The sequence below is a fragment of the Pogona vitticeps genome, chromosome 1 (assembly GCF_051106095.1).
Source record: "Pogona vitticeps strain Pit_001003342236 chromosome 1, PviZW2.1, whole genome shotgun sequence".
Taxonomy (NCBI): Eukaryota; Metazoa; Chordata; class Lepidosauria; order Squamata; family Agamidae; genus Pogona; species Pogona vitticeps.
The window spans coordinates 279,450,120-279,583,786 of NC_135783.1; the positions used below are offsets into that span (position 1 = coordinate 279,450,120).

Consider the following 133,667-nt stretch of genomic DNA (forward strand, 5'->3'; position numbering starts at 1 on the left):
TTTATTTTGATTGAACCATTTTTACAGTAATAAGTAACAGGTGCATAAAGCAGAATCACATCTATCCTGACTTGCTCCAGGCAAGAATAAAGTACAGTACTAGTAATTCATAAGAAGTTGTACTCTTTAAAAATTACATTTATTGTATCTCAATAAATGTAAACTGTCATTTGGCAAGATGAGCATAGTTATGGTTGCAATATTGCACGACAATCTTGGGCACAACTCTGGCCTTCCAGCATTCTGTCAGCCTGCTCATCTCTTTGCACAGTGCTGCTACTGTTCCTCTGCCTACTTTTTGCCAGTGCTTGAAAAATTATTTGAAAGTTATTTGAAAACAGTAATTAATTGTAGTTCTGAGTCCCCTAATGTAGTTAATTATTGTTATAGTTCTAATTTTTAAAAAGTAATTCATGTCCGATTTCTTAGAGCTAACTAAAATTGCTGATTTTGGTTGCTTTTCATGAAAAACATACAAATGCTACCCTCCTATGGTACAAAATGCACCCTCCTTCTGTACACCTCAACAACCACAACAGTATATAAGGGAGCAATATGAGACACAGCGTGAGACAGCACTTGAACTGTGTGGTAATCCTCCTCCAACATTTAGTGTGGTCCCACGTCTGTAACTACAACAGTGTCTTAAAGTTACAGTTACATCACAAGAGGAATGAAATTACATTATTCCCTGCTAAATAACAGTTGTAATAGAATGTGATAATACTTTTCTTATTGTGGGCCTTGGGCTGAGCATGCCTGGACTCCAGATCTGTGAATAACAACACACTGACACACTTCTGGAAAGAAAAGAACACAATTTTATTGGTTACAGCAGCAGATTTTCTGGCCCAGCATTGTGGGTGAATCCAGTGCACCTAGAGACCCAACTGCCTATAGGTGCTGTCACTACCTATAAAGAATTAATCTCAAGGAATTTGCTAATAGTAACTACTCGCTTATGAAGAATGCTCTTCTCTCTGCCAGTTTTCTAGTTTCTACATGATGCAGCACTGGCAGTAGAGTACACATCATGATACATCATGGAGGTGTATTGTGATATGGTTGGACAAAGAATATGGAGTAAGACAAGCCAATACAGTATAGCAGTGGTCCCCAACCTTGGGCCTCCAGATGTTCTTGGACTTCAACTCCCAGAAATCCTGGCCAGCAGAGGTGGTGGTGAAGGCTTCTGGAAGTTGTAGTCCAAGAACATCTGGAGCCCCAAGGTTGGGGACCACTGCGGTATAGGACAAGGTATGGCAGTCATGGGCATAATATGTGGACTAAAATTGAATTATTTATGGCTATGTTCCATTGAAGCCAGTGGACCAAGTAAACCATGCCTAAATGAAATCTCCTTGCTTTTGGAGGGCCTTCGTTTAGATTAGGTGGATCAAGGCCAAAAGTTTTTGCTTGCTGCTCAATGTGCAGTAAGATGCCACCTGTTTAGGCAGCAGAAAGATCTGAAGTGAGCAATTGTTGAGTTATGCTAGCAGAGTTGAAAGACTACAACACAACCTGGAAAATATGCCTTTTTGGAATACTATTCCCAGAGTCCCACAGCTAATATGGCCAACATCTAATTGTAGTCTCTCTCCCCCCCCCAAAAAAACTTCTCTGCCCTAGCTCTACACAGCCCAGCCTCACAGATACCATATTTTTGAGATTTAATGGGTCTACTAAAGATATGACGTGATAGCCAATGTGGTGTTGTGCCTACAGCATCAGATGGAGAATCAGGGCACCTGAGTTCCGATCCTTGCTTGGCCAGTAAAGCTCATTGCGGTGGGGTGGTCACTTTTACACATCACGAAAAAGAGCACAGCTCTTTAACTGGAGAATCATCCTCCCTATATTTTAATGAATTTTAACCACCCAAGTTTCACCCATAGGCTAGGGTGAAAGAAATGGATTGGCCCAAGGTCCCCCAGTGTGCTTCACAGCCTAGTGGAAATTTGAATCTGGGTTTTCTGAGCCTTTCTTTGATATAGTGACTATTACATCATGCTGGCTGATGAGACAGTCGGACTGTCAAACAATGGGGGGGGGCTTGTGTTAATGCACAGTGACATACCTAATGCCAGAATAAAAAAAAAAAGTCAGTATTACCTCCCCTAGCTCTAAACTTAAGTTTTTCAGTCAAGCCAGAGGTTCTTTTGCAAGTGATTGAATATGCAGGAACCAGGTGGTCAATGCCTGACAATTTAAGGGATTATTCATCTATGTGGTTTACTGTACCTACAGAGTTGTATGAGAATTCTGTTCTGCTATGATGCAGTTGTAGCCAGAATTATTGCTTAGCCAGCGTGGAGACCAGGTTATCTGAGTGCAGGTGAGTTCTGAGAGCTGTAGACCAGGGAAGTAACATTTTCAAGCTCTGCTAAGATAGAGTTGTTCACCCCTCTCACACAATTATTTTGCAAGCAATGAAACCACTCTAAGAAACAGGCTGGATCATCTGAATAACTGGATAGGGTGACATACATGCTTCTTAAGCTTCTGCTAATAAAACTGCCATCTGCCTAATACTGAAAATGTTTTCATCATGTTCCCTCATGCCATTATAACAAAACTGACTTTCTGATTGAGTAAATACTATCCAATTCCGGGAGGCAGTGGAAGACAGGAAGGCCTGGCGTGCTCTGGTCCATGGGGTCACAAAGAGTCGGACACGACTGAACAACACCAACAAATCACTGAACAGAGAAGACGTTTCTGGAAATGGAAACAAACAAACAAAGAATGTATGAACATTCTATTATCTGAGATGCTGAGAATGTTTTCATAGTGTTTACAAACACTGCATTACTTACCTGCACTGGGGAGAGCAGAGCAATCTCATAAAAGGGAAGAGCCATAGGCTGGACAGGGTGAAAAGGTTGCCCATAACCAGACTTTTGTTCCCGGGACAACTTGGATCATTACTGAGCAACAGACAACAAGTGAATAGATGGTGGGCATCTTTTGCTTTGTTGGGGCTCTCGGGTTTAAAGATACTCTTGTCCTCCTTCTGCCCTGTCTGTATTTGACAAGTTTGCTTTCAGCAGATATGACAGGCACTGGCGGGGGTCACTGGCCCAATTCCACATTTCCACACTTGGCTTGCTCCGGGTTCACTGGCCTGAACTAATATCTCCAAAGGAGGTCGTACTACTGAACACGATGAGTTTTTACACATTAAACATGCATTGATGGTTCCCCTCTGCTTATCTGACAGCTGTAGAAAAATAAAGAAAATTCAGTTTGAACTTCTTCCTTAAAACAACAACAAGAACAGGGGCTTAATTTATGTTCCACACTTTTGTTCCCGGGTTTCTTTTTCATTTGCCAATCGGAAGGCTCCAGGGAGAAGTTGTTACTTTTCGCTTCCACGTGCCTTCCTGCACCCGTGTTTCAGTGGCTGAGCCAAATTCACAATGAAGGGCAGAGTTTTCAGATGGAAATTGGACTAAACAATGCAATCATCTGTCTCACAATCTGTTTTCTATATATATATGTATGCCTGTATAAAGAAAGTATTTTTTCTTCCAAAGGAACTTTTCTTTCAAAGGGTTTTGTATGAAAAGGCAGACCTCATGAATACTGAGAGGAAGGGCTGGGCACCTCCCCCCCCTTTTTGTTATTTCTATGTAGCGATGACAAACTACTTTAATAAAATCAGAAAACACAGATGTTGCTGAAGCATATTTGATGTCTTTTCGGAATAGCTGGGAACAATTACTTTTTCAAATCAACAATAGGAACTCTTGACAGACAAATTTAGCTGCTTGTGAGAGAGCCAAAACTTCTCCTTCCTCCCAGTCTGTCATGATTGTTCAGGTTCTTTGGGTGGTAAAAGCCATTTCTGAGGGAAACTGCAGCCAGAAGCTGCAAATCTGTCCTCACCCCCCCCCTCTCTGTCTGACTCAATCCGACTGCCTGCAAATGGAGAAAATGAAGTAAATAAAACTAAATATATTTGGCATGGTCGTGATTTGGTCCAGCAATTAAGAATCCACTGAGTTCAAAAGGAGAGTCACAGCCTAACTGTGTATCATACAGAGCTGAAATGCTCTGCAGTGGTTCAAGCCTTGGGCTAGCATTTGCAAAGTTCAGGTTCAAGGACACCCTCAGCCATAAAACTCTCTGGGTGACCTTGGGCCAGTAATTCTCTTTCTTTCAGCCTAATCAACCTCTCAAGATCATTGTAAGGATGAAATGAGGAAGGACAGAGCTGCAGAGGTCACTTTGAGAACACTGTAGAAAATATAGATTATAAATATAACAAATAAAATAATAAACACCTGCAGTATGAAGCTTCAATGTATTCAGTGGAATTTATTCTCATGTGTAGGATTGCTGCCTTCACCACACAACAATTTATAGCAAAAGGTGGGCTTATGAAGGTAGGAATAAATTCTGTAACTTATGAAATGCAGCACCTGTGGAAGGACTTGCCTATAGTCAAGGGACAAGTTCTGTTTTTCAAACAATCTGTAGTCACAATGTTCTTCCATGCACGATTCAGTTTCCCAAAGTCGATTGTTTTTCCAAGCTTGTTCACTAAAAGCAGCACCATTTCAGGCATATTTCATACCTGTCTATGTGATTAGCTGTGTGTTCTGGCTTCTTCCCTCCATTAAAACCCATTCTGTTTTAAGAGTGTGCCTGCATGCTTGCAGATGTACTAAATATGTCTCATGCATTTGTAGTGGTATTTTGTAGTAGCTTTCAACCACTTCTGAGTTCATAGTTACTGTATTCCCTATGGCACGTATCACGTATATGTCTTTGTTGGTGTTTTTGATTTATGAAACAGAAACACTGCCCATGATATAATTAATCCATGTTAGTATTGAAACTGTTGGACACTTGCCATGGGACATGCCCCTGCGTGGGTTAGTCTGACACTCTTTCCAGAGTCTGCTTCCCCTTCTTGATGCCATTGCCTGCTTGAGTAACAGCACGATTTGAGAAGGTAGGATAGAGGCAACCAGCATGCACGCCTGCACACGGACACACACACAGACACACACAGACACACAGACACACAGACACAGACACAGACACAGACACAGACACAGACACAGACACAGACACAGACACAGACACAGACACACACACACACAGAGAGAGAGAGAGAGAGAGAGAGAGAGAGAGAGAGAGAGAGAGAGAGAGAGAGAGAGAGAGAGAGAGAGAGAGTCCTCTACTCTGGATTCATTCATTCATTTTGCAACTCAGCTGAGGAATATATATTAAAAAAGTAAGAAATTTTCCCTTCATTGCCTGCAGTCAAAGCTGGTCCATTGGCTCACCTACTCACATTAATTCCCTTTTAATCTCTCCAGTGCATAATGTGTGGGTGAAATGAGGAGTTTAGCACCAGGAGAAGACATCCTGTCATCCTGTCGTGATGTATGGAAGTGAGAGCTGGACCATAAAGAAAGCAGACCGCCGAAGAATTGATGCCTTTGAATTGTGGTGCTGGAGGAGACTCTTGAGAATCCCCTGGACTGCAAGGAGAACAAACCTATCAATTCTAAAGGAAATCAACCCTGAGTGCTCACTGGAAGGACAGATCCTGAAGCTGAGGCTCCAGTACTTTGGCCATCTAATGAGAAGAAAAGACTCCCTGGAAAAGACCCTGATGTTGGGAAAGTGTGATGGCAAGAGGAGAAGGGGACGACCGAGGATGAGATGGCTGGACAGTGTCTGCGAAGCAACCAACATGAATTTGACACAACTCCGGGAGGCAGTAGAAGATAGGAGGGCCCTGCGTGCTCTGGTCCATGGGGTCACGAAGAGTCGGACACGACTAAACGACTAAAGGACGATGAAGACGCAGAAGGCCCTGACTTATTGCTTCAAGAGGACAGGCAGGTGGAAGTCGGGTGGCTTGGGGTAGCATGAGCCCAAAGCTTGGGAAGATTATTTTTTTTAACTACTGCTCCCAGAATCCCCCTGCAAGTCTGGGGAATTTTGAGAAACGTAGTCCAAAAATATCATGAACCTTCCTTATTGTGCCCAAAGGAGTTCAGATGAAGGGGAAGGTGTGTGCCGATACTTAGTCTTCTGTTCTCCTCATTGCTGCTCAGAGACTGATCAGAAAGTGTTTCTATAAGCACAGTAAGCCTGCTATCTGCCACGTACAGGTGAAGTGTATTTGACATAGAGAAGGGAAATATACTTTTAGAGTCTTATGGAACTTTTATGCAAAAGCTAGAGGGTGCCTGTAGGCACTCACTCATTGATGGTCCTCAGATTGTGCGTCCCAACACAGCTGTCCTTAACTCACAAGCAAATGGACAGTTTAACACACAGCAGGTTTTCTCCAGCTTTTGTGTCCCGGTGCTTTTTCTGTCGTCCAAAGGCTACTTCTCCAGGGCCACCTGTTCAGTCCTGTAGTCTCCTCCTCCCCTCCCTTTGCAACACAAAAGGGTTTCAGAGCCATAGCTGAATAACAAAAGGTAATCAATCCACTCAGCTGCTTTAATGACTCTCTGGGTGCCACTAATGTGAAGCGTCTTTACTTCCCTCTGGGGGTGGTTCACCCTGAGTGTTTGCATCAGTGACCCCATTGCATTCATGGGCAGCCCATTACTTTATTATCATTTATTCATTAGGCTGGTATGATCTAAAGCTTAAATTCTAGAGCAACAGTTAGGCAGAAATGGTCCTTTTGGAAGAACTTGAAACTGCCCAGCATAATTTACTCACTAAAAGTAAAAATATTGGCAGAGACAAATGATCAGGGGGGTCGGAAAAGTTCCTTTTCTGTGTTAGCACTGCAATGCTCAGCATGCTTGAGCCAGGGGGCTTGCTGACTGCAACACCCTGGGCATTTTAGTACAGTGGTGCCTCGCTAAACAGTTACCCTGCATGACAGTTTTTTCGCTAGACATTGACTTTTTGCAATCGCTATAGTGATTCACAAAACAGTGATTCCTATAGGGGAATTTCACTGGACAATGTTTGGTCCTTGCTTCGCAAACCGATTTTCGCTAGACGACAGTTTTGACAGCTCCCTCCGCACTCGCAAAACAGGTATTTTCGGGACGTAAGCTTCGCAAGACAGCGATTTAAACAGCTGATCGGCAATTCGCAAAGCGGCTTTCCTATGGCCAGTCTTTGCTAAACAATAATGATTCTTCCCCACTGGAACGATTAAACAGGTTTCAATGCATTCCAATGGGCAAATGCTTTTCACTAGACAATGATTTTGCTAAACAGCGTTTTCAGTGGAATGGATTATCATCGTCTAGCGAGGCACCACTGTACAAAACACTAACTTTTCTAAGCTCTGAAAGTAACATACTGTATACTACATTGTACATAATTTAATAAGAAGTGGGTGCTGCAGCAAAATGTTCACATTCTGCTCCCTACCCTCAGTGTGTCTGTCTTTCCATTCAGCAGTAGGTCCCCTTGGATATCAGCTTCACTTTGACATCAAGGTGAAATATGTCTCTTCACCAAAGGCTTTGGAGCCTAAGGGCTTTGACTTGATGGATGGTGCAGTTCTAGGCACATTCTCACTTTGTAAGAATTTTATATGTTTGAAACAGTTTTAAAATGCTCTGGAACCATTTAAAACCCTTTAAAGTTATTTAAAATTGCTTCCTTTTTTGCATCTTACTCCTCTGGGCTTTGCAATATAGGATAGGCCTAATCACCATCGCTGCCACCACTGCTAGCAGCATCAATTAAATATTTCATTGCAAAATGGGTTTTAACATTCTCACTTCTCAAATGATTTATGTTAGCCAAGCTAACAAATATTTTGTATCATTAACTGAGAAGACAGGTCAACTCCTGTACAGATTGTATCTCTACAAACACATTTATAGCGTTTTGATGCCATGGTTCCATCCAACAGAATCCCTGGGTCTGCGGTTTATGAGGTACTTACAATTACCTGCTAGAGACCTCTAGTGCACTGCCTAGAACTACACCAAAGAATTATTTTTAGGCATGTTATCAAACAAAATATCCCAGGACTCCATAAGACAGAGCTATGAAAGATACAGTGGGATCAAACTGATATCGATGTGTTGAGTGAGTGCACTCATAATTAAAAACTGCTAATTGTCAAGGGGCGGATATGTATTTATTATTTAAAAACTAGCTACCACAGCCTTAACTCACAATTTTGGCAGCTGGGGCAAGCGGCATGGTCTCCCACCCACTCTGCCTTGAGGCTTGTGCATGAGCCTCCATAGAAACGGAGGAAGAGAATGCCGCAAAAGAAAGTGAATGTTTATGCTCTTATAAAAAGGAAAGTAATAAGGGCCAGGATGTGTTGCTTTATATCTTCCTCACACTATCCAGTGGACTTCTCTTTAGATTTCAGAACCCTCTACATTTTGATGCCCTCAGACAAAATCCTGGTTGCTCCATCCTAGTTACGCTTCTGCTAGCTGGAGTTAGAATTTTTCATTTCCTCCTGGTTCTACATGTGGATGCATCAAGAAAGACAATTATTTCCATGCACAACACGGGGAGAAACATTCCTGTTTGTATGTAAGGATTAGGCAGGGTGGTCATTTAGATTTATGGAAACAAAACTCTTACAGCAAAACCCTCAGAGTCTTGTATCTTAAAAACTGGTACAGTTTATTTTGCTGACAGTTTTATGGATTGCAGCCCACTTCAGCAGATGCATCAAATTATTACACCATGCTTAACTCTGGGGTATCAGATTATTATATGAAAAAAATGCTACAATCAGCTGTGCAAGCACAAATGGAGCAGAAGCACCTTAGTTACAAAACTTTTTTTCTTGCTGTAGCAACTGTTGTTTTCATGGTAATGTCAGAATTAACAAAGAAATTGGGGCAGCCATTCTTGATGGTATACTGTTTTTGATGGCAAAGTGAATGGGAAATCATGTGATGAAGTGGAATCAACAGATGGGAAAATCAGGGAATTGTTAAAGGGTGAACAAACAAAACAGAAAACAAACAAACTTTGGGAAGAAACAGGTTTTGAAAGACATTTGCCAAATAAGCACAGTTTCCTTTTTCTTGGTGAGACATATGCAATCTGTTTTTCTGTCCTTTTTGGGCAGTAATAAGTGAACACATGCTGGGCATTAATAAATCTTATTGCTGGCACAATGGGCAATTATCAGACTTGTTGTACAATTGTCTAGTTGTTTGAAATTCCCTATTTTGGCCTCTCTTTTAATGCTCTACAATAAATGTTGAGTGGACAATTATTAGCATACAGTTAGGGAATGGTTCCCAGGAACAAAACACAGCTCATGGATACAAGGCAAGATTTTATTGCTACCCATTTCTTCTGCAGCTCCCGAAAGTCTGCTTTGGAGGAACCTTCGGAATGTTCTGGAATATGGTGGATTGACTTTGACTCACTCAACTGATTCCTGGAGGTCTACTGTGGAGCAAGAGGTTGGGGGTTTGATTCCCCCCATGCCTCTTTGACAGGGGAAGGACTTGATGATCCATAGAGTCCCTTCCAGCTTTGTAGTTCTAAGATTATTAAAATATTATTATTACCTTAAATTTGGCTGACTCTCGATCCAGACAAAGTAGGTCCCCAAAGGAATATGTTACAAGTACAGTGGTGCCTCACTTAATGATGATAATCCATTCCAATAAAATTGCCATTAAGTGAAAACACCGTAAAGCGAAAAAACCCATTGAAACGCATTGAAACCCATTCAGTGCATTCCAATGGGGTAAAAACTCACAGTCCAGCGAAGATCCTCCATAAGGCGACCATTTTTGCTGCCTGTATAGCGAGGAATCTTTCCCTAAACACAGCGGGGAGCCATTTTAATTACCCGGTGGCCATTTTGAAACCGCCGATCAGCTGTTAGAAAAACGTTGTTTTGTGAAGAATCAGTTCCCAAAGCAGGGAACCGATCATCGCAAAGTGAAATTCCCTCATTTAGACCATCGTTTTGCGATCGCAAAAAGATCGTCGTTAAGCAGATTTATTGTAATGTGGGGCAATCGTAAAGCGAGGCACCACTGTAACGTCTCTTTGTAATGTACTGCTTACAAACTCTTCAAGACTGGCCGTAACAGAAGAGAACCTGACGCGGTTGCATCCAGTGGCAGTTTCTTAGAGGATCCCCAGAGCAGTCTCTCAGCCATTCTTCTTGGTCAGCCCAGTCATTCCCTTTGATTAAAGGGCAGAGCAATGTGGGTCACATGATCAGTCCTACGTTTCCCTGCTTTGGATGCTGTAAAATACACTGTTCCAGTTACCAGTGTTGAAATACAATTCAACTGCCACACAAGTTTAAAACTCTGTTTGGAACTAAGGGGCGTTTGATCCTTTTCTCCAGGCATCAAAGTATCTCGTGTCAACTTGTGTCCATCCCGTCTGGCCTATTTTTCTCAAAGTGGCTCATCAGAAGCCTCCGGAAACTCAGAAACAGAGAAAGATATTAATAGCCATCTTCTCTTCTTTGCTTTCAGTATCTTCTATTCAGAACCAACTGGATAGTGGCGTGACTCCTAATCTGTGACAAACAACGCAAGAAATCAAAAGACTCATGATCACTTTGTTCACGTGACAGAGTTATGGGCAGTTTCCCCAAAAGATGATGTTTCCCAAAAGATGATGTTGCTGCTCTTGCTCCATAGAGGATCCTAGCTCTTCCACTACTACATAACCAATGCTCAAGAGAATCTACTTCCATGAATCCACCAAGATTGGAGCATGGGATTGGGGGAAACCAAAAAATAATTCCAAGTAGGCACACTGGCACAGGAAGGTTAAACAAAAGAGGGAATAATGAAACAAACACAAACTGTTCATGCCTCCCTCTTTCATATGAATACTTCATGTCTTATAACTCTATTTTTGGTAACTGATGAAAGACTATAAAAACAAAAGAGAGCCTCTGTTGTGTTTTTTCTTTCTTTTGTTAAAATGTGAAAGTGCCATCCCTAGAGGTTACATTCTCCATAACAGAACTCAGAAAAATCAAAGGAACAGAGTCGGAGATGGCATAGAGATCTGTATGATACAAAGACAGGAAGTCTTGAATGGCCATGAACATTATAATGACAAACTAAATCATATTGATGCCAATTAGAAGCAGCTTTGAGCTGACCTGACATTCCCTTGCAACTTCCTGAATCTGCCAAGCTGCTGGGATATACCTCAACCAAGTAATGATTTCAGTTACAAACCATTCAGCGAACTTCCCATTGTCCAGTCATTTTTTAAAAAGTCATGCAGCATGATAAATTGCTAATTTGTACATTTAAGGGTACAGAACGAAAACAATAACACCATGGAAAATGTGGAAGGTATCCAGGGGACTGAGTTTATATTTAAATTTGGCACTCTCTGGAACCAGACACTAAGAACAAGGGTGGAAACACTTCTGAAGAATTCTGTGCTGAAGTTGAAGTCCTCAGCGGTGTCTTAGATCTATAGTCATCCTTTAGATTAAAAATAAATAACACTTCCCGGTTTTGAGACATCCACATTTCTAAACTGCCTATGTATGCATTTATTTGATTTCTAGATTTTCATGTGTGTTTAGAAAGATAATGCATTACTGAGAGTAAAAAACTAGGTTTGTAGACTATGAAACCTTGAATTTACAGTTATTAGAGTCTAGAAGCAAACCACTTTAATGTTTCACCAAATCATCTGAAGTAGTTTTTTTGCACTCCCTTGGACTGCAAAGAGAACAAACCTATCCATTTTGAAAGAAATCAACCCTGAGTAATCACTGGAAGGACAGATCCTGAAGCTGAGGCTCCAATACTTTGGCCATCTGATGAGAAGAGAAGACTCCCTGGAAAAGACCCTGATGTTGGGAAAGTGTGAAGGGGATGACAGAGGACAAGATGGTTGGACAGTGTCACCGAAGCAACCAACATGAATTTGACCCAATTCCGGGAGGCAATGGAAGACAGGAGGGCCTGGCGTGCTCTGGTCCATGGGGTCACGAAGAGTTGGACACGACTTAATGATTAAACAACAACAACAAAAATCATCTGAAGTAGCTTTGAACAGCTGATGTACATTCAGATGGGCAATGGCCCCAATAATTGAAGGAAGGGTGAAGAGAGAGAAAGGGACCAGAGGTGAGGAAGCAGCATTAATAAAGGCTGAATAATTAAAGTCCTATCAACTATCAACCTATTCAGTGTGAAAATGTTGCCAACTACCTAAAAAGGTTAGTACTTTTCTTACCTGCTACTGAGAGACAGAGATTCATAATTTTAGCCCTTCCAGTCACTGACTCTTTGCTCATCTATAGTTTTTTACAAATTATTCCCTTTACAGAATAATTTGTTGCCTCAGAAAAACCAGGGGCAAAGACAGGTTCTTCACCATACTTGATCTTAAAGTTTGGAAACTTACTTCTACATCCAAATTGTTTATAGCTGCAATGTCCAAAATGTAGTTAATGATATAGTTCATCCTCCTTTTTTTTTTTTGAAAGGATATATTTCTTTATCATTTCTCAAAATGAAAAAATAGTTATGTTGGTTTGCTTTAAAAAAATCACAGTGAAAACGTCACATGACATCACTGAGACAATGGGCAGGCTGGATTTTATCTAGGGAAAAGTAACGCTTTATTTCATGTTCAGAAAAAAGTCAATGAGCAGTAAACAATAAAAAAAAGTCCTCCACAAATCTGTCTGGAAACCATGCTTGTTATGCTGTCAGCCATGTGATGTGACGGTCTTCTAGTTCACTAATTCTATCTCTCAGCTTGCTTATTCCAACTGTACAGCTACATGAACCAAGAAGAAGAGGGAGAGGGAGAGAAACCTTCTTGCTTTTAATTTAAACATCTTTCAGTGACTTTGAGTGGTTAATACCTGTGAGTCATCAGCACCACATGCATCATAGATTACCTTTCTTTGGATATTAATGCTTTTCAACCTTTCCAGGCATGTCGCAAGGCGGTAACATGAAGAACATTTTCTTTCTGTTTACATTATCACACAGTAGCATGAATAAATCTGTTGTCATGACAAGAACATCAGTGTAGGCAGGACTTAGAGCAGGAGTGGGTAATGTGATGCCTGTGTTCATAAAGCAGCTTCCAGGGGCATTTCTGTGGCTAGTTCCTTAGGCTTTCTGGGAGCCTGCCATTACAAGTCTTATTTCCATTTCTGAAGGTCTCCAGAATCTTTGGGGATTCATTAATATGCCCCAAACATGCCCCCACAAACTGGATGTGACTGTCTTGCTTTTTTTCTTCTTCTCAAAAACAGATCAAAAAGAGGAGGGAGGAATCCTCCATTTCTGGTATTAGTGAGGCCCACAGTAGGAGCAAACATTTCCCCTCTCAGCCCATTGTGATTTCCCTGTCCTGAATTTGAGTATTGGACTGGGAGTTATTAATAATAATTTTAGAACTGCAGAGTTGCAAGGGACCCTATGCTTCATTCAGTTCAGCTACTGTCTGGAAGGCACAGTGGGGAATTGAACTCTCAACCTATGAGCTATCCAGCAGACTGCAGGCATTTTTGGTAATTATGTTAGCAACAAGCTAGTGAGATTCATTGTCCTTGTCCTTGTCGTCGTCATCATAATCATCTTAGAACTGCAAAGCTGGAAGGATTAGCTTCTTGCCTCTGGGGAACAGTCACTCAGGATGCTCATGGTAAAGAAAGAAGACATCTTACATGCAGTATATTGTTTTAAGCAATTCATTCAGGGCAAAACAAGAGAAAATCTAAATCTGAGTATGTATGTAGCCTGCTGAAGGCCAATATATAAATACTCCTGTGGCCAGCCTCCCATTGCAGCAGCAGAACGAAGTACAAAGTTTCCTTGAAGAACTCTGTATGTGGGGATCCAGCTAAGGAGAAAGTGACAAAAGGTAGATAAGATACTCCAAAACCACCATATACTGACCTACTTCACAGAGTTGTTGGGAGATAAAAATGGAGAGGAACAGAGAACATATGGTGTCTTGAGATTCATTGGAGGAAAGGAACGGTATAAATAAATTGAATACAAAGTAATTGCATGTGCCAACAAATACCTTTTGGGTGGAGACTTAATCTTTCTCCTTCTCCTAAAGGGTCATATTAGATGGCAATAACAGTTCAAACATGTCTAAACAATGGGTGTGGAAATCCACGAGCCTTACTTTTGTTGAGCTTCTACATTTTCAGCCAAAACCAACAAGAAGTCTAGTGCTATCTTAAAGATTAAAAAGTTTCATTTATCTCAGCTTTTGTCCTATTAGCATTCTCCCTCTATACTGGGGTACAAGGTTCTTCCCCACTCCACAGTATTCTGTGCATATATTCTGTGTGTTTTTTCAAAGTGTACATGATTGTATGTCCTGTTCTTTTTATGCACTTCTTTACATTAATGGAAACAAGTGCATACACATTCTTCAAATGCACAGTCTATTTAGCTGTGAGCATTTTTCTCATAGGTTTGTGTGCTCTATTTTCCCCACTAAAACTCATCACAAGTTTTCCAAACGGATGTTTTCCAGCCATAGGGAAATATGGAAATTCTCTTCACGCTTTTGCAAGATCCTCAGTTGGTATTTCCAGTCAGGGGTGTAAATCCAACAAATCTCTCAGTTTTAAGCCGTCCCATTGCTGTTTCACATTCCTATTTTTATATGAATTGTCTCATCATATAAAAAGAGGATCAGGAAGTAGGAAATTTGCAAGCAATACTTCTCCTTCGGCTTTCCTAGCTACAACATAGGAAAAGATATTTAAATTCTGAAATATGGCTTACAAGTCTTTTAAACACCCCCTCCCAACTTAGTTTTCCTGAGAATTCTGCTGCCCAGTCAAGCATCAGTTCTGAAAGTGGCCTCTGCTTAATGAAAAAGAGGGGGGAAAGTGGAAGAAGGTAGAAGAAGAACCTTCATCCAGGCTTCCCTTTTAATATCAGACCTTCAGCCTCTCTTTTTTTGATGAGCAGGACATGCTGGAACCCCCTCCTCCTCATTGCTTGTCTTTGGTATCCTTATTACTTTTGAAAGAGCTACTTGGGGCAGGCTAGATCAATCTCCTTGCTCTACCCATGAGAACACTGGCAACTGAGTTCCACCTGCTATTTTGGATAATGTAGATTATCTTAGTCCAGCATATACACTAAATTTTGCTGATGTAAGAGTCCTATTCAGGTGTTCAGGATACAGTTGACCTGAATGCATGCACAGAGAAAGAAGGCTACATAGGCTTCCATTTCTTCATGTTGAATAGAATTGTCTGAAAAGGAGTTACTTCTCTTTGTAGAGGCTCTACACATTATCTAAATCCCTGAAAAATCAGGGGGGCTGATTGTGTGGAGAGACAGCATGCATAAAGGATAGTTCCCTCAGTTAACCACTTCCCACTCAAATACAAAGCAACTGTCATGGCTGGTTTCTTGACAAGCGTGAGTGGTAGTAAGGACAAGCGGGTATCTTGTAGACAAGCCATTTTCAATGTGTCACATAGCCCCCTGGGAGGCTGTGGCACAGTTGAAAGGGGCATAGACTGAAAAATGTGAGAAGGATATTTTCTATTAATCTGTTTGTGTTGTATCCTTGTTTGACAGAGGCCTCTGGAACCTAAGAACTGCTCCTAAAAGGGTTGTGGTCATAAAAAGGTTGAGCATGCCTGCTGTAGAACATTGGTGTGGTCAACATTCAGGCTGCCCTTTGGTATGTAAAGCCTCAGATTGTTTTTCCTGTTGGCTATGTGGGCACAATATTTTGCAGCAATATTTGGCCATTTCCTGGTGTTTTGAATTGTGGATAGAGAAGCACAATATCCCACATTCATAGTTGGTTTTTTTTGTTTTTGAAGAACTGAATTTCCTGACTTATTAAAATGGAACTTTATGTTTACATACACTACACACACATTCCAACAGAAACTTCCATCATGTAGAATTATCCACTGGTAGAACACTGTATCCCAGAACATAAGCACTTGATCTGTACTATGGTTGCTGAGAGAGGACAGAAGCAAGGACAGCTGGGATGTGGCTGTAGTCCCCCATGCCAAAATATTTTAAAGGGCTGTTTTGGACACAATGAAATGGTGAAGCAAAGGTGCGAGTAAGTTCACCTTACACATACAACGGAGAAACATACACACCCTTTAACCTCTCAGGTAAACTGATGTTGCCATGCCTGCTCAGCAGAACACAGACTAAAAAGCTATATTACAAGAGTCAGCTAATTGGGCCCTGACTGACAAGTTCAAAAGTTCAGATTGCCCTGACCTCGAGCTGATTTTTCCCATGAAGACTTGTGTCAGGAGCCTGGTCTCAGAAAGCCTGAGAGAATGTTTACTTAAAACAGTCAGGGCTGGGACAAACAAAATTCTCTATGATTTTCTAATGCACAAATACTTTGAACATGCTTTACAAAATTGTAGGCTGATTCCCCTTAGATACATGGCAAAACACCCCCCTTTCTGGAGGACAGTCAGTCCATTATTTGGCTTAAAGACTGAGAAAGGACATAGAGCTCACTATTCCAGGAAACAAGTTTCTGAAAAGACAGGGGAATGTGGAGGAAAATTGGTCCAAGAATATTCATATGGGAATGTTATGTGAGGAAAAAAGAGTAAAATAAAGGAGTGAAGTCTGAGCTGTATCTTTTTCCCTACCCTGTGTTTTGAGAATAAAAATAAAGGACCACAGCAAACTATGGCAAATTCTTAAAGAAATGGGAGTGCCTGACCATTTATCTATCTCCTGAGAAATCTATATGTGGGACAGGAAGCAACAGTTAGAACATTTGATTGGTTCAAAACTGGGAAAGGAGTACGACAAGGCTGTATATTGTCCTCCTGCTTATTTAACTTATATGCAGAATACATCATGAGAAAGGCTGGACTGGATGAAACCCAAACCAGAATTAAGATTGCCGGAAGAAATATCAACAAACTCAGATATGCAGATGATACCATTCTGATGGCAGAAAGTAAGGAGGAATTAAATAACTTCTTAAGGAGAGTGAAAGAGGAGAGTGCAAAAATGGTTTGAAGCTCAACATAAAAAAAAAACGAAGATCATGGCCACTGGCCCCATCAACTCCTGGCAAATAGAAAGGGAAGATATGGAGGCAGTGACAGATTTTACTTTCTTGGGCTCCATGATCACTGCAGATAGTGAAAGCAGCCACAAAATTAAAAGATGCCTGCTTCTTGGGAAGAAAGTGATGACAAACCTAGACAGCATGTTAAAAAGCAGAGACATCACCTTGCCGACAAAGATCCACATAGTCAAAGCTATGGTTTTTCCAATAGCGATGTATGGAGGTGAGAGCTGGACCATAAAGAAGGCTGACCGCCAAATAACTGATGCTTTTGAACTGTGGTGCTGGAGGAGACTCTTGAGAGTCCCCTGGACTGCAAGGAGAACAAACCTATCCATTCTGAAGAAGATGAACCCTGAGTGCTCACTGGAAGGACAGATCCTGAAGCTGAGGCTCCAATACTTTGGCCATCTCATGAGAAGAGAAGACTCCCTGGAAAAGACCCTGATGTTGAGAAAGTGTGAAGGCAAGAGGAGAGGGGGACGACAGAGGACGAGATGGTTGGACAGTGTCATCGAAGCTACCAACGTGAATTTGACCAAACTCTGGGAGGCAGTGGAAGACAGGAGGGCCTGGTGTGCTCTGGTCCCTGGGGTCATGAAGAGTCAGACATGACTTAACGATGAAACAACAAGGGACTTTTAGGAAATCAAATTCATTCAGAGCTGTTAATGGACTAAGATCCTACACCCCCAACAACTTGTTGTTCTTGTTATGTGCTGTCAAGTTGCTTTCAACTTATGGTGACCCTATGAATGAGCAATCTCCAAAATGTCCTGTCCTCAACTGTCCTGTCTTGTAAACTCAAGCACATCGTTTTCTTTAGGGAATCAGTTCATCTTGTGTTTGGTCTTCTTCTCCTGCTGCCTTCCAAGTTTCTCAGTATTATTGTCTTTTTCCAGAGAATCCTGCCTTCTCATGATGTGCCCAAAGTAGGACAACCTCAGTAGGACAACCTTGATTTGCTCTAGACCCACTTGTTCATCCTCCTGGCAGTCCAGGATATCAACAAAATTCTCTTCCAGCACATTATTTCAAACAAATCATTTTTTTGGTCTCAGTTTTCTTTACTGTCCAGTGTTCACTCTCATACATGGTGACTGGAAATACGAGAGTGTGGATGGTCTTGGTATTGTCTCCAGTGACACATCCTTAAACTTGCTCGTGATTCCCCCCCCCCCCAATTCCTTCATTGCCTGGCCTTCCTAGTCTCAGTCTTCTTCTGATTTCTTGGCTGAAACCTCAGTTTGGATTGATGATTGAACCAAGGTATACAAAATCTCTAATTGCATCTAAATACATTGTCATCATTAAAATTGTCTAGTTCTTCTGTAGTCATGATTTTGGTGTCCTTAATGTTCAACTGCAGTACTGCTCTGGCACTTTCTTCTTTTACTTTCACTAAAAGTCATTTCAAGTCATTGCTTCTTTCTGTCAGTAATAAGGAATTATCTCCATATCCTAAATTATGGATGTTTCTTCCACCAATTGTTCACTCATCCCAGGTTAAAACCATAAAGAAAAATTCTGTTTAGGAAGGTGTAGAAACTCCCAGAAGAATCAACCTAATCCATTGCAAAAATTAAAACTTCCCTCAAAATAAAGATAAACTTAGGTAAACCAAGGCCCAAGTGCCCCAAAACAACCAAAATTTGCAAAAAGGAAAAAAAAAGGTGAGAAACATTAGGGGAAAGTATACCTCTGTCAAGGCACAAAAGCTTTTGGTTCCCCTGGCAAATACAGATTTCCTGCATCCTTGCTGGCGTCTTTCCCTCAAGTCAGCAGAAAAAGTGCACAGCACTACCTTTTTCTTTTTTCTTTTTTTAACTACCCAGAAAGTAAGACATCCCTTTGTCTAGAAGCAAGCCTAATTATATTAGCATCATATCAGGATGCTTCCTGGGCATTGAGCCATTGAAAGTATCACAGTCTGTAGCTTGTCTGTACTGTTCAATTTCATTATCTTCTAACTTGGCTTAGGTCTTGACACTGCAGCAATCACATATCTATTTTTTGTGTGCATTCCAGGCTGGGACAAATCCTATGCAATTTATCCAAGTGCAAAAAAATAAAATAAAAAAAATCACACTGTTTATGAAAGAAACCAAAGATTTCCTTTTCCCCATTAAACAGGCAAGCCCTTCAGTTTCACTTGTCCATCTTCTGTTCCATAGGCTATATATCTTTAGTTCTGTTCCCCTGACTATAAGGCTTATGCTCAGTGAACATTTGAGCCCTAACAGTTGGATTTAATTGACAGCTTCACCCCTGATAATCTCACTCTCTGTCATCTCTATGCCCAGTTTCAGTGGGCATCAGCCAGTAAAAAAATTAGAGTAGCTGTGGCTCAGATACCTGTCGGTGCACCAAGCATCTTATATCCCCTGACAAATGGAACAATAGGATCCACTAACACAGAGAACGTGGAGAAGATTCTGAATTCAGGTGAAGATTTTAACGTGGTGATAAGTGCATAGTACTGAGACAGGAATTTATTTATTTATTTATTTATTTATTTATTTATTTATTTATTTATTTATTTATTTATTTATACATACATACATACATACATACATACATACATACATACATACATACATACATACATACATACACACACACACACACACACACACACACCGCCTATCTGGTCATTGCGACCACTCTAGGCAGCTTACATAAGCATAATATAAGAAAAGAATTATTACACAGGCAGGATGATAGTTGATGGTGCTCTGGCCTGCCCTGAGCATATGCTTGAAAATGTACATTTCCTCTTTGTACATATGCCCTTTAGCATACCAACTAATGGTGTGCTTGTGATCAGTTGGACCCAGACTAAGGCTGAGACTATAGTGACAAAGATGCAGGAAACGCTATGGGGTTGGGCTGATCTGATTAGCTTTTTTTATTGACCAAACAACATAAAAGCAAATGAGAATTAAGCCAGAATCTCTCTCTCTTTCCCCCCACTCCAAATGTGTAGCTTTTTTCTTCTGCTTCTGGGGCTTTTACCTTTTTTCCACAGCGGATACATTTTCATTGGTTGAAGTATTGTGATTGCTTGAATTGATGCAGAAAAGTGTGTATTGTGCACAAGGATTAAAAATGCAATGGCAATATGACTTGGATAAAATATGGGATCAGAAAATTATGAAGAACATGTGAGTAAGGATAAAAGAAAATTGTTACAAAGTAAAATGGAGATGGTATTTAATGCCGGTTAAAATGAATATAATAAATAAAAGGGTGTCAACATTATGTTGGAGGTGTAAAAAAAAGAGAAGGGGACGTATCTACATATGTGATGGTTATGTGAAATAAGAAAAAAAGAATGGAATTTAATTTTTAAAGAAATATCCAAAATAATTGGATTGAACATTCAAATGTCTCTGTTAATGGCTTTACTGAATGTGATTCAGAAGGATCAATTGTTGAAAGAAAATAAGGATAGTAATAGTAAGAATGATTACGGCTGCAAGATTAATTTTTGCAAGAAACTGGAGAAATGATAATCAATTTAGTTTAGAGGAATGGTATGGAGAATTATGGGATATGACAATTAATGATAAACTGACATGTGATATGAAAATAAGAAAAGGCCAATTGAAAAATAATGATTTTAAGAAAATATGGAATGTATTTTTGGAATATGTATTTCGGAGAGAGAAGGGGTATACACCGAGGGAAGAAACAATGAAATTTTGAAGTGAAAATGGACGGAATGAAGTTTAATGCTAGTCCTGGACGTGATGGGGGCACTTGTGAAATTGTATCTTATTGTTTTTTTTATTGTGTGTTATAGTTTTTTGTGTGGTAGTAGGTTTATGTTGTATTAATAAAAAAAAATTAAAAAGAGAAAAGTGTGTATTGTGATTTACATAATGGCATGGTGGCTGGGGGAAGGGGCAAAGATCCAGCTCAGGAGGGCTGGATCTTTGCAAATAATGCCATTTCTTTTTTTAAAAAAAAATAGGTTGGTGCCAGCACTGTTCCACTAGGGTGTGTGCGCACGCGCGCGCACACACACACACGCACACAAATAAGAAAAAAGAGAAAAAAGAGGGAAGGAAGTGAGAAGAGGAAATTGCCACTAAGCCCTTGTTTATAGCTTATTAAGATAGTTCTCTTTAACCACGCTTCTTGCAGGGCTACAGAAGATCCACATCAACAAGCTGTGAACAAGGCTGTTTAGTCAATTTCCTCCTCCCTGACTGGCCAATCGACATGAAAAGACCTAGGGAAACCCGAATTGCAGGTGCAACCTCACAGTGAGTGAATTCACATTTCTCTTGCTGGAGAAGATTCTGAATTCTGAATTCAGTCTCACTCCAAAAATGCAGGCATAGTCATGTCTATTCAGAAATGAGTCCCACTAACTTTATGTGAACTTGGTTCCATGTAAATGTATATGATTGCAGTTAATAATCTCTTGCACTTTACTGCTGAGAATAAATCTCCTTGAACTCATATTGGTTTCTAGTGTATCGTCGTCGTTGTCGTTTAGTCATTTAGTTGTGTCCGACTATTTGTGACCCCATGGACCAGAGCACGCCATGCCCTCCTATCTTCCACTGCCTCCTGGAGTTGTGTCAAATTCATGTTGGTTGCTTCGCAGACACTGTCTAGCCATCTCATCCTCTGTCGTCCCCTTCTCCTCTTGCCCTCACACTTTCCCAACATCAAGGTCTTTTCCAAGGAGTCTTCTCTTCTCATGAGATGGCCAAAGTACTGGAGCCTCAGCTTCAGGATCTGTCCTTCCAGTGAGCACTCAGGGTTGATTTCCTTTAGAATGGATAGGTTTGTTCTCCTTGCAGTCCAGGGGACTCTCAAGAACCTCCTCCAGCACCACAATTCAAAGGCATCAATTCTTCAGCGGTCTGCTTTCTTTATGGTCCAGCTCTCACTTCCATACATCACAACAGGAAAAACCATAGCTTTGACTATTCAGACTTTTGTTGGCAAGGTGATGTCTCTGCTTTTTAAGATGCTGTCAAGGTTTGTCATCGCTTTCCTCCCAAGAAGCAGGCGTCTTTTAATTTCGTGGCTGCTGTCTCCATCTGCAGTGATCATGGAGCCCAAGAAAGTAAAATCTGTCACTGCCTCCATATCTTCCCCTTCTATTTCTCAGGAGGTAATGGGACCAGTGGCCACGATCTTAGTTTTTTTGATGTTGAGTTTCAAGCTGTTTCTTGCACTCTCCTCTTTCACTCTCCTTAAGAAGTTCTTTAATTCCTCCTCACTTTCTGACATCAGAGTGGTATCATCTGCATATTGGAGGTTGTTGATATTTCTTCCAGCAGTCTTAATTCTGGTTTGGGATTCATCCAGTCCAGCCTTTCTCATTATGTATTCTGCATATAAGTTAAATAAGCAGGGGGACAATATACAGCCTTGTCGTACTCCTTTCCCAATTTTGAACCAATCAGTTGTTCCATATCCAGTTCTAACTGTTGCTTCCTGTCCCATATATAGGTTTCTCAGGAGATAGATAGAGGTCAGGCACTCCCATTTCTTTAAGGACTTGCCATAGTTTGCTGTGGTCCATGCAGTCAAAGGCTTTTGCATAGTCAATGAAGCAGAAGTAGATGTTTTTCTGGAACTCTCTGACTTTCTCCATAATCCAGCGCATGTTAGCAATTTGGTCCCTAGTTCCTCTGCCCCTTTGGAATCCAGCTTGTACTTCTGGGAGTTCTCGGTCCACATATTGCTGAAGCCTACCTTGTAGGATTTTGAGCATAACCTTGCTAGCGTGTGAAATGAGTGCAATTGTACAGTAGTTGGAGCATTCTTTGGCACTGCCAAAGTGTATAGGATTACACTAATTTTAGCAGGATTAAACAGTGAGTAATTGAGACTGGATCCAATCCACAGTCAGATAAAACAAGGAGTAGCTCTGATGAGCATGCAATGTGGCTGTTAAGGTGTCATTCTGACTCTTGCTAATTTATTATTTGGATATTTTAGTACTTTGTTCCATTCTTTCACTCCATAAACCCTTTCACACGGAAAACTCTTTTTTACGTTTTTGTCTCCTGTACTGGATTCTTTAGCCAAAACAGCTATCAGCTATAACAGAGGAAAAGGATGATAGCCTGTCCTTGACCAATGCATTTGGGGAGTTGAGTGGAGAGGCAAGGGAAGGAAACAATCTCCTCATACTTTGTTCTGCATCTAGCTGCTAAAAATGAGCAACCCAAAGGATCAGCAGCTGAATCAAACTCCACTTTGCTAAAGCAGAGTGTCTTGCCACAGTTCCTTTTTAAAAAATCATTGTTACTTCCTTCAGAATAAAGTAAAAAATGACATGACCTCTTGTAGTTAATTCAATGGACAGGATTAGCACCAGAGATGTCCTTAAAGCTCCAGCAAAGAATAAGTACTTCATTAAAAGGAAAAGAGATGATTGAATGATTTCTAAGAGAGGGCCCATAGTAGCTATCTTTAAAGCATTTATTCAGGAGTAGTTCTATTTTGGTATTGTTTATACGCCATGCACTCTGTTAGCTATTACATCACTGCTTGAGTTGCATCACTTCAGTCTTCTTTCTGTTAGGCAAGGCTGACCCAACCATTTGGCAGGGTGAAGTGATCACCATGACTACAACAAGAGGGGAAACAGTGGGACTTTGCCCTAGGGCAGTGGTTCTCAAACTTGGGTCTCCAGATGTTCTTGGACTGTAACTCCCAGAAATCCTGGCCTGCACAGCAAGCAGTGAAGGTTTCTGGGAATTGCAGTCCAAGAACATCTGAGAACCTCAGTTTGAGAACCACCGGCCTAGGGTACCAACATTTGGACAGCACCAAAGATTAACCAATCATCCCATTGCCTTTGTTACATGGAATGGAAGGATGTGCTATCTTGTATTCACCTCAGGTGTTGAAAAAGTTTTGATGCTACACAGGTGATCTTGTTCTGTTAGAAGTCATCATGTTAGTCTGTGCTAGCATATCAGGTCAAAAAAAATAGTAAGAACAGACATCTGAGGAAAGTTCATATTAAAAGATAGAAGTTAGCCTTTAAGGTGCCACAAAGTTTTTATCTTCTTCTTCTTCTTCTAAATATTTTTGGCCTGGTATGCTTGTTGTTCTATTTTTTTTCTTTCTTCCTGTAATAGTTTATATTGCAGCTGATGCTTGTGTATTGTTTATCATCTTCCAAGCACCTGGGACTGAGGGTGCATGATATAACTTGGTTTTCTTTCCTTCCTTTTTATTTACATCCCACCACTTCCGAAAAAAGGGAGTAAAGACAGCTTTCAAAACTGCCAACCAAATATAAACAACAACAAAAAAACACACAACCAAATATAAACTATTTAAAACAATTTAAAAGCACATTCAGCATTTAAGAAGTACTTAATTTACCATGAAACCTTCTTGGTAGCCAATCATTTGTCGAAAAACTACCCAAGGAGAAAAATCTATGCCTGTTGGCAGGAGCCAGCTTGGCCTTTCTTGGGAGGGCATTCCACAGTTTGGCAGGAACCTCCATGAAAGGCTTTCTCTTGTGCCCTCAGCAGGTGTGCCTCTGAGGGTGGTGGGAGAAAGGGAAGGGCCTGTCCTGAAGAACCTAAAATGTGGATCGGCCTGTAATGGAGTGGGCCAAATTTGACTGTCCGGGTCTTCTTGTTGGACTGCAACTCCAAGCATTCCAGATCATTGATTAGGTTGTGTAGGCCTGATGTGATTGCCAGACCAACAACATCTGGGGTGTTGTACATTTTCTATCCCAAATTAAAAACAAACAATTTTTTAAAAACTCATGGTGGAGATATTAGAGGTTAGTAAACAATTGCTGATAGTTAATGTAAATGCTGGTGTATACACACCAGTTGACGTTAAATTTCATCTGGACTGAACAGATGCGAAGATAACTTGCAGATAATGAATGGAATATTTTCTTGACATGCATTAAATCCACTAGGAATTAAACTCTTGTGTCCACTGATTGTGATTAACACAGGCTGTTTTATCACTGACAACTTTATGGAATTAGAGCCCCAGTATTTCTTCTACAGACCTACACCAGCTCTCATATGCTAGATTTTTGTTTTGTTTTACAATGGGTGAGATGTATCTAATTTATTGTAGGAAACTTTTAAAGAAGCAGGATCTTTTAAGAGCCCTTTACAATAGACGTGAAGCACTTATTTAATCCCATTGAATGGAAGCTAGATTTACTGGCTGAGCCAGACATGATTTCTGTTCAGGAGTCATCCTGCAGTACATCGAAGTTTAAAGAGCTTTATAGAGAAACTGAGGCGAAACAAAAGAAGTAAATTTTGAGAATGGACTTTGTCAAGGAGGTTCAGATGTTAAATAGAGATAAAAAAGCACGGTGGCTTGACTAAAATGAATGTTGGGTTTTGCCAATTGCTGCCGATCCTGCAAGAGATGCTAATGAAGCACTTTAAATGCAGGGTTGATGTACAGAAAAAAGGGAGGGGGCAATTTTGTACAAAAGTGCAACAAGTTTAGGGAATCAAAGAAGGTGGGTGCACTTCAGATCCGCAAAATTCGACAATGGTCCATTGTAAGGTCTTTTCTTTTTTTCTTTGAACATGTTATAAGTGCACTGTTTCCTAACTTATACAACCAAGATTGTGCATTGATTAAGAATTTATGACCAGAAACAAGCCTGGTGGGTGAAAGTGTGTGTGTGTGTGTGTGTGTGTGTGTGTGTGTGTGTGTGTGTGTGTGTGTGAGAGAGAGAGAGAGAGAGAGAGAGAGAGCAAAAGCTGAGTCGTCCCCCTACAGTAATTCTTAGGGTTTGAATGAACGGGGTAGTGCACAATATGTTTTTTAAGCTCAGGGGCCTGGCACTTGAGTTCAAATGGTTCAAATAGAATCTCGTCTTTCAGTAACAATTAAAACCTATGTGTGGGGGGAGATTGCACACCATCTGTGACCCATCAACTTGCCACAATGCGGACTGTTTCTAGGTTTAATTTATCCACTTAATTCTCTAGATTGTGCCCCAATTGACCTTTCAGATCATGCACTTCTTGATTCCTCACCCTTCCCACTCAAAACTGGAATTCACCAAACTATACACTGGTGATGAGTGTCTTAGACACAGGCTTGCGGAATTTGCTGCAGATCAAAATTGGTTCTGCTGGCAAAGGTGTGAATAGTAATCATTGCCCAAGGGATACAGTTCAGCCAAGACTGGCTTTGGTTGGTACTGTTCCACTGATGTTGCCATTCTTGTTTTGTATGAAGGAATAATTGAAGTTAAAGATAGTATGAGAGAATTCTCATTTGCCATGCTCTGCCACTTCTTTTCTTGCTTAAAACCCCACCAAATCCTAGGGGTAGAACTGGATTCTGCTGCACAGTTTCAGTGGGCTTATAGGCATAATGCTATCACTGTGAGACCCTGCCCTAGGCTTGCAAATATGCCCTTTGATGTTTTGTTCCAGTTTTTGTTGTTGTTACCTTTAATATTACCATGAATGAGTTGCATTGATCTCCTTCCCTGCCAGGAGCTCAAGGGGCCTAGCCTGTACATGAATTCTCTCCTCTACTTTATCCTCACAACAATCCAGTGAGGTAACTGAGGCTGCTGTTGGTTCCAGGTCACTCTCTTTACCATTCTGTATTCTAGTCAAAAGGCATATCCTTCTATTTCATTTGGTTTTGAACCCTGTCCTCCTTCCTCGACAGTGACAGAAGCAAGTTCTCTATTGCGGTGGTCCCAAACCTTGGGCCTCCAGATGTTCTTGGACTCCAGCTCCCAGAAATCCTGGTCAGCAGAGGTGGTGGTGAAGTCTTCTGGGAGTTGTAGCCCAAGAACATCTGGAAGTCCAAGGTTGGGGACCACTGCTCTTTTGAATAGGGTTGCTGGGCCATCAGCATCCCATTCCCTGAGAGTTTGCATCCAAAGCTGGAAACCTAGAGAATGGTGTGGCGATCCCCTCTGAAGCCCCTATTCCCCTCAGGCCTTCACGAGGTTCTTGCCCTTCTTCTTTCTTCGCTGCCACCAGGTATTGCTGTCTCAATACCATTCACTCAAGGAGACATGTGTACTTTTAAAACTTAAGTTATTTATTAAATCAGGGAAGTTAATACAGTGGTGCCCCGCATAGCGACATTAATCCATTCCGCATTAATCGTCGCTATGCAGAAACATTGCTAAACAGAACCGAAAAAGCCATAGGAATGCATTAAACTTTGTTTAATGCGTTCCTATGGCTACCAAACTCACAGTTGAGCAAAGTTCCTCCATAGCGCCGCCATTTTCGCACCCTCGGTAAGCGAGGGCAGGGCACGAAAACACTTGTGGTGGCCATTTTAGGCACCCGGTGGCCATTTTGGAGCCGCCGATCAGCTGTTTAAAAAAACATCACAATGCGATCGCATTACCAAACCAAAAAAATTAGATCGCTATGCGGATTTGTAGTTAAACAATGCACTCGTTATGCGAGGCACCACTGTATAATTATGATTAATATTCAATAGGTAAATCACAGGTTAATAAACCTGGTGGGTGAAAGTGTGTGTTTGAATCAAATCTGTTATAACTTTAAACCTCTTTTAACTCTCTATTCTTTTCAATGTTCTCATAGATCTCTAACTCACTCTTAGTTCACTCTTAAGTTTCACACTGTCTCTCACTACCAGAATCTCACCTCATACTCCATACACCAGCCTTTATATCCAGCCCCCTCCCCCCTTGGCTCCACCTTCCGTCCTCTCATTGGCTCCTTCTCCACTGCTCAGCTGTGACGGACAGGTGGGGGCAGGGCTGTTCGCTACAAATGGTTCCACACACTTGGATCTCTGAGCCAGAACCTGAAACCTGGCTACCCTGTTTACAAAGGTATGTACAGGGAAGCAGATGGATTTAAAAATGGAGGCCACACTGAATGATGCCACAGAAAACCTCCACAGAGACACAGATTCACACTACTGTATTAGCCAGCTTGGGAGGGCTAAGGTAATGGCTTATTAGCTTTTATTCTTAAGTGGCAACATCAGCTAGTGGTTTCTGGGAGACGTAGTCCAGAAAATCAGCTCCTTGAAGCTTTTGGGAAAGAAATGTCCTACCTAGACAGCAACTTTTCAGCTTAATGCAACCTGACCTGCTGCGAGGCTATGGGTTTTCCAGGCTGCCTGCTTCCATGCATTGCTTCTTGATGGGCAGCACCATGAGCTTACCTTCAAACAGAGCTGTAGCTAGGGGTGGGGGCAAGCTTTGACCGAGAGAACTAAAAATTTGAGGGCCAATAATGTGATACTGGGAGTTGGTATTTGCTGCTGGGATAGCATTTATTTGCTTGTCCTCAGTGTGTACATTACCTCCAGCTGATCCTCCTGGACAGAAGGAAACGGGCAATAGATAGGCTCAGCACAGAACCAATATGGTGTGTGTGTCAAGACCTACCCCTTTCTCCCTATGCATCTGTTCCATCATCACATATGTAACTAAAGCTCAATCAACAGGGCAGCAAAGCTCTGGGCACTAAAACTGCTAGTTACAACTTGGCCCTCGAACCATCAACTCAGATACATCCCAGCCCATGACAAGTGAACATGCATAGCTTTCTACAAAATGCCTGAGTTATGAGAAGGATCTGGTTTGGCCCAAATAGGTGTAAGTTCCAGATCTGTGATTTTAACTTTGGGTTTCCTTTGTGCAAATGCTTCATTCAGCTGCATTTTCTGCTGTTGGCTCTCAAGTTGGCCTATAGCTTCTTTATTATGTCAGGTATTATCCCTTAAAAGTGTTTATGATGACACGTGTTTGTTCTGTTTATACATGTTACGGAATGTATATGGTATGTGGCTAAAATTAACTTTCTGAAGCAATATATCTTATTAGGTCAGGGAAATAGCAATATCTCTGAGATTCAAAACAAAGAACTGGAAACTAGATGGCAGTATAAACTAGTCATTAAAGTTTCTCTGTAATCAGACTTGTGATGACTCACATTCTCTGGAGGAATTCTGAAGCACATATAACTTTGCATAAGTTTTGCATGAGGATCAGAACACGTATTATGATTTTTTTAAAAGACAACTCACAGGACCAAAAGTTCATGTAGATTTATTTACTTAGACAAAACATGACAATGTGTTTCTCCTTCAACAAACAGTAGAGAGGGATAATAGGATTGGAAATGCAAATCTCAGGAGAATTAACAAACACAACTAGGCTGCTTTAAAAAAATCACTCTTAGAACCACAGTGCTTTATTGTTAGGAAAGAGAGAGAGAGAGAGAGAGAGAGAGAGAGAATGAGAGAATGGCCCAAGCAAAGAAAGAAAGAAAGAAAAACTTTTTTCTTTTGGTTAATTGTACAAGTCTTGTGTTACTATTGTGGTAATTATACTGTACTTCTCCTAGTCTCTAAACGCTCACTTTTTGTTTGGGGACTGTTTTGAAAATACTTTCTTCTGCAACCCCCTGTCACTTCAGCGAAGATGTTTTCTGAGGTGTTTCAGTTACAAGAACATATTGTGGCACCTTGGAGACTAACAACTTTATTTGAGAGTGAACTTTTATGGATCTCTTGGAAATGTTCTTGTTTGTATTAAGGGAAAAGGAGGAGGACTAAGCTTAGTCCTTCCTTCATATCAATTCCAGAGAGAGAAGCCTCCTCTCATGCTTTCTAGCTCTTGTCTACCAAATCCTAAAATTATGTTTTATTTCATTGAATGTGGCAAGACACATGCAGTAGTGACAGATGCTATGCGCATGAATTATGCTAGTAAAGCAATTTTACTTCTGGTAACTAGGTGGAGCCTGTCTGAATAAAAAGCTAAACTAGGCTTTTGGTCTACTCCATCAAGACTCTTCTTATATTGTCATGTAGTGGTAAAATTTAAAAATGCATGAGATTGTCATCACAATTTAAGGACAAGTCATAGACTATCTCTTGATATACTTATTGTCCAGTTCTCTATATATTACCTGCTTACAAAGAAAGTCTTGAATTTGGGGAACTTTCTATTTTTTTTAATAAATGAAATTATTGCTTTATCGCTATCCAGAAGAATATTATTTGTTTTTCCATCTTAGATGCTAAAGCTGAGATGAGGTTGCAGACCTAATTCAGTGCTAGAAATACAGTAGAATATACAAGGATTCAAAGGCTGAGTACTAAGTAGTACTCAAAACCCAGAGCTTGAAGAAGTTACTTTTTTTAAAAAAAAATTTTAGTTCCTTTGATTTAGCCAGTATGGCCACTGTTAGTGCTGTGGAAATTGTAGTAAAACTAAACACAAAAACAAACTTTTCCAGGCTCTGCCAAAATCTTTTGCTTGGTGAATCTATCTGTTTTGCTTTCCCCAAATCTTATCCCCCTCAACAAACTGTAATCTTTTTGTCCCTATTTATGAATAAATGTACAAATTTTAGTGAGTCAAAATATGAACCAAACAAAATTGTTACCCATCCTTACCACTTGTAGTACTCTTTTTCTAAAATCAATCTAACTTTTAATCAAGTTAGATTGCTTTTTTTTTAAAAAAAGAGCCAATACTGTAGGCTCCGTCTCATTAAAATTCATTGTTAATTTTAATCAATCACAGAATAGATCCTGTTTGCAAAGTGGTTTCATGCCCTATAAATTCATGGCTGCATTTTTGCACAGACTTTTCTTTCCTATGCATTTATTATTGTAACTATTTTATAAAAGTATGTACTGATAAAGCCTAGATTGATGCTGCGCATTACCAATAAGGAACTATCTTTAAACCCTGAGATATGCTGGCAATAATCAATTTATATTGTTTAATGGTAGGTACAATTTCAAGGCACTCTACACTTTATGACATGATCTTAATCTCCTTCACATCCTGTGTTTCTGGTTTCACTTTGAAACAATTACAAGGTCACATACACTCATTACAATCTTGCTGTCAAATTCTTCCATCCTGGAAGTCAAAGCCTACTTTGGCCATTGCCACAAAGAGGCCATTTGATAAAATAACCACAGCATTTCATACAGTTGATGACAGCCAACTAATGAAATTTTTTCAGCTGTCTGCTTTTTAAAATCAATTGATCAGCTGATTAATTCATTGCAATTAAAACAAATTCAGTTCACAGAGTATCCTTTTAAAACACACACCAAGAAATGCAACAATCTTTTTTTTAAAATGGAAAACATTATTTTCAGTTTAAAAAACCTGGAGTGCCTGTTTCTTACAGTGCTTACATGATTTATCAAAGCTTTGTTGTTGTGTAGTTATTAAATTGTGTCCGACTCTTTGTGACCCCATGGACCACAGCACGCCAGGCCCTCCTGTCTTCCACTGCCTCCCAGAGTTTGGTCAAATTCATGTTGGTAGCTTCGGTGACACTGTCCAACCATCTCATCCTCTGTCGTCCCCTTCTCCTCTTGCCTTCACACTTTCCCAACATCAGGGTCTTTTCCAGGGAGTCTTCTCTTCTTATGAGATGGCCAAAGTATTGGAGCCTCAGCTTCAGGATCTGTCCTTCCAGTGAGGACTCAGGGTAGATTTCCTTCAGAATAGATAAGTTTGTTCTCTTTGCAGTCCAGGGGACTCTCAAGAGTCTCCTCCAGCACCACAATTCAAAAGCATCAATTCTTTGTATATGTGCATGTTCATCTCTCTCTCTCTCTCTCTCTCTGTGTGTGTGTGTGTACACACACACACAGACACACACACACACGTTTGTATATATAAGACACAAGTACATATATATTTGAGTAATTAACTAAGCCTTATGTGATGAAGTATGAATAAAATAAAATAAAAACAGATTAAATGCAAAACTGTTTTTAAAGGTGAGGGGATGGAATCTCTCCACTGCCTTCTAACTTGGCTAGTAGAATCCCAGACAATTTCAAAGTGGAAATTCCTGTGCTACACTGTGCCCCTCCACACCTCCATTTTCATAGAACTTCTCTCTGTATGTCATATTGATTTCAAATGCTGAAATTAAACACATACTTCAGTCTTTTCAATGAAATAAAAATGAATGAATTGGTTTTAATATACAATAATTGATTTTTCAAAATTGATTTTTAAGATCAGAGTCTGTGTTGAAAAAGCAGAATGTTACACTATCCAAACAATTCTAAGCATTATTACATTTTGGAGTAGGTATCACTCGTAAGTGTGTTTCCATTAGAGCTCTGATTCATAGACAAATTTACAGGCTTTGTCAGTGGTCTGTATTGCATGGTATTTAATATCATAGGCTGAAAGCCTGAAACCTCTTATTTTCTGCTGGTATGTTGAAATTTGAAGCCATAATTTTAAAGCAGGAAGCTTTCCTTAAAGAATAAAGAAAGCGAGTTGCACTTGTTGAACTTTAGATTTTCTTATTTTTGTGCTTTCCCTAGTTAGTTTTGCTCTGTTTTATAAAATGTCATAATTGAAGAAGACATATGCCTATGCAAAATGCACATATTTACAAGTCTTATACATTTGGAAGACATTTTATCTTGACAAACCTTCTGTCTGATGAATGGTGAAGCAACCTAGTCTGCTTAAGTGGGAGGATAGAATATCAACTCAAAGAAAACTATATTATTACTCAATAAGGGATTGGCTTGGGCCCATCTGGAGTGATTTGGTGCAATCCCAATGGAAAAAATATGGCATAAGACCTTTCAAATCCTTTGAGACAAGTGGTCAGGGTCCAATTGCAATCCCCTCTCTGCCTTTCTTCTTTTAAAGGCCTTAACCTTTGAAAAGCTTCTGTGGTGGCAGAAATGTAGAGGTGGGCAGAAGCAGGACTGGTGCTACCATTAGACAGAGTGCAGCATTATGGAAACAAAGAGTGACACCACCTAGAATGCTACTATGGTTTCTGGAAGCCCAAAAGGTGACTTTTTGAAGCCCTGACTGAAATGGCAGAAACCTGTAAAGCGTTGTAATTTTTTACTTTGTAACTATATTTTTACAGCCAAGGACAGGGAGATGTCATTATGAGATTTTTTTTTCTTTCTTTCTTCATGTGCTACAGTCAACCTGCCTGGCTTGTGTATATGCACCTTGGCTGTGGACACTATTGGCTGCTCTGCCTCAGCCAGAAAAATATTTTGGACTTCTGGGTATACAGGTAAATTGCTGGGTGATCTACAGAGCTGGAAGGGACCCTGCTGATAATCAAGTCCAGCCCCTGTCAAGGAGGTCCAGTGGGGAAACGAATCCCCTATCTCTGGCTCCACAGCCTGATGCCTAAACCGCTGAGTTATCCAGCAAGGTGACAGAAATCATCTGCCATGGCTATCCTTGTGCTGATTGCCTCTCTCACGACCTCAATGCGCCTAATTAGTTACTCTTGATCAGAGCTTAGAAAGTAACTTTCAAGAAATGACAGAATGATGCTGTGGGTCTCAGCACCTAGCATCATCCTATGTCATTGTCAAATCAAGACGTTGAACTGAAGTTGTTAAGCCTAAAGGTTGGCATTTATTTTAAAAAAGTGCAACTATCCACCTATATTATAAAATGAATCCTGTATACAGATTTGCGTTATCATTTTCTTTCATTAACAATGTCTTCTTTTTAAAGGGTGGCTAATTGACCCCCCTAGATTCTTATCTGTCTTTTCCAGGTCTCCTCTTGAGCAGGAACAGGGAGGAGTTTGATGGTAAGCCCCATTCCACACATGCTCAAACAAATGTATACAGATCCTGTATATCGTACTCCACTATTCCTCAGAAAACATATACAGTAGACACGGACTTACGTATCACAGCTATCCTGACAAAGACTCTGTTTTCCTCACTGAGAACAGCAGTAAGGAAATAATGGTCTGTTTGAGGGTCAGTGGGATGCCGAGTGTGGTGTAATGGACTGGGGCTCAGGAGGCTTGGGTTAGAATCCCTGCTTAGCCATGGAAATTCACTAGGGTATGGAACTGGTAAAAGCACACGGGAAATATCTCGTTTACCTTGAAAGCCATATTAGGGTCAGCATAAGCTGGTTCTGGCTTGAAGGCATATAGCAACAACAATGAAGGTCAGTTGAGGATGGACCAAAGAGCATTTATCAGCTGTAAGACCATTAGGAGAGGGATGAAGCATTCCTTGGGAGCAGGTTGAAGGTCTTGGGGAGGGCTTCATGTAGCCCCTAGCTCACATGGCTTGACATTTTCTATATAGATATATAAACTGTGCCTAGAAATTGAATATATCTGTGTGTCTCAATGCACATCATACATAGACTAATGGGTTATGATGCCACACTTCAAGAGCACCCATGTGCAACTGTTGTATCATGTTCTATTTGGTGCCAGTTCAGAAACCTGTTTATTTGCCCCATAAACAGGTTTATTTTAACTGGCTGATATATTAGTTGTGTTTGTTGTCTGGATTTCCTACCTTTTATGGCAGTAGTTGATGATGTTGCTTTATTGTTTTTGCTTTTTGGAGAGTAGTAACATACTTTGTTTCAGCAACAACAACAACAACAAACCAGCCATCTTTCTATCCTCGGGACTGCCAGGATATTAAAGTTGTCAATACTTTGGATGTTCACTACTTGTGATTATAATGCCAACTTGTGAGCCCATTACCAGGTGTTAAGATGCAATTGTCATGCTATTTGGTTCCATACCCCCTCTCTTCCCTACACTTGCTCCCATCTCTGTCCTTCCACCACAAACACTGTGACCCATATATTGTGCTCCATGTGGATAGCAATTCACAAACACTCATGTGGGAATACATTTGTTAGTATTAAATGAGCAACCATTCTTTTGGTTGTGCTGTTGGCTATATTTAGACTAAAGCTTTTCCTAAAATTTCTCCTTTGCCATTGTTTTTTCTTAAAGCTTAACTATATCTTTGAAGTCTGAAAAAAAACTATACAATTCTAATTTGAGAACAGTATAAAGTATGTGGCTGAGTTTGTGGGAACCTAAGCCTCCATTACAACCGCCTGGTTGTAAAGCAATTTCCATCTGAGCTGTTGGGATCCAGGAAGTTTTTGCTGAGATCTGATGTTTGCATCCAAATTGAACCTCCAAAACCCTTCTTTGGAAAATAGGTGAGAAGTTTCCTTTAACTTCAAATGAAGAAACTATGTCTGCGTCTCTATTCTTTTCCTGAAGCTCAAGCATTCCAACAAAACTGCAGATGCATGCATTTGAAGCACATTAAAGATATGGAAGAGTACATAATCAGTTCACCCCCTGAATGGATAGTTTCAGAATTGCTTCAGGGTCATGTACATTTTATTGAAAAGCTTACAGGGGCTGCCTCTCCCATTATTTGTCCTCTAATTATGGCATTATTCTCACCGGACTCTCTCTCTCTCTCTCTCTCTCTCTGTGTGTGTGTGTGTGTGTGAGAGAGCGAGAGTGAGAGAGAGAGTATTGTTTGATGAGTTTGTGCAGTACGTTCTCCTCTGGAGTAAGTTTTATTCCAAATTCCTATCTAGCCTATGGGTCCTTCAAAACTGGGTCCTTTAGTTATAGAATTTCCACCCCCCCTTCAAGAAACTTCAGTGAGTTGAAATGTGGGAATAAAGAGGCTGCACTTGCATTGTTCATAGTCAGAGAAGAGATAATCTGCTCAACAGAATATCTCAGCCGGTTGCTCAATTGAAAGATGTTATTATTATGATTTTATTGCCCATCTATTTGAGAATACCTCTTTAGAAAATAATCGCACTTTGTGTTTCTGCAGTTCTTTTCACCAGATAATCTCCCTGTATGGTTTAGCTATGTTCATTAATAAAGCCTTAACACCCCCCCCCTCCATAAAGGGGAAAATTATAAATAAGAACCAGAATGGGCTAGTGATTAGAGTAATGAACTAGGGCTGGGAAGACTTCTGCTAAAATGACAGTGAAGCATCCTTGCTGAGTGATCCTATGGTCCCAGAAGACTAATCAAAAATCTTCCTAAAGGGTTTTAGAGGAAGCTCTGACCATGGAGGTGAAAGCTAGTAACATAATGTACCTCACAGGATTGTTATGTGAATGCAATAAGAAAGAGATATGGAAAAATGGGATATAAAAATCCTTCAAAAACTCTCTCAAAGAAGATCTGGACCTCAGGATTTATATGTGAGTAGGTATAAGACAGTATATGGAATGTGACTTGGTTTCATGACAAATCTCCACTGCTTTTGTAGCCTCTTTGATCAACTGGATGGGTACAAGGGCAATACATATTATTATTGCTATGATGCTTATTAATGTGCAACAGATACACTATAGTCTACATTGACCAAAATCCTCTGGTGTAGCTACACAAGGCAGTTTGCCCTAAGTAAAAAAAAATCAACATAGACGGTATCAGTTGTACACTGTGCCACGCAACTCATTATGCAATTGATAATGTCTATATCAATTTCTTAATTGCGGACAGTTCACCTAAAAAAGTTATGCTTGTCATGTTATGCTAGCGTAAACTAGGTAAGAGGATTTCAGCCACTGTGTACTAACTAACCAGAGGAATAATAATATATTAGTTTTGTCAGCTTCCCCCCCCCCATTAACACTTATTTTCACACATACAAATCTGGTTGCCTTTTTAATATAATAATAAATTATTGTGTTTTTAGTTGTATTTGCTTGTAAATTATGTTGTGATTTTTTTTTATTCCATTACTTGAGAGAAGGATGGAATAGAAATGAAGGAAAAGTAAAGAAATCCCTGGTATGGTTTAATATTTTGGCAAACCAAGAAATATACACCAGTATTAGGTATCTTTGAAGGTGGTGTCATATAAACAATACATTTACCTATTGAAGTGAATGGGAAGTTGACTTTTTCCTGTGGATTCATGTGTTAGCTTTTTCTACAAATGGCCCAACATGTTTCAATAGGATCTTAACAGTTTCTAGATTAACAAAACTTTGACGTTTTTGTTCTGTTTTGTTTTGATGATCTGAACATACATTAAACCCAGGGCCTGGCATAGCTGGTTATCTGAATCAAACTTTGTTCACCTTGCTGAGTGTGGGATTCTGAAGCCTTAGTCAAAAAAACAAAACAAAACAAAAAACCACCAAATGTAAGTAAGAAAGTCAACAGAGTCTTCAAACTCTGGTGAAATCATTATCAAAATACAGTTTGACTTTAGCAATCAATAGGAAATTGAAAGCACTTTAAGTCTGGAGTAACTGGCCCTCCAAATGTCTTTTGTCTACAACTCCCATAATTTCTCACTATTTGCTATGCCACAAGGGCTGATGGGACTTATAGGTGAAAAACATCTGGAGGGTCACAATTGTCTCCATGCTGCTTTTGCATCCTTCTGTTATAGTGCAAAGTGTTTCCCTGGGAACAATTCGTATTAAATTCAGTGTGACTTACTTCTGAATCACCACATATAGGATATTGGGATGTTGGAGAAATCTATTTGGTCTATATATTAAAGCTGCACAGTACCTTGAATTTTGTGTCAAGATTTTTTTTTATTGAAATATGTGTACAGGGGAAAATACATACAAACATTGACATATCAGTGAGCATACATATACAACATGTATTTTAGGGGGAAATGAATATAAATGCAATATGTCTGCCGTTAAAATATCACCCAAAATAAGTTGGACTGGACTTTTTTTGGTCAAATGCATTCTGAGGAGATAATTCAATTTCGTATTGGCTGTATAATGGTCCATTGGTTCTTAATAGGACCAATTAACTAAGAATTAGTTAACTTAGAATTAACTAAGTATTTCTTGTTGTCGCTAAGGAAAATCTGAACATCCCAATTAAGCTGGAATAGATGACAAAGCAAGGTATATCTGTGATGCATTTCAGAGTATGCTTTGGGTCTTCTTGACCAGTTTTATTATAAAAGCTGTTGTGTCGCTAGACTCTTCTAAACAAAGCCTACACCCCTTTGGCTTCAAGGGCAACAAACATTCCAGAGGAGACTCTGTTAGCCATTCTGAATAGTGTAATGTGATAAATACCTAATGTACTCACATTTTGCCAGTGCTTCACAACATCATATCTGGATATATATTTTTCAGCTTGGAATGGGGAACTGTGGTCCTGAATGGCAGCTCCCATTAATCTTTTCCACTCCCTATTCTAACTATGGCTAATGGAAATTACAGTCCGACAATATCTGAAGAATCGCATATTTCCCCTTTCTACTTTAAGGTGCATAGAATGCAAGCCAAAAAAAATGTTCACCCCATTGAAGAATTAGGAGGAGTCCAGCTCTATAAATGATAATAATTCAATGATCCGGAAAGTTACCTTGTATATAAGTGATTGTTGTTCTACAATGGCATGCAATCTGAACCACCCACTGGGGCCAATCAGAAAACCTGCGGCGTCGCTACAGAACTTTGCTCTGAAATCTCCGTCATTAAACCTATATATACTGTTATAAAAATGATTTTCCATAAACTTTCTCCATGATTTTCTTTGAACATGCCGAACTTCGTTCCCATAACTGTTTTCCTCTATCATAGAGATAAAGAAGTTGACTCAAGGAAGGGTGACATTGCCGTAAAATGCTAAGAAGGAGATCCTTGGTTAACATTCTTTCGCAGTTGCTGTGGTAGAAGAATTCTATGGGAGAGAGGAATATTTTTTTTTTAAATAAAGGTCTCTCTCCAAGGACACAGCAGTTAACTGTCTTTCTTCTAGTTTTGTGAAAATGGAGTGGTTTTGTTTACAAGGCTTTTGGGACAGAAGATGCTGGATAGAATTTAGATTCTAAAATTCAAGACCGTTAAGAGGAAAATAATGAGATGTTTTGGTGCTCAGAACAGGTTGCCAACTTGCTGCGTCTAAACATGGACGATCATTAGATCCTTTTATGTTTTATCTTATGAACATGTTCCACTATACTGCCACTGAAGTGTTGAATTTCCCTTCATACGACAGCAATGCAGGCAGAAAGCTTAAAATTTAAAAGCAGGAAGAGGCAAAACTCCCGTGGTGCTTCAGGAAGGCATTTTGTATGATGGCATTCATAATCTCCAATGGAATGAAATGACTCAATTTATTTGTTAGGAAACACTTATTTCAGCAGGCTGTTTTGACCATTAGATGGGCTGTTTTTACCATTAGATAGAAGCAGTCACACCAAGCAGTGGATTGTGGCCTTTATGAATGAGTAGAGAATTATTATTTAATTGGTTACAGTCATATTTGTACTGCCAGGGATGGGTGTGTGTGCTCTGACTAGGGAGCACTGGTTTCTGATCTGTCTTACACAGCAAGTTGAGTTGGCATTGGATAGTCTGACCCCTTGATTGTGGGAAGGGAATATTTGTTGCTTTGCTGAAGGCAGCACAGTGTCTTGAACTGGCCTTCATACTGTCTCTGGAGGCTTTTCATAGTAGGTGACCATGCACTTGGTGGTGAAGGCTGTTAGGAACTTCTTCCACCTCTGGCAACTCTCTCCCTCAGGCAATGAAGTATCTTGTACAAGTTGACTTCTGCTCTGCAATGTGTGGACACTGGAAAGCCAGAGCTTCAAGCATCTTCCTCTCTTTCTTCATCTCTCCTGTCTCCACACACATGCATGCACGTATACATATGCATATACACATTGTATGTTGATGCTCCCCACAGTTTAGCCACTGAATTGATTAAGTGATCCCTGCTCCTAACTAGCCACATGGTCAAATATCAAGAATGATGGCACAGACAAAAGATCATTCCCAATGTCAAAGAATGTTTTGTTTGCAGATACAGAAGAACTGGATGACAGATTTGAATTAGAGATGGACACAAACTGCTGGTTCGGTGATCCATGCCAGTTTCTCTAGTGGCTGGACGGGTGTTAGGCTCTTCAAAGCCCTGCCTCCCCTGGCAGGCACCCATTCGGAGGTAGCAGCTTGGCTTCCTGCCCTGCCCCTCTGAGTGCTGCCTCTGAGTGGGCACTCACTGGAGGAGGCAGGGTTTTGAAGTGTCAGCCGCTAAAGTAACTGGCATGAACTGCTAAACTGGAGGTACATTCATCTCTAATTTGAACGCATTAATGTCACTAATCATTTTCTTGTCTAGTTTTAGGGCATGAAAAACATGACAGCACAGCAGTGGCAAGTTTAGCAGTGGAAGCATTGGGACCTCTAAAAATGGACCAGATATGGCATACAGCTGATAGGCCATGTATTGTCTGCTTTAACCATAGAGATTTACTGTGGTAAGTTATTCCTACTTTTGTTTGGAAAACTATTTCGTAAAAGTGGAAGCCTCCAACCAAGGGCAGTTTTCATTGCACTGTCCACTTATTTGACATGAAACAGGAATTAGCAAGTCTTTCCCCCCCCTTTTAATAGTGTGAACTTCCATCAAGATGGACTGCAAACATGCACTAATTATGCAATATGAACTGTTAAGGCATATGTCTGATCATTTAGGTCTTCCTCACTACATTATATAGCATGGTTTCCGAGCCATGTGTAATATTATAGGCACAGGGTAATATCAGAAGGGTTTTGATTCACATAGGACCTGGAGAAAGATTATAGGTGTGAGCATTGTGTCTAACCATTTCCAGAAATAATTACACCCGACAGCTCTAAAATTATGGTCCATTTACAATGGCTGGAATTAGAAGGTTTAGTGTACATTTGTTCAAAACAAAATAGACCATATTGTGGTCACATGTTGAGTTTTTGGCCCTTGTTTTTCATATGGATGATATTAATTAATACATATTCCCTTGAGAAACAGATTATAATTTATGCAAGGCTTAGCAGAAGTACGCATTGTGAAAGGACATCCCGTATAAATCACACTCGCCAGGGGGACTTTTTCTTAAGTAAAAACCACACAACATTGTTTATCATGGTTGCCTTTCATTTGTGCATATGTACCATAAGGGATTTTCTTGCCAGACAGAGCTGGCTAGGAAAAAAACAAAGCCAAACAAAGCAGGTGACAGAATCCATGGTCCTCCTGATATTGAACTACAATCTCCATTAGCCCTAGCAGCACAGCCCATGTTAATGGATTATAGGTCTGTAGTGTAGAAATACCTGGTGACCACAGATTCTTTACATTTGCCACAGGATATCTTGTCTATGTACAAGAAATGAATATCAGATGTATCAATATAAAAAGTAATTCTCACTATTTTTGGCATCTTACCCAGGCTGCTGCAGAAAAATATGATACCACTGAGTCAGAAGCTGTGCAAAATTTCTAAACTGGAAACAGTGGATACATGGACTATTTTCCTTTGAATAGGCAGTCAAATCCCTCAAAAATTCTTCACACATAAAAGTGGTAGTTGTATGAAGTATGATGTGTACTTAATACTTGATTTTTACAAGTAATAAGTATCCAAATGGAACTTTGCTGCCCAGTTTGACCTCAGTTCTTGGTAGGTTTAGTGGAGCCTGCTCCACATATGTTTATGACTGTTATGTAAATTGCTATGTCTGATTATTGTGATGAAATACCTTTCTTGTTTATGCATGTCGCTTTTTGCTGATAGCACCGCCATCATGCTACAAGATGTTGCATTTCCTGATTTTATGATAACAATAAAATCTTCAGCTTTGATTTTTCTTGCTCAGATATTAACAGCGAGTCCAAAAATGTATAACAATGGTATCTTTTTCTGTGTGATCTCCAATCGTCTGGCTTTTTATTTGGATCTGAGAACTGAGACTTCCTTTGGAGTGGGGTGAAGGGAGTACTGTCCTTGACTACATCTCTGAAGAGCCTCCAGCCAACCTGGTTGGCAGCATTGATGGTTGTGGAGGAGGGGTTGGGATTCTAAGAATTGTTATCCGAAATAGTTTTTCCAAGCCTTGCTTTCTTCACATTAATTTTTTCTGAAGCAGATTCAGACCATCAGAACTTGAAATTAGACTGTAAATGCATACAGGCGTCTCTCAAGGACTGGAGAAATCTAGGACCCCAACAAGAGATAATATATAAATTGCCTTCTGTCAAAGCCTGGGAGTTAGAGTGTGCTCCACTCAGTGGATTGAGACCCAGAGCTACACTGACTACTAATTAATCTGGAGAAGATGGATTGCTTTTCCAGCATCTTTAGTCTGTGTTCAGTTAATTAATCTATTCCCCCCTACAGTAATTCTAAATCAGATTGTTTGCCCATCTCTGCTTGGGAAAGCCAAAAATGTCATTTCTAGCACTTCTCACATGGTCTGAACAAGCTTATTTTACACATCTGGAATGTCCCACTGTAAAGTACCGAGATAATAGAGCTGGCTGAACCACTGGCATCATTGAATAAAGTTATTATGCAACAATTGTACATGCGCTTATGTGCCATTTAAACTGATACATCCCCCATTACACTGTTAATTTCCCTCTTGGAACCAGACTGCACTTAATTGAAATTGCCTTTTGGGATTTTTGAAGACAAGGTCACACCCCTACAAAGAATTAGGCGAGCGGTACATCCTAGGGTTACAGCTCCTGTGTTTTCACTGAAACATGTTTTGACTTGGTTTGGATACGTTTCTAAAGATGGAAATAGAAAAGGAGGATCATTTACAAAAACAGACATGAAGTCTGTTCCTGATTCACTGAGAGAAAGAAGGAGCTTAATCACCTTCAAAACAAAACAACACAACATAAAACAAACAGCACCATGGCAAACGGCAGGAGAGACCACTGCACTGAAGGCTCACAGTGTCAAGACATTTTCAGTACCAACTGACATTAAGACAGCATTGATCTTTTTGTAATCCAAAGGAAAAAGCCACAGAGGGGATAAATATCTTGTTTGAAAGTTGTTCTTCTGAGCTTGCTGAAATTTGGTTCTTATACACAAACTGTGGTCTTGCTTTTGATCAATGTAACCTGACAATGGTCCATGTCCCCTGTATTGTACGATAGCCCCCTTTCTATATTTTAATGGATTCAGGATCTGCTTTTTATCTCAGTTTTTTTGGTGCGGGGGGGGGGGAAGAAAGAGTGTTTTCTGGCCTGAAGCCACCTACAGTTTGAAAATGTAAGGCTAACACAGAGAATATTCTGAGATAGGAACATAGGAAGCTGCCATCTGGCTTGGCACCAGGTATCTGCACCTTGGGACTTTCCCAGTGTGTTGCATTACAGCCCTCATTATCTCCAGAGGCCTTGCTGGCTGTTGAGGTTTGTAGCCCAATACATTTGAAGGGTGCTAGATTCAGTCCCCAGGGACAGGTGGATTTACAAAGACTAACAGCAGCTGCCCAGGGCTTCAGGTAGGATCTGTCCTGCCCTGCCTACCAAGCACATCTCTCATATGCCACTTAACTATAGTTCAGGGGACACAGTGCCTGTTGGCCTTAGGAGCAAGATTCCTAAAAGCTGTGTGAGCACATGCGCTTTTGCTCCCTTCCGTGCAGGGCTTGTCCTGCTCTGTGCACCCACAGTGATCATTTCTAGCCCCTTTGGTTCTGGTTGCAGTGGAACGCCACATGGGGGCTGGGTTGAAGTAGCATGTGCAGAGGGGAGCAGAATTGCTTGTATGAGGAGCAGAGCCCCACCCAGCAAGGCTGAAAATAGAGGGAATTTTGCTTAGGATGTGTCTTTCTCTGTGTATGGAATCTTTAATGTACAAAAACGGCTGCTGCCATTCTCAGACTGAAAAAGTTTCCCCAGGATGAAAGGGATCCCTAGGGAGCATTGCGACCTGGGGTGCGATGTGGGAATGGACTCTTTTAATTAGTGATAAAAACTGTTCTGTGCATGGAGCCTGCACCAACAGGATTTCAGCCTCTGTAGGCCAAAGTTCATTTTCCAAAAAAAGCTTTACATTTTGTCACGTGAGACGCAAATATCAGTTCTTATGGTCTCTTACCAGTTTATGTCTTCTTTCTTTTCTTTCATGAGAAATAGGTTAGTTAATGTATATGTCATTAATATTCCAATTCACACAGAAGAGTTAGAATTATAACAGCATTTAGAAGATCAGAAACAAAACACAGCCCTTCAAAAGGGATCTACGAGTCTTGATAGACCACAAACTGAACATGAGACAGCAGTGTGATGCGGCTGCCAAGAAAGCCAATGCGATTCTTGGTTGTATTAATAGGAGTATATTTATTTATTTATTTATTTTATTTTATTTATATCCCACCCATCTGGTAGACTCTACCACTCTGGGCGGCTAGTGTATAGTGTCTAGATCAAGGGAAGTGATAGTACCAATCTATTCTGCTTTCTTCAGACCTCACCTGGAGTATTCTGTCCAGTTCTGGGCACTTCAATTCAAAAAGGATGTTGACAACCTGGAACGTGTCCAGAGGAGGGCGACTAAAATGGTCAAAGGTCTGGAAGCCATGTCCTACAAGGAGCGGCTTAGGGAGCTGGGAATGTTTAGCCTTACAAAAACAAGGTTGAAAGGAGACATGATAACCATATTTCAATATTTGAAAGGATGTCACGTTGAGGAGGGGACAGATTTGTTTTCCAGGGCTCCAGAGACTAGGACGCAGAGCAATGGTTTCAAACTACAGGAAAAGAGATTCCATCTGAACATTAGGAAGAATTCCACCGCTGGTCAGAGCTGTCCGGCAGTGGAATAGACTGCCTTGAAGGGTGGTGGAGTCTCCTTCTTTGGAGGTTTTAAAGCAGAGGCTGGATGGCCATCTGCTGGGAGTACTTTGATGGATGTTCACGCATGGTGGGGGTTTGGACTGGATGGCCTCAGTGATCTCTTCTGACTTTATGACTCTATGACTCTAAAAGGAGCAAACAGTGTAAGAGAAAAAATAAATTCTGAAGTGTCTTCTAGGAGTAAAAACAAAACGAAACACATGTAATGCTTGTGTAGAAAGGAGATCTAAAAGCAAGAGAAAGTTTGTCTGAACTATGCACGGTTCCTCAGCTGTGGTGTGAAAATTGAAGAAGTTCCATTGCTGGTACTCCACAATCAAATTGTTCTCCTGCCTAATGATAGGCAGGAGAACAAGGCATATAATACTCAGGTAGATTCACATGGGTCACTGTTGTTGTTACATGCAGTCAAGTCACCTCTGACTTATAGTGACCTTATGAATGAGTGATCTCCAAAATATTCTTTCCTCAGTAGTCCAGCTCAGCTCTTATAAACTCAAGCCTGTGGTTCTTTTAGGGAGTCAATCTAGCTCTTATTTGGTCTTCCTCTTTTCCTGTTGCCTTCCACCTTTCCCACCACAATTGTCTTCCAGAGAATCCTAACTTCCCATGAAGCAAAACAGCCTCAGTTTTAACATTTTTGCCTCCAGAGATAATTCAAGCTTGATTTGCTGTAGGACCCACTTGTTTGTCTTCTTGACAGTCCAGGATATTTCCCCCAGCTCCATATTTCAAATGAATAAATTCTTTTCCTGTCAGTTTTCTTCACTGTCCAGCTTTCATATCTGTAGATGGTGACTGAAAATACGATGGTGTGGATGATCTTGGTCTTCATCTCCAGTGACACACCCTCACACTTGGTGATCTTTTCTAATTTCTCTTTTGTTGCTGTTCCAAGTCTCAGTTTTCTGATTTCTTGTCTGCTGTCCCCAGTTCGATAGGTGATTGAACCAAGATATACAAACTTATTAACTATTCCAGTTTCTTCATTGTTAGCGTTAAAGTTGTTTAGTTCTTTTGTAGTCATGATCTTTATCTTCTTACTATCCAGCTGAAACCTTGTTTTGGCACTTTCTTCTTTCACTAAAAGTAATTTTTAAGCATTGCAGCTTTTTGTTAGTATTAAAGGTTAACTCTTGGACTTTAAACAGAGCCCAGCAACGATGTCATTAATATAGGATCAGTGCAATGCTCTCTGATGATCAGAGGAAGAGCACAGACTTATCGAAGGCTTTGTTTCTTCAGACTCTACCTTTTGGAGCTCCCGATTAACTAGCTGGTTGTGTAAACAATGCAGAAATTAACACTAATTGCAGGATTTCTCAAATCACATAAAAGTCTCTAACGTTTCCTGTTCTTTACATAGGGCAGATTGTTTGAAATAATCTGTGATGTCTGGAATCTTTGCACGGCCATTCTGCAATAAATTAAATCCTGCTGGTTTAGTCAAGATACCTATAGAGAAGGATCGCAATTTTGGCACTCATAGTCTAAGACCAGGTTGTAAACGTCTAAATTGTGTTGGGACTGCAGTTCCTACAATTCCTTGCCATTGGTAGCACTTGTTAGGACTGATGGAAGCTGCAGTCAAACAACATGGTGGCAGGGGACACACATTTTTCGAAGGGTATGTGTATGAGATAACGGTAGCGGGAGGAAGAAGGCATGAAGACAGATTTACAACTATGAAGAGATGTGTTTTCTTTTTCCTTTTTCAGATGCAGTATATGAATCACTGGAAACCTCAAGGAAAAAGTAAGACCTTGGAAATGTTATTCTTCTCTATTCAAAAGTTGGTTTTCATTAATGCTTTTGGTGGTGTCTCCCTGATCCACTCTTAGATTAGAAATGCACAATATTCTCTCCTCTTGAGCTCACGGATGCTCTTTATTGCAACATTTCCTCTTAGTAACTTACTCCACATGTTGGATATCCTCTGTGTTAAGCTGCTCTGTCTAAAAATTACTTTGTGTTCCCAGTTTCCCCAATTTTAAAGTTACATCTGTAAATGCTTGGCTCTATATACTCATGTTTTTTTTCCCGAATCATGGAAATTACAGATGGAGAAATACCAATAAGTTACACTGATTCCATCTGGGCCTGAAGACACATTTCCCTTTCTCCACTTGTCTCTCACTCCTCTGTTTCCTCATTCTTACATGTGTGGCTAGTCTGCATTCAATCACAAGTCTTTGTTCTTCTGGCATGGCCACAATTCTTCCTCTCCCAAGTTTAAACAAGCCAGAAGATGGGTAAAGGAATTTCAGAGATGGCCCTCCTATACAATCTATCATTTTGTAAATAGGAATTTGATTACAGTGAGGGGATCTTTCCACTAACATTTCCAGCTGTCAGATGTTTCAACTGTCCTTTTCCTTTGAGTTTGATAGGAATGGTTATAGCCAATCTGTCACTTTTTCTTTGGCTTTTCTGTCATAGGGAAGTATTCCTCTCCAAGTCCTGGGGCTGTGGGTGCATTAAGGGATGTACACAGTCTTCTTGTTTGCCTGTCTATACATCATTATCATTTTTTTTCACATGGACAAAAGCAGATTCTTGCCCTGGTTCCTTAGAATTTGACAAGGGGAAAAGAACAGAGGAAGTAGATGGACGGGAACGCTGGCTAGCATGTTTTGCTTTTGGCCATGTTTTCTCAGGGTGGTATGAATATTACTGCAACACATCTGGCAGGATCCATCAGAGCTTACTCTAACATTAGCAGAGCAAACCAACCAGTCTAGGTGACCGAGGTTGGGAGTAGCAACTTCAGCCCCTTCCCTAGCTATTCTTCCTGAGCTAGCCAACCATTACCTTCTGTTGAAGATAAAGTTGTGCAGATTACAGAGCCTGTACTGCTACACCCTGTAGAGTAACCTGCTAGTTTTCAATGCAGAGAGGAACCCTGACCCATCATTAGTGCTGGTGTAAAATCCAACTGCCCATTCAGTATGGGGTGAGCATCATCTCGCCCTTGATCTCAGGCAACAAGATATCTTGGATCAGTACTAGGCCTCAGGTTGAGGCTGGCTAGTGTAGAAAATTAGTGTCACAGTCATGTGACTGCTGACTGAACAGGAAAGCATCACCCCCTGCTCTAGGAGAATTTCTCTTGGCAGATTCTGATGCAAACAAGAAATAGGCATGGGTCAACTCACAGCAGCACATTGCAATACAGTGAGGTTCAACTGTCCCTTAAGGGAATGTAGTACCAAAAGAAGGTGAGGTATCTTTGCTGGTGCCAGGCACTCCATCCCTGCCATTTGGATTTGAGCCTGAATGACTAGAATAAATGTTAGGAGGCTAAATAGTAAGCAATCATGAGTTTTAGCACGGTTACTAAGGCATTTTTGAGGTGCAAGAGCCAACATGAGATATCCTTAACTCTTGTCTTAAACTACTTTGCTCCTCCGTAACTAAATGCACGCACACATTGATGATACAGCCAATCTCTTATTCATGGAAAATCAGATCTGTATGCAAAGTGGAAGTACAGAGGCTAGAGACTGTCTGAGAAAGGTGATCAGCAACAAAGAACAGGCTAGAAGCCATGACTGTTGTTGATTACTGCATTATCTCCTCAATCTCTAAGGTCTTATAAGTAATGAAAGTGGAAATGGCTGTGACAATTTTAGCTCTGCAAGTGGATAATGTTCTGTTTATGACTACAGTATTTGTTTTGGAAATGATGTTCCTCTGTTTGTGAAGAAATTGCTGTGTTAATTTGTGCTAGCGTATCAGGCAAAAACAAAAGAAAAATAATAAATTAAGGAGACAAAAATGTGGTGGCACTGTAAATATTATAATGTGAGCTTTCATGGACAAGTCCACTTCCTCAGACTGAAGAGTGGGACTACTCTGTCTGAGGGGCCATCACAGGACAGCCCTCTGTTTGACGGTGTCATGTATGTAAAGGTTGGTCTAGTCAAGTTTGATTTGAAGATAAAGAACCTGAAAAAAGAATCTTGAAGTTGGCTATCCACGGTAGTTACCTGGCCTGCAGGCTAGGTAGGCACATACTATAGGTTACTTGGTCCCAATCTTCTCTACTATAGCAAGAAGTACAGTATTTCCATTTAAATCATAATGACCAGAATCCAGTTGAGCATTTACACTTGGGTAAGTGCAGTGGCATAACTTTGAGCAGCAAATAGTTGCTAATTAATGATTCCCCAATCCAATTTTTAGTAGGATGCTGGCTGTGTGATTTGGAATTAGGTAAGAGATCATTAATTAGTGGCTATTCGCTGCTATGAGTTATACATTGTATTTATGCAGGCATAAATATTTAGTTGAATTCTGACCATTAAAGGTAAAGGTTTCCCTTGACATTTAGTCAGTCGTGTTCAACTCTAGGGGGCGGTGCTCATCCCCGTTCCCAAGCCATAGAGCCAGCGTTTGTCCAAAGAGAGTTTCTGTTGTCACATGGCCAGTGCGACTTAGACCCAGAATGCTGTTTACCTTCCCACCGAGATGGTACCTATTTATCTACTCACATTTACATGCTTTCGAACTGCTAGGTTGGCGAGGAACTGGGACGAAGTGACAGAGCTCACTCCGTCGCGTGGATTCGATCTTACGACTGCTGGTCTTCTGACCCTGCAGCATACAACGGCTTCTGCGGTTTAGCCCGCAGCACCACCACGTCCCTCTGACCATTAAACCTGCATCTATATTCACACAAGCAAAAATCAAGTAAATCTATTGTCTTTTGTGGCAATATGTTTCTGTCCCCCCCCCTTTTTTTTTGGGCAGTGAGGGAGCCATCCTACTTCCCTGCACCCAAATTGCAGAAAACATGTCAAAGGCCTTGCTTTTCCATCTTGTAAAATGTGCTTGGGGAAAGACAGCACCTGGTAACATTCCACCTGGCTAGCTTCAGCTCCTGCTTATCAGCCGGGTGCTTTTCATAAGCACTAAAGTTCAGTGTTAAAAAGGAGAAAGGACACAACTTTTATGCTTCCTCTGACTTCGTATGGAGAAATATTTCTGGCTTCTTCAACTGTTTCTGGCAGAAGGGTGTTAAAGCTTGGCCGAGTGACCTAAGCCAAACTTTCCATGCAGGCCTGGAAGAAAAATAGATAAAAGTATAAAGCCAGCTCTTAGATGCAAATACCAACAAGCTGCTGAACCCATTATTTGCATAAAAACAAAGCCTTGTAGTCTCCTTTCTCCTTTGGAGAAAGAAAAATAGGCCCAATTTAAAAACAGATGGCTGATAAAACAATTCAAAGAAATTGGTAAAGTCACTTAAGAAACCTTCATCTGTCAGGAGAAACACTATTACGGACTGCTTGCAAAATTCATTGACCAGTGGACAAAAGCTTGAAAACAAGCAACAGCTTGGAGAGGCTGGGTTATTTGGGGAAGGAAGAATCAATGGGGTGTGGATCTTTTCATTACTGCATGAGGCAGCCATGTCTGAGGCCATGTGGTGGCTGGCTGTGTGTGGTGTCCTGAACGGGTTGGAGAGTGGATGTGTCCTTGAGTTTCCAGTAGGCACTCTTGCTGACTACATGATGGGGGCTCCTAGAAAAAATAAATTTCAGCAAAGAGAGAGAGGGAGGAAGAATTAAGAGAGAAGGAGAGAACAGAGGAGGAGAAGGATAGCAGAGCAAAGAATAAGCAACCATTTGGTTATTCTTTTCTCAATAAATTACATCTGACCTTCTTTCCCAAGAAGGTTGAAGATCCTGGTATTGAGCAAGCTTCAAAGTTAATGAGCAGAAAGGGGCTTGCTATAGAATCACTTGAAAAACTGTAATATAAATGAAATTATATATTTTACGGAACTAGTTAATTATTTTGTTATGCTTTTGAGCCCAAGCTTCAGTTCCTGCTCACGCATGGGGGTGGTCTGGAAATGAACAATGTAACAAAAACATCATGAACACACACAAAAAAGATTTTTTTTTCAGACTACACCGGCACTTAATAAATGAGAAATGAAAGATTCAAAGTTGAAAAACAAAGTACTGTGGGATGTTAATTAGTACATGCACATGAGAAGCTATCTTTGTAAATGAGTGCACACTATTTACTTGTTTAATCACTGCCTTTCGGTACTGCCCAATACATGATAGTCTTCACATAACAGGACTTAAATAATAATATGCCTATCTGGTGCATATACAGTTGCTTGTATATCCCATTAAGTTCAATTAGAGTTATTCTAATTATATATAAGTGCACATAAGATTGTAGCCTTAAAGTCTACATTTTTACCACTTTCATGGAAAATTGTTTTAACACCTTTAAAATTAAGCAAAATGAATAGCTTAATGACAAATTTGTGCTGGAAGGATGCTTCTCCCGCAAAGGGAGTAGACTTGTCCCATAGCAAAGATGTTCATATAGCCCGTGCTTGGGTGTAACCTCAAGCGCACTGGAACCAAATTGTTCTGATTATTAGAAGGGTTTCTGAGCACGCATGTTGCCATGTTCATCACTGAGATTTCTTCTAGGATATGGAATCATTTTTAAAAAATAAAAACTGATGACTAATTTAATCATAACAGCTTGAAATGTGATGGAAAAAGGGAAAAAGCACATTGTTTACACATCAATAATGCTCTCAATACACTGTGCACTGGATTTAGACAAATCCAAAATTACTAAATACATTGGCTTCATTCAGACCAATTTTACAAGGCACAGATCACAGTGGAATGACCAGATCTAGCATATACAGTAGTGCCTCGACTTACGAACGTCCTGACATGCAACCATTTCGAGTTACGACCAGCTCCAGCTGCAAAATTTTGCTTTGACTTGTGGCCAGAGCTTTGAGTTACAACCAGAAAAAGGCAGGGAAAAAAGGCAGGGAATTCAAATTGCTAACCATTGGTGGTGAAGAGGCTGCTTTTTTGTAGCTCTTTCGCCCCAGCGGTTAGAGAGTGTGTGATCAGAGGAAGCTTCAGACTGCCTGGTAAGGTAAGGTGCTGTTTTCTACTTTTTCAAAACTGTTCTGTGTGGGTTTTGCAGTATCGTTTAGGGCTGGGTGGTGGGATTATGTTTCTATGCTGTGATGGGTCTTACAGAGTTTGTTTGTTTTTTTGAGTTATTTTCCCATTTCTGATGGGTCTTGCAGGGTTTGTTTGCTTTTTGGGTTTTCCCCCCATTTCCAATGGGTCTTGTGGGATTTGCTTGCTTTTTGCTTTCTTTTTTTTAATTTTCGAAGGGTCTTGCATGGTTTCTTTGCTTTTCTTTTTCTTTTTTCCCTTTGGCCGGAATGGATTAATCGTATTTCCAATGAGTCTTGCAGTGTTTTTTGGGGGTTTTTTGGGGGGCGGGGGGGGTGTTGATTTTTTTTCTTTAGCCGGAATGGATTAATTGCATTTCAATACATTCCTATGGGAAATGGTGCTTCAGTTTATGACCATTTTGAGTTATGGTCGGAGTTCCAGAACCAATTAAGTTTGTAAGTTGAGGCACCACTGTATCTAGAAATGAATTTGTGTCTGGAACACAAATTGGATAGTGCACACATGACCCCTGAGTGTTGGTGTGTTGCTTGAAGTTCTCTTTTTAGAAAAGACATTCCAGGATTAAATGTGCCCCAACAAAATTTAGCCACTCACCACTGTAATGGATAAAAGGCACTGGGTAAAAGACACTGGTAGGAACCTCAAGCTTTCATAAGCTGATTGAGGACTGAGTTTTGCACTTCAGAATAGAGATGTAGAATGCCAGCATAAGCGAGTAACAATTGTAATTAAAAGGCTGATGAGGAAAGAAAACCATATTCTCTACTATGTATTGCTAAAGAAGAGATAATATGGCAACCAGGCCTCAACCCGAGATATTTTTAAATGTGTAAGTAAATATATTTGTTAATTTTTGGAATGGATGTTTTCAAAAGAATGTAGCCACTACTACTTATATTTTGTCTCTTTTCAATAGACAACAAAGTTACATTGCTATCACTACTACTATTGGGTTTTCGTTCCTTTCTGTTTGTAACTGGACATTTTCCAATAAATATTAAGAAGAATAATGTATGAATTTGAACAAATCTGTCTTATGGCACCTGAAACACTCAGAATGAAGTAACGGCTGATTGAAAATATTCTGGAAATTTGTCTGGGTTGGTTTTGGATCCCTTGATACACTTCACCACAGATGGGAAATGTCTCTAGAGATTTTCAGGAGTGGCAGATTTGCTATCAAATGGAGCATGTGGCTCATCATAATGTGGACAACCATATCTCTTGTTCACTTCTTTTGCTTGACAAATTGAGGTTGCACAGACCACTGTGTAACAAAGTCCCCATGGCGCTGAAGTATAACAAGTGCCCTGGAGAAGAAGGATTGCGCACCTCACTCACCCAAAGGGAACTCGTGCTCCTGTCCCTCAGTGTGGCTGTTTCCAAATAGCTTAGGGTTAGAGCAAGAGTAGGGACGTGGTGGCGCTGTGAGCTAAACCGCAGAAGCCTGTGCTGCAGGGTCAGAAGACCAGCAGTCATAAGATCGAATCCACGCGACGGAGTGAGCTCCCGTCGCTTGTCCCAGCTCCTGCCAACCTAGCGGTTCGAAAGCATGCAAAATGCAAGTAGATAAATAGGTACCACCTCGGTGGGAAGGTAACGGCATTCCGTGTCTAAGTCGCACTGGCCATGTGACCATGGAAGATTGTCTTCGGACAAAAACGCTGTCTCTATGGCTTGGAAACGGGGATGAGCACGACTGGACAATTCTTCTAGAGCAAGAAGCTGACATCTTAATCTTATATTCTCATCATAGACATTGAAACTTTTCCAAGTGGAATAACTTGCTGTGTTGGTCTTCTCCATGCTCTCCTGGTCTTTATAATATATCGGGTACCATTTTTCCTTTGCAATGCAGAATGACACCTTTATCTGTTTCCTTGAATGGAAGTTGTTACTGTTCTTAGAACAAAACCTGACCGTGTATGAAAAATGTACTTGTTTCTCATTTGAAATGCACAGTCACCATGTTTTCCCTGAAAGCTCTTGCACTTCACTTTGGATGCATGATAATCCACTGGATTCAACATTTTAAATATAGGATTGCCTTATTTGCACCTCCTGGTTTGCAATGTAATGTCTGGGCTTGTGATGCAGTTGCACAAACTACACAAAGAAATAACGGCCTTTGAAGAAATGCATGCATTCGAAAAATGTTCATGTTTGAAAAAAAAAGGAACATGTATTCTTTTGTCAATGGCCTAGACATGCCTAGAAATAAGCACCCATTTTAAAAAAGTGCATGAGAAATGCAAACAGGTGGATTTCATAGAAAGGACTGGTCCAGATAGCTATTGTAGAGGGAATCAAGCTTACGTTTTCTTGAGGAGCTAGTTGATAAAGCTGCTTTGCTGCATTGAACATGATGGATCACAATTATGCCTGGTCTAGCTTCATGTTTCCAAAAGATCTCCTGTATGGAGAATTAGTGCAGGGAAATCACCCCAAAGGGAGACCACAGCTGTGATACAAGGATATCTGCAAGCGGGATCTGAAGGCCTTAGGAATGCACCTCAACAGATGGGAAACCTTAACATCTGAGCAAAGGAGGCAGGCGTTGCAGCATGGCCTCTCCCAATTTGAAGAGACCCTTGTCCAGCAGGCCGAGGCAAAGAGGCAGTTACGAAAGCAGCAAAACCAGGGAGCTGGACAGGGGACAGAAGTATTTGTCTTCAGTGTGGAAGGGATTGTCACTCTCGAATTGGCCTTCTCAGCCAAACTAGATGCTGTTCCAAGTCCTCCACACAGAGCACGTTACCATAGTCCCTTGAGACTGAAGGATGCGTAACACAGCTTCATGTTGTAAGTTGTGACATGCTCCCTTTCTCCAGTTTAAGGAGAACATTCTCATTGTTATGTGATCAGTAGGTCCTCATCCTATGTGTGTGAAATACATGCTTTATTTTTGGTGCTCGTTTCAGTGGAACAGCAACCTTGGTATTAGTCACTGATTTCCTTTCACGGTAATGGAAACATTAAGTCTTTGTAGCTAAGAATAGGAACAACATTGTTAAAGAGTAACATTTTAAGAAAATGTTATTAATAGGCTCTTCATCTGTATTAAACAACGCCTTTTTTTAAAAAAAGGGCTCTGTTTTATTGTTTAATGGGCCTCATGAGTCATAGGGAAAGTGTTAATCTTTTTAAAATCTTCAGGATCGGAAATGAATCATCCATGTGTGCAATATTGTCCAAGGCCAGGCCTGAAAACCTTAAAATTATTTGGAATGTAATATGCTGTACACTTACTTGGAAGTAAGTCATTAACTGAGTGCTTCTGCACATACAGGCCTAGGTTCAGGCCGTAAATTATTTGAGTAAGTGTTAAGCAAAGCAAGAATCCAAAATTAAAATAACGACCCTATTTAAACATGAGAAACCTTGTAGAAATAAAAGGTGTATCTTGTTACCTTATAACTGGAAGATCTAGGTTGGAAAGCATTGATGAAACTGCCATCCAAATAAAAACAACGACAAGAATATCCTGCATAATTGTGTCTTGGTATAAAAAGGTCTAGATTTTTTTTAAAAAAAAAACTGTGAGGGCATGTGGAGGAGATGTGAGAAAAGGCTGAGGAAATGGGGGAATGAGTATGTGTGTAGAAGCGATTATTGCTGAATCGAAATCCAAACTAGACAAAATGAGATGGCCAATTACTTTTCAGCATTTTTCAAGGGAAAGCTGTCAAACAGCTGAGCTGGCCTGTGTCTGGAGATCTGCTATAAATCACAACTCAAAAGCCCAGCAGGATTTCCTTTTTTTAAAAAACCCGTACAAAACCCTGCCGGGGTTAGTGCTGCTCTGCTCATGCCGAATGAATGCAAAGCACAGCTAGGAGGCAGGAGGACACAACCTTTCCTTTCTCACTTCTCTCCCAAGAGAGACTGTTATTGATGATCCTGTCCAATCTTTACCCATATTGGCACCATTTGGGGAGAGGGGGCTCGACTCATCGCTTCCTCTTCTAATATTTAAGGACTCATTTGTTATACATCTCTTTCTAAGTAAGTGGAGCAGCAATGAAATATTGGATGATGATGATGATGATGATGAAGAAGAAGAAGAAGAAGAAGAAGAAGAAGAAGAAGAAGAAGAAGAAGAAGAAGAAGAAGAAGAAGAAGAAGAAGAAGAAGAAGAAGAAGAAGAAGATGATAGCAGCCTTTGAACTGTGGAGCTGGAAGGGACCCTGTCAAGGAGACACAAAATGCAAAATGGCTCAGGAGTAAAATTTGCAACATGAAATCTATGGTTTAAATCAAAGTCAAGTGATCTTGGTTTGATAAACCATATTGTTCACCATGAGTTGTGCAACAGTATTTTGGCCATTGATTCAATGACTCTGTGCCAATTTGGACTAACTCTGCATAAAGGTTAGAGCTTAAACCATAGTTTCTGGTACAGACATAACAGGAAACCTCAGAATCACTGAGTTTCAGATATGAAAGAGAAGGTAGAGTGAAGGTGAGAACATGAAGACAACATTGAGGTACAATGCTTGTGCTTGTTCTTGATCTGACAAATTGACCAGAATCTTGTTGGACTCTTTCACATGGGTAAGTTAAATTGTATAAGTCACTGTGATGAATTGCCCCTGACTCTTGGAGCACCAGTCACATTATGAAGTATGTCTATATGTGCAAATAAGCTGTACAGCTAGTAAGGCCCTGGCCCCTGGCCCGCGTATTATATTGGTCCAATATTCTTATCTCTGAATCAGGTTGGTAAGTCATCTGTGGCCATTCTTGTGTTCATTTCTCAGCTCTCACTGGAGAGATTTATTGAGACAGGGAATTCCTGTATCTAGCAACTGTCTTTCTGGAGTCTTCTGGTCCTGAATGAATAAGGAATAAATACAACAGCAGTCTGTACGTTTACTACTGCATTCACAGATCACTTTCATTTTTTCTCTGTTGGGTCTCTTAGATGTTCTTTTCCTCTCTCTTGCTAGGCATCTATTCAAAGGGTGGAAGGGTCTGTCTTGCTTCTGTTTTTGCAAATCACTAAGATATTATTGGATGCTATTCAATACTAATCCATTTGCATGTGTGACTTAAAGTCTTTTTAAGAAATTGTCTTTTCAACTAAGTAAGTAAAAACAGTGGTGCTGTGGAGCAAACACAGCTCCTTAGATCTTTTTCAGAGGACAATTATGTATTCTCCAGAGGAACTGAAGGCTTCTCTTTGTTTTGGCACCCATATGAGATACTCATGAGGCTTTCTGGCTTTATTATTGTTTGCGACAAGTGGGCAAAGAGGAAGTCAAAGAAGGAGGAAAATAATTAAGTAGAGGCAACATACATATGTCCTTTTATTTGATGGGATTTCTACTTTAGGATGCAAGTTTAGGGTTTTCTTTCCTAGGGTGTGACTACACAGCAGGAAAAATATCAATGGATTTCCTGTGAAGTCATATCTGGGAAGACAGATTTCCCCATGTGAGTTTGCTTCAGTTGATCATACAGCAGTCAGCAGAGAGGGGGAGGAAATTGGCACTTCAGTCTTGTTTGCAGCTTGTTAGGCAGCTCTGCTCTGGCTGTTCATATTTTCAGAAGGCACAGTTAAAGCAGAGCTACCTCAATAAGTTGGAAATCAGATGGATTGATAACTTGCTCCTCTTCGTGTGTTGATTTATTGTTCTTTCCTCCACTTCCATTGCCTAGCTGCACTAGTGTGAAGACAGTAAGCTTTCAAAAGGAAGGGAAAGGAAGGGAAGAAAAGAAAAGAAAAGAAAAGAAGAAAGCAAACAGACCCAGGCACCAGGTTTGGGTAGAAGAGCAGTCAAACAGCAGCCAATTTCCCTGTTGCCCTGCCTCTTCCACTGCTTCTGGAATCAGATGGAATAACTTTAAGTAGAATGTCTACAAATATCCACATCAGTTCAAGCCATCACACCATCTGAACTGAGATGAATGTATAGGATTCTTGAAAAGTAAAAGCTTCAGCAGCAGAGGAAAAAAATATTTTGGCCTGAATCTCATTAACTTGTACACCATTTATTCAGCAGAAAACAATGTGAATCTGACTGTTGCAACTCTGAAGCATTTCCTGCATTATTTGTCAATGTAGTCACCACCTTAAGTTACTTTGTATTTCTAATTAGAAGTCAAGAGTTGCATTTCACCTGCTTCAGCATGTTTTGATAATGTACAGTGTGTTTTACAGTTAAGCACCTCCACAGCAACTCTCAAATATCTACGTGTAGGAATGTAATCATGCCTAGTAACATGAAATTTCATGAATCATTTGTTGGCTTGTTGTTGATGTCAGTGTTTCATATGCCCTTTTCAGACATCACATAATGCAGTTTCTTCAACAAGCATACAAACGGGGAGCCCTCGCCCTTCCATTGTTGCTTTTCCCCCCACACAAACAATGGTGAGTCTGAAGAAGAGAGGGTTCTGCTTGCCTATGTATTCCCTATGCCCATAAGAATCCTGGAAAATTGGTGTTCTTGCTTTTATCGAGTCAATACACAAGCAGGAGCATCTCTTATCCAGAATCATCTTTAGTCACACAGAGACTAAATGACGGGTGCAGATACAGCCATTACTCAAGCCGCCTAGAGTGGTCCTGACCCGACCAGATAGGTGGGATATAAAACAAACAAACAAACAAACAAACAAACAAACAAACAAATAAATAAATAAATAAATAAATAAATAAATAAAGTGCACTGAAGAAACTACATTCACTGATGTGTAAATAGGGCTACAATGGAGTTTTAGAGAGTTAGCTCTTCTGAGGGTAAATAATTGGAAGTCCATGTATGTGCGAGAGGGAGGGAGACAGAGACGGAAAAACAGAGTGAAGCTCCAACATTTATTTGTAGTTTTGGACAGTTTTGACCATATGCTGAATTATGAGCTCGTGGATTGTTGTAACAACAGTTCTTGTAATGTGCCTTCTGCACTTGAAAATTTGCCTGTTCCATCTACTGAATTTGTCTCTTGTCTTGTCTTGCTCTGCCAACATCCAGTGTGAGAAGGCCATGATGGAACAGAATTGACCTAGGGAAAGAATCTTGGTACACTGAATAGCCTCGATCTAAGCAGGCTTTTCACACCTCTCAAGACATGTTTCAAGAAGCAACACACTTCATCTCAAATACCGGCATGTTTTGGAGACATAACATTTGCAAAAAATAGTCTACACAAAATTTGGGCAATGTTTTAAAATGCTCAAACGTGTTTCAGTCAAGGAGGAAAATTGTTCTGTGGCTAATACACATAAATGAATGTGTACATTAGGTAAAATACATACATAGATATGTACAATGCATTAAAATGTGTACCGGCTTGAAGGTGGGAACTAAAAATGAAAGTCTTGCAAACTGACACTTCAGGCTGCAACTCATTGACCAGTGGAATCAGAATGACTTGTCCTTGCTGTGATTTGATTCACAGTCTACCTGATACTTCAATTCACTTTTAGTGATCATGCGGGGACTGTCGATTTATTCAGAGCCAGTGTCCACACCGACTCCTCAATTTGATATGGTGCAGTCTGCATTTCCTTCCTTCCTTCCTTCCTTCCTTCCTTCCTTCCTTCCTTCCTTCCTTCCTTCCTTCCTTCCTTCCTTCCTTCCTTCCTTCCTTCCTTCCTTCCTTCCTTCCTTTCTTTCTTTCTTTCTTTCTTTCTTTCTTTCTTTCTTTCTTTCTTTCTTTCTTTCTTTCTTTCTTTCTTTCTTTCTTTCTTTCTTTCTTTCTTTCTTTCTTTCTTTCTTTCTTTCTTTCTTTCTTTCTTTCTTTCTTTCTTTGGCAATTCTCCTGTGGCTCTTTGTCCAGCTGCTTGGTTTTCAAAAAGTTGCACAATGTTAGGGGAAAGGCAGTAGCTTCCAAATTTCTTCATAATGTACACAGAACTATTGGGAACATAGGTAGTCCTCTGTATTCCATCATGGTTGTTTCTATTTTGTAGCAAAATGTTCATTTTGTTTTCCTACAGAGGTGATCTAGCACTAAACTAAAGTATCAGTGACTCAGTGCTAAACTCATTTATTCATTAATTTTTTTAAAAAAATCCAGGACACTTGGGTGACAGATTGAAGGGGCAGGAGTTCCCACAGTACTTAAACATCACATCCAAAGTGGCTACATCACCACAACACCCCCCAAATTCATGTCCCCCCACCTTTTTGTAAAACAAAATACTGTAACTGATTACATAGAGGAGGACTCTGAATCATTCTGGCTTGAGAAAAGTAGGAGCTCCCAGCAGCAGGGAAAAATTCTATGTCAGTCTCAAAAGGGCTGGACAGATTCAAACTAACCTTTGCATTGTGTTATCCATTAAAAAAAGTTAAACACTCCCCCCCCCCCAAATTTGTCTGTTTTATATCTGCAACAAATCTCACAATATTTGACTGTGTATTCACAGTCGAAACAAGAAAAAGAGGAGAACACAAATGAAACTTGGAGAAATGTAATGAGATCACAACAGGGAGTTGGTCGCATCTTTAAACTGGACCATTTGGGCCATGTGGTAAATTATGATTCCACTGTCCCTCACATCCAGAGGGCCATGAACTATCTGTACATATGGGTCTCAGATGCATTCTCCTGTGCAACTCTGTGTGAAGGAAAACACTCAGGACTCAACTCCTTCCTTTATCTGGGAGTACCATTTCAGTAATACAACAGCTTTCATGAATACCTTTCCTAGAAAGGAAGATTTAACAGTGTCAGTTACTGAAAGTCTACAAAGAGACTCTCAAAAGCTCTCTGCTTATTTTCAATAGAGAATTGTTAGCATAGCTTGTCACCTTCTCTAGGCTGAAAATTTACACACTGTTGCCTATATTGTCTATATGTTAACTAATGAACGTGCGAGGCTGTTTGTACTATGCTGAAAGTTCACAGCCAAACATTTATGGCACAAAGGGGGCTGTTTTTTTTTAAAGTACTATGAAAAAGTTTCACATATGCCTCCTTGTCCTGATCTGGTTTACTGTAGCTTTGCAGTACTGACCCACTAAACTAGCTGGATTAGTTTAGTCATATTTTGGGGGAAATAGCAAGTATGCTTTTCCTTAGAAAAAGGGATTTGCTTGGCCTGTAACTATGTAGTTAATAGCATTTACTTTTGAACAGTGGGAGAAGTGGACATTTCCAGGGACCATATGTTTTGTCCTGTCAGGAGAAGGATTCCTTAAGCAGAAGTCTACACATGGATCCTTCTGACACTACTGCTGTTGCTGTTGCTGCTGCTGCTGCTGCTGCTGCTGCTGCTGCTGCTGTTGCTGCTGCTGCTGCTGCTGCTACTACTACTACTACTACTACTACTACTACTACTACTACTACTACTAATAATAATAATAATAATAATAATAATAATAATAATACTAATAATAATAATGTTCTTCCGTTCCTAGAAGCTTAGCTAGGATTTAAACCATTGAGTATTATAACAAGCTCTGCCATAATTACATTAAATGATCAGGAGACCACATGAGCTCCCTTAGGCTTGAAATAAAACATTTGAAGGCAAAACACAGACAACTTATGATGGTGGAAGAATATCAGTTTGTGTTTCATCTCTAACGTTCTGTTCTGGATGCAGAAGAAGAGAATATTTCATTAATTAGCTTAAAGCCATGAACCACGCAATGATTGCTGTGTTCCTTCTGCTCCATGAGATCAAAGAGTTGACCACACTTTGTAGCAACAAATAACTGCATATTAGTATAATATATAATCTTTTCCAGCTTCCTCCTCATTTCCCAGAGTTGCACTTGATTCACCAGCTTTTACTTTAACAGCTGTGCACCTCTAATATGATTGAACTATGTTATAAGCCTTCTTACTAGCACTGCAGAGCTTGAACAGAAATCTATCCAGAAATATTATAGATCCGTTTGGGCACAATCCACCAAACATATTGCCTGTGGGAAAAGACAGGCATTTCAATTGCATTTTTCCAACAGCTTGTGCTTGAAGTCTGATTTTATTCCCAAGAGAGGGGGAAAAGCTGTTTCAGATTATGGTGTTAAAGAAAATAAAGCTTTCATCGGTATGCTGCGGAACAAATTGTCCCTATCAAAACCCGACAAAACTGATGAACAAATTCCAGCCTTCAAGGACATTTGACAGGGAGAAATATTCGTTGTCAACTCACACCTTACAACAGCCACTGAAGAATGCTTGTTGCATAGATCATTTTAGAGACAATGGCTGGGATCCAACACAACGTATAGCTAGCCGGGATTTTAAGGAAATGCTGATGTGTTTCTTGAAAAGCTGCTGTATCTACTGTGTGAGAAACCACTTTATATATTTTATATATGTAACCAAACAGCACAAGGGTCTAGGTTTCATAGAAATAATGCGAAATTCATAGTGAGCACATTCAATCTTTTGGGTCTCAGATTTTACTCCTGCACCAAGTCACAGATCCCTGAATTATCTAAGCACTCCTACTCTGTAGTTAGGCCATGTTTTAAGACAGTCTGTTTCACTGGATTAAGAATATTTCACAAATCTTTGTGGCTTTTAAAAAACCCCACCTAAAATATGATCTGTTCAGATTTAATGTTTAACCATTATGAACATGGATCTGTATGTACAAATCCAATTGAAATCATGGTTTAATGTCTTTTTTAGTAGTAGATTCCTAACTGTGCTTGTTATTTAGACATCACGTATAACTCTGGCTAATGCAAATAACCATAGCTAAATGTTGTGTCTCTTAAGCAAACCTGTTTGCTCCTGCAAGGGGAGAATACCAATAAAAGAAGTGAGTGGCCACACATAGGTTTATAATACCAGGTTTCAAGCCATGCTATTTTTTTTTACTTCCCCTACCGGTTTCAATGGGAGGGGGAAAGATCTGGTAAATCAGTTTCAGGATGCCATGCATGGGATGTGGACATCTTTGAGATCCCCCTTCACCCCTGCTATCTCTCAGAATGCCTTGTGTTGGGTTCAGCAGTTGCCCACTGCCAGCAGAAATATGGTTGGTGGCATGTTTATACCCATGAAGCTTTACACTGTGCACAACTGGAGGCTCCAAGTTGACACTCATGTTGCTGGCAGACATCCATAAGATTCTAACTGATTCCTTCCTTCACTTAGCTTATTCTGCAACTAATATGCCTTTTCTGATAATAACAGTACTATTAGGAGAAAGAGTGAAAGGAAGGTCACAACAAATGTGTGAACTCTTTTCAAAAATAATAATGTTCAGACCTTGGAGAGTTTGTTCATGCAGTTCTTAAAGAAGGTTCCTGCAGAACCAGGATGCTTCTGTCTACTAGACAGAATGACTGTTTGCATTCTAGGAATTAGTGTTTCGCCCTTCCCAAAAAGTTCATGTCTTCACGATACAGTTTCATAGTACTCTAACTGCTGTAGATCCATCCTAAAAAAATCTAATTTGGCGAGAATCTTGGAATTCTTTATCAGAAAGAGGTAGGGTTGTAGTTGAAAGGTACTAGAGCTCTTTAGTAGAGAATTCCAAATGCTACCTCACATAGAGCAAATGTCAGGATGCCATGGGTAGGTGAAGACATGACAGTCAAAGTAGTACCAAACTGCCATAACTTTGTAGTGCAGACACTGCCAATGACTCCTTGACCTCCTGACATGACAGGAATGTTCTGTTTTCTCAGTAGAAGAAAACCCCATGATACATCCCTGTTCTTCAAATAACATGAATGATACAAAGGTAAACAGCCTCAATACCACAGCTTAATACAACTGACTGATGTAAGAGCAGCCATATCATTAGTCTTTGTGAGATAATTATCTTTGGTGGCGGAATGCTAAGATGGCAAATGCAATACTTTTCTGTGCCACCACCTCAGGACCAGTGCCTGCTCCCAACAATGAATTTCCATAGAACTCTTGAATGCTTGTTTTGAACATAGTGTTAAGAAGCCTAATGGCTGGTATTGTCTTGCTATGTTCATATGAAATAATGCTACATGGAATGCCGTTTTCTAAAGCACCACACAACCATCATTCCCACTGACCTCCGAGAATGAAGTGCTCATTCATCTATCAATAATCAGCGTTCATTCTTTTACTTCTAGCTGGCTTTTGAATTGCATTTTTATCTTAACAATGAATCAACATTCCTTCCCCTAGAACTGTCAGTGCAAGAAGCTGTTTTGTATTTAGCAATATCCAAGGGTGACTTTTACAGCTTACATGCCCCTCGTAGGGTGTGGAGGATGTAACTGTGACTGTACTTGGCTGGGGTACAATGAAACCACTGATAGAGGAATAAGACTCAGAGGCCATAGTTCTAGTCCTGTTAGTGGCAGGTGTGGGAGATAAAAGAAAAAGGTTATTTACAAGGATATGAGTTATCAAGATACAGCATATAAAAGTAAGACCGGCATAACAAAACTGAAAGTACATTGGTTTATGATTGGCTTTCAAATTAGGTTTCTCCAACAGTATAGTACTCTGACAATATACATTGGTTAAAGAAAAGGCCGAGAAGAAAAGGATTTGCATTTACTTTTTACAGCACAGAATGCTTCTTTTCATTAACAGAAGCTAAACCAAAGAGCCATGAATTTAGGTAATTCATCTCCTTAATGGCATAAAGGATTCACTGGCTTAAAAACATTGACTGGCTCACTTACACTTCATAGCCATGTCCCTACAGCACTGTTTTTCTGAAGAAGTGTATGAATCAGCCTTCCGATGACCCCTTCACCTCTGCAATGCGCAGCAAACTTGCTTTGATCATTTGTCTTCCTGGCACCTTCTGAGACACAAGCTCTCTGCCTACAGCATACTTTTGTCTCAAATGAAAGGATGGTTGGGGCATAATAAATGCGTAGATTAGCAATATTGTGCAAGTAAAGTGTATGGATTTCAGTGGGGGAAGAAAAACGAACATACTTTGACACAAAACCAAGACTAGAAGAAAATTTGGAGAAATGTAACAAAATAAAGACTGGGAGATTTCCACATCCCTGTTCCACAGTCCAACAGGAAGTCTCTGTTACAGGCCCAAGTTTTACAGGGTTTCCTTCTCACTCCACTCAGTCCACCTGTTTGTCTTCTCATCTCTGTTCCCCAGCCCTTTGTGCAGGGCTACGTAATACATCATTCTGGTAGATGCTATGTCGCTAGGAGAGCCCCTCATAGTAAGTGATCTTACAGAGGAAAGAACTGGAAACCTCTGAGCTCGGCTTCCTTCCTTGAAGCTCTAGGTTACTGGTTTCTTTTTAAGCAAAGACATGCCCAGTGGATGAGATGTTTCTACAACTTGCTGTCCTCCCTCATTGCAAAGTTGTGCTCTCTGTCTCTGAACCAGTTTTGGGCCCTTGAGATAGTAGTAGCACTCAACAACAGCAGCAATATAATACATATCAAAAACAACAATACAATAATGGGGAATGCCCTTCTACTCACAGACTATTCAAATAGGTCCTGGTGCTAGACATTTCTCTAAAATTTGAATTGACACTTGACATGGCAATATTTTCTGTGGAAACCTCTCCTTTTATATATATTTACTTCAGGGTCTTGTATTTCCTTTCCAAAGGAACTCCTCTCCCGAGGTGAGGATGGCTTTTTGTTGTTGTTGCTGAAAGACAATCTGTCAACATTGTTGGGCACACTCTCTCTGCCTATTAACACAAGAACCTCCAGACAGTCTTATTGTCTTTGTCCAGGATGAAAAAAAAATCTGAACCTTTCACTTGACGGCAGTTTGACACCTCTGGACCTTACTGGCTCAGATTTGTCAGGGAGTTTGACATGATGTATATGACTTATTTAAATTGTAATATGTTATCACCTGGTTTGGATCAAAGATGTGCAGCTTCAAAGGCATCAGTTCAATTATGGTGATGTCAGAAGTGATCTGTTGTTTAATTAGTGTATATTTTCTTCTATATCCGGCATTCAAAATAACAAAATGTCTTTTAGATTTTCTTCCACTAGTAGAGTTCAAATTTTCTTTCCTCATGATTACTTTATTCATTGGCAACATTAGCATTAAAATTTTTCATGGATTATATTCAGGCACCTCCCCCCGCCTTGAGGCTTAATATCAGCTATTCTGATTTCAAATGCAAAAGTACTAATAAGTAATTTTGGTTTGCATCCAAACACATGATTTTGAGATGCAAGGACTTCCTATACACCTGGTCTCCTGCCATTTATTTAAGTCACTGGTTCTTAACCTTGGGTTACTCAGGAGTTTTGGACTGCAACTCCCAGAAGCCTTCACCACCAACTGTGCTGGCTGGGGTTTCTGGGAGCTGCAGTTCAAAAACATCCAAGTAACAAAGGTTAAGAACCACTGATTTAAGTTACCTTGAATGACTAGCTTTAACAATCTGCCATAAATTCATAATTTCAAATAAATTATGCAGCCTCTGTCACGTTCTGCTAAGATGTTTGTTTCAGAGAATAAGAGAATATGTGAAGTTAGTGCAAACTACTCGCTAGCTGTCTCTTGTCATTCAGGTAAAAGGAGCTGCACATGGACAAGGAAGAGACAATAAAGGGAAATTAAAGATGCTGAAATTAACCCACTGAAATCAAAAGACAATGGCTGAAGTTCTGTTGTGCAATGTGAATGATGTCAGCAGGGATGGCAAATTACTACTGATTAAAGACTTCCTTTGGTGATTTTGAGGTGCACACAACTTCACTGCATTGTCTATAAGTCACAAGCATCACAAAATTGCCCAAGGGATGTTTTGCTGCTTCTTACTCATTTCCATTGCACATACTGCATTTTAGCCAATAACTTTAAGTTACCTAATTTCAGGTGGATCATTCTCCCCCAAATGGAAGGAACAGAAGAAAGCTTGCCTGAAGAGAAATGTCTGCTGGTAGAAGGACAACAATGAGAATCCACTGAAGTTTAGCTTTCAGTGGAAGGGAGTGGCACAGCCTGAAAACAACTGTAGAAAAAGCTCTTTCTCATCTTCTCCAGATGTGCTTGTGGGCTGGTGAGATCAAGTGAGACAGAGCAAGGGAGACATATGTGGGAAGATACTATCCTTCTGATAGCCTGAACACAAGTCACAGGGGGTTACGTAGGACACGACCAGCACTTGGAAATGGGCTTAGAAAGGACTGGTGGCCAGTGGAGCTGTTGCAATAGGGAAATTACGTGATCACTGCAACCAGTCCTGATCAATAGTCTTGTTGCAGCAAGGGTTAATCTTGGAAAGAAGCTTTATTGCAATCTAGTGGTCTTCATCAAAATTTTGTTAGGGTGGTCATTCCAGGTAACGTAACTCAGGTGTTTCCACTTATATGCTATTTGTGACATTTAAAGCAACTACCAACTGTTTCTTATCGCTACATATTTACCAGATAAGATTGGAATATTCCAAGGAGTACGCCCTTCCATGTTTACAATGCAACTGCAAATACAAGAAGTAAAGTATTGTTAATGTTTATTGGACACCTCATAAGTTGCCAAGGGGGGGCTCAGGAGAGGTGAAAGGGGTTCAGTTCAAGAATTTATGGGTGTGATGGGAAATACATATACTTAATTTTTGTGAAAGGTGATAGGAATGGCATTCCTGATTTCCAAAGTGTTCTCAGTCTACCCATTCACTTAAGTGTTTGAAGGAAACACCCTTGCTTTGACAGCTTCTAAATGTTTAAAAAATCACCTCATGTTTTAGAATTTGGTCTGGGTTGGGGATGGACTGGTTTGCTCCTTTTTCTGACAACCATATGATGTCCATGCCATTGCAAACCAGCCCATTTCTTTTTAAGTGTTGCTTAACACATCAGTGAGACCTTGAAAGGACTTTTTAAAAAACCCTTTCAAAAAAGCACTGATGCACTGTGTCAGTTAGCAACATCTAGACATAAATCTTCTTCTCCCTTCCCCTCCACAGCTAAGTGGAAAGGAAGCTTCCCACTTCTCACAATCATTAAGCAGCTTAGGCAAAGCATGGAGGAGGAGGCAGGAGCCATTTTTCTTTCATTGCAGGCAGAGTAGGTAGGCCACATTGCGGTGCATTGGCAGCTTGGGCACTCAGAGGAGGCAAGGAGAGAAGGAAGAAAAGACATTTTAAACCAGGGGTCTCCAAACTTTTTACCCTGAGGGCCACACCAGATACTTTCAGGATCTTAGAGGGCCGAAGGAAAAAGGAACACGTGTGCGTGTGTACGCCCGTCTGGCTGCCTGCCCAGCCCCAGCCCCTGCACCATGCACCCCCACAGTTGCACTCATGCAAGCATGCATGCGCCCCTGCATACATGGGCACACACAAGGTTAAGGGAATGCGCCAAATAAAATGGCAAGGTGGGCTGGATTCGGTTTGCGGGCCGTTATTTGTTTTAAAGCTTGATATTTTTTTTTTAAAGAAGCAATCCCCTGTTATAGTGTTAAACTCAATCTCTGTAATAAAGTGAAACAAAATTACACCATGCCTTTAAGAGGGGACAATTTTATTATTATTATTTGCAAAATAATGATACTGTTACTGAAAACACCAAGGCAAATATTGTTACTGAACACTTCAGGGGGATAGTGAGAAGAATCTTGAAGCTATCAGCAACAGTCCAGATACGAACAGAATGCTTCTTTGGGAAGAATGCTGAGTCTCAAGCTGCCCTGTTTGTATAGCAAGATTACTTTAAATAAAAACTGACAAAGTTTCAACTCTCTCTGTTGACAACTGCTGCAAAATCTATGTTGTTTTGTATTCTGATGACATGTTTGAAAAGTGATTCTCGTTTGAATATTCCACCCCATTTTCCCCCCATGGTGATGCTAGCTAACATTATTTTAATTCAGGAAAGTGACTCCAGGGCTGCTTATGGAAATTAATTAATAACATGCTCCCTTCTCTTGGCTAGAAGCGTTTCTATTCTAGCTCCAGCTTATTCTCTGCCTTGTATTAGTGGCAGCCCAAACGTTGTCTTAACCCTGACCATAAACCCTTCAGACATTGCTATGTGTCCACATCTGAATGAATAAACTGTAATCTTTCCAGTTTGATAGATCCACAGGAGCAACAAATGTGGCTTCTTGCTCATAAATTGGGCTGTAATTGATTGCAGCAACACTGGTATATTGTAGAAGTCAAGAAAAGACTGAAAAGGTCTTTTTAAAGGGCCCCTTTGCAGAAGATGTTTGGATAGAGGCAGAATAATTTGGGAGACTTATAAATCCAGCAAGATTGATTTATTATGGCCTCAGGTTCAAGGCTTCTTTGCAAATATTAATTAATCCAAAGTGACTATCTTGACCTTTCCAGTGTTTTAGAAAAATAAAACCATGTTGTGGGCTTTTCCTTCCTTCAGACCTTGGTCACGAAATCAGAGCTTACATGCAAATTAAGCAGAAAGGGTTTCCAATGTGCAGTGTTGTCTTAATCTCCCTTCTCTCTATATAGAAAGCTGAATTTCATTGAATGTGCCTTTCATTTCCTCTTACGGGTTCCTTAATAAAGGACTACTGTTTGTTGAATATTACACAGAGCAAAAGTCAACCTTACTCTTCAGCATGCCGTCTTTAAGTATGTAAGTGGCTTGATTAAGCACTCAGAATGGCAAGATATGATTATGCCAAGATTAAGGAACATGAGAATTTGTTTGTCTCTTGAAATTAAAAACAAAAGGGGAAAATAGCCTTCTTGGATCAGACCAAGATCCATTTAGGCTACAGTCAACTACAACTAGTCCAATGAAGACGGTGGTGGTCTTCTCCTACTGGTCGCCCTCATCAGCTAGCATTTAAAGGCATACTGCCTCCTATTGTGGCTAGCTGCCATTGATTGATCTGTCCTCATGAATTTGTCTAAAACAAATGTGAGTAATCTTTGGCCCTCTTGATGTTTTGCATTACAGCTCTAATGAACCCTTACCCTTGGACATGCTGGATGGAGATTCTGGAAGTTGCTCAAAACACCCAGCAGGTCAGAGATCTCTCAAATCCAACAGTTCCTGACTTTGGATCCCCAGATGTTCTTAGAATAAAATTTCCAGAAATCCTGGCCAGCACAGATTGTGGCGAGGGCTTCCAGGAACTTTGATCCAGGAACATCTAGGAACACCCAAGGTTGGAAAGCTTTAATCCTTTCAAGGAGTCATCTCAGTTGGTAGATATCACTACATCGTGTGGCTGAAAATTCCATATTTTAGCTAAGCAAACATGGGTGTCATATATCTGCCCCATTTCATTCTCTGCATGAACACTAGATGAAAACTGGTGGCCTATTTGGGTGTGTGGATATATGTTCACACACGTGTGTGTTTATGTGAATAAGGCAAGCATCAATCAATGGCCAGCATGTTTCGACAGTTGCTGAGGCTATAGCATTCTGTGAGGCCAAACCACTATTGTGGGGTGTCATTTTAATTGCTGACAGAGGTGCAGATAGCAGAAGAGCAGGAGCATTTTGGGAAATAGCAGCTGTAGGCAACTGGTGCTGCTTGGAGTGCTGGTCATAAGTCCAGGTGCTGTGACACCTCACCGCTAGGTAATTCCTTCAAGATCCACTGAGAGACAAACAGGTCCACCAGAGATCACTTTGTCTATGTTCCTTTCGAGAGTTGGGAAGTAGTTAACAAGGCTACCTGTAATGAGTTGCATCCCCGTATGTGTTATGAATAGTAGTTGGTTGGTGAGGTAATCCATCTTGTCCATTTCCTCTGGCAGCAGTATATCAGGGGCCATCAGTATGGAGGGCCTTGAAGGTTCTTCAGGACCATGGAACCAGAACCAGGATCAAATATTTCCTGAAATTGTTAGGTAGGGGTAAGTTATTGTCCCTAACGATAAAGAGGAGCAAAATGGGAGCATTTCCCTAGACTTGACAAAAAGCAAGGACAATGCATTGCAAGTGGATTAGTTAGTTAGTTATTAGGAATGGTCTTGTGTATGTGTGTATGGCATTCAGCTGGAAACGTATTAAGATGGAGAGATTTGCTATATTTATGTCTGAACAATAAAAATTTTGCAGGCAATAGTAATTTAATTTTCAGCAGCCCATCTCAACACAAATAAAAGATGAAATAGCTGAGACTTCTACTTTTCTTATATCATGCAATTCTATGTGGAAGTCTTATTATTATTGCTGGCTTCTCCTAGTCTCATTAGCAATCCAAGAAAACCGGATTTCAGCCCATATAACTGCTGGGTGGAAATGCATTTCACAGCAGTAAAGGCATCTGCTTCCTTTAGTTCAAAGTATCATCTATGTTTTGTTTGAGGTTAAGTTGGTCTTAAAAAGTTGCAAGAGAAAGGTGTTTAGTCATCCATATTTTAGAAGTTTGGGTGTAGGTCGTTCAGCAATGGACTTCAGTTATCTCTCTCCAATATGTATGTATCAAGTTTGCTGCCTTTTATGACTCTGTGAATGAGTTTGTCACAGTTAACACTCAGAACACCTGGGTGGCCCTATCAAATGATGTGATGTTTAATTCATAAAACTGCTGTTAACATGGTGTTCAGTGGCAGTATCTACACCAGTTGCCTCCTACTTTGTTTCAAAGAAAAGTTTATGAATGGATGAGTCACTTGTAATACAGATTACAATAGCAGAAGGAAGCAGTAGATATGTACAAATATTTAATGTTGTTTCTACCAACTTATGCATGCACCTGGTGCCTATAAGCAAAGAAAGAATGGTCCCAGTCATAAAGAAAACCTGTAAGACACCGGCTGCTATGTTTCTGGGTAATACAAAAGAATTTAATAAATCCCCTTGAAAAAAAGTGGAAAACAAATTTCTTGCAACATAGCCAGGGTCCTGCACACAACCAACTTATTTTAGTGGCTTTTGCACCAAAGAGGTTATAACAATGTATGTGTGTCTGTTATTCATAATGGTGCCATTTTTCACTCACAGGTTTTTCTGCTTCCTTAAGTACTCAGGGTAAAATAACACATGGTGAGCTGGAAAACCAAGTGGATTCTAACACAATTGCTGAGCAGCTGTTTTCCTTTGAATAGATTTACAGCCCAGTCCTAAATATGTTTCCTCTGAAGTAAATGAGACTTACAGTGTGTAGGATTGAAGCTTTAGGACTGCACTGTAAAAGTTCAGATTTGTGTGTTTAATTTACATGGATCAAAGATGAGCAGCTCTGGAAAATTCTGGACCTCCCCTGCTCTTTCTTTCTTTCTTTCTTTCTTTCTTTCTTTCTTTCTTTCTTTCTTTCTTTCTTTCTTTCTTTCTTTCTTTCTTTCTTTCTTTCTTTCTTTCTTTCTTTCTTTTTCTTTCTTTCTTTTTCTTTCTTTCTTTCTTCCTTTCTTTCTTCCTTCCTTCCTTCCGTCCTTCCGTCCTTCCATCCTTCTGTCCTTCCTTAATGGAACAGATTGTGACTTCCAGATTTTTGGGGGTGGAGGAAGAGAGGTTATTTGGGGTATTAGGAAGGTCCTTGAAAAATCCATACAATGGAGAAGTACATCCCTGAAGCCTTCTGAGGATGCAGTTCTCAATTTTTCATCAGGATTTTGCTGATGGGATCTTGAGGGTGCACAGAAACCACACATTTGTGGGGTGCTTGCAACTACAGAGTACACAATTCCCAGCTCAGATACATCATGATATTTGGCAGGCTATACTATTGCAGAGTTTTAAATTTTGGTTAAATTCCCCTAACTACACATCAGAAGTTCAGAGATTCACAGAGCAGAATGTAGCTACAAATTCCTCAGATAAACCCACTCCTTCTTCTTATCAACTGGCACTTACAGTCTTTGACATTAGTAAGAGAAAGAATAAAACATGTTTCTTTACTTACAGCTGAACAGATATACAACAAAACGAACAAACTTGACTTCTTTGAGCAACAGGCCTCAGCAGATACTGACTGCTTCAACAAACAAGAGAGAGAGAGAAAGTCTGAGCAAAGAGATGGAGCTCTCTTTGAACTCAGAAGCAGGAGGAAACAATTGGTTAGTGCTGGATAGACTGACAGATGCCACAGTCCAGAAAGGTCCCTCCCAGCCACACTTTCTGAAGGTAGCAGGCAAGATTGCAAAACATTCCAAAATAAACAAGATGGTGTAGAAAGCAACAGGACAATCTACCAGTCGAATGTGCCTTGCTGACAAAACAGATTCTTCCTCCCTCTGAAACTGTGGTGTCCCTTCAAAAATGGTCTGAAGGGTTGGGAGACATTCTGAAGCCCTCTGGGTGTCAAGGCATGAGAAGTAGGAGATGTCCTGTTGTACGAAGGCAAACTAACTCACACAACATTATACATCGCTCATTATGTTCAGAATTTGAGAAAACCTGGAGGATCCAGACATTTCAAGTGTTTTTGTTCTTGAAAATGGCATAATTCTCTGGATTCAGAGCATAATCCATACATTATTTGTTTTGAGAGTGTTACTATAGGAATTTCAAAGCATAAACAAAGAATTGAGACTGGGAGGCCAAATCTGATGTGATGCATAGCCCCGCATGTGGAAAGTGCCTCTAATGCTTGTATCTTTTTCACTTTCGGTATCTTGCAAACTAGCTTTCTTTCTTTTGTGATCGGTCACCAGGAGGTAAGCGTGGGATTTATTTAGCTTTTTGGAATCCTGTTGCTGGAAAAATAACATGCTATCAGCTTCCAGTTGTGGATTTGCAGTATAATTTGACTCTAGGCTTTATCCTAATAAGCTATCATGGACTAAATCAGGATGAGTCCCTTCATCATGTGATTGGAGGAAAATAAAATAAAAAAGGCTTTCATCCAATTTCCTTCCGTCTCATTGAAGACAAAGGCCTGCATTATTTGTAATTTTTTAGAGATGTGGTAAATATATAACCGACCATTGACAGAATGTTGCTTCTGTGAATGGTTCACATTGCTTTTTTTAAAAAAAATATTCATTATGATTATATATTTTTAAATGAACTTTATTTTCTCCTTTTTTGCAAATAACTGAAATAGGTATATCTAGTTATTTATAAATAAACATCTCTACTTGGTCTATGGTCCAAACACAGCCTCTTCCTCCCACTGACTTCATTGTCACCTCGACACTCACAACAGAGCACAATGCAACAGCACAGTGTAAGCCACCACATGAACCATGCGCTGCCAAGACCACACCCCTGTAACTATAAAAGTAACTACATTTTGGTTGTTGTGGGTTTTTCAGGCTCTTTGGCCATGTTCTGAAGGTTGTTTTTCCTAATGTTTTGCCAGTCTCTGTGGCTGGCATCTTCAGAGGACAGCACTCTGTGCTCTTCTCTGTGCTGTCCTCTGAAGATGTTAGGAAGAACAACCTACAGAACATGGCCAAAGAGCCCGAAAAACCCACAACAACCATTAGATCCTGGCCGTGAAAGCCTTCGCGAATACATTTAACTACAATTTACTGTTACAGTGCAAAAGGAAAGTCCTTATTCTTTGCCAATCTGAAGTTGTACTGTAACTTGATTACAGTGTTGTTATAAGAAAAAGGAATTCAGTACAAGTGATTAATTATTTGTAACTAATTACTTCTATGCACTGATCTAAAACACAACTCACTGCAAACAAAACATTATTTTATCCCCCACATGGCTTTAAATCGCTGGATAGTAATATTTAATTTTGTCTTTGGTTTCTGCTGGCTTGTAATAATTTAAACCATCCTTCTACCACAGACAAAATTAAGGTTGCTTAAGGTGCTGTCAGCTTTAATCTCATAGTTGACAATTTACTAAAGCTGAAAAGTGTGAATTTAGAAAAAAAAATTCTGAAAATTCAAGCTGCACAGTTATAATTTCTGTCACTTTCTTGTGTTTTATGGTCTGCTTCTGTGTCAATTGGCATCATGGAAGCTTTCTGTAGAGAATTGGTCTATCTCTGTCCTGGTGTTTTTTTGACATTTCTTAAGGGAAAAAAGAGAGAGAGAAATGCTTGGAATGTATTATCTCTGACTAAAGGACAACATTAGCATTATTCATCTGGACATTTCCTTTTAGCAAAGAAAGTGTCCATTATTTAAGCATCTCCAAAGCTCAAGGAATTTAAAGGGCAAAGGGATAAAACAGAGGGAAGAGAGGGGGGAACTGTTCTTGAAGATAAAAAAAAGAGATTCAAAGCTGTAATCATGTGCACGGAGAGACTAATTTAACCCTGGTGAAGTGACCGGGATCTAAGAGTCTTCACAGTGGCTATGTCTCCAGCACAACCTGAGAAAACAAACAACAGACGCCCTGGGACCAACTTTAACTGTTTATTTGGCTTCACTCAATTGCATAGGTAATTTCTGGATTAAATTTTCTCTGTAGACCCATCAACTGGCTTCATTAATTTGGAATGCCTTCAGACACAACCAACTAAATGCCAGGAGAGGGGATGCGGAGAGGCTTGTAGGTCTACAAACCGAGTGGACAAAGCATTGTGATTAATAACGGAGCTGCATTCTCTTAAAAACATTGTTCATGCAGTAAGGCTCTGTGAAGTGATTAACACTCATGAAATAATAGAGCCATAGGCTGGAGATGTGGATAATTTGTGTGTGGGTGGGTGGGCGGGTGGGTGGGTGTGGGTGTGGGTGTGGCAGGGCAGCCGGAAGCCCAGCTTGTGTACTGAAGCCTTTTTTTGTCTATTTCAAGAAAAAAACAAGAATGTTGCAACTTTTAAGAATTTTTAGAGAGCAGAACCAAGCAATGAATGCTTATGCTTGGACTTTGTACTAGACAAAGTTCCTCCTTAAAGATTCCTGACTATAGTTAGCGTATGATGTCATGATCTCGTAACTGGTTAAAGAAGACAACTCAGGGCCATAAGTAGCTGACTGGGGCTCTGCCCTAGGGCACCAAATTTAGATTGTGTGCCCCTTCCTCAGCTACCCACAGTTTCGACAAAGAATGAAAATAAGAAACAGGCTCTTCCAAGAATTCATATTGGGAACAGTGGTTATTAAATTGTTCTTAAATGATTACCACTTAAGAGGTGAGTGATAAGGTGGTCAAACTTCTAGGTGACATTTTTTTTAAAAAAGTATGCTGAAAAATCACAAATTATTCCCTCCATTCCCAACTGGGTCAATGGGCAACAAAATGGCACATGAAGTTCAATGTAAATATAAAGCAGGGGCAGGCAAATGGTAGCCTTCCAGATAATGTTGGACTACAGCTCCCATCAACTACAAGTACCATAGCTAAGGCTGAAGATTGCTGGGAACTGCAGCCCACCATTTGGAGGGCTACACTTGCTTGTTTAATGTAGTATATCTTGACAAATACTGTTGTGGTTTAAACTGGAAATGACTACCTAGGAAAAAGAGCACTGAGTCATGGTGAATAGGTAAAATAAAATCTTAACCAAGTTGTGGCAGGTGTGGAAAAACAAAGAACATTAGCTGAACCAATTTCTTGAAAGATATCATGTGTGACAGTCTGCAACAGGCTTGGCTTCCCCAAACAATGACTTTCCGGAGAGGTTTCATCTGGAACACATTCTAGCGCACTTTGGGTGTATTATCAAAAGTTCATTATTCTGTCGTTTGATTTGATTACAACAGAATAACACAGGAAAGAGAAACAAATTAGAAGTGCATTATTTTTTCCTCATGTAACTTTTGTAAAACAAAATCCAGTTAGGTTTATTTTGTTGTCGTTGTTGTTTAGTCTTTAAGTCATGTCTGACTCTTCGTGACCCTAAGGACCAGAGCACACCAAGTCCTCCTGTCTTCCACTGCCTCATGGAGTTTGGTCAAATTCATTTTGGTAGCTTCAATGACACTGTCCAGCCATCTTGTCCTCTGTCATCCCCTTCTTCTCTTGCCTTCACACTTTCCCAACATCAGGGTCTTTTCCAGGGAGTCTTCTCTTCTCAGGAGATGTATTGGAGTTGGAAGTACTGGAGCCTCAGCTTCAGGATCTGTCCTTCCAGTGAGCACTCAGGCTTGATTTCATTCAAAATGTATAGGTTTGTTCTCTTTGCAGTCCAGGGGACTCTCAAGAGTCTCCTCCAGCACCACAGTTCAAAAGCATCAATTCTTTGGTGGTCAGCCTTCTTTATGGTCCAGCTCTCACTTTATTTATTTATTTATTTATTTATTTATTTATTTATTTATTTATTTATTCATTCATTCATTCATTCATTCATTCATTCATTCATTCATTCATTCATTCATTCATTCATTCATTCATTCATTCATTCAATTTATATGCCGCCCACACTACCCAGAGGTCTTCCAGACATCATTACTGGAAAAACCATAGCTTTGAGTATTCGGACTTTTGTTGCCAAGGTGATGTCTTTGCATTTTAAGATGCTGTCTAGGTTTGTCATCGCTTTCCTCCCAAGAAGCAGGCATCTTTGAATTTCAGGGCTGCTGTCACCATCTGCAGTGATCATGGAGCCCAAGAAAATAAAATCTGTCACTGCCTCCATATCTTCCCTTTCTACTTGCCAGGAAGTGATGGGACCAGTGGCCATGATCTTAGTTTTTTTGATGTTGAGCTTCAGACCTTTTTTTGCACTCTCCTCTTTCACCCTCATTACGAGGTTCCTTAATTCCTCCTCACTTTCTGCCATCAGAGTTGTATCATTTGCATATCTGAGGCTGTTGATATTTCTTCCGGCAATGTCTTGTTGTAGCCCATATATAATCAACTGAAATGCCCTGTTGACTGATCATCTTTGTGCCAGGGCTTTTAGTTTTAGAAACAGTGCAACAATTTACTTTTCTCTCTCCTTCGTTTCTTGTGTGTTATGTCACTCAGACCTTAATTCTAAAGACAAGCACATCCTTACTATTCCTTTAGCTGAGCCAGCATTTTGGCTAAAGAGCGATGTAGAATCATTTATCATCATCAGTATCAACATTGTCATTGTCATTGTCATTCTAATCATCATTGTTATTGCCAGCATCATCTTGAGTAATGTCATTGAGGTCTATTGTCAGTGTAAATTATTTCAGCTAAAACTGGATTTTTTAAAATGCCAGAAATTAGCAAGACCTTAGATATGAGTTCCAGAAATTGAACATCCCTATACAGAAGCTATTTAACCTCGCTATGAACAGGGAAGTACATGAAAGGAAAGAACATGGCTATTTTCCATAAGCCTTTGTTTGGGAACATTCCAGTGCTGGCTGGCTTCTGTTGAAGGCTGGCTACTGTACTGCATGCACAGCTGACCTGGTCCAGGATGTCTTGGTGATGTTGTAATCACATTTAGAGTGCACCTTATCCATAGCTATCCAATACAGAGCAATTGGGAATGTCTGACAGGTGAACTATGATTAATTTAGTAATAGAACCTACTTAGAGGTATTTCATATCTTCCAGCACTGAACCCGGTTCATGAATACAGGAACTGAAATTGTATCCTACTAAAAGAGAAAATCTGGGGTGTGTATGTATGTGTGCATACGTTTCCTTTTAACAATATAGACTGGTACAGTTGTGTGAGAATACAATAGCTGCAACAGAATGCTGGTGATGCAGAACATCAAGGCAATTTTCAGAATGCTATTAAGTATAGACCTAGGTAGTAGTGTACTTAAATGAGAAGAGCAGCGGTTCTGGGTTTTGGGGTTTAAAGGGACATAAGAAAGTAAGAAAAGCCATGTTGAATGAAATCAGAGACGATTCTAGTCCAGCAATTTACACCCTACCATCAGTCCCCAGTCAACCAGATGCCTATGGGAATTTCACAAGAGGACCAGAGTGCAATAGCACTCTCCTGCTTGGGTCCACCGGCAAATTGTCTCTGATACTGGTGGCTGTATGTGACCATCATGATTAGCAGTCATTGATATATTTGCTCTCCATCAGAGAGTATGTAATATAATATTTTTAAATGATGTCTTTTTAAAAATTATGTGATTTTTCATTATGGAATAATTAACTTTTCAGGATGATAAATTAAGAAAGATCTCAGAGGTTTTGCAAGGGCATTGTTCTAATTATGCTAGCACTGTTGTAGGTCCTTATTGGTCTCCTGCTAACACAGGCTAACGAGGAGTAGCATATTCAAATGATGTTCATGACAATGGCTCTTCTCATTAAATGTGCATCCACTTCTCTGTCCTGTGTTGATAACATGTGAAGAAAGACTCTGTCCCAATAAAATTCAAAGTTTGAATTCAGCCTGTTCTTTTCCTCTGAATTATATACACAAACACTGCCTTGAAATGTTTCTTGTTTTGTTCTCTTTTATTAACATTGCTCCCCAATTACCATGAGGCTTACTCCATCCTCACAGAGCACTGTAGGAAAGAATTTAAAGTATATCTTATTCTGGGTCATCTTGCTGTATTGATTTCTTTGTGTGCACATTTTCTCTCTCTCTCTTTTACACACAGGGGAAAAAAACACCCCATCTATAACATATAGATTGCAATGCAATGATCTGTTCTTTCAGTTTCCAGTGGCAATTTTATTTTTATAAACACCCACCTGATACTTTTCCTTTTTGATGTATTCTCCTTTCACCCCTTCCCACGTGGGATTCTTTCCAAGGCTGTTTTAAATAGTTATGTAATTGGCCACTTCTTCAGGGAAAAGCAAACTCTCCAGCTGTACACTGTGTGTTTACCCTTCACCTGTAAAGAGAGTTTCATTCAGAAGAACATGCCATTCTTTCTTTGTCTTCCCATGGGAAAGCTTTGCGTTTGGAAGCCAGTCAATAAATGCAAGGTATGCAAAGAGTAGTGTCAAGACATGACTTACAGTTGCCAAAACCTTTGTTTGTGGGGAATAGTTACCAGTCATGTTATCTCTCTAGTACAAAAGCAGAGAGATTTTAATGCATTCTTATGTGGACTAAGGCCTGATTTCTTGACAACCCAAGCAATTCTTAAGCTTCCTTCTTTGCTGTATCAGTTTTTTAAAATATCTCGCTATGGATTCAGACGGCCTTGAAAAAGATATCAGGGGCACACCTTAATTAATGCACTATAAATTGCCTTCCTGCGTTGAGGAACAAGAATAATGACTGCATTTGCACAGTCATGACCCATTGGGAAAATGCCATGATGCAATGCAATGGGAATGTTCACAAGATAGACATTCTGTTTGATATTTCTTAGTATTTTAAAGTCAATGAGTGGAACCCAGATTGTGTCTGAGGGAATGAAAATGAAATGGAAGCAGGCTGAACAAGAGCTGTGGAAATGAACTGATACACTGCAGGAATAATGCGTTAAGTATGCTTATCTGAATATAGTGTTTGGTGAAATCAAGGGGGCTTCCTCCTTCCACTAGAGATGTGTACGGGAATAAGCTGTTCAAAAATGGTCACCAAGTGACATCTTGCTGCATTTGAGAAAGAGTTGAATATTTTTCAGTCTCATTAATCACATGCTCCACACTGAGCTTCTGAAATAAGTAGCACTTAGATGTGTTCAGTTTTGGCTGGAGGATTCATTCAAAGTACTTCCCCCTTCTATGAGTATTTCTGTACCAGCCTTTTCCCTGTGATCTTTCATTAAAATAGCATGGAAAGCTGGTGTAGATATGGTATTCCATCACGTAACAGTATTTAGCCTTGATCCATTTTGACACATAACCCCCTTTAGGGCCTGTCCAAATTAGCTGTTTTGAGTGTGGGGTGGATTGGGCTACAAAGGTTCTGTTGAGATTGAGGTGAGGGTGAATGTGCCATCTGGCATGCTCCTCCCATCCAAATTGCAAACAACCTCTTGTAGCCCAATCAGCTGTTAATTAAATGCCTCCCCTACATATCTGCAAAGGATTGTGGAAGTGATGCTGGAGGCTGCTATCTCCAGGCTAAACAGTGAGCATGCCAGAAAGAACGCATGCCCTACCACTGGGCCAGAAAGGTGTGTGATAGCTCTTAAAATGGAAGGATGGATCATTCTAATTGGAAACACTTGTGGATGAGGTCTTTTTCCTCAATTCAAATCATGCTATCAGTGAGACATATCCCATATCTACATACCAGTGTGGACATGCACAGAGGCATTTGAGGATTCTTGTATAATTGTCTTTATCCATCCAACAATCTTTCTGCTGTTACTTTGGAGTAGTTTGTTTAGATGTTCTCCATCAAGGCCATGCTCATATTCTTTTTTCTTTCATCAAGGGAGCCTTTACTCCTTATAATGGACACAATCTGGCATAGATAATTTATTACTCTTGAATGAACAAAGGAGAAATGTTTCCCACTGCATAGCATTAATGACTTTATGTTTTCATAGAAGCAGGTGAACTTACAGATAAAGACTGGATTTGGGATAATAATAGGCCACCTAAAATCAAAATGTATACAGTAGTGGTGACTGTGGTACAGATGTTGTAGAGCAGTGGTCCCCAACCTTGGGCCTCCAGATGTTCTTGGACTGCAACTCCCAGAAGCCTTCACCACCACCTCTGCTGGCCAGGATTTCTGGGAGTTGAAGTCCAAGAACATCTGGAGGCCCAAGGCTGGGGACCATTGTTGTAGAGGACTAAGACTAGTTTTTTCGTCCTACAAATTGTCCCCATCCAAGCTGCTCCAGAGTTTTTAATGCTTGTGATTACATTTGGAGATCAGTGTTGCCTTGACTATTGTAGGGGACATTCCTAGTATCATTTGTGATATGATAAGGTACAACACTGCATCCAAGTAGACATGGAATTTTCTATATCTAACAGGCATGGAGTGAAGACGGAGGAAATATGGCAGGCCTGATGTAACCCTGCAGCCGCTAGATGGCTATGTTTTAACTAGAACAGGGATAGAAAACTTTTGGCTCTCTAGATGTTTTAAACTACAACTCATAATGTCTCACTATTGACCCTGCCAGGTGGGTGTGAGGATAACTATAAGCTAAAGCATCTGGAGAGCCAAAGGCTTCTCCATCTTTGCTGTGGAAGCCATTTTATAACAAGATTACCAACAGAAAGAACACATGGCAATCCCTCTAGGCCTTCTTAGTTATACTGTTTATCTCTATGACACTTAAAAAATGTCATTAAACTGATAATCAATGGAATATGTCTATCTATGATCTGAAGTCTTTGTCAGACCAATCAGGCTGAAGGCCAAAGTCATGCTCCAGCTGCAGGAGATGTACATACAGGTCCTTTTAAAGTTTAAGGAAATAGTTCCTTGTTCCTTTTTGTGAATGCTAATGCTTGCACCTTCAGAGCAATAATGGTTGGGACAGGACAAATGAAAGGTTTTGAGAAGCTGCCAGGTGCTGAATGGCTAAGAGCCTGCATGAAAACTTCGCTGCTGGCATCTCCGTGCCAGAAGAAATACAAAACATAGTGCACAGGAAGTGAAAAATACACAAGGCAAACAAACACAAAAGGTACACCAACTACCTGTCAAAGGAAATGCCCTGGAAGGTCTATAGATCCTGCTTTGCCTAGCAGCGTAATACCACAGCAAATGAGAGAGATGCCAAGAATCCAGTTCTCAGGGGAACAGCTCCAAAAACAGATATTTAGTTTTGGCTCAAAGAGAATGTAAGATTTTTTTAAAGGGAGTGCCATTGTAAAATCATACAGAATGCGAAGGCCTTTTCCATGCCACTTATTTCTTGTTGGGCGTACCCCAGATATATACTTTTTCTGAAGAATTTAATGAGATTGTGAGTTCAAAAATAATGAAAATCCCCCCTCACTTTGTATCGCTATGTAGCCAATAACTTGCATTTTGGCTGCAAATTTACTGACTACCATGTAGAATATCAGTATTACATACCCACTTTACAGTATCTCTGTCAGGAAATGAACTATCATATTTTGTAACTGGCTGCAGTTTCTGGATAATCTTGGAGGATATGCGCTATTCTTTGGCAAAGACTGCACAATTGTCAACTATGACAAATGGAAAATTAATATCATTGTAACAAACAAATCATTATTGTATTCAAGGGCTACATAAGTCTCTTATTTGTTAAAATGGGCAGAGAAAGACTTGGAAAAGTATTTGCAATGATGACCAGGCAGACTACATGTTTAAGAAGAAAATATTTTGAGACTTATCACATCCACTGCTGATACTTGAGACTGCTTCAGGCTAAATGACGTGTTACATACGAAGGTGAAAAACAAAGACCTGCTGGACATTGTCTTCAGTGGAATGAATTTTTGTGGAAAACTGAGGAAGAGAACACTAAGCAAATGGCTTGAAGAGGACATAACCAACCATATCATTTCTGGTTGTTGTGGGGTTTTCAGGCTCTTTGGCCGTGTTCTGAAGGTTGTTCTTTCTAACATTTCACCAGTCCCTGTGGCCGGCATCTTCAGAGGACAGAAGTAGCACTCTGTGCTCTGGTAATATCATATCATTTCTCTTTTTCCCACACTGCTGTGTCTTTGGTGAAAAGAGCACTCGGTATAGCTGTCTTTTAAACTGAATACACATTTAGCTTACTTCTGTCATCAGATTCAAAATAAATTACTGGGTAGCTGTAACTAGCAAGTCACAATTCATCTCGATATATCTTCATTTAATATCCAGGCATTGAAACATGAATAAGTAAAATCTGAGAAAGGAAACATTACAGTTTTGGATGACAGCTAGTCATGGGTTATAATCCAAAAAGAAGCTTTTCCTATCTCTAAGTAAAATAAATAAAAGGCATGGAGCTTAATGGACAATTTGGAGGGTGTGTGTGCAATAATTGTTGTGTTGTTAAGAGACTCACTATACAAACAGTAATTATTCTGCATTCAAAATTGCTGTTGATAACCCTCTCTAATTTTCTGGAAAATTATTTAAAGCAATTCTGCACTGACAAAAACTGACAATTCTGGATGTGATGGGTGGATAGATTTACAACACTGGGGATGTAAGCTGCACGAGAATAATAAAGTTAGTGTTACTGTACTTCCATATCACCAAGAATGTTGGCCTGAGGAAACATGTCCTTCTAGCAAATACAATAAAGGTGTGGTGTTGGTACATAAAACACAGAAGCTTGGTATGAATGGTTTCAGAGAGAACAAATAATTGTTTTCAGAAAGGTGCGGTGAGAATGAGTTCACTTAAATGAAGCGAGTCTTGCACAATGCTCCTCAATATGTCTGCTGTTTCACTGGAATTTTCAAAAAGGTACCACAAGATGACTTCTATATTTTCAAATGGAGAATACAATTATTTCTATGGGTTCTCTTGAGGTAATATCAGGGTGTCTTCTAAGGAATGCCCACTAACATTTTGGAGGTGAAAACAGGGACTTCCATGAATATCGCAGAAAGGCCAGAGGTAGGGCAAAAACAGAGAAAAGTGACTGCCCGAAGGGATGACACGATTGCTGTGTCAAAGAGATGTCAACAGCACAATTCAGCTTACAAATTAAATGCATGTAAAGTATGTCGTTCCAGACAGCAAAAATGAGCTAGCCAAACAGTACACTGAACAAGAAGTCAAATTCAAGCCGTATGGACTGAGCAGGAGATGTCTCACCAAAATTAAAGGGTGAGGCATCCCCCCCCCCAACTCAGTGGGTCTATTGGACACTACAGCATCTCATCTATACATTATATCATTAAAACATATGTTAAATATTTATTCTGTGGTCCCATTTTAAAGCTGTGCATAGCAACAAATGACCAGAATTAATGATGGCTAACCCATCACAGACAATTTGAACAAATCATTTGCAATTCTATTGTCTTACAGTCCAAAGTACTTTGGCCAAGGGCACAGGCACAATTTTCTTTCCACTTTGTGGATCTTCTATTATAAGATACAGGAACAGATAACTCTACTGGTTTTATCTTATTTTTCTGAAGGATGCACTGAGACTCAGAGATAAATATGACTGCAAGAGAGAGGAGAAAAACTTCTTCTCTTCCTCCTGTTCTTTAGCTCCATTGTACAAATAAGGATAGATGTTATAAAGACAGATGTTGTATAAGATTAGTTTCTGTCCATGAGTATAGTTTAAAAATAATCAGAATCACCCAGAGAAGTAACCCAATAGAGTCTTTTATAACACTACTCCACACTGGATGATAAAAAGTCATACCTCTCAACAGGTTTTTACAGATGGGAGTGTAACAAAATAACTCATAAATCCACATGTTCATGTCCCAAGGTGTAATCCAAAAACAAGCTTTTCCTATGTCTAAGTAGAATAAATAAAAGGCATGGAGTTTAATGGACAATTGGAATCCCAGAGTGTTTATTTTCTTTCCAAGCAAGCACAAAGAATTCTACATGTCTCATTGGGAGTTCCTGGTTCTCTTCTAGCGTCATGGAGGAGTGGAATCATGCACAATCTTGTCATTCTGCTACGGGCCAGTGTCAAGGTGGCAAACACCTTCTCTCTGACTACCCCTCCCCAAGTATCCAAGAGGAAGTACTTTGTCATAAATGGTGGATAGCTTTTAATGGTCAGTCCTGCTAGCCCATGTCCAAATAAAAGTATACATATGGAAAAGAAACCACCACCAAGAGAGCAATTAAAAAAAACACCTAGAGGTAATAGTTTCCAGCCAGCCAGGAACCTTACTGAAGGATTTATCTGATAGTCTTACCTTCCTTTTAAATAAACAAATAAAAATGAAAACATTTCTGGAAGGGAGGCAGTTATGATGGGGAAACAGAGGGAGTGGGTGCTCAACTCTTTTCACTTTTGTTATTTGTCTGGCCCAAATTGCTCTCTGGTGGACTCTGTCCACAGGTTCTGGACTTTTGTTGGCCCCTGGGACTAGGATGACAAATTCTGGGCTTTGGGCATTTTCCCATTTGGTTCCAAAGCTATTTGCTGCCCCAGTACTATCCTAAGGAACCAGAGTTGGACAAATTTAGACTAAGTCTGAAAAACTTTTGTTCAACTTGGAGCCGTAGGTATCAAGTGTAGGGAGGAGTGAGTGATTGACCAGCGTGTTTGTTTTTTACTTGAACTGGTATGTTAGTAGTTGGTTTGAGTCTTCTTGAATGACTGTCCATTCCAAGGAGTTGTATGTTGATGTGTATATGTCATGTCCAAATAACCAAAATCACTGTAGGGTGCAATATAAATAAATATTATAAGTGGCTTCACCTCCCATAATTATTTTTGAAAGTAAGCTAACTGCAGATGAAGAAAAGATTAACCACCTCTGCCCACTGTGCTGATCAACCTCAGCTGTTCTTCATTAAAAGGCGTTGTCTTGTTACTGTAACAGGCACGATTGCATGTAAAATTGTAGCTTGGGATATTGCGAAGTACCAGAAGAGTACATGAATCTTTCAACTGAGAAAATAGCATGCTAAAAAGTTAGGATTCACCCAGAGATGTGCAATTCCAGTTGGGTCAAAATGAAGTGCAAATATTTTAAATGCTGTCGGAATTTTGCACAAAATATTAATGCCAATCCATTCCGCTTGCTGTGGGATATGTTTTATCATGTTGGTTTCTTTTATTCTTTCCCCTTACCTTTTCTGCTTGTTGGTATATCCACATGGATTACATCTTTTCTTATAACAATAAAAAAGAAAAGAAAAACCAAGGCAGCCAAAATACAAATTGACATTTTATTCCTAAATGTATGTATATTTATGCAGCATCTTCTCTACCACATCCACTTGTGCAACAATCCAGAGCTTGCCCATGGAGATATTCATGACTCTTTGGAACAACAGACATTCTCTTTGTTTGTTTAGGGTGGTCTCTGGCTCATGAAACAGCAATCTGGAGATAGCATGGAGTGCTAAGATCATAGGGTGTTAGGTTCCATTATTTCTGGCAAGATTCCGGCTGGTGTATTTTTCAGAGACATGGAAGCTGAAGTGTGAAGTCCTCTTGTTGTGAAGCATCCTTCTATTGCTGTTTATGTTCCTATTCCAGAGCAGTCCTGAGCTTGTTTTGCAGAGTTTGTACATGGAAGACAAGGTGCTGTCTTCAACCTCATGGTTGGCAGCACAGTGTGGATTGGCTCACTAATACTACATGGTGATGGAGGAGATATCTGATGAAGGAGGCAATTTTATCTATTCTTTGCTGGCATCACAAACATGCGAATGTGTTCAAACATTTGGGTTCCTTGAAAATAGTCTTGCTGTGCTCTTTCTGCTTGTATTGGGGAAGGAGATACAGTACCTAGGTTTGTCTCCTGTGAGAACATTTTTGTCTTCCCAAAAAGAAGCTTATACCTTGCTAGCCTCCTCACTATTGATGCCTTTCTCACTCAGAGTGGTTTAGAAGGAGAATCTACATGCCAATAGGCAGAAACATAAATAGACTCTAACTGCTGAATAGCTCAGTGGTTTAGGCATCTGGCTATAGAGCCAGAGAGGTTGGGAATTTGATTCCCCACTTGGCCTCCTTGACAGGGGTTAGACTTGATGATCTAGAGCAGTGGTCCCCCAACCTTGGGCCTCCAGATGTTCTTGGACTACAACTCCCAGAAGCTTTCATCAGCACCTCTGCTGGCCAGGATTTCTGGGAGTTGAAGTCCAAGAACATCTGGAGGCCCAAGGTTGGGGACCACTGATCTAGAGGGTCCTTTCCAGCTCTGAAGTTCTAAGATTATGATGGTGATGATGATGATGTGTCATTAGACATATAGAATCTACGTATGTCATTAATAGGAATATCACCTCTTTCTTTCAGCAGAATGAGTTGTTTAAGTGGTAGATTCATGGTGGTACACCAGCCAAAATGAAGAGATTAACCAAATATTTTCTTAACGGAAGGACAACACCCTGCTCAGAAACAGCTCCCATGTGAAACATCAACACTGTAGAGAGCACAAAACCAAGCCCAATTACCTCACTGTAACCATAACCATACAAACTTAGTTTCCTCCCTCCAATGTTTTCAAGCATTGGGTTGCTTAAAGGAAATTTACCCTGGTGCAAGTGTGAAGAAACATAGCTTCCATGAGTAATTTCTCAATAGCCGAGGTGGATTAAAGCTGAAGAGACAGCAAGAATAACATAATGTTGTAGTACAATGCTTTCTTTTGCCATGTTACCTCTTACAGGAAGAAACATAACTCAATTAAGAACATATTAAAATAACTTATGGCTACAATAAATAATGTAAGTGGCATATACCTGATCCACTTGAGATTTCTGTTGTTTGAAATGCCAGCTTCTTTCATGCTGGAGCTGATGACATCAGTAAAATATTCGCCCTGCCCAAACTGTATTCCTGTGTCAAAAAGCCAAAGTCATTCAGTCTGTACATGATTTCCAGCCCACATAATGTCTTGTGTTGAATTGTCTGAATATGTACTTTGGCATGTGAAAAGGGCACAGTATTTATGCAAGTTAGGATGCCTGCTAGCATGCATACCTAGGAGACTGTGTAAAATATTAGCATATAGATTAGAAAGGCTCCTTCATGGCTGCAATTATGTATTAGCAGCAGGTAAGCACAGATTTCAGAATATTCTTGAATTTCAAAATGCATGACCTGTTTCCTCTAGAATTCCACTCGTGTATAGAAGCAACTGTTGATCTGCGGATACCGCATACACCAAACAAATGTGTCAACTGTGTTCAAGATGAAGATATTTTAAATTTAGCTATTTAAAGCCATATATCACCAAATCAAGACAAAATATCCCTAGCACCACTGCCAAAAATAACAGAATCCAGCACTAAAATTTTTTGAAAACAATAAATAAATAAACATGAAATCTAATAACACTTAGTTCATAGTTTAAATGTCTCCATAAAAAGCAAAGTTTCAAAAGTTACTTTTAAGAAGCAGTTAGTTACCACTCTACTTCCAACCGCTTGACAGGGATAGAGAGAGGTGTTGTCAATAAAGTTAAATACAGTCAGTTTTTAAAGTTACTATTTCTATTCCCCATTTTGTGAAAACAACTAAAATATGTATCCGCAAAGGCTTTCACGGCCGGGATCTAATGGTTGTTGTGGGTTTTTCGGGCTCTTTGGCCGTGTTCTGAAGGTTGTTCTTCCTAACGTTTCACCAGTCTCTGTGGCCGGCATCTTCAGAGGACAGCACTCTGTGCTCTGGTGTAGTTGGCTTGGGAGTGGAGACAACTTTCAGAACACAGCCAAAGAGCCCGAAAAACCACAACAACCACAACTAAAATAGTTCTTTTTATTTACATTTTTTTAAAAAAGAAATATCTGAATACAAGCTACTGGCCTTGTGTTACAAGGCATGCTCCTCTCCTATTCACCTTGATATCACTTCAACAAAGCATCATTCCAGCGTGCTAGGATGATCTGTTACAGATCTCAAATGGCTATTGGAGGAAAAAAAAGGACTTACCATGCAAGACAGAGCAGAATTTGGCTGCTTAACAAGGTCTGGGGCATCTTTAGGTATCTTAGTACTGTAGATATGAAGACTTCTCAGCACACTATATATATTAATAACCTAGTTTTCTGTAATATCTTATAGGTTTAAAGTAGTCTTCTCCCCTGCCAGACTCTGACTTCTGTCCCATAAACAAGTCTTAGTAGTTTGGTGACAGCCAAGTCTAACTAGCTAACCACTTTAGCCAGGATCTACTAATTAAAGGCCTGCCAATCCCATTGCTATGTTACAAAGCATTGTCATTTAATCTGTTATCCACATCTTCACCTGGACATGAACACCACCACCATGAACTAAACACATACAGAAAATGTGTGATTGCACACCTGTGTTTGAACAAGTGGATTTTGACCCTCAGAATTTTGCAATGAAATAAAATTGTGAGTTTTTAAAGTACTACAATATTTTGCTTTTTGCTTTTCTTGTGCCAACATGTATCTGTACTTACACATATCTGTACAACTAAAGAATGAAGCTATCTCTTGATAAGTTACAGTAGCATGTAATGTAAATATACCTTAGCTACTAGAGAAGAAAATCATTTCAAGTAACTTATTACTCCCCAACTCTGCTAAATAGGGTTCTTCTAATCTTCTTGTGTAAAGCAGTTAGAGAGGAAGTGAGATGGGCTTTTCTCTGTGGCAATAATTTTAATATATCCCCATCTACCTAAAACAGAATATTAAATGCTAATCTTTCCATTACTACATCCATCGTCACGTTCATCCCCTACTCTACAACCCAGAATAGTCAGTAATAAAATGTTATAAACATATTTAAATACTGTATTGAAAAAACAGAGCAGCATAAAACAAATTGAGAGAAAATTAGGAAAAAGTCACGAGGACACAACAGGTTAAACCAACCAACTGACTTCATCAGGAACACGAAAAATGGGCTTCTGATCCATGAATTTCACTGCTATATAAAACCTTGTTCTGGATGTTGTTGAAGGGATGGGCAGATTCTTATGCCATCAGAAAAATTATGGGAAGTTATCATACCTGCCAGGTCTTGATGCTAATTTCACATGGTTGCACAACCTTCTGGGGAATTTTGGTGGAAGTCGGCTGAAAGGTGGCAACTTCTAAACCTTAAGACTGTCAGTCTTCCTAAAACAAAGGGATTAAAATTAGAGTAAGTACTCTTAAGAGCTAATTCTGATCTGCTGAATACAAAGCTGATTCAAACATGTGGTATCATGCCCTATAAAATGGTATGTTTTCACAGTGCAGGATGGAAACTATTTGTTTTAGAGTAAAGATGAAAAACCTTTGAGGCATTGTGCTTTCATTTGGCTCTTGAGGGCCTCATCTCCTGCATCCTCATAACCTTCCCCAAAAGGGGAGGGCATAGTTTCCTATAATGTAATTTTGAGGGGGTGGAAAAGGAATTTTGAGAAACAGGAAATGTATCACACATCAGTATCTCTGTACATGGAAAAGGGGACATGGAGGCGCTGTGGGTTAAACCGCAGAAGCCTCTGTGCTGCAAGGTCAGAAGACCAGCAGTTGTAAGATCGAATCTACACGACGGAGTGAGCTCCCATCACTTATCTCAGCTCCTGCCAACCTAGCAGTTTGAAAGCATGTAAATGCAAGTAGGTAAATAGGTACCACCATGGTGTGAAAGTAACGGCGTTCCATGTCTAGTTGTGCTGACCATGTGACCATGGAAACTGTCTACGGACAAATGCTGGCTCTACAGCTTGTAGACAGGAATGAACACTGCACCCTAGAGTCAGACATGAGTAGACTAATGGAAAAATTGAATTAAAAACCTTACACAGTGTTGTTCTCTGTGGTATGCTGTGACAATTCCTCTCTCTCCCCCCCTCACCTTAGGAGCTACTGTAGGGAGATAGTGGAAGAGTTTGTTCTAAGGTGATTATAATAATGTTCTGAGGAGGTTCTTAAGTGGTAAAACTGGTATTAACTTTAATTAGTTTAGAAGAGGTAGCCATGTGAGTCTATGCTAGGATATCAGGCAAAAACAAAATAAAGAATAAAGACCCCCAAAAATCTAGCACCTTAAAGATTAATTGCTATATTTTAATGTGAGCTTTTGTGACCATGTCTGAAGAAGTGGTATTGTCCATGAAAGCTCCCATTAAAATATAGCACTTAGTCCTCAAGGTGCCACAGCATTTTTGTCTTCTTTATTTATTTTTTACCTTTAGTTACATAGCAAGCAGTCACACACATTTGTTGTTTTTTTTCTTACATAAGAGTATGCTGCATTTGGGAAACATAAGTCAGACAGGTGTTCCTATCATGAGTGAAGGTTTGTTTTAAAAACCTCTTTGCCCCCTCCTTTAGTCCTGATTTATACTTTGTCCTGTCTGTAGTGCCTCATTGGCAAGTGGCATAAGGGTAGGGATGAGCTTTCATTAGAAAATCAGAAAACATCTTCACATTGTCTGCGGGAGTACTGCTTATGTATTTTCTTGATCCAGTACAATTAACTGTCTTGTTTATGCTTGGAAGTGGCACTGCATGCTAACGTCTGCCATAGAGTATTTGTTAGTGACAGAGGAACACATTTATGGACCAGACAGGCAGGTGATGTTTGCTAGTTTTGGATCCCATCTTTAACACTTTTATCTAAAAAGATTTGGGGAACTTCTCCACAAGATGTCAGAGCTCTGTGCAAGACTTGTGCTTCAGAGCTGACAGCACTGAGTGGGATAATGGGTTAAACAGAACCTCTGTTTCAAGTTAAGATAGCATCTTATAGCACACTGCTGCACAGTTACAGGCTACAGTATATAAAAAAATATTGTCACCTAAGTAGATGATTTGTAGAAATATCCCAGTCTGATCTTACTATTAGACGGTCTGAAGCAACCATCTTAGGAAAACAATACTGATGGGCAGCAGTCATAACCCTCTGCTAGTCCTCTGAGGTTTGCCAGGCATTTTAATCTGTCTGAGCATGGAGCTGCATGTACAATCTGGATTGGCCCTCATATCCAAATCTAATGTGCTGTTCTAAGGTGCAGGGAAGAACACTTTTGTAATCAACATTACTGAGGTGAAATTCAAGTGGGTTGGGGAAAATTCTTGTCACTTGATTCCACATTGTAAAATACCTTAAGCCATCTCTGGAAATATTCTTACCTTAGCCAGAGAAAGGATGTTCCCAATCTCAAAATCTGAAAGGAAATTAAAATACAATAGCTTAAACAACTTAAGGAAATTTGTAGATAAAGCACAGTTTATTAGGGATTTTTTTTGATGGCATGTATGAGATATGTACATCCAATCATTCAATATGTGAGAGGAAGGAATATTGGGATCATACTCTCTCATGCCCACAAATAGATTAGGGTTGTTTGGTATAACTTGTGAAAGAGTATGTGTGAGTCAACAAAGCAAAAAAGACAGTGGGGACCCCTGTACACATGTGGACGGTTCATGTGACTGGGTGGTCTGTTGAAGGAAGGGCCCTCAACTGGACTGAGAGAATAATGCCACGGAACTATCCCTGTGTATTCCTAGTGCGGTGTAGTGGATAGAGTGACAGGTTAAGACTCTGGAGAACAGGATTCGAATCCCCATTTGGCCCCGGAAACTCACTGGGTGGGTGAGTGGGTGGAATTAGTAAAACCACTCCTTAAATACCTCACTTACCTTGGAAGCCCTATTAGGGTTGCTATAAGTCATTTCTGACTTGACGGCACAGAACACGTGCACTATCCATGTGAGAGGAAAGCCAGTAAGTGTAATCAGTTTTCCCCTTTTATAAGTGTTAAGTGTCCATATCTTCAATGTGGGTAAGACTCTACTGTTAATCAGCTTACATTTGCTTTAGAAATGTAAGCTTGTGAATTCTAGTAGACCATATTTCGGTTTTCCCTTTAACATTCAGTTTTTAAAAACACTTGAGTGTTTTTGGCTAGAGGCTACAAATGTTTATGGACAAGTTGCAACTGTTGCTTTAGATGGAATTTTAAAAGATAGATATAGTGTGATAGATTTGCTGACGTAGGTCCATCGGCAGTTCTATTAAATTATATAGCAGTAAACCCAGCAGATAGTTAAAACCCTTTTGAAATACATGAGTTATATCATTATAAAGACAACATATTCCTACCTATAGACAAAAGGACTGATTTTTATCCTCACAGTGCCTCGATAATTATAATGTTAAACTCATAAAATGTGATTGTTGCATGCAGACACAGATCAGCTAGATCTTGGCAGGTGGAACAATTGATGACACCCCCCAACCTCAAAGGAAATTAACCTGTGATATTTTGTGTAAACTATAGTGGTGGGCAAAGAATGTTATGGTATGTCTTTTAAATAACATCACAAGCTAGTGATTTATGCTTGGCACATTCAATTAGCAGTCTGTCTCATATGTCTCAGAGTGAGCAAAATGAAAAATTTCCATATATACCTTTTACCTTTTGTCCATCAAGCTCATTATTGTCTAGAGTGACTCCACGGTTTCAGAAGTGAGTTTTTCTGGCTGTACCGGGAGATGTAATGGATTGGACCTGGAGCTGTTGTGTGCAAAGCATGTGCACTGCCCATAAGCTATGGTCTTTCTTCAATAATGCAATGATATTGAACAATCATAGCTGAGATCACTAAAAAAATCCTCTTCAACCCTATGATAATTATGGGTGCCAGAGGATATGGTGACTTCCAGTGGCACAATGTTATGAGCCTATTCTGGGTTTTAGGCTGAACTTTAATGGAGCTAGACAAGGTGCTAAGCCTCTCTCTCTCTCTCTCTCTTTTTGAGGATAGGGTTCAATAGTCTATGTGCATTTGGTTTCAAGAAGATAATGACATGAATATTGTCATATCTTTGTAGTGAAACAGATTTTGGCTAGTAGAGAATCCATATGTTATAAGGGAGAAAAACACATTCACGTGTGTCCTGAAAGTCAAGCAAGCCATAGAGGTCTGTGCAGTGACACTCAGAGCCCCATCAGTTTTCAAACTGCCTAGTTCATTTCCAAAGAACTACTTGCCTTTAGTTTTGGAGGTAGAAGCTAGAGCTTGTCAGCCCCACCACCCATCACATGCATACTAAGAAAACCCCATTTACTGTGCTAGAATAAACATTTGTAATCCTGTCTACTACCAATTCATGAATGAATGACAAAATGGGAAACATTTGTGTGTAAAAAAACTTGCATCGTAACATGTGCATATTCTACATCAATTTCAAACATTCCATGAAGGAATGGTTGATTTTTATTGACAAGTCAAAATGGCCTTGGCACTTTCTACATGAATTAGTCACATTCTGTGTGAACTAAGATACTGTACTGTATGCCCTTTCATAATATATCTTGTTTAACAGAAACAAAACAAAGTAAAAGAAAAGAAAATACAGAAACCAAACAAATTGTTAATATACAAATAGCAACCAAGTGTTGATTTACCATAAGTTTCCCTTTATCTTTCGAACCTATGGACCTCCATCTGCCAAGTATATCATGGCAACTAAAAAGGGTACAATGTGAAGAACCCCCAGTTCAGTTTTAAATCTTTTGGTATGTCTTAAGGGTTTCCTTTGAAACAAAATCCTGATGAACGCTATAAACAGAATCACTCATTCATTGGTATAGGACACATTTTTTGCATTCCACTTCAGTATACAGAATCTCTAATTAAATATTTCTTATGTGGCAATAATGGAAAGTTTTGCCCCTAAGATGTTAGTCATCATCTGCTGCATTATTAGGAAAGATAGTAACCCAAACAGTTTTAGGGCCAAAGTGAGGGCTTCTAAGCTTTTTCCATCATAATGATTTTAATAGTCTGCCCATCTACCAGCTATTTCCCATCTGTTGATACTAAGTAATTAGGCCACTGTGGCATTTCCACATCCTGAAGACTATAGCTAGTTCAACAACAGCTGAGTTCTGTGATCTAGCACATTGTCTCCACCTCAGAATTCCTAAATGTGAAGTATTTTGGCAAAAGGTGCCTAAGAACTTTGCCACAAATCTTCGTTTCATAACTTCCTTTCATCTTCCTGCTATTCATATTGTGAAACAGTGTCGGGTCCCAAATGTTTCAGGAACCTGGAGCAAGATGGGCCACCTCTCGCTATGATTCTGCTTTCTCAGTGCTATTATCAACATTTACTGTCACTTCTACTCCTCTTCTACCACATAGATTCAAGGAGCTACTTTTCAGTCTTTCTATTTGTAGGTCCCTTCCTTCCCTTTTCTAAGCTTGTACAGAGTTTGAGGGGGGAAAATATTTTAAACGAAAGCTTCGCAAAATCTTAGCTGCCACGGGCACATGAATTTTGGAATTTATAATCCAGAAAATCAACTCTGCCGAGTTCCAGTCCTATAGAAGCTTCAATTTACATAGACTTGTGAAGGATTACCATCAGTGTTTCAGAACTGGGCCCCAATATTTTAAGTTCAGTTCTGAAATCTAGGGCACATTTGCAGTAGTATACACCAGACCATGGACTATGAGATTTTAAGAAACACCCCACAACAAGAAGTGTGCATGTTTGTATATCGGGAACATCATGTAGAACAATAGCTATAATGGTGTGTTCAGGAATCATATGAAGCCTCCTTCAGAAACAGATGGAATAACCAAGTGCATCATTTCCTTGAAACATATGATCACAGATCCCTCAAGACCAAGGAAAGATAATTTTCTCAATTGATATTGACCATGCTCTGCACACGTAGTTCAGATCTTATCTGATCGATATGTGACCACTGTCTTCTTCCATTTCATCCCCAGAGTCAAATGTCCCAAAAAATAAAGTGGAGTTTTTTTATTTCTTTGAAAAATATAAAGATGTTCCATATATATGTGTCACAGATTTCTCCTCCTCACCCTTCCTAATATATATCAGTATGCTTTGTAGACTTGAACAGAATCAGTGTGGTTAAAATGTACTTTGTCTTCCATCAGGACATGGAAAAATGATCCATGACTTTCCTTAGGTACCTTGGTTGTGTCACTCTTTCCTCCAAACAATGTTACAATAAAATATTAATCCCATCTTGGAAGGAGTTATTATGTGCCATGAAGTTGCTTCTTACTTATGAAAACATTTTTAATGTATGTCAGATACGTATTCGCAAAGGCTTTCACGGCTGGGATCTAATGGTTGTTGTGGGTTTTTCGGGCTCTTTGGTCGTGTTCTGAAGGTTGTTCTTCCTAACGTTTTGCCAGTCTCTGTGGCCGGCATCTTCAGAGGACAGCACTTTGTACTTTTCTCTGTGCTGTCCTCTGAAGATGCTGGTCACAGAAACTGGCAAAATGTTAGGACTGGAACCTTCAGAACATGGCCAAAGAGCCCAAAAACCCACAACAACCGTGTGTCAGATACTTAGGGAGTAGCTTAGGATTGCTGCCACCCACTGAAATTCCATGGCTAAGCAGGGATCAAGAACCCAGGTCTTCTGTTCTGATACCCTTTCCACTATTCCACATCAGGTCTCCTTGCAAGATGAATAGAGTACAAATATGGCAAACAGTAAGTTGATATGAACTGAAGAAACCATGACAGCTGTATACATATGTAGCGGGCACGCTGAAGCCTCTATTGTCTCAGGCCTCCAGAAGGGCTCACTCTTCCTACTCAGTTGCTGCCACCAATAGTATCAACTATTCAAGAAGACAAGTGTTGTTTTAAAACTAAAACGTGTTTATTTGAATAACAAAATAATATGGGTAAATCACAGGTTGTTAATCAAGGTCTCTCACTCACTGACACACACAGGCTCTTCTCTCACTGACTTTTTGGCTCACAGGCCCACAGACACACTAATCTCTAACTCTCTCAAAATTCCTTCACAATCTCCCTCACCAACACCATACACACCCCTTTATATCCCAGCTCCTCCCCATTTAGCACCACCTTCCGTACCCTCATTGGCTGCTGTTCCACTGCCCAGCTGTGACGGACAGGTGAGGGCAGGGCTGAACGCTACAACATAGTCTAAAGGCCGTGTAAAAGTATCTCAGGCTTTACACTTGATCTGCAAATCATGTATGGCAGATGCACATTTTAAAAAAGTGAAATAATGCGTACATTGAAATGCATACTTTGCTGATAGGATAACTCCTCTTCAATCAGTAGCTTCTGGCCATCAGCTGATAGGGCACATCAGATACTCTTAAGTGCATGTGCACTTTTGTGTCCTTATACTTCCAAGAGCTCTGAGTGCTTTAATGGTTTGTTCGATGGTAGAAGAAAGTACAAAGCAGATAAGCAGAGACTGAATATATGTGTCATTGGTTTTCTCAAGCTAGCACTTGGCCTTGATATTGTGATGCTGTGCAGGAACTGTTTCTGAGATGGACAAGACTCAATTGACACTTTCCAGGAAAGCGACAGAACCAGCAGCTTCTCTATGTTGGCTTGTTTACTGAACAAGAAGAAAGCTTATCCAACACATAATTGAAATTCGGCTTCTTGAACCGAGCTATTGTTTGTATTCTCTGTGAAGAAGCAAGAGAAATTATTTTTAAGAGAAACAATATTATTTATTAAAATGTTAATATAGCATCTGCTATGCTGTATGAAGTTCTTTCTAGAGAAGCACTCTCCCTCTTAAAAGCAATCACTCCCTCTGCCCTTCTACCGGTGAAGCAGGGGAGCAATATCATGAAATAGCTTCAGCCACTTCGTGATATTGGAAATTTCCACTGGAAGGAGCTGGACCAAATAGAGTTGCCTGAACTATATGCTATTTGGTTGTGAGGATTGTACCAAATGGCATACCGCATCTCTACCTGGCCCCCTGTTTAGCCTGCACCAGCCCACTCAAAAAAAAAAAAGCCATATCGAAAAGCGCAAAATTAGTAAGTGTAAAGCAGCTACAACCAGTTCTCATTAGCATTAACAACATATCTTTAAAAAGAATTTGTTATTTCCATAACTCTGATCCATTTTTCTTCCTCTTTGTTATAATACTTCTTTTCATTATTAGGTAGGCTGGAAGAGTTAGTTGAGTAAATAGGTTACAAAAATGTGATTCCAGTGAGTGTAACTGAAGGTGTGACTACACAGTGGAAAAAGTATGACTGGACCAGCTGTGAAGTCAGACTCAGGAAGCCATTTTCCTGGGTTAGTTCACTTTAGCCAACAATATGGGAATCAGCAGAGAGAGAGGACAAAACCAGCCTTTTTGCAGTTTATTACCTGTTTGAATCCTTTCTCTCTCTCTCTCTCTCTCTCTCTCTCTTTCTCTTTCTCTTTCTTTTGCTTGCTGTCCCAGTGCTAGGGCAGCTACGATAAAAGAGATAGAAAAGCAATGAATCAGCGGAGAGAGGAGAAAGTTTTACTCTCAGCCTTGTTTCCAGCTTGTTAAAGGGAGAGGGGCAATGACTCAGTAGAGAGAGGAGGAAGTGTTAAGGTAGCTGTCCTCTGACCATCCAGATTTGGAGGAGGCACAATCAGAACAGGACTACCATAAAATTTCCTCCCCTTCTCTTCCAAAATCTTCATTCTTTTTTCCCTTTTTTGGTTGACCAGATTAGGAAGAAAGGAAGGAAAAACGAAAGCAGATCTAAGCACCAGGTGCAGGTAGAAGAAGATTTAAATGTCCAGGAGATTCCTTGCTGCCCTGCCTCTCTCACTGCTGCTGGACCTAGCTGGATTGGTTTATTACAATGGCGACAAACCCTCCACATTGGCTCAAATGATCACACTACTTGAACTGATGTGAATCTATTTCCAAAAAAATAGAAGTCTCAGTTGTGGTAGAAAAAGGGACGGATTAGAGTAGGAAAACTGCAGATTGATTCGCATGGACTTTTATATAATGTAGTCAACAGAAAACAAGGTGAATCAAATGGTCCCAATCCTGGAGCATTTCCCACATTATTTGTCAATGTAGTTGCACCCATATATAAGGTAAGTGGAAAAGCACAGGGTGACTTGGTAGGATACCTTAATGTGGGTGATAGAATAGATGGTGAGTGGATCTATGACATACATTGAGGCAGAAAAACATTTATTGGAATTGATCTAGAATATAAACCATGGTTGTTTGGCATGTAAAAGATAAACCTGTACAGTGCTTCCCACCCAAAAACTAAAATAATGTTATGCTCATTTCTTCATGCATATGTTTGGTTTCATCTTAGTTACAGTGCCACATCTCTTCATTGTTCTATTGCTCTCGTATTCCCATGACATTCACTAGTTCTAAAACTTCTCATCTTCTTAGTCATTCCTAACTGCAAAGCATATATAGGTAACTATTAAGCAGTGTGTTGGAAACTGGACCCATTTTTTTGTTTATGAAGACAGCATTATGAGTGTTCACTGCACTATCTTCACCTTGGGTGTTCAGATATTGAATTAAATTTCTATTGATATAGATTACTGTAGCTTTGCTATTTGCCCAGTTATTTTAGAAATAATTATTGCATTTGTTTTGGAATATTATTTGTTGGGTTCCTTTTGGAAGGAAAAGGTGGATGGAAACATTTTAAAATGAAGTCAAATAATGAAAAATTCAGCATGTTTGACCTATTGTTGTTGTTTAGTTGTTAAGTCGTGTCCAACTCTTCATGACCCCATGGACCAGAGCACGCCAGGCCTTCCTGTCTTCCACTGCCTCCCGGAGTTGGGTCAAATTCATGTTGGTAGCTTTGGTGACACTGTCCAACCATCTCGTCCTCTGTCGTCCCCTTCTCCTCTTGCCTTCACATTTTCCTAACATCAGGGTCTTTTCCAGGGAGTCTTCTCTTCTCATGAGTTGGCCAAAGTATTGGAGCCTCAGCTTCAGGATCTGTCCTTCCAGTGACTTATGGAACAGATTTATTATCTGATGCTACAGAGAGTAAGACTCAAACCTGTGTTTTCAATTTTGAATGTTAGCTGTTCATAATAAGAAGAGCTCTTTAACAGTTAAATAGGCAGACTAAGATGGTGAGAGACACTGCTTTGCTGGAAGTTTTTAGAGAAGGTGGGTGGCCAGCTGTCAGGAATGCTTTGACAGAGAATTCTTGCATTAACATTGGTGGGCTTGATGGCTCCAACTTTCCAGTTCTATGGTTCTGTGATTCTGTGAGTTGCTTGTATTTCTCAAGTATCAAGATCATCCCTGTCTTGTAGACCGTAAGCCAAGAAAGTGTGGGGATAACACAGACGTTAGAAAGAACAAAATATGCACTACAGCCTATTTCAGGTCTAACTGTGATGGCAGGTTGGTTGACTTCCAATTATTAGATGCTGAGAATTTCAATGAAATTATAAAAAATATAGACAAAGATCAGAAAGTGGAAAAATTATTGTTGTTGAGGTAATCTCAATATTCTGTAATTAGAAAGAAAGAAGGAGAGGGAAACCCTTCCTCTGTGATAAAGAGAATTACTGTAACATTCTGATCAGCTACATGCTTCTCAAGGACTATGCATCTAACTTTCGATGCATTATCATTTATTTTGTTGACTACTTTTGATATACTACATTGGATGGATTCCAGTTGCCATTTTGTGTTGGAGAGAAAGGTTGTTCTATTTGTCATCATTTTAGGAAGAAGGAGGGGGACCCCAACCCAAAGCACGTGTGGTTTTTGTTAAGAATAGGCACTGACTTCACTGGCTTACATTTTTAAAGCAAGTTGTGAATGACAAATGAGCATTCTTATGGTGTTTGAAGTCTGTAGTAAACGCTGTATTAAAAGCCAGCTTTCAGCACAAGGCATGCATCCCTGTGTGTATTTGCAGTTTTTCTTTTGTTCTTCATTTTTATACTGTTAAATTGACTAGTTTCAGTTCATTGAGTCACTAGTTCAATCCACACAGTCACCAATTTAAATGCATAATGTATTTGAGGGAGGCTTTTAGATTTGTTTTTATAAGACTGTGGCCAAAACCAACTTAAAACATGGTTATTCAGACAGGCCTTCCCCCCAGTCACCTAAGTTCCTTCCCCTTTTTTCTGGTTCTTAATGTTGCCATCTTGGATAATATTAATTATAATAATTATGTTAGTTATTTTTCTACATTGTTTTAATGTGTTTTAATGTTTGTAAGCCGCCCCGAGTAGACGTTGTCTAGAGGGGCGGGGTAGAAATTGAATAAATAAATAAATAAATAAATAAATTTAAATGAAATATCTTTCAAAAATTGAGATAAGTAACAATCTATGGGATATATCTAATGGTGACTTTGTACTCACTGAATGCAGTTCTTATCAATTTGTGCAAGATGTGGAATCTGATTTTCACCAAAATATGCACTGCAGCTCTTAAAAAAACCTATCAGCTATTCATGTGAAAATTCAGACACACAAAACTCCAGGGATAATGTTGTTCTGATCTATGTAATAATTATGGAATTTTGACTCAGTTTAGTATCTCTAAAATATAGATTCAACAAAATCTTTGAGCTTCCTTAACAGGTGGATGTGGTGGTGGTGGGGAAAGATCTTTTTGACTACAGTGTTCTAGTTTAGGGTGATTGGGAGGGCTCCATTGAGGAGACTGGAAAGGCAAATAAGATTGTTTTGCAAGTCAGACTGTACTGACAGTCAAACTATACAAGGTGAGAGCTTTGCAATTAGAACAGGATGACCTGCAATTCTAGACATGAATTCCTTCAATGCTGCCATGCCTGTACTATCAGATATGCAGATAAAGTATTTGTTCACCCCTGGTACCAAATCACAAAACAAAAGCAATCTAGTTGGGAACTTGCAAAACTGCATAAACTTAATATTAGGAGAAACAAAACATGTCTTACCTCCTAAATTGGCACCAATTAAAATAATGTGCTTTATCATACAGCCTGACTCAGACATATAATGCTCTTCCAACCTCTTTCTGGTCTGCAACCTTTTAAGCAGATCTGCTGAGCATCAGCAATCACAGAATTGTGCAACATCTCCAAAGACAGTTCAACCATGGGCAGAATAAAACCCAACCAAAATATGTTGATCTCATGTTGGAGATATTGAAATATCTCCAGTCAGGCCATATTAGATGTGGGATTCTCCAGAGAATGAGCTTCTTCAAGATCTAAGCAGCTCTTTATGTTTCTAAACTTAAGTTTGTTAGATGTATATTGTAATTTCCGATGGATATAAATTGATCGTCCTGTTCCCTCAGAATATATAGGATGTCTCTACTAGCCAACACAGTAATAAGAGCAAGGCACTTGAAGCTCACGAGCAATCCAGCATGTAAATCAGCATTCCATCTCAAATTGGTCCTTGACAAGCCTTCTACTGGTATTAAAAGCCTTGGGATTCTCCACGGCTTTTCCATTAGCAATATCCATGTTATGGACTGTTATATGCTGAATATGTGTTAATAGTGTATTGTTTATGATGTTCCACCACAATGAGCTCATAACAGTTTGAATAGAAATAGTACTAAAGAAGTGACTTAACTTTTGAGAAACCTTGCCTTTCAAGTCTGTTTAATTTTCATTCTTGCACAATTACTCCTGTTCATTCTTACAGGATTTAATACAACAATGTAGCACACACACTCCAGATCCATAATTATTGAGACTTAAGTGAGGGACTGGAATCTACAACCCCTGGTCCAATAAGTGAAGCCATACATAGAAAGAGACTCAGCAAAAATATTTTTACACACTACATTTCCAAAACACCTCAGCAACCTTAATCACAAGTTATGCTGGCTAGAGGGTTCTGGAATTGTACCAACACATGCGCACGTGCGCGTGCACATGCACACACACACGGACATGCATGCACGCTCACACCAAACCTTTCTCAAGTTCTGCATAGAACTAGGCTTCTGTGCCACTGAAATACAGAAAATGTGATACATGAATACGTTAAAAATGCATCATGTTTGTACAGAAACAGGTCATACATGAAATCATTGTTTCCTGCTTGTCACAGTGTAGCTGTTTTCCTGATGTAAACTGCATAGCCGTTAGTGCTTCGTGAACCCCAGTGCGGGAATAGCTTCCACCACATGGAGCAATCATCCCATGTATACAATTTCAAATGGCCTGCATATAATAGACATATTGTGTGAGCTGACTGTGATGTATTTCAGAACTCATCACAGCAATTACACATGGATATATTGTCCCTGAGATCCAGTGTACACATGACACGGGATGTGTTTAAAAATACACATCTTTTTTTAGCCCGAGCATTGCATTTGAACTAGATAGAATGAAATCAATTTAGTTATCTATGTGGACTAAGTGCTAATTGTGCGAATTACTGATGGGCAAAAATAGTTGAAACTGCTTGTTTACTTTGATTTTAATTATTTTGTTTAAAACAAAAAGGCTTTACTTGCATTTTGTCAATACATGGTTTCCTATTTCTTTTCCCTTCCACCATAAGTAAGCAAATTGCTGTAGCACCCAGATTACGTCTTCATTTTAAGTATGGTAATGAATGACATTTGTCTGTAATGATTGCCCTTATTTATTACTTATTTATTTAAAATATTTTTACCCTGCCATTCTCCTTAAAGGGACCCAAGGCGGCTTATGTCATTAAAAGACCACATAAATGCTAACAACAGTGAGTATACAAATACTAAAAAGAATAAATGAAGTACATACGAAAATCAGAAGCAACATCAAAACATATGCAGAGCAGCATGGTGCAACAATCAATCAAACACATACACAACCCAACCCCTCAGTCAGTCAGTCAGTCAGTCACTCAAGGAAAGCCTGTCTGAAGAGGAAGATTCCTTGCTGCTGGATCACTGCTTATGATATATTTCTTTAAAAAAAGAAGAAGAAAGACGCAGTTATGCTGAACATAAATGACTTCATATCATTTCTGAGAAAACAAATATTTAAGTCTAAAGGACACTGGAAGAGACAGCATTCCAGATAAGTGTACATCATGCTTCCTTTAGGTGGTGCCATTGTGCCTGTTAAAACATGACTGAACTCTCCAGCCATGAGAAATGTTATTAGGGTGGAAGCCAAATTCCTTGCATCTTTTTATCCCTGGGGACTTGGAAATGTCTGAGTGTATAAAGGTATCAGTATACAGGATGTAGTGCTAGTTTCTTTTACTGATGACATTGGCAGAGGTAAACAGAAAGGAAACATAAATAAATACTTAAGAAAGCAAAAATGAAAGGGAGAAAGTAAGAATGTGATCTGCTGTCAGATAGATTTTACTTTTTTTAAGTGTAAGCATCAAAATGATGATTGACAGAGACTACCTTAATAACAATATTCTTAAAGGAAGATCACAGTGACAAAATATTCTTAAAGGAAGATCTCAGACACAGAAGAAAACTTTTTGTGGTTCCTACTTCTGCTTCATTTACTATGCAAAAGCCTTTGACTGTGACAACCACAACAAACTATGGCAAGTTCTTAAAGAATTGGGAGTGCCTGACCACCTTATCTATCTCCTGAGAAACCTATATGTGGGACTGGAAACAACAGTTAGAACTGGATATGGAACAACTGATTGGTTCAAAATTGGGAAAGGAGTACAATAAGGCTGTATATTGTTGCCCTGCTTATTTAACTTATATGCAGAATACATCATGTAAAAGGCTGGACTGGATGAATCCCAAAATGGAATTAAGATTGCAGAAAGAAATATCAACAACCTCAGATATGCAGATTCTGCCACTCTGATGGCAGAAAGTGAGGAGGAATTAAAGAACCTCATAATGAGGGTGAAAGAGGAGAGTGAAAAAAATGGTCTGAAGCTCAACATTAAAAAAACTAAGATCATGGCCACTGGTCCCATCACCTCCTGGCAGATAGAAGGGGAAGATATGGAGGCAGTGACCGATTTTACTTTCTTGGGCTCCATGATCAATGCAGATGGTGACAGCATCCACGAAATTAAAAGACGCCTGCTTCTTGGGAGGAAAGCAATGACAGACCTAGACAGCACCTTAAAAAGCAGAGACATCACCTTGCTGACAAAGGTCTGCATAGTCAAAGCTATGGTTTTTCCAGTAGCAATGCCTGGAAGTGAGAGCTGGATCATAAAGAAGGCTGACTGCTGAATAATTGTTGCTTTTTAATTGTGGTGCTGGAGGAGGCTCTTGAGAGTGCCCTGGACTGCAAGGAGATAAAACCTATCTGTTCTGAAGGAAATCAAGCCTGGGTGCTCACTGGCTGAAGCTGAGGCTCCAATACTTTGGCCAACTCATGAGAAGAGAAGACTCCCTGGAAAAGACCCTGATGTTAGGAAAGTGTGAAGGTAGGAGGAGAAGGGGACGACAGAGGATGAGATGGTTGGACAGTGTCATTGAAGCAACCAAAATGCATTTGACCCAACTCCGGGAGGCAGTGGAAGACAGGAGGGCCTGGCGTGCTCTGGTCCATGGGAGGCAGTGGAAAACAGGAGGGCCTGGCGTGCTCTGGTCCATGGGGTCACGAAGAGTCGGATATGACTAAACTACTAAACAACAACATTTGATAAACATTCTCCTTTGTCTGTCAGCTTTCAGAGTAGAACATATACGAAGTGTTTGTATGAAATCTTCAGGTCCATGGTGCTTTCGTCATCTCTATAAAAGCAACAACAACATCAAAAGTAGAAGTATGCACAAAACTAACAGAAGAACATCAACAGTAAAATAATAATCAAGATTATTTTGGCCCATAGAAGCAAGCTCCTTTTATAATGAATGTGTTAGGCATTTTTAAAGGACAAATAGCCAGAGGTATTGGTATTTGGAGGACAAAAATCATATAATGGAATTGTTTTCTATTGTCACACATTTTGATACACAAACAGTTTATTCAGGTTATTGGACTTCAGCAAAATCAACTACATGTACTTAGATTGCAAACCATGGCAACTCTCTTAAAACATTTGAGATACCAATTTCAAAATATTGTGAAGATTTAAAATAAATATAAATTGGAACGGTCACTAAAAAATTGTAAGTAGTTTGATTAAAGCATCTAGTTTAGAACTCTGTTAGAGAGGCATTTCTAATAATAGCAGCAATAACTGGGACGACAGTTTCCCACATTTCCAATATGTTACCTTAACTATGCGGGTTGTTGTTGTTGTTTAGTCCGACTCTTTGTGACCCCATGGACCAGAGCACGCCAGGCCCTCCTGTCTTTCACTGCCTCCTGGAGGTGGGTCAAATTCATGTTGGTAGCTTCAATGACACTGTCCAACTATCTCATCCTCTGTCGCCCCCTTCTCCTCCTACCTTCACACTTTCCTAACATCAAGGTCTTTTCCAGGGAGTCTTCTCTTCTCATGATATGGCCAAAGTATTGGAGGCTCAGCTTCAGCCAGTGAGTACTCAGGCTTGATTTCCTTCAGAACCAATAGGTTTTATCTCCTTGCAGTCCAGGGGACTCTCAAGAGCCTCCTCCAGCACCACAATTCAAAAGCATCAATTCTTCGTGCCATCCACTTTCTTTATGGTCCAGCTCTCACTTCCATACATCACTACAGGAAAAACCATAGCTTTGACTATGCAGACTTTTGTCGGCAAGGTGATGTCTCTGCTTTTTAAGATGCTGTGTAGCACAAAATTGCTTTGGTGGCCAAAAGTGAATTTTTCAAAAGCAGGAGCTCAGTACTTCAGTTTTTAATGGAACTACTATGAAATCTAAACCTTTAGTTTAAAATACTTAATTGAATGCATATCAAGGAAGAAGAAGAAGAAAAAAAATCAAAGCTGAAAAATAGAGAGAAAGCTGTATGTTAATTATAGAGATTAAATGCATTTTCAAAATACGGTAATTATCTTCTCAGATTTTAATTTAGAATTACTTAGTGTAGGCATGTACCTAGCACATGAAATCTGCCATCAGTAAGACATCTTGAGAGCTGCCCATCCTATTAGGCACAGTGAAGAGGCAGCTTCAGAAAGCTGGTGAATGAGTGGCAGGATATTTTCTCAGTTACGGTATTGTGTTTTTACTGTGTAGGATGGGGAGAGGTCCTTGTGGGACTCCTTGCCTCGTGTGTCAAAATAACTTGTCTGATTTTGGTTGCTATGCACCTTCATTTGGATGGGCTTCTCTAGGGAGGAAGATATCATTACCACCAGGTCTGCACATTGCCAAGTCTAAAGAATGGCTTCAGATATCACACAATCTTATTTTCTGGAAATATTTTGCTTCAAGGGAGACAAGTCTCATTTTCTTGTTTTAATATTTATTTATTTATTTATTTATTATTATTTTATTTATTTTATTTATATCCCGCCTATCTAATCAACCAAGATTACTCTAGGCGGCTTACAACAATAAACAACAACAATACGGTTAAATAAATCATACAAAGGAAAAATTACGACAAGATGAGAGGAAGCTAAGGAAGAAAAAGGAAGGGTGATCAGGAATTAATAAACGGGAAAGCCTGCCGGTACATCAAAGTTTTTAGTTGTTTTTTAAAAATACCCAGTGAGGGAGCCGCGCGAATGTCAGGGGGAAGGTTATTCCAGAGGCGAGGAGCCACCGCCGAGAAGGCCCGATTTCTTGTTTTTTCTTTCCGGGCCTCCCTCGGCGTTAGGCTCCTCAGCCTCACCTCCTGACTCGCGCGAGTGACACGGGTAGAACTTGGTGGAAATAGGCGTTCCGCCAAGTATCGAGGCCCCAAGCCGTTTAGGGCTTTATAAGTAAGCATCAACACTTTGAAGTCGATGCGGAAACGGATGGGCAGCCAATGCAATGCGGCCAGGGTGGGCGAAATATGTTGGTACCTTTTCACACCACTGAGTAGTCTGGCCGCCGCATTCTGCACCACCTGTAATTTCCGCAGCAGCCTCAAAGGCAGCCCCACGTAGAGCGCATTACAGTGGTCTAATCTTGAGATTACGAGCGCATGCACCAACGTAGTGAGCGCCCCCACCTCGAGATAGGGCCGCAGCTGGGCTATCCGCCTAAGATGGTAAAAGGCCGTTCGGACAACCGACACCACCTGGGATTCCATGGTGAGCGCCGGGTCCAAATGGATCCCCAAGCTGCGGACCCCATCCTTGGCGGGGAGGGTCGCCCCCCCAAAAGTGAGGAAGTTTCCCAAACACCCGACTGTGGGAGCGCCCACCCTCAGTACCTCCGTCTTGTCCGGATTCAGCCTCAACCCGTTCTCCTGCATCCATTGCAGTACGGCCCCCAGGCAGCGCTGAAGGGACAGAACGGCATCTCCTGTGGTAGGTGGAAAGGAGATGTACAGCTGAGTATCATCAGCATACTGATGACACCGAGCTCCACATCCCCTGATGACCCCACCCAGCGGCCTCATATAGATGTTAAATAGCATTGGGGAGATAATCGACCCCTGTGGAACCCCACAATTGAGACTCCACGGGGCCGAGACATTCTCCCCAAGCTGTACTCTCTGGGGGCGGTCCCCCAAGAAGGAACGGAGCCAGGCCAATGCCAGGCCACCAATTCCCAACTCGGAGAGCCTCCCCAGGAGGATACCGTGGTCAATGGTATCAAAGGCCGCTGAGATATCGAGGAGGACCAGCAGGGACACATTGCCCCTGTCGGCCTCCCTCAATAGGTCATCACACAGGGCGACCAATGCCGTTTCTGTACCATGGCGCGGCCTGAAGCCCGACTGAAATGGATCCAGGGCATCTGTTTCATCCAGGTGCGCCTGAAGCTGGTCGGCCACCACCCTCTCAACCACCTTGCTTAGGAAAGAAACATTGGCGACGGGCCTATAGTTGCCAATCTCGTCCGCCGCCAAACTTGGTTTCTTCCTAATGGGCCTAATGAGTGTCTCCTTGAGGGCAGATGGAAATCTGCCCTCAAGGAGGGACCCATTTATTATTACAGTGGCCCATTCCGTTGTTATCGGCCTGGCTGCTTTGATTAGCCAGGCCGGGCAAGGGTCAAGGGAGGAGGTGGTGGCACGACAGCGATCAAGCGCCCTGGCCACAGTGTCAGGCGTGACTGGCTGAAAAGAATCAAAAGTTACCGGGCAAGACGGAGCGCTGGACATCTCAGCTCGACTCACTGTGTTCAAATAAGGAGAGAGGTCCCGGCGGATGGCCTCCACTTTTGATTTAAAAAATGCTGCAAATTGGTCAGGTGTAAGACTAGGGGGAGGCCCATCACCCGTACCAATTCCGGATAAGTCGCGCACTATACGGAATAATTCCGCCTGCTGGTTGGAAGCTTCGCTTATCCGGTTAGCGAAGTATGCTCGACTGGCAGCCTTTACCTTGGACAGGTAAAGGTTAGTGGCGACTTTAACAGCAATCCAGTTGTGATCCGTCGGGTCCTTTCTCCATTTGCGCTCTAGCCGTCTCCTTATCCGCTTCAGCGCCCGGAGGTCCTGGTTAAACCAAGGAGCCGGGCGGGCTCTGCGTTGGAGAGGGCGCTTAGGTGCGATCGTGTCAACAGCCCTAGCCGCAGCGGCGAACCAGCTGACGGTCAGAGCCTCGGCAGGAGCGCCAGCCAGGTCAGTCGGAACTCCTCTCATGGCATCCTGGAATCCATTCGGATCCAGTAGTCTTCGAGGGCGGACCATGACAATCGGTCCCTGCTCCCTGCGAGGGGGGAGGGCCATGTTGAGGTTACATTTTATTAGGTGATGATCCGACCATGACAAAGGGACCGACTCAAGGTCAGTCACCATCGGACCACTCTCGCTCCCACTGGTAGAAAAAACCAGGTCAAGTGTGTGGCCACCCACGTGGGTGGGGCCGTTGTTTATTTATTTATTTATTTATTGGACTTATATACCGCCCCATAGCGCTACAAGCACTCTCTGGGCGGTTTACAATTTTAATTATACAGGCTACACATTGCCCCCCCAGCAAGCTGGGTACTCATTTTACCGACCTCGGAAGGATGGAAGGCTGAGTCAACCTTGAGCCGGCTACCTGGGATTTGAACCCCAGGTCGTGAGCAGTTTTTTTTAGCTGCAGTACAGCGTTTTAACCACTGCGCCACGAGGAAGTGGGGAAGTGTATGACGTTTTCTTGCCCAAATTTGAGCACGGATGATCTCCAGAACCTAAATGTCTTTCTCCAAAGGGACATTAACACCAATTTTGAAAGTGAAATATTTTTTAGATATTCAGCGCTCCTTTGAGATGAAACCTGAATTAGAAATTCAGTAGGCAAATGTAGAATTTATATGTTTAAAATTCCAAAATCTAATCTCAAAACCAGTTATTCTGAAACCTATTGAACTAAGATGTTGCATTAGCCTCTGTTAGGAGTACATACTGTTCTTTGTAGCCGACTAAGCTATAGGGAAGAAACCATACAGGACTGAACTGTACAGTTGTGTTTCTGCTATTCTTTTCAAGAAAATCTAAAAATGATCAGGTGGTGTTCAAAAATTAACTTGTATCAATTGTATGGCTCCAATATTCCCATTGTAACTTATACTATTGTTTAGTAATTACTTCCCTCTCCAGTGCAGTGGCCTGCAAGTTTAGCAAGACTATTCATTACTGTGAGCCACAATGTTGCAGTGGACCCAATCCCCACTTAGCCATGGAAACTCGCTGGGGGATGGCAATGTTGGAACCCTGAAATGTTTTACATACCTTGGAGGTCATATCAGGATTGCCATATGTCACCTGCGACTTGGCAGCACATAACAACTATACCATATTACTACACTGGGCCCTAGGCTGATGCTTTTCCATATGTTCATCTGATTTATTCCCATATCATGGTGTATCGCATCAGATATATCTTTCCCTATTGTGCTGCAACAAAATGTTCTGATAATCCTCTTCTATGAACACTTCATTAATCTGCTTGTTTCCCAAGCAGAACTATACAAGGGTAAGCTTAACTATGCATAATTAATTCCTGATTTAACATGTATGCAGTGAGTTCACACACAGTTCCAATTTGTCTTATTGAATCAATGTACAGTTTCCTTTTTCATGGAACGGTGTCCTAAATGATATAAGCAGTTGTTAGTTATTCATCAGGTGCTACTGTATAATTTCTGTGATGGTGCAGTAGCAATTTAAAAAAGAAACCCTGCACCATCACTATAAGTCAGTTAACAATTAGAGGAAACCTCTTTCAACACATTACAGAACTACCCTACATCTGACTTTTGCCCCCGTATTCTCCCCTGTGCTTAAGCTTCTGACAGGTTTTTCCTGATTCGTTTTGCCTTTAGGTTGGGTTTTCATCACAGAATATCCTTTGTACCAGTTCATTGGATAATTGCTTCCTTACTTGACTGAATCTACAGGATTATGGCCCATTCCTTCATTTCCCAATAGGATTTAACTACCTTGCTCCATTTTATATGTTATTTGTAGATAATCTGTTGAGGCCCAAGTCAAATTTATCATGCAAATGTGTGTAACTGAATCCTGTAAGCCCATTTATGTGAGGAAAAGCCACTTCCAGTGGGAATGGCTGAAAGTGAAGAAACAGCAAACAGGAGAGGCCAATGTCTACCTTTATATGCACTTGCAGATAACAAGTGTAAGCAATACCACATATTTTCCAACATTTGATGCATGAAAATGGGTAAATGATCACAATAAGCTATTCCACATACCAAAGATTACTGCCACATGCTGCACTCTGTGAATTATGACATATTCTTGAAGACAAAGGTTCTTTTCTGCCTGTTTGTATTTGTTAATTCTGGATAAGGATGGATACTGTCTTGGACAAATATTTGAAAAAAGATCAAGATAGGATGGTTCCTGGTCACCCACAGGTTGGAAAGATACTCACCCATAATTCCTTCAACTTCTATCTGACATTTGTGGGACCAAGATGGTTTTAATCAAAGACATTCTATGATTTGAATAGAAGAACAGGAACCAAAGGTGAGGGTGACAACAGTAAAGCCCAACATCACTTCTGGATTCTTGCACCACTTAGGTGTTAAGGAGGGCTGAGGCTCAGAACGAGGACATGGTTTGCTAAATATCCCCTTGCAGCCTCTTGGTGAGACATTTTGCATAACTGAGTGAAAGACTTGCATTTTTGGAGCTAGCTCAGTGGTTCCCAACCTTGGGTCCCCAGATGTTCTTGGACTGCAACTCCAAGAAGCCTTCACCATTAGTTGTGCTGCCAAGGGCTTCTACGCATTGCAATCCAAGAATGTTGGGGACTCAAGGTTGAGGACCACTGTGCTAGCTAATACGTGTGTTCTAGAATTTTCTTTCATCTTACTTATCAAGTTTACTGAGTTTATTAATCAGTTTACTACTGCAATTGAGGATGTATGACAGTGGATTAATATGTGCATTCCTCTTGTATGGGCTTTGAGTGGCTAAGTCAGAATTAGTCTGTGAGGGTCTTTTTCTCTCTTTCCCCCAATCTGCCTTTCCCCCTTTTCCTTTGTGGTGGTGCATGGAAAGGAGAGGAAAAGACTGCTTATGGTTCACCAGCTCAATGGCGATTTAATCCATTCACCCCCAACTCATCTCTCCTTTTTAATTTTTAAGAAACTCTTATACCTCCACATTTTCCTTTACCATTATTTCTATTGTATAAAGGTAAAGGTTCCCCTTGACATTTTTTGTCCAGTCATGTCTGACTCTAGGGGGCAGTGCTCATCCCGTTTTCAAGCCGTAGAGCTAGCACTTGTCCGAAGACTGTTTCCGTTGCCATGTGGCCAGCGTGACTAGGGAACACCATTTTACCTTCCCACTGAGGTGGTACCTATTTATCTACTCGCATTTGCATGGTTTTGAACTGCTAGGTTGGCGAGGAGCTGGGACAAAGTGACGGGAGCTCACTCCGTCGCGTGGATTCAATCTTACAACTACTGATCTTCTGACCCTGCAGCACAGGCTTCTGCAGTTTAGCCCACAGCGCCACCACACACAATTACTATTTCCATGAGAAATCCTTAATTTTATAACAGTATTTATTACAGAAAATCTGTTTAATGTGATAATACTATACTAAGAGTTATTGAGTCATTATGAACACATTATTTAAAAATAGACAAAAATGTCCCCCATTACCTCTTGTGGAATGAAATAATACAAAAAGTTAACTGAATTAACACACAAAGTAGATGAATCAGTTATTTCCAAATCCTGTGTAAGTCAGCTTGTTCAGGAGGGGACACTGAGGAGGCATGTCTCATCCTGGACCTTTTGTGGTGTTGCTGATGGCTCTTTGTGTGCATTTCTTGAATATGAAGAACAGACAAAACATTTGGGCATGATAACAGCAGCAAAACGGTGTCTTCATTTCTTTAATAATTCTCTCGTTCAAAATTTCAAAAGCCTGGAAAATGTCAGGTGTGACTGCTATTTTGAAATCCGGTAAAGAATCCAGAGACCCCCAAACTTGAGTCCTCTTTCATTTCCCTGTCATCTTTATAAAGTCCTGGAAAGAATGATCCAGAGCCATTTAAGGGAACACATCTCATCCCACAACCAACTAGGAAAAACTGCATGGAACAAATTCTGCATTTAATGCAACATTTTCAAGATGGCTTTGAAATTAGGAAGATCATGGGGATAGCTTTTGTTGACATTTTGGGCTCTTGTGACATTGTTCATCATCAACGTATTACTGCAAGAACTTTATAACCTAATCAGTCACAGCAAGCTAGCTAACATAATAGCAAGCCTTTTTCAAAATCAGAGACTTTTGTTAATTTTCAAGGACTCAAAAACTGTTGATGGAGGACTCAAAAGAATGTCTTACCCCAGGCCATTATACCTATTTTGTTTAACATCTGTATCTGTGATCAATCACTTCCCCAAGGCACTTGAAGTTTTGTTTATCCTGATGATTTCACACTTGCTACACAGGCAGACAGTTTTCAGATGGCAGAACATTTCTTAACAGATGCCTTCCCCTTTTTTTGTATTGTGATAGAAACCAACATACAGTACTTGGATTGTATGTGGATGTAGAAGAAATACTGCCAAAAATACAAAGTAAAGGGTCTCTGCAAGGAATAATTTTCTTCAAGAAAGACCAGGAACCACAAGCATCAAGAACTACAGCCGTGGCCCTATGCTACCTGACAGGTGAATATGCCCATCTGGTGTGATGTGGTTCAGCTCAAACAAAACAGGTAGACACAACATGCATTTAAAATGGTGGAATCATTACTGGGTGCCTGAAGACAAACCTTATTGATAAACCAATTATCTAGCAGATATTGAGACAATTAACATACAGAGAGAGGTGCTAGCTGAAAGCAAAAACATCTCTATGTGTATCCACTTCCCCCAAGACTGAAATTAAGGAAATGATTTTTAGAACACCTGCAAATCTTGAAGAAACAGCAAAAAAATACCAGAACTGTAATGTGGAAAGAACTACCCACCTCTTAAAATGGATGAACCCCAGGAAAGTTTAGCCATTTTTTAAAAAAATTAGTCTGCTCACAGCGCCCAGAAATTACTTTTCAAAAATAGTTATCACAATAGTTCCAAGCCCCAGAAGTAGTCAGTTACTGGTATATTTTATTTTATTTTTTTAAAATCTTCTTACTCTCAGAAGGAACTGTTTAAATATCTAAAATATTTATTTATATTTTCTTAATATTGATAAAATACTTAAGTTTACTTTAAAAGACACTCATCCAGGTGCTAAGAGGGTTTTATACTTTGAAGAATCATGTGGCAGGCTTACCTGTAAAGGTGCTTCTCTTGCAGATAAGATGGCAATGACTTTCCTTTGGGGAGTAATGTAATGAGTCATGACTGATAAGTTTGTTAGATGCTTTCCCCCATATAATATGTAACCTTCTTTTTGCTACTTTTTTGGAAGGCAAAAATTGCTTTGAGACTCATTTCAGCAGGGGTGGGCAATTAATTTCTATAGGGGGGGGCACATGAAAAATCTGAACTGTGTTCGGGGGCCGAACCAACTTTACTTAAAAATAAAATGAAACAATGATGTTATGATTGTTTTTATTTTAAACTTGTTAATCTTCACAAATACTAAAGAGGTTTTTTGTGGTATGTTAAAGATAAGCAACTGATCAACTTTAGACAAAAAAGCTATAAATGGTTTTGATGTTCAAAACTGTCCGCGGGCCAGATAGGAGCGTCTCGCAGGCCGGATGTGGCCCTCGGGCCGCACTTTGCCCAAGTCTGCATTTGAGGGAGACTGTCACCCTCCCCACCAAATTTACATTATCTTCTTAACTGTTTTAATTAGCTTCCCCCAAATATGAATATACAATGAATAACTTAGCAATAATAACTTGCTGATGTATGCTTTCGAGGTCTAATGTGTAACGGTTTCAAGAACTTTTAAAAAGTAACTTTCCAAGCTGTGACAGTAACTTGCAGAGAGTGGAAACTTCATAGCTATGATGCCTTTCAGCAGGTATGTGCAGTAAACAGGTGTTCATCTGTAGACATATCTCAAGATTCAAGTATGTGTTAGTAGACATAGCACAGATCTGACATTCCTTCTAGTGACTTGGGGAAGAAGAACTGGGGAGGGGGGAAGAGAAGAGAAGCCAATTGAGCAGACAAGTCATTTTTATCAATCATATTTGATTCAGATCTCTTTCCTTTAATGCTTTGATCTGTCGTATAAAACTGATTCTTTGGATGCTTTCCAGACTCTTAACTCTGCAGTCTGAAAGGCCTTTGGACTCACTACTGAAGGTATGTGTTTGCAATTATATATTCGAAAATACTTTTCAAGATAACATTCTTTTTGTGTTACCACACACTTCTGCTGTCTGATTTTTCTTCTTCCATGCCACTGAAGGCTTTAAGGCTCTATTATGTTACCCCCTGGCTCAAAAGAAATATGTGAGAAAATGCAATCTTGTATCCTATCTTTGCTTCAGACTATTCTTGTTAACAAGGGGCTGTAAAGAGCACTTCCTAAAATTTTGACTCTTATTCTTTTGGGCTGTCTTGACTTGACAAGACACCTCAGTAAACTGTCAAGCCCCATGAGACTCTACCTCCAGAAAAGGGTGAAACAACAGAAGTATTCTTTGTATCATCAGAGTTTATATAATTTGCACAAACTGTTACTGTGCAAAACTAGCGTTCTTTTCTTTTGAGAAATTGCACAATTTGTATTATTTACCAATTTTAGGTGAAAAAAAAGTTTCATCCCTTGTTGACAGTGCCACGAAATATCTTGCCTTTTTGTTGGGTGAAGAGAATAATTTTGGATTTCCTTGTGACTTGAGGTGTAATGTTTAAGGTGTAGCCCCAAGGCCTTCGTGTCATAGAAAGTACTCAGGGCAAAAGGAAAGCCCCTGAGTTGTAATAAATCCATAAGTAAGGTCCCATAGCAGAAGATCTTGACAGGAAAAGGAGTCCAAGAAGGGTGGGAGTTTATAAAAAAAGGAAAATCTAAAGGTACAGTTACAAACAATTTCAACAAGAAAAAAAGGAGGGAGACAGCAAAAAAAAGGCCAGTGTGGCTTCACAAAAAGCTCAGAGAGGACTTAAAACAAAACAAAAGGACATGTATATGAAGTGTAAAGAAGGCCAGGTTACAAAGGAAGAGTACAGACAAGTGGCAGGAATTGCAGGGATAGCATTAGGAAGGCAAAAGCTGAGAATAAGCTGAGGTTAGCTAGAGACATTAAAAGCAAAAAAAAAATATCTTCAGGTATGTGTGTAGCAAAAGGCAAAGAAAAGAAACAGCAACAGCTACTCAGTGGAGATGGGGGAAAATAGATGACAAAGAAAAGGCAAAAGTGCTTAATTTCTATTTTAGCTCAGTCTTTTCCCAAAGGACAGACTATGACCCTCCAGACAAATGTGGTGTAGGCAGAGGGGTCAGGATTGAAGCTAGAGACTGATAAAACAAATAGTCAAGGAATACCCTACTACCTTGAATGAAGATTCAGGGCTGGATGAACTGCATCCAAGGGTACTGAAGAAACTGGCTGAAGAACTCTCAGAACCACTGTCCACTATTTTCTTGAAATCATGGGAAATGGGTGAGGTACCAGATGATTGGAGGATGGCTAATCTCGTTGCTGTCAAGGGCAAAAGGGGGGAGCCTGGGAACTATAGACCAGTCAGTCTGACATTAATCATGAACAGATTATAAAGCGGTCACTATGCAAGCACCTAGAAAAAAAATGCAGTAATAATTAGAGGTGAACTAGGTGCGGGCTGGATATAACAACCGTCAGGTGGATACACCGTTGGCTACAGAATCATACTCAGAGGGTGATGATTAATGGTGCCTTCTCAAATTGGGAGGAGGTGAGAAGTGGGGTACCCAAGGTCTCATTTCTGGTTCCAGTGCTCTTCAACATTTTTATTAATGACCTGGATCGGGAGTGCAGAGAATGTTAATCACATTTGCAGATGACATAAAATTGGGAGGAATAGTTAATACCCTGGAAGACAGAAACAAAATTCAAAATGATCTAGATAGGCTTCAGCACTGGGCCGAAAACAACAACAGATTGAAATTTAACAGTGTGAAGTACTGCACCTAGGAAAAAGAAACCAAACACAAAATTACATGATGGGGGATATGTAGCTCAGCAATACTATGAGCAAGAAGAATTTTGGAATCATCACATATCACAAGCTGAATAAGAGCCAATAGTGTGACATGGCTACAAAAAAGGCAAATGCTATTTTAGACTGAATTAATAGGAGTATAGTCTCCAAATCCCATGAGGTACTTGTTCCCTTCTATTTGGTACTGGTTGGGCCTCATCTTCGTGGTGGCACTGCGGGTTAAACTGCAGAAGCCTCTGTGCTTCAAGGTCAGAAGACCAGCAGTCATAAGATTGAATCCACGTGACGGAGTGAGCTCCCGTCACTTGTCCCAGCTCCTGCCAACCTAGCAGTTCAAAAGCATGTAAATGTGAGTAGATAAATAGGTACCACCACGTTGGGAAGGTAACGGCATTCCATGTCTAGTCATGCTGGCCACGTGATCACGGAAACTGTCTATGGGCAAACGCTGGCTCTGCGGCTTGGAGACAGGGATGAGCACCGTGCCCTAGAGTCAGACACGACTGGACTAAATGTCAAGGGAAACCTTTACTAGGCCTTATCTTGAGTTCTGTGTCTAGAGTTTTGGACACTGCACTTCAAGAAGGATATTGACAAATTGGAACAAGCTCAGAGCAGGGCAACAAGGATGAAACCAAGCCCTATGGGGAAAGACAGAAAAAAATAGGCATGTTTAGCCTTGAGAAAGGACTGAGGGGAGATATGGTAGCTCTTTTCAAATACTTGAAAAGCTGTCATACAGAGGAGGGGCAGGATCTGTTCTCGATCAACCCAGAGTGCAGGACATGCAACAATGGGCTCAAATTTCAGGAAGTAAGATTTTGGTATCCTGACTGTTAGAGCAGTACAGCAATGGAACCAATTATCTCGAGAGGTGGTGAGTGCTTCAACACTGGAGATATTAAAGATAAATTTAAACAACCACCTAGCAGGTATTGTTTGATTTGTGTTCCTGCACTGAGCAGGGGGTTGGACTTGATGGCCATGTAGGCCCCTTCCAAGCTCATTATTCTATGATTTTGTGATTCTATCAGGGATGGGGACTCAAGTCATGAGATTCGCTATCAAGTCGGACTTAAGTCATAGAAAGCCCTAAACGGTTTGGGTCCAGATAATCTGAAAGACTGTATTTCTCTGATCTTCAGGAGAGGCCCTTCTCTCAGTTGCACATTTTTAAATCCTGTGTGCTCAGTACTATTTTTATTTATGTTTCTTTTTAATGTGTTTTAAAGGTTTCTAAAAATAGTTAAAGCAAATTGTTTTAATACTGCTATGTGTTTAATAGCCTTTTAGTGTTGTAGTTCGTTGTGTTTTTTGTTAGATCATTTTTAATAACTTGCAGACTGCCTTGAGTCCCTCAATTGGGAGTAAGACAGCAAACTAACTAACTAACTAACTAACTAACTAACTAACTAACTAACTAACTAACTAACTAACTAACTAACTAACTAACTAACTAACTAACCAAGCAAGCAAGCAAGCAAGCAAGCAAGCAAGCAAGCTCACCAAGTTCCAATTGATTCAATGAGCCCACTCTAGTTGCACCAACAATTTGGTGTGCTGTAGATAAGCATCCCTTCAAACAGGGATAAGTTCCTGTCTATAATCTTTGAAACTTCTTCGGCAAGAGTGCGTCTCTTGTTTTAAGTGTGGTTTAAGAACTTCCAAATATTTATGTAGTTTTAATTACTATTACACATTTAATTGTTTTTGAACATTGTAATTTATATATATAGTTGAAATTGTTTTAATCATTGTAAACTTCTCCCCTCACTGGGAGAATGGCAATGTATAGTGGGACAAACAAGCTAATAAATGTGATGAGCTGTCCAGGGCAAATTCAATACTAGGTTGCATCAACAGAAATGTTGTGTCCTGATCAAGGGATGTAATAGTACCACTTTACTCTGCTTTGATCTCATCTGGAATACTTTGTCCAGTTCTGGACATCACAATTCGTGAAGTAAATCTACAAGCTGGAATGTGTCCAGAACAAGGCAAGTAGGATGGTATAAGGTGTGGAAACCAGGCACTATGAAGAACAGTTGAGGGAGCTAAATACAAACAGCCTTGAGAAGAGAGGACTGACAAGTGATACAATAGCCATTTGCAAATATTTGAAGTGCTGTCTCACTTGTTTGTATTTAAAGTGCTACAAGACTCTACATTGCTTTTGCTGCAACTGAATAGCATAACTGCCCCATGGATGCTTTTTGGACCACAACTCTTGTGCCCACCAGTTGTGTTGGCTGCTGAATTCTGTGAGTCATTAGTAGAGATGAGCATGAATCAGAAAAATGGTGATTTATTTTGATTTGTGATTCATCAAGGTTGACGGATCATTTATTATGAATTTATGATTTTTTTCTGATGAATCGAATTGATGTTCAATTCATTTTAACTTTAAAATCCTAGACAATGCACCTACAAGCTCATAGAGACACTAGATTTGCAGGAAAAACTTCTTCTGACTCTCCTCTATAATCATGTTTGGTGAAGATTGGGTTTCAGACATCTGAGTTATACACCTGCAAAGTGGGCTTCCCCCAGGAAAGTGGCCTTTAGCAGCTGACTTGGGGAAACCTAATCTTCACCAAACTTGGAGAGATTGTAGAGGAAAGCCAGGGTAAATTTTTTTATCTCTAGGTGCCTGGATGGGCATTTTATAGCCAAATGAGGTCTAGCTGAGCTTAACAATCCCTCTCAGCCTTAATACTATAGAAAATTATTTAAGACTACCCCCATTGTTTCCCTGGACCAGAGGTTGTTGGGTTTAGACATAGCTCCTCCCTCACTCCACTTCTTCGTTTGTTGCTCTTCTGCTGGATTATTTTAGTTAGCAGACCAGTCCTGTCATCAGATCCTTTTGCTTTCAGATCTCTGAGATCAACCAACACAAGGGGGTTCTGCTGATATAAGAGCACTTGTGCTACTCCAAACCCCTAAATCTGGGAGTTAGGAGTGTGTTGTAAATACCCCAAATGGAAAAAGCTCTTCATTTTAAGGGATTAAACTTGTCAATGGTTATTGTGTTTCCAATTACTTACATAACACAACTGGTTATAGTGGATCGCCCTTATGAGTTATGTGTCAGTGCACTCATTAAAGCTCCTAGCCTTCAATTATGAGATTGCATTTTTAATTTCAGTAAAACGTCATCCATATATTGATTGATTGAGCCTTCCTTCCTTCCTTCCTTCTAGAAGCACTCATTGTCAAGAGATCAAAAAGACTTCAGGTTGCAAATTTGATATATATGTTCTTGATGGTACTTGCTCACGGTAACATCCTTGTCATTTATTCTAAGGATTATCACTCCAGCTTTCTGTGTAGTCATTCTTAGATATATGGCACTTGTGAGGATTTATTCAAGGGAACGTAGAGATATGTAGAGACCTTTCACCAGAGTTATAAAGAAGGCTCCATTATCCTCTTACTTCAGACAACTGACATTATCCTCCTTTAGCTTTTGACTCCCAACAGCTGCTAATTTTACCAGACGTTAAAAAGGAAATGGAGTAGAAAGGTTTTTCCTAATTGCAGTAATATTCCATAGATTTTACCCATCCCATGGTTTATTAAAGAAGAAAAACTGAAATATCTACAGTAATTTAAAAGAATTAAATATTTAACTATGCTAGTTTTGAAAAAAAAAATGTTTCCTAATGTTATGGAACTGGCATAAGCCCTGTTTGGATATGAAAGAGTTAAATGAGTGTGCATAGGGAAGCAATTAATCCCATGACCTATGTGTCTTCCATGACCTATACAGTACATCACAGAAATGAGTAGGCACCCTCACATTTCGTTAAATATTTTGGTATATCTTTTCATGTGACAACACTGAAGAAATGACCCTTGGCTACAAGCAGTGACTATACAGCTTGTATAACAGTGTAAATCTGCTGTCCCCTCAAAATAGTGCAACACACAACCATTAATGTCTAAACCGCTGGCAACAAAAGTGAGTACACCCCTAAGATATACTAAAATATTTATGAAATGTGAGGGGGTGTACTCACTTCTGTGATATACTGTATATCTTTGTGAGGATGTGTCTATGGTGCTCATTCATTGCACCCTCAACACACTTGATTATGCCTAATTTCAGAAAACAAACAGGGGAAGATGTGGTTAGTACTGGCATATGGAATCAGAAGGAAATACCACGTGCAATGCATTCTGGGAAATGAGGGATACATCCACATTGATTATGACAATGGGTATGGCTATGGTTATGGTCATGGCATCCATAGATGATTGATAGAGTAACTGCCTTGCACTCAGAAGGTCCCAGCTTCAATCTCAGTCCCTGACATTTCCAGGGAGAGATAGGGGAGATTTGTTTTGCAACTCTAAAGAGCCACTGTCCTTCACTGTTGATATAGGAGGTTAGGGGACCAATGGCCCATACTTTGAGTAGCATAAGGCAGATTTCAGCTACATAAGGGAGCTTCCCATGTTGCTATGTCTGATGGGAAATTGTCTGAACATGACTTGGAACTCTTAATATTCAGCTCACATGCACAATGTAACTCTCACTGAGTGTCACACAGCTGCAAGTCTCTTCTAGCATTATTGGCATTTGCAGTCTTGACATGTGCAGAGAGCTCTGTTCATGCTCAAGTGAATGCGAGCAGGATATGCCCTCCTGAACACAAGGAGGTCAAGAATGTAGAATGCATGGGGATAGAACAGTGCGCACAGAGCAATCCCTCTTATCCATGTCTTATCATCCATATGTCTGGCCAAATGCCTGAACAGGTCATTGAGGTGAGTGAAAAAAATGACTAAACTTTTGTTTCTTTTGCGACATCAGCTCTTTGACAAAAGGGTTTAGCTAGGACCTACCGCTAGCCCTTGTGCTACAGCAGGCTATGAATATAAATCAAGGGCACGGAGACTAATTAGGTATATAAAGAAACCCAATCAGATCATTGTGTGGAGTAAAGAGACGTCATCATGCTCCAGCTATTGGAACGGTGCCAGGTTGCATCCAGTGGCGAACTCCCCTCACATTTCCCTTGTGGTCAGTGTAGCTGCTGCGCTAAACATGATCAAGGTGCCATTCTGGGATTATTCTCCAGCTCTTGCTCTTTCCTAATTTCTTTTCAGCATGGGAACAGAATTCTAACATGCATGACACCAGCAGAAGACTTCTGCATTAGTTCAGTTAAAGCGGTGCCATATGCCTACCTAAGGCCGGTGCAGAAGACGCACCGGTGCATCTGTTGTCAGGCTTTTCTTACACCCGGAGAAGGGGTGGTCAATGTACATTCCTTAATTTGTGTCCTATTTATTAGTGCCCATGGGGCCAGGGTAGTCTTTTAATTAAAGATGACATCACCCGGTTCTTGCATGCACTTTGCAAAGGGGACCCACAGAAGACATCTGCTGCCTGTTTTTGGCGCTCAATGATCCTATTATGAATTGTAACCTCATTACACAAACCCGGCTAAATGGTGGAATTTCAAATGGGAGTTTTTGTGGCTTTTAGAACCTAAACAGCTAGAACGAGCACAAAGGCAGTTGTGGTCAGGCTGCTTCCTCTCTCGCCACAGCAGTTGTGGGGGATGCCATTCCAGTGACCACTTCTCCTACAATGAGTCAGTTTCATTTTTAACAATCTGACTCAGTTCTCTTCAAAAGGGGGGGGAGGGGAAGGGGGAAGCATGTTATTCCAGCATGATTCTTGTATGCCTGACTTTATACAATGGGGTCAAAGCAAATGTTAACCCCTTGGGATCCAGCCAGAGGAAAGGCTTTGGCCAGCTGTGGAGTTCCTGTCTTCTGGAAATGGCAGTGTTTGGAAGAAGGCTGCTTCTGTCAAGACCGTGTGAGACGTGGCCTGATGTTTGCAAGAATGCTGCTTTGGGAAGAGGAAGAGGAGGAGGGGGGGGAAACCCACTCCCCCCCACAAATGAATGCGAAAATTTGAAAATGTTTGTACTTTTGATACTCTTGTTTCAGAATCCCAGGTCTCTACAGGCAGTTTCATAACTCAGAAATCATAGTAAATGAAGATTCTGTCAATTCCCCCAAACAGTGATTATCTTGCTTTCATTGGAACAGGGTGCGTGGGTGTACCGGGTGGAGATTGTAGTTGTGTAATTTCTACTGGCAATTTAATACTTGAAGGTTCCTTTCCTTCAATTTCTATGCGTTCTTTCCCTCTGCTCCGACATACTGTTCCTTTTGTTATTGTTGAGGCTTTTGCTTAGGTGAAGACTGAAATTACATGGTGAGTTGAAACCAAGTTGACTTTTATTCCTGCACACAGTATAAGCCCTGCTGCAGTTTAAAATGGCCACCCATGGAATAAGTTCTACTGCTGCTCAGGCAGGCCACAGAGGAATTCCTAACTGAAGACAGAAGGCCAGGTAATAGCGGGGGGGGGGGGGGATTGCACTTGCATATTCCCTGTTCAAGCTCAAAGAATTAAAACAGAGGACTTGTGTTGTAAGTATGCCCCTATCTGCTTGCAACCTGCAGTAAAACTTTTTGCTGCGTATTATAGCAAACGTAGTGTAGGCCTAAATGAAGAGGATAATACAGTGGCTGGTGTCTTGGTCAAAACTGTGCAGATCCAAATATAAGCCCACTTCTTTATAACCCAGTGGCTTACCTTGAATCACTTTCTTAACATTAATCACAGGTTTGCTGCTGTGAGGATAAAATGATAGTGAGGCTGAATGAACATACGTATTGCTCTGAGAAATAATTGTACAAGGAAACAATAGCAACAACAACAGGAGCAGCACAGACAACCACATTGGTGGAAAATTTACATAAGAAATTGTTCATGGTTTTAGACATACAGCAAAAGAAGCTTGTAAGAGTTTGCATGGAAAACTTTTGCAGGGAAATAAGAAAACACAATAGCTGGTTGACCACAGGATGCAATGCCCTCACCCTATGGATGCTTCATGTTCAACCCATCCTTTGTGAGGTGATGCACTGTGATTCCAAATAAGCAAGGGACAATTGAAAGTAAAACACAGTGTGTAGCACAGCTTGCCTGTCACCGGGGAGGAGAGTGAAAGCAGAACCTTGCTCTCAATCAGTCCTAAGACCTGCCCTGAACACTACAATCACCAAGATCACCAAGTCTTAAGGGCATCTAGATTCTTTTGTGGGGAGAGGTTCAAGGATCCAGTCCCTTTGGAGGAACCTCTCTGTGCATACTTAAGTACATTCATAATCTGCCTCAGATGGATATGCCATGCATTTGACTAGTACTATGCCTGGCATCGTGTGGATGAAGTTAGGCTCAAGAGCCCTTTCACACATTTGTGCACTTGAACAGTGCTACCATTTTCTTAGCAAGGAAAAGTAAGATCAATTTCCATTAACATAAAAACAAAATGACAATATTTTATTTCTGGAGTTTGGATCACAGTCTGTTGATGAATGATGCTTAACCAGACTTCACCCTGTACTCCAGCTATGCTGTTAATCTCAACATTAACTGCCCAAGCAATTAATTAAACATAAATTTAGAGTTATGCCAGTATGCTATTGAACGCACTAAAGCAGCTGCAGACCTTAATTACGCTTCCTATAATTTCCTATAAATTTCCTATAAACATGGAATGGAGTAGTTTCTAAACTTTCTTGAAAGTGGTGAATGTCTCTGCCTCTTCAAATGACTCACATTTGTTTCTTTTCTTTTCTTTTTTTAAGTTGCAGAACTTCTCTTAAGGTTATGGAGTGGTCAAATGAAGCAGAGCAGTTTTGTTTTGTTTTTTAAATAAATCAGGAAGCCTGGCTGCAGTTTCATTGAGAAAAAAGGCCATTCCTGGGTTTGATTGAAAAATAAATCTGCTGCTCTCAGTGAACCTTTGAAGTCCCCCAGCCCAGTAATTGTTTCACGACATTTGCAGCTTGAGGCAGCAAGAATGTTTGCGGTTGTTTTAAAGGCATCTGAGTGTGGATTCCATATGGTTTATTTTTTTTTATTTGGGGGTTTTGTGTTTTACCCCCTCCTTGCTGTAACTTTCCCCATTTGGAGCCTCAAACTTTCTTTCTTTCTTTCTTTCTTTCTTCTTTTTAAAATATTTATTTATTTACTTAGCCCCATGCACTCTATGAACTGCCTTTTTTGTGTGAAAAGATTGAATACAATATAAGTATTCTGATATTCTTAATTTGGTCCAAGTCTTCAATTGCTTGCTTTACACAGAGGCTGAGTCTTAAAAGTGTGCTTTATCAATACTACATTTGCAATTTTATTTTCCTGGAGCATTTACTGGCTCAGATAAAAGAACTCTTCTAAAGTCTGCAATGAATTGCTGATGGCTTGATCTTAGGCAATCTGATAGATTCCAGAATGCTTTGATCCAAACCCCAATGAACTTGATTCCACTCACTGAGGCCAATTCAGCAGAGCCTGCTGGGGACATCAAGGTTGCCATGACAACTACTAGGTGGTCTCTATATCGTATTTGGACTGACATATTTTATACACACAGGGCACACTCTATCCCCTGTTTTCTTGGCCACAGGAGCTTGGAAATCTGGAATAGGTTGTTCTTATAGTTTGACTTTATCCCTATTCAGGTACTACTGCATAGTCTGAATGTATATTTGTAACTGGGAAATGTGGGACATAATCAGACATTTGTCCAGTTAGTGCTCAGCCTGAAGATCGGAAGAAGTGCTTGTCAGCTCTGGTAGAGTTGGGCTCCCAATCATAGAAATATTGTAAGTCTGTTCATCCAACCATGATAATATGTGCCTCTTCATACTCTCAGGTTGAACACCTGAAAATCTAGGGGACCTATGTGAATGCCTTTACTCCTATCACAATTACAGACTGACTGCTTTCCAACTATAACATCTGAATAGGGCTAAAGTTAGACCATTTTAGGGTGGTACATAAATTTTATTGTATTTTAATTAAATTTTAATTGTTGTAAGCTCCCCAGAGACCTTTGGGTAGAGTGGGCGGCATATAAGTTAAATAAATAAATAAATAAATAAACATACATACATAATTATATATTGATTTGATTTGATTTGAATTGGCTGTCTCACATTTGTCTCATGTAAATACCAATTGGTAAAAAGGTAGATAGGTTTAAATACATGGTGGCAGTGAGATGTAAGAGAATCTAGATACTGTATAGTGGTATGTGGTGGCTGCTGAAGGACAAGGTGTCTTTTCACTTAAAGTGAACATGATCTACAACAATGTGGTGATGGGGTGGGTGATATAACAGATGAAGCCTCAACACATGATGGTTGGATGAACAAATACCTTCAAAGTTTTATAGTCCCCTGAATGTTTTGGGGAGTTTCTTTCCAAAATTATGCAATAATGATATTGTTACAATATAATGGAATGGAAGGGCTACCAACCATGCACGTTTGATAAGAAGTGGAGGGCAATGAAATATATTGAATGATGCCTAGCACACAGACAGCATAAGCCTCATAGTGACTACATATGAGTTCCACATATGAGACTGCTCCCTTTATGGTGATGAGAATTGAAGCAGGCTTATTTCTCTGTCTCCACCTTTAATACCTTCAGACAGTTATCCAATGTGGGATGGTGTGGTGGACAGGTCAGTAACCACTCCTGTCCATCACAATGGAACCCTGAGTCAGGAGCCAATGGTTGTACAGAAGAGGCGGGACTAAGGGAAATATAAGAAGAATGGAAGTCAGTTAAAGTTCAGTTAGAGTCAGAGTTAGGTATCAGTTAGGGATGAGTTAAGGACTTCAGTTCGAGAGAAGCAGTTTAGGCAGTTAGGACCAGCTTTGTGTTAGAGAAGAGTAATAGAGAGATAGAGAATAAGACAAGGAAAGTACAGATATTGTATGGTTTATGGTTATGACGGGAAAGAATTAGAAGTGAAAAGAAATGAATAAATACCTTGATTAAAATGATTCTACCTAAACAAATATGAATGTTACCAAAGCACAATTTCTTGAATGAATAAAATATCATATTTGCCGGCGTACAAGATGACTTTTTGGCCCTGAAAAACATGCCTCCAAGTGGGGAGGTCATCTTGTATGCCGGGTGCACGTCCAGCAAACCCTCCCTCTCTCCCATCGAAGTCACTTACCTGGTAGTAAGACCGAGTAGAGCCCCGCTCCTAGCCTGGGAACAGCCTGACTCTAGTGCCGAACAGCTGACTGTCAGGAACAGCAGAGAGGAGACAGCCATTTTGAGATGCAACCACATGGCTGCTGCCTCTCAAAATGGCTGCCGCCTCTCTGCTGCTTACCGACAGTCTGCTGTTCGGCACTGATGCTGTCCTTCTTCCAGGAAACTCTCTCTCTCCCAGCAAAAGGAACCAGAATCACGCATGCGGAAGAGGGGGTAGTCTTATACAGCAAGTATATAACAAACGCTACATTTTGAGTGGAAATGTTGGGGGGGGTCATCTTATACGCCCAGTCACCTTATACGCCGGCAAATACGGTAAGACCATCCATGATTTACTTATAAACACTTAAATAAACATTGTTTTATTGAATAACACTGATTTAAGAGTCACATTTTCTGAAGGATACAGGCCATCTTGATGCATCTGGATGGGCTGCTGAAAAATCTCTGGCCTGTGAAAGATTTTGCTTTCAGCACAAGAACTAGGAAATCAGGCACTTTGTACTCAGTTGAAGCTTCCATGGTGTCCACAAAAAGTCTCTGTGCAAAATCACTCTTTTTTTCCCTTGCAAAATAAGGAAAACATGCATCAAGCACAGAAGGACTGGCTGATTGGTCAAAACAGTATTCATTTTCTGTGGAAGAAAACAAGAATTGTGTTCACACTCCTGTTGATAAAGGTATCCATAGCATTTCCTGGTTTTACAGCTGTAGTAGATGCTGCGTAAGGATAAAGAGAAGGTGCTTTGGGTGTTCATCTTTTCTAACCCTTTTCCATCTTGGCTACTTAGATTAAGCTAAAGAGGGTTGTATAGATTTAAAAGTGACACCAGCAACACAAAAGAGGATCTTTCAAAAAAAAAAAAAAACACACAAAAAACCTTCACTGGTCCTGAGAATCTGACTCACAAAAGTTACTCTTTTTTGGCTGTAGTTCTTGAATGGATGGCACTCTGGTGTTGTTTAATAAGATCAATTATCTAGAACAGTGGTTCTCAACCTTGGCCCCCTAGATATTTTTGGACTAAAACTTCCAGAAGTCTTCACCATAAGCTGTGATGGCCAATTTTTCGGCGAATTTTAGTCTAAGAACATCTGGGAAACCCAAGATTGGGATTCACTGATCTAGATTAATTTCATTTCAAATTTTGCGTAGGATTTGCCATGGAAATAATGTTAGCCACTTGGTGAGAAACACAGATGACCCTGGTTAGATTGGCTCTGTGGACTTCATATTAGATACAATGATATGGTGGTTTCCTCCATACTTGCAAGGTTTGTGAAGAAAATAGCAATGGGGAATTTCTATTTGATTCCACAATAGCTGAGTTGTGAGTTTTCAAGGTTTTTCATAGAAGTCAACATGTATTTGTGAAGAACATGTCCTTCCAGACTATGCATAATATCATTTTTTGATTGGGTAAGCTCCCTAGTAGATGGTTGGAATGTTGTAGAGGCACTGACTTCAGCAAAGACTTTGACAAAGTACCCCATGATATTCTTAATTGCAAGCTAACTAGGTGTGGGCTGGATAGAACAAGTTATATTGATACACAGTTGGTTATAGAATCGTACTCAGAAGGCTTATCATTGGCTCCTTCTCAAACTGGGAAAAGTAAGAAGCAGGCTATCACAAAGGACGGATCCTCTTGAATATTTTTATTAATGACTTAGTTGAGTTGCAGATGACACAAAATTGAGTGGAATAGCTAATACCCGAAAGAAAGAAAAAAAATTCAAAAAGATTGTGATCGACTTGAGCACTGGACTGAAAACAACAAAATGAAATTTAACAGGGATAAGTGCAAAGTTTTTATACCTGGGGGAGGGGGACTCAAACTCACGGTTACAAGATAGGGATACTTGTCTCTGTAATACTATAAACAACAAAGGTCTTGGGATGGTTGCAGATCACAAGCCGAATAGCAGCCAACAGTTTGAAATGACTACAAACAAGGCAAATACTATTTTAGGGTGCATTAACACATGTGTAGTCTCCAAATCGAGTGAGGTTTTGGAGTTCCCCTCTATTTGTCACTGGTTAGGCCTCATCTTGAATTTTGTGTTCAGTTCCGGATATCACACTTGACAAAAGATGCTGACAAACTGCAACAAGCTCAGAAGACAGCATTAAGAATTGTCAGAGATTGGAAACCAAGCCATATGAGCAAAAACTGAAAGAATTGAGCATGTTTATCTTGAGAAGAGAAGACTGAGGGGAGATATGATGGCACTTCTTAAATACTGTACTAGAAATACAGTCATACAGGCTGAGGCAAAGAGGAAGTCACAAAAGCAGCAAAACCAGGGAGCTGGACAGGGGACAGATTGGATTTGTCTTCAGTGTGGAAGGGATTGTCACTCTCGAATTGGCCTCCTCAGCCACACTAGATGCTGTTCCAAGTCCTCCACACAGAGCACGTTACCATAGTCTCTCGAGACTGAAGGATGCCTAACTAACTAAGTCATACAGGGGAGGGGCAGGATCTGTTCTTGATCATCCCAGAATGCAGGACACATAACCATGGGCTCAAGCTGCAGGAAGCCAGATTTCACTTGAATATCAGGAGAAAACTGATAACTAGGGATGGGTATAAATCAGAAAAATGGTGATTTATTTTGATTCATGATTCATCAAGGTCAACGAATCTCAAATTATGAATGTATGATTTTTTTTCTGATGAATTGATGAATCTATTTATCCATTGAGTTTTTACTTTAAAATGGTATAAAATGCCCCCCAGGACTTAAGAGACACTGAAGTTGGAGAAAAACTTCCCCTGACTCTTTTCTATAAGCCCTGCAAGTTTGCTATACAGTGGTGCCTCGCTTAACGATTGCCCCGCATTACAATGAATCTGCTTTACGACGATCTTTTTGCGATCACAAAACGATGGTCTAAATGGGGGAATTTCACTTAGCGGTGATCGGTTCCCTGCTTTGGGAACCGATTTTCGCTTTACGATGATCAAAACCAGCTTAAAATGGCTCCCCGCTGTGTTTAGGGACAGATTCCTCGCTATACAGGCAGCAAAAATGGCTGCCGTATGGAGGATCTTCGCTGGATGGTGAGTTTTTACCCCATTGGAACACATTGAATGGTTTTCAATGCGTTTCAATGGGGTTTTAAATTTTGTTTTACGATGTTTTCGCTTAACGGCAATTTTCCTGGAACGGATTATCGTTGTTAAGCGAGGCAATTGTTGTTTTGAGATCTCTCCACAGGTGTTCTATAGGATTCAGATCTGGACTCATTGCAGGCCATTTCAGAACTCTCTGGCACTTTGTTTATAACCATGTCTGAGTGCTTTTTGAAGTTTGTTTCGGGTCATTGTCCTGCTGGAAGACCCCTGACCTCTGGTGAAGACACAGCTTTCTGACATTGGCCACTAGGTTGCACCCCAAAATTCTTTGGTAATCATCAGATTTCATGATACCGTTCACACAGTCAAGGCATCCAGTGCCAGAAGCCGCAAAGCAACCCCAAAACATCTTTGAACCTCCACCATGTTTGACTGTAGGGACTGTGTTCTTTTCTTTGAATGCCTCATTTCTTTTTCTATAAACAGTGTCATGATGTCCTTGACCAAAAAGCTCTACTTTTGTCTCATCTGTCCACAGTACGTTCTCCCAGAAGGATTGTGGTTTTGTCACATACATTTTGGCATACTCCACTCTTGCTTTTTTATGCCTTTGTGTCAGCAGTGGTATCCTCCTGGGTCTCCTACCATAGCGCCCCTTTTCATTCAGTTGGCAATGGATAGTGAGAGCTGACACTATTGTACCCTGTGTCTACAGATCAGCTTGAATTTGTTGGGAAGTTAATCTGGGTTCTGTATCCACCATTCGAACAATCCTTCGTTAAAATTTTTTTGGCAATTTTGCTCTTCCGTCCACGTCAAGGGAGGTTAGTTACAGTTACAGTATACCTCTTGATGATATTGTGCACAGTGGACACAGGAACATTAAGATCTTTGGAGATGGACTTGTAACCTTGAGATTGTCGATGTTTTTCCACATTTTTCTCTCTCAAAACCACAGACAACTGTTTACACTTCATTCTTTTCTCCATGCTCATTGTCACACACAACACAAAAGTTGAGTCAACTTTTCTCCATCATAACTGGTTGCAAGTGTGATTACTATATTGCCCACACATCTTACTTGTGACAGGTGTGTCTAAATACACATTAAAGGAGCATCACTTACTTGAAAAGCAATTATTTCTTACAATTTAGACAGGGTGCCAATAATTTTGGCCAGCGCATTTTTGGGTTTCTGTGTGGGATCGCATCAGATTTGACTTTTCCCCTCTGTTTTCTTTTTCTGTTGTTCTAACAGAAAAACCAAATAAATGAACATATGAGTACCAAAACATTTGCAACTGCAACAATTTTCTGAGAGAAGGGTTGAATTTTCTGACAGAATTGCCAGGTTGGCAATATTTTTTGCCATGACTGTATATTTATAAAAGAAGTGATGGAATTCTCAAACATCTTTCATTCCTGATGATGACACCATGAGGGCAAAAGGGAGATTCCATACTTGTAACTCAATTTCAGAAAACTGAACTACTTTTCTTGTATTTCAGTAAACCTGAGTAGCTTGGCTTGTTAAGTCCAGTTGCAAATGGAATCCAAAGAATAAGGGCCATCATAAATTAGCCTCGCAGCAAAAAACAAAAACAAAACAAAACAACAACAACAAAAAGAATCAATGCAGTAAGTATGAATATTTTGAGGGCAGCTGGTACTTCTTCTAAAAATTGGTTTGTTATATGGAACATATACATTCTACAACCACAGCATGTTAATACTGATGAGAAACCATATGTCTGTTTACTATATAGCATATACAATTAATAAATTATAAATATAGACATCACTGCAAATAAAACTGCTCAATTGGTCTGATGTCTTGAAAGGGGCCCCCATAAAGCCTCTTGCAAGAGGCCTCCACATTTCTTGCTGCAGCACTGCTTTTAGACTACATTTTTCTCAATGAAAATGATTATATGAGAACCAGATGTTCTGTGTAAGAAGAACAGAACAGAGATTCCTTGAATGGAATCTCTGACATATTTTTCACAGGGTTCAAGGTGGTCTCAAGCTGAGAAGAGTGGCAAAAAAAACAGCCAAAGGCCAGGGGATACTGTTGAGGAAAATAAAAATATTAGAACAGTTTTAGAAGAGCAAAAATAGGCTGGTAATTGTGAGTCAGTGTGAGAACAAACTTGATTACTGTCACAAGGTGCTGCTTCCATCAGTAGGTTTATTCCAATGGTTGTACTTGGTACTATGTGTGAGGCAGGACACAGTGGTGTGGGTGCCCCTATTGGTAGGTCACTTGTCTCCTTCCTGGCCTGCACAGTTTCACACTGAGTTGACCTGTGGACCTGGGAAATGCAGACCCCAGTATACCAGTCCTGGGGGAACCTGGAGGAGAAGAGTCAAAACCTGTACAGCAGGAGGAGAGCATTCAAATGAATACTCTGAAGGAGAAGGCTGGTACAGACAGCCCCAGCTCACAGAAATGACCCCTCAGGGAAAGAAAAAAAAAGGGCCCTGGGTTCTGGTACAATATGAGAGCCCTGGAAGGGACTGGTCAGTCATGGGGGAGAAATGAGACCACAAAGTGCAGCATATGAATAGAAAACCTCTTTCTGACATAATAGTTGAGGAGGAGGAGACCTTGGGGGGATGCCCTAGAAGTGAAGGTCACAAAAGAGAAGAACCTGAACCTCCTGGGGACTGGGAATACATATATTGGATAGGGTCCTGGTCAAGCTCCAGATTCCTTGGGAGGAGGTTGACTGCCATCCTAACCTTCAACAGCCACTGCACCACACATACTAGGGGAAAAGAGAGCAGAGAGAGATGATACACTCAGGTCTGGAAGCCAGACCCAGGAAATCGAAAACCACTCAACAGAGATGCTGGTGAAGCTAGCAGCAAAGAGCATGCCATACTCAGGAGCAAGTGAAGAGCAACCAAAGGCATTAACCCCTTTGCTCTCAGTGCAGGCTTATTTGTCCTTGATGTGGCCCACCTGTCCTGGCTTATTGGGGGCATTCCCACTTAAGGGAAACCGACTGGACCCCATCCCAATGAATATAACTGGAAGGAAGATGGACTCAGTTTTATTAAACTTCGTCACAGGAGTTTAGGTAGTGCAGGAAACTAGCCTGTGCACAATCAAAGGTAGTTTTGTTATAAATCTCCAACCTCGCTACATAAATAATAAATACATGCTGCATATATTTTTAGCCTTTTGTTTCTGTTCATGGGGTTTTCTTGGCAAAAAGACCCTGATGTTGGGAAAGTCTGAAGGGAAGAGAAGGGGACGACAGAGGATGAGATGGGTGGACAGTGGCATCGAAGCTACCAACATGAATTTGACCCAACTCAGGGAGGCACTGGAGGACAGAACGGCCTGGTGTGCTCTCGTCCATGGGGTCACGAAGAGTCGGACACGACCTAATGACTAAACAACAAAAAACATGGCAGGTTGATTCAAAACAAGGTTTATTATGTATGTATCATATATAATAACAATATACAGTATATAATGTTATATATTATTATGTATGCTGCATACATAATAAACCTTGTTTTGAATCAATGTGCCATGTTGTTTTTTATGGATCAAGAGATAGAGGAGGAAGTCCCTGTTGACCCAGCTAGGGTTGACAGGACTCACACCATGCCTTGAGGGAGTGGCTCTTCTACATCCTTAATAAGTGGCAA

The 133,667-nt window shown here is 40.2% G+C and overlaps 1 long non-coding RNA gene across 2 annotated transcripts; it reads left to right on the forward strand.

Annotated features, from left to right (window-relative positions):
- The first annotated feature begins 12,528 nt into the window (after positions 1-12,528).
- LOC140702550 (uncharacterized) lies at positions 12,529-59,113 on the forward strand. 2 transcript variants are annotated; one of them, XR_013540524.1, is made up of 3 exons: positions 12,529-40,059; positions 46,160-46,196; positions 57,086-59,113. It is a non-coding gene; the product is annotated as an uncharacterized LOC140702550 (long non-coding RNA). The 2 variants fall into 2 exon arrangements; XR_012081761.2 differs by lacking the exon at positions 12,529-40,059 and adding an exon at positions 45,962-46,068.
- Positions 59,114-133,667: the final 74,554 nt, after the last annotated feature.